The 102,521-nt window shown below is 44.3% G+C and overlaps 1 protein-coding gene across 1 annotated transcript; it reads left to right on the forward strand.

The window, feature by feature from the left end:
• Window positions 1-21,037: 21,037 nt before the first annotated feature.
• On the forward strand, window positions 21,038-101,078 carry KCNG2 (potassium voltage-gated channel modifier subfamily G member 2). The gene is made up of 3 exons (XM_054020055.1): window positions 21,038-21,171; window positions 72,400-73,224; window positions 98,728-101,078. The coding sequence occupies exons 2-3, from the start codon at window positions 72,469-72,471 to the stop codon at window positions 99,541-99,543; spliced, it is 1,572 nt and encodes a 523-aa protein (XP_053876030.1). The 5' UTR covers window positions 21,038-21,171; window positions 72,400-72,468; the 3' UTR covers window positions 99,544-101,078.
• The last annotated feature ends 1,443 nt before the right edge of the window (window positions 101,079-102,521 follow it).

The following is a 102,521-nucleotide window of genomic DNA, read 5'->3' on the forward strand; positions in this document are numbered from 1 at the left end:
AGTGCCTAAAGTTGGGAATCAGAATTAATGGCTTCTTCTGAAAATTTGGCCCAGTATTTCTCTAACTCTTTCAACACTATGTTATTGGCAGTGTTTTCAGACCTGGGCGGTTAACATTAGGGTCCTAAATCCTACAGTTAGATACCTAAAGAAAATTGGTCTGATTTTCAGAAGTGCTGAGCATGCATAAATCCCAGTGAAGCTGGTTGTAGCTGCATACGCTCAACACCTTTGAAAATCAAGCCACTTATTTAGATGTCAAATCTGAATTTAGGAAACTAATATTGGGCACAGAGGTTTGAAAACTTTAGTAAATTATTCTGACTTCCTGGGATACCAAAATTCAATCTCTGTACCATTTGTGGCAATGTACTGTGTATTAATGAACCTTATTTTCTGTTTGTTTGGGTTACAGAAGGATATTTTTCAGTGTGAAACTGAAATTATGAAACAGGATATAATAGTCTTTATTATAAGCCATTTGCTAACTCCTTGTATCTCAAAGTCACTCAAAGAGCCATTAATTACAAAGAAAAGAGTAAAGGTTGTTGGTGACATTTAATCCATCACCTTGGTTTTATTCATGACAGATCCCCAGGGAAAAGAGAGAGAGAGGCGCTTTCTAAGGTGCCCTTCCTCAGTGAAGCAAATTCTCTGTTTTCACACCATGCCCAGGATGGAGCACAATCAACAGAAGTCTTTTGGTCAGAGCACACTGGCAGAATTCATTTACATTTTTCATACACACTGTTGGGCTCTAAATTAGCTATCACCTCTCAGTAAAAAAGTTCCTGAGGGATTATTGTGAACAGTTCAGTGAAGATGTCTGTTCAGTGTGCAGCATCTGACAAATAGGCTGATGGGATACTAGGAAGCTTTGTTTTAAAAGAAAGATTATCAAATGTACAGAAATAGTTATAAAAGCATTGTAGTGATACATCCACATCTCCAACATGGGCTTGAAGCAATGATAATGGATGCGTCTTTCACCTTTTGGTCAGTAGTATTACCATCAAAGACTGATGGCCTGTGATGAGAATAGAATTGACGACCTCAGCGTCCATGTCTGTAAGTGTATCAGTTTTGCACATTTTACAAGCACTATGTTTTACATCTTTCATGAGCACTAGATGACTTTAGACCTTTCAAAGAGAGAGGGACTGATCTTCCAACTCTGATTAGTTTCTGGTCTAACAAAGAAAGCATGTTGATTCAGATACCCCTTCTCCAGAGTACCCTAACTCAAGGCTGGCTGGGCCTCAAAATGAGCAAAGGCCAAGAGCAGTTACCTCTCGACACATAGCTAGGGCCCTACCAAATTCACAGTCTATATTGGTCAATTTCACAGTCATAGGATTTTAAATCCTATTTAAATCTGAAATTGCACAATGTTGTAATTGTAGGAATCCTGCTCCAAAAAGGAGATGTGTGTGGGGGGGGGCCCACAAGCTTATTGTAGGGAGGGTTGCCGTACTGCTACCCTTACTTCTGCACTGCTGCTGACAGCAGCTCTGCCTTCAGAGCTGGGCAGCTGGAAAGCGGCGGCTGCTAGCCAGGAGCCCAGCTCTGAAGGCAGAGCTGCCACCAGCAGCAGTGCAGAAGTAAGGATGGCATGGTATGGTATTGCCACCCTTACTTCTGCGCTGCTACCTGCAGAGCTGGGCCCTCAGTCAGCAGCCGCCGCTCCCTGGCCACCCAGCTCTGAAGGCAGAAGCACAGAAGTAGGGGTGGCAATACCATACCATGCCATCCTTACTTCTGCACTGCTGCTGGCGGGACGCTGCCTTCAGAACTGGGCACCTGGCTAACAGCTGTTGCTCTCTGACTGCCCAGCTCTGAAGGCAGCGCAGAAGTAAGAGTAGCAATATTGCGAACCCCTTAAAATAACTTTGTCACCCACCCACCCACCCCCCGCAACTCCCTTTTGGGTCAGGACCCCCAATTTGAGAAACGCTGGTCTCCCCCATGAAATCTGGTCTTTTGTGTGCTTTTCCCCTATACTATACAGATTTCATGGGGAAAGACCAGATTTCACACTCGGTGATGCATTTTTCATAGCCGTGAATTCAGTAGGGCCCTACACATAACCTAATTCAATTTCTTTGCTAGTCCTTCTATTGTGTAGCAGCTCCTGGACCACGTGGAAAAGGGATGGGGAGGCAGAGGTAGAAATACCTTTTTTGACTGTGCCAAATAGGCAGACTTGCTGAAAGAACCTACATTCAATGTTCAGAACTAGTCACCTCGGTTTGTATGAAACCTGAAGCTCATTTTTCAGGCTGTACCAGCCCACACTAGCCAAATGCATAGATGGAAACACAAGACATTCATTTAATGAAAATGCAATCACTGGGGAAATAATATGTCTGCTGTCGGTTACTCATATATCTAAATGCATTGTAGTGAGCGTGACTATTTCCGAGTGGTTCTCTTGGGGAAGGAAGTTGCAGAATTGGAGACGTCCAGGATATCATAGTCATTTCTAATTGTGTCCGGCTACCCTCATATTTAGTGCTTGCTCCCTTTGGCTGCCACTGTCGCAAGTCTGGTAGCTGGAGGAGGGCTCAGCCTCAGGCTTGCATGGTAGGAAGGGTGGTCCAGGGAACTGTGTAGAAATATTATTTATTTGCCTATTCTACAGAGGCAGCTGTGGATGTTAAATGCCATCATATCAGTCGGTTTCCATGAGTCTGATTCTGCTTTCATTTCCACGATGTAAATTAGAAGTAGCTTCTCTGAAGTCAGTGAAATTACACTGGTTTGAGTGAAAATGGAAGGAGGTCTCTCATGAGTTAAAAATGTAGCGTGTTTCCTGTCCTTTTTATAGGTATAGATGACAACTTAGCCATTATCTCACTGTGTAAACTGGTAGAGTGGGTCACCAGCAAACACGCTTTTAGCAGTCAGCAAGGTCTCCTCCTCAAGATGTTGTGACATTCTGTACCTTGGGGGAACGTATTGTAACCCATATAGTCTTCATTTTCATATAATTGTGATCTCACATATAAAGCATGCCTTGTAAGGTATTAGAGGAAAGGTTATGATCTGCAGAAAGTCATTTCTCAATCCATATATGTGTATCATTAATGCATATGAAGTTATGAGAATTGTGTTGTATGGTGGTCACTAAAGCATGCTGTCAGTTGGGGAATCAGCCAGATATTAGCTCCCCAGAGGCAACAGCAAGGAAAGTAACCAATGCCTGGGCGGGGTGTCAAATAGCCCATCAACCGCTATTGTCCAGCAAGGGAGCTATAATGCAATGATTCACTTGCATGGAGGCCCCACCAGGGGAATTGCTCATCCTTGCTTGAAGAGACTCAGCAACGCCACACAGACATGCCTGGATTTGTGTTCTACAAGCATATGGACTCAGAGTATAAAACAGGCAGAGTGGGCACATACGTGGCCCTTCTCCTGCCCCCACCTCTAATGCAAGCAACCAGGACACTGAGAAGAAGACAAGACTCCAACAGATGACCCAGGTTTAAGGAACAAACCTTTATATTAAAGACTGCAATATCCAGTGGGGTGAGAAAAAATGCTTAATCTAGTTGCTGCCCAGTCTAATAGGGTTGAGAGTTTAGACTGCGTGCTTATATTTTCTTTTCTTTTGGTAACCACTCTGACTTCTTATGCTTTGACTTATAATCACTTAAGATCTATCTTTATAGTTAATAAATTTGTTTGTTTATTCTACCTGAAGCAGTGCGTTTGGTTTGAAGTGTGGCAGAGACTCTCCTTGGGAGAACAAGTCTGGTACATATCAATTTCTTTGTTAAATTGACGAACTCATATAAGCTTATAGCATCCAGCGGGCATAACTGGACACTGCAAGATGAAGGTTCCTAGGGTTGTGTCTGGGACCGGAGATATTAGCTAGTGCCATTCGCTTGCAAGTAGCTGGGAGCAGCTTACATGCCAGAGGTTGTGCGTGAACAGCCCAGGAGTGGGGGTTCTCACAGCAGAGCAGGGTAAGGCTGGCTCCCAGAGTCAAGAATTGTATTGACCTAGCAGATCACCGGTCCAGATAACACCAGAGGGGAACGTCACAGATGAACACTTGTAGGTTATTGTACGCTGTATTAACAACAGGAAAACAGATCATTCAACATATGAAAAATTCCCCGACTTGAGGGATTAGTCCTATGAATGCAGAGTCATCATCATCATCATGTTCCTATTACGCCTCTGGCGTTTAGGGCAGTGACAAAGCTCCTCCACTCCTGTCTGTTTCTGGCAAGTCTTTCTATGATTACCCAGCTGTGCCCCAGGTTTTTCAGCTCAGCTTCCACAGCTCTTCCCCGTGTTGTTTTTGGGTGGTCTCGTTTTCGCTTGCCTTCAGGTGTCCATCTTATTGCTACTCCGGTGATGGAATCAGTTTCCATCCAAAGCATGTGACCGATCTATCTCCAATGCCTCCTGGCAATGATGATGCTCAGATCCTCTTGGCTGCACTGTATCAATGGATCTTGGTTTGAGATTGTTCTGGGCCAAAAGATATGGAGGATTTTTCTGAGCAGGTTGTATGGAATGAAGACAGTTTAGACATGTCATACGTTCTCATTCCCCAGCATTCTGCATTATATAGTACTGTGGAAAGTACGCAGCTCTGATAAATCTTGAGTTTGGTTTTGGTGTTGTATTTTGATGATTTCCAGATTGTATTTAAGCTCCTGAAGGTCTTCCTGGCTTTATTGATTTTGTTCCGGAGGTCCTGGTTTGTTCCACCATCCTGGCTGATGGTGCTGCCCAAGTATGTGAATGTTTCTACATTGGTGAGAACATAACCCTCAATCCATACTGGTGATGGTGAGACAATATTAAAGGTCATGATATCTGTCTTATTGCGGTTGATTTTCAGTCCAATTTGCTGGCTGACTGCATTGAGTCGAGTTGGTTTTTCTTGTATATAGTGTTAGGTATTTGATATGAGAGTGAATGCAGTATCAAGCCCTAATTTCCCAAAGGTATTCTCCCTCTGCTATGTCTCAAGCAGCCACTCTTAGGCCTCCTTTATGCTAGGCTTTTTTTTAACCAAAAATTGCTACCACTGTTACTGTTTGGTCAACTCCATGAATAGTATTAACTGTGGAAGGGTTAGTGTAAACAGGACACTAGTGTTTTTATGTCATTTTAAACCTGCATTATTTAATTAATACATTATTTTTTCAACAAGCATTATCAGCATGGAAGCATGTACTCTGGAATGGTGGCTGAAGTATGAAGTGGCATGCGAATGTTTAGCATATCTGGCACGTAAATTCCTTGCAATGCCAGCTACAAAAGTCCCATGCGAATGCCTCTTCTCACTTTCTGGTGACTTTGTAAATAAGAAGTGCGCAGCATTTGTGACGCTGCACTCCATAATGTTTTATGGAAATATGCTTATGAGTGTGAATATAATGTAACTGGAATATGCTATATGCAAAAGGCCTCCTGTAGGGTATCATTACAAGCTTATAATCTCCTGAGTGTGTTCATCCTATTTATATGTATGTATCATTCTTGTATCTGAAGCTAGAAATATGAAGTATAACTCTGAGGTCCTATTGTAATTATGCAAAGTGTGGACTATTGATGATGATTTAGAATCTTGATGGCTCCCATTGACTAGGACAATTGGTTGTAAATGGCTCTGTTTACTTGCAAGCCTTCTTGTGTTCATGTAAGCCAGCCCAGGAAGAATGGTGGAATCCATCTTAAACTTGGTGTTTTTCCATTTAGAAGGAGGGGTGGGGATCCAGAGAGACAAAAGATTCCCGCCTTGTGTCAAAGCTATAACAGGGGGTGGAAGAGAATAAAGGGGACCCAGTCATGAGATGCCTGCTGGGAATTAACAAGGACTGTACCAGGGGAAAGGATTGGGCCCAGACTAGGAAGGAGTCTAGTCTGTGAAAGAAGCTTATTGGAACATCTCTGAGGGTGAGATTTACCTGTAAACAGTTTCTTAATGTATTAGGCTTAGACTTGCGTGTTTTGTTTTATTTTGCTTGGTGACTTACTTTGTTCTGTCTATTATTACTTGAAACCACTTAAATCCTACTTTTTATTCATAATAAAATCACTTTTGTTTATTAGTAAACCCAGAGTAAGTGATTAATACCTGGGGGAGCAAACAGCTGTGCATATCTCTCTATCAATATTATAGAGGGCGGGCAATTTATGAGTTTACCCTGTATAAGCTTTAGGCAGAATAAAACCGATTTATTTGGGGTTTGGATCCCATTGGGAACTGTCTGTCTGGGTGCTGGAGATAGGTGACCTGCTGAGCAGTTTTTGGTTAAAGTCTGCAGCTTTGGGGTCATGGACCAGACCTGGGTCTGTGTTGCAGCAGGCTAGTGTATCTAGCTCAACAAGGCAGGGTTCTGGAGTCCCAAGCTGGCAGGGAAAATGGGCTCAGAGGTAATTCCAGCACATCAGGTGACAGTCCCAAGGGGGTCTCTGTGACCGAACCCATCAGCATTATCTCCCGTAAATGTAAACAAACGTGTTTGTCTGAGCGATTGGCTGAAAAAGTAGTAGGACTGAGTGGCTCTAAAGTTTTACATTGTTTTGTTTTTGAGTGCAGTTATGTAACCAAAAAATTCAACATTTGTAAGTTGCACTTTCATAATAGAGACCGCACTACAGTACTTATATGAGGTGAACTGAAAAATACTATGTCTTTTGTTACAAATATTTGCACTGTAAAAATGATGAATAAAAATCATAATATAAAGTGAGTCGTGTACATTTTGTATTCTGTGTTGTAATAGAAATCAGTATATTTGAAAATGTAGAAAAACATCCAAAATATTTAATAAATTTCAATTGGTATTTTATTGTTTAACAATGTGATTAAAACTGCGATTAATTTTTCTTAGTTAATCGTGTGAAATAAGGTGATTAATCAACACCCCAAGTTATCACACAATACTACTCAAGACTAAGTAATTCTGCAAACACAGTAGGTGAAACATTTCACGTTCTGGACTGGGTAGGCTTTAACTCCCTGCTCTGCCTTCCTCTATAGTTTAGCCACTCGCACGAGCAGAATGTTTTAAGAAGTGCATCATCCCATGACTCTGACGCAGTATATATCAGACCTCAGAACACCCTTTACAATTTGGCTGTACTGCTTCCCATTTCTTTTTCAGAGCACACTGCTAATACGAACCTTGGCAGTACTTATAGGGAGCACAATGACACAAGAGTTGCCAAGTTGCCTTCCATTCCTCAACCTCCCCCCACATCCTGGCCGTCACTCTGGACTTTCTCCATGAACTCTAATCTATTAAATTAATTGTTACCCTTTGGAGGTTAAAACAAAATATAACTGATGCATACTAACACAAGGCACATCTCATTATTGTTCACCACTGTAACCTTCATTCTCCCACACTCCTTCCCTCTGTTATTGTTATTATAGTGTACAGAGACTGAGTAATAACCCTTTAAATAGTTTGTGAGCCTTCTAGTGAGTCTCCCTGTCTTCTGTTGCAGAAACCATCAGAACCCTGCCAGAGCAGCAGGTGTGTGTGTGTGTGTGTGTGTGTGTGTGTGTGTGTGTGTGTGTCCATATATATATCTATAGATATAGATATGTTAGTTAGGCATTGTATGTTTGTCTATACTTATTAACCATGGTTATCCAGAACCCAACTGTGTCATATTCTTAATGCTGTGTAACAAACAAACAGACATAACAGCATGCTTTGTCATGTTTTCTAATTTATGTTGAAAGTTGCTTGAGACTGTGACTCTCATTCTTATTTCCGTAAAATGCCATGCACATCTATTGTATTATAATACTACCCTAATTAATACTGCATGGGATTAAACTATGTTTTCTTTCCATTTGAATGATACAAGGCTAAAAAAGAAATCACAATAATGCTTACGGCCAATTTGTGCAATGCTAAAAACAGGGTTAGAACATTCCTTCTTGAATCCTGTATGTGGTCAGGCATTAGGATTGCATACCCCAGTAACGTTCTTAGCTTACACATGGAAGCTGAAAATGTTATTAATGGTCAAAAAGTCATCTGGCCTTTCAAAGATCCAGCTATATTTATTAGTCTCAGTGACCTGTCGAAGTGAAATCCATAGGCTGACTGTACATTGCGTAAATAAGCACAGTATTTCCTTCTGGTTTGTGTTAAATGCAATGTCTTTTACGTTCTCACTTTGCAGACAGGGTGAAAAGTAGCAGCATGGTACATTTTCTAAATGCTCTTCGTAACTTTTTACATGTCAATCAAATTGCCTCTTATTCTTCTCCTTTCTCAACTAAATATTCCTCATCTCTTCTAAAACAAGGTGAGGGTTGGGATCGTAGCAATAAGTTGAGGATCAGAACCCCTGTCCTGAACAATTAATATGGACACTGTCCTAGGCCTTGTCCCCAGCAACTAAAGCAATGCTAATTCCACAGAGTGCTGTTTGAAACAGCATAGGGATGGGGATTTCAATTTAAGGTACTTGTGAAAATAGGAATATTTTTAACATCTGCAGGTAGCAACAGCTACTGAATTTGTTACATCCCACATGTTTACCCATGACTGTTCCTTGAGCATTCACAGTAGCTAAATATGACACACATGGGTTTCAAATGTCATTCATTTTGATCTGTGGAGTTGTGATATATAGTAATAATCTCTGGACTTTCATGTGTATCTCTGTCCTCCCAAACATTGCCCCATGTTGGATTGAATGTCATTGTCCAACATGCTCAAAAGCATGTGTTCATGTCACTCTCTAGTAGCTGCAGCTTTCAGTGGACATATGTCCCAAGAAAGAGGGGAAGACAATAGAGAAAGGAGGAGGAAGAGGGGTAAAATACTTATGGTAATGCAACCCCCACAATCAGGAATTATTTTCATGGGTACCAGCTACTAAACTTTCAATTAACTACAAATAAAAACACTAAATACAAATAAGAAAAGTCTTAGCAAAGTAAGCCCTTTAATGGAAAAGGGAACTCAGGATGTCTGAGTCTGAGCTCTCCCTTCTCACATCTATCCCTGTCCCAGGCCACATATGTTTAGGGAGCCCCGACTTTCCCACAATAGAAGCTGGGGATAGTAGGTCAGTTTTAGTGAGAGGTCCTCTGGTTTTGAACCTCCCCTTTCATTCTGACCCAGCATTCTCACTCCCCCCCCCCCCCATTCTACTCGAGTCCCCATCCCCTGTAACTACAAGGAGGTGTTAATAGTATAATGCCAGCTAATCTTCCCTTCCTCCAACAGAGAAAAAGGGCTGGATTCTGGCACCCTTGCTCACACTGAGTTCTCTGAATAATCCCACTGATTCCAGGGGTGCTAGTCACACAATAAGGTATTACTCAATCTGAGTCAGGATGGCAGAAATTGGTCCTTACTATCACCTCTGCAAAGCTCCCTTAAAAACCACTCCAGGGTTCAAACTGAGACAAAATGAATAGTTCTCATACCAGTGTCTCCTGTGCATTAGTGCATTGTCTTATCAGCTAAGCCATTAACCTGTCCAAAAAATGAGACCAAACTCTTTGGCTGTACCATGGGTGACAATCAGGATGCCGATACCTCAAAGGGAGAACCGAGGGGGTTTTGAATCCAAGAATAAGCACTTGAATCAGCTGACCGCATACAATGTTATCGAGCTATAAAAATATGTTGGGAAGGGTCTTTTATGAAAACTTGTAATGTACTGAACTGGATGATTATACGTGATGAGAAATGTATACAGACTGGTTATGTATTTGTGCTCATAATTTGTGCTGTAACATTCAGCTCCATCTCACAGTGGTGTACTGCCAGGCAGGGGAGGGGCTGCTTCCGCAACCAGATGAAGCTAGCTCCAGGCACCTAGCATTGTACAACCCAGGAAAAGACAAGTGATGGGCCATTAAAGTTAATGGGAAAACACTAACACAACTTGAAACTGAAAAGAAAACCCGTGTCTTGGAAAACTAAGAAAGGGAAGCGGACCAATCAGGGCTCCTTCTGAGCTGCAATGTCTGCTCTGCAAAAATCCCAGAACATTTCCTGTACCCCTCCTTCAGCTCCCCCTTCCCCGGCAGTGTCCTCTTTTGAGGAACTTGAAATATGGTAACCCTATCTGAGCCATAGTGGCATACTAAGACACCCAAGATTACAGGGCAGGCAGTGACAGAACTCCTTACTGGTCTGTATGATCCCCAAAATGTTACTGGTTATTCTGAAGAGATCATCCTGACATTAATTGTAACTCATTGTCTTTGACTTCCAGCCAAACAATTTAGAGACCCTTTCAGGATGTAAAGCCTGTAATGCAGCAAATGTAATACTTTAAGGGCAGATGTTGAATTTATTCATTGAATTGTATTTAAGAAGCACTGACCTTTGAGATTGAAATTTTGCCAGAAGCATCATGGAATTCTGCCTATTTGCTCCAGTCTTTCATGTTTAGAGCTATTCTTTCATTGATTCAATTTCATGAGAACACACACTTGTTCATAAATGTTGTACAACTGTGTTGTTTAGCAGCCCTAGATGCTTAAATTGCATCGAAAGATTAAACCTAATTCTCAGAACAATTGTAGACAATGTTAGGAATTTCATTTCTCTCCACTTGTATTGAGCTATTCATCTTGTTGTTCTGAGTGAGAAATTTCTAATGCTAGAAAATATCATTTCAGTACAAGTTGTGTGGTGACAGATTTGATACAATCCCAGAGAGACTGACATGTGGTGATGATTGCTTACCTACCAGAGGTTTGGATATAATCTCTGAATATGTGGCCCTGAGCATAATAAGAATGGAATTCCTATCTTGATAGCTAAGTTTCCAGTGCTTTCCCCCAATTTAGGCAGCTTGGATGAGCCCGTGTGTGGGACAGTTTATGGTGTGCCATATTATTTCTACTCCAGAAAAACCGCAGAAATACGACCATACATATTGTTCTCATGAGGTTCCCATTGTGATTAATGCTATTAATATGGGTAGGTCTTGTTTTTGTACTAAAAATAATGTAGCCAGTAGTTCTTTGCTCAGAAGAGTTCTTCATTACTTTGAAGAGAAGCCACAACTACAAAGAAACTACAAATGTAATTTAACAGTGCTTCTGCTTGAGGGTAGATTTATTTAGTCCTCTAAAAGTGAGTGCAGCATTAGTTGGAGGGTGGCCTCTATTCCATTTGTTATGAGCGACAATATGTGCTTGGTTTAACAATATTGGAACTTTTCACAGGGGAAAAGACATTCCAGACCTAATGTGCTGTATGAAAAGGAAGTCTGAGGAACACTACCATATTGCTTTCATGGCTAAATGCCAAGATTCCTGTACTATGAAGAACATTAATATCTGTATTTATTTGATGTTAATTGGGTTCCAAACGTTTGCCTGAGCTTGTATGGATAAAGTAGCTGGTTTCTTTGTCTCATGTGATCTTACCAAGAGCTATACAGAAACCATGCTGCAAGAGCAGATCCAATCCACTATTGTTCTAACTAAGTTTTACCTTGAGTTTGTAAAGAGGTTCAATCATGTTGTTGAACATGACTTTGATAAACCATTTCTGTTATACACTGGTACGGCTTCTAACCCAATACTAGTTGTAGTGAGACAGACCCAAGGAAGGGGAGCTCTTGGGATGCAGTCAGCGATGTTTGTGTCATCCCTTCCTACATCAATTTTGTGTCGGGGGTGTGACGTTATTGACATAAACTGGGACCATATAGATCATTGTTGCAACCAAGGTCCTGTAGTGGCACCCAAATCATGTATAAAGGGGGTCAAATAGGGTGTCTAAGACAAGGTTATGGTTTAGTGGTTATGATTATGCTGTCTATATGTGTGTATCAGTTTTGCAGTTGAAGTTATGAATATTGGCTCTATACTGTCTGTCTGGCAAACTTATGCTGTGCTTCTGGGGGACATCCCAGACAAGCTGGGATTAGCTCTGCCTAGCCTGCTTGATGGCCCATTAAGGACCATCAGCTATACAATGAACCCATTGAGAGAACGCAAATATGCCTTGAGACTCAGCAAAGTATGCAGGAACTTGCCCATGTGACTCCAGACTCCATTTTGCTGTAATTTTCCACAGTAAGAACAAAGAGGTGTTCTTACACCTGGAAAAGACTATATAAGGCTGATTCCTGATCTCCATCTGGTCTTCAATCCTGCTTCATACCTCTGGAGGAACTTTGCTACAAGCTGAAGCTTTGAACAAAGGACTGAGGACCCATCCCAGCGGGGGATGTATTCCAGAGACTTGATTTGAACCTGCAGTTTATTCTATCGCTGCTGCAAGCCTGAACCAAGAACTTTGCCATTACTGCATGTAATTGATTCCATTTAACCAATTCTAACGCTCATCTCTAGCTTTTTCCTTTTATGAATAAACCTTTAGATTTTAGATTCTAAAGGATTGGCAACAGCGTGATTTGTGGGTAAAATCTGATTTGTATATTGACCTGGGTCTGGGGCTTGGTCCTTTGGGATCAGGAGAACCTAGTCTCTAAGGTGCCACAAGTACTCCTGTTCTTTTTGCAGTATGTGCTTGGAACAGGATATAGAAGATTACACAGACCTGAATTCACTACTGTGATTCTCGGCAAGGCTGCAGTAAGCTACCTGCTGTTTAATAAAGGAGGAAATACAAGAGAATGGGAGGAAATCTGTCAACCACCATTATAATGTTATATATAATTAGTTGCTGACCATTAAATCACGTGTGCTTTGTTTATTTAATTCTTGAGATTTTTCAAAAGATATAATTTTATGTGAAATAATTTGAGAAGTTCACTTTGATATAAAAGGCATATACTGCATGTAGGAGGTTACATAATTTCTATATATAGCTGCAAAAGATTCTGATGCCTCCTCCTTTAAATCAGGGGGAGGAATCTAAATACATAAGGGTATTATATATATATATATTCATGTAATAGGTACACACACTGTTGTAATGCAGCCTATAATTGTAGTTTTGTGCACACAGGACCACAATACTTGGAAGTAACTTCAGTGGATAACTGCTGTATTTTCTCCACTGTTGCTATAAATACATTTATACCAACTCTTCCAACTGCATCACCATCTGCAGTGCAGAATGATCCCATGGCACTTGGAACTTTTTACCCATCAGCTGTCCTGCTTGAAACCATTTACAGGCATTTAAAACAATTTCAGTTACAGTTCAATATAATTGTTTTCCTAGTAAAAAACACTTTTACATGAAATTCTGTCATTCCTGACGTTTAATGTTCTTTCTTTTCACAGATAGAACATTAACTAGCTTGGCTACCAGTACCAACATTTTGTTCTCACTCGCTCTTCCTCCCTTCAAAAATACACACAGCAGTACTGTGACAATCAATCAAAATTATTGCAATAATATTTTTCCATGTAGGCTTCACAGACACACTCATTTAACTATAGGAATTTTGAAGAGTGTTAGAGTGGGAATCAGAATTCCTAGGGTCTCTCTTTATCTCTGTCACTGGCTGAGAAGTGGCAGAATCTCTATCCCATTTTCCACACCATATACATACACAACAGGTGTCCAAAATTCACCAGCACTCAGCACTAGTCCATTCTTCCTGAAATTTTCCTTTTTCCTTAAGAAAACTAAAACGTAAACCTTAGCTTCCTCCTTATATTGCTGTGTCTAGGGATTTTCTCTGAAAGACTTCTTATTTACTACCCAATCTTTCTGAGAGAGAAAGAGACAAATACTTTTATACTCCCAGGTTGCACCTACTAGGACACACCTATTCTGGCTACCAGGGTGAATCAGCAAAATAGCTCTGCTTTTCTGTGCAGGTTCCTAATTTCTAAGGCTATGTGCCACTCCTTGTGTCATGAAAGTCATTTAACCTTTCTGCATCTCAGTTTCTCTGTCTGTAAATTAACACCTATTCCAACAGAGCTCTGTGTAGCTCAGTAGAATAATATTTGTCAAGTGCTTTGAGATCCTCACCTGAAACACCCTGTAGACTTGCAAAGTATTATTTTTAGATCACATAATGTAAAGTGAAGCTGAGAGTAAACTCAGCTTGGCTTTAATAACAAATGAGATGATGAAGCAATGCTAGGAATACACAGTACCATAAATATACACAGTAGCCCTACCAACCTCATAGTTGTTTGCAGGTAATAGCCCCCATTTCCTCAGTTTTCAGGTAAGGACAAATAGATGTGCTAATCATATCTGAAGATACATTTATTCCTCTGTGACAAGCTAGCTGCTAGCAACCTTTGCAAGCATATAAAATACAACTGTTCCACATGACAGTAAGAAAAAATGCATGTCTCTCTGAGTGTGAAAAAATAGCCTCCTTTTCTATATATTTCAGCATCTGCAAAAGGCACATGATGAGGCAGATTCATGATGACAGTGTGTGTGCTCTTCTCTCTCTTACACTTATGATTTGACTAGCATTGTTATAAGTGAAGGAGACTGGCAGTATTTTCATAGAATCATAGGACTGGAAGGGACCTCGAGAGGTCATCTAATCCAGTCCCCTGCACTCATGGCAGGACTAAAGTATTATCTAGATCAGTGTTTCTCAAACTGGGGCCGCCGCTTGTGTAGGGAAAGCCCCTGGCGGGCTGGGCCGGTTTGTTTACCTGCCCCATCCGCAGGTCCGGCCGATTGCGGCTCCCACTGGCTGCGGCCAGGACAATGGGAGCTGCTGGAAGCGGCAGCCAGTATGTCCCTCAGCCCGCGCTGCTTCCAGCAGCTCCCATTGGCCTGCAGCGGCGAACCGCGGCCACTGGGAGCCGCGGTCGACCGGACCTGTGGATGGGGCAGGTAAACAAACCGGCCCGGCCCGTCAGGGGCTTTCCCTACACAAGTGGTGGCCCCAGTTTGAGAAACACTGATCTAGACCATCCCTGACAGGTGTTTGTCTAACCTAAAAAATCTCCAGTGATCACCCTGGCAGTTAGGAAGTTTTTCCTAATGTCCAACCTAAACCTCCCTTGTAATTTAAACCCATTTCTTCCTGTGATCTCCTCAGAAGTTAAGAAGAACAACACCCTGTCCTTGGTTTTCCTCTTGCTTCTAATGTATTTGTAGAATGTTTTCTTGTTATCCTTTATGTCTATAGCTAGTTTGATCTTGTTTTGTGCTTTGGCCTTTCTAATTTTGTCCCTATATACAGTCCTATGTGTTATTTGTTTTTATTCATCCTTTGTAATTTAACCTAGTTTCCACTTTTTATAGGACTCTTTTTTTGATTTTTAGATCATTGAGGATCTCCTGGTTAAGCAAGGGTGGTCTCTTGCCAAACTTTCTATCTTTCCTACACAGTGGAATAGTTTGCTCTTGTGCCCTTAATAACGTCTCTTTGAAAAACAGCCAACTGTCAATTGTTTTTCCCCTTAGACTTGCTTCCTATGGGATCTTACCTACCAACTCCCCGAGTTTGCTATAGTCTGTCTTCTTGAAATCCATTGTCTTTATTTTACTGTTCTCCCTCCTACCATTCCTTAGAATCATGAACTCTACCATTTCATGATCACTTTCATCCAAGCTGCCTTCCAATTTCAAATTCTCAACCAATTCCTCCCTATTTATCAAAATCAAATCTAGAACAGCCTCTCCCCTAGTTGCTTTCTCCACCTTCTGAAATAAAAAATTATCTCCAATACATTCCAAGAGCTTGTTGGATAATCTGTGCCCTGCTGTGTTATATTCCCAGCAGATGTCTGAGTAGTTGAAGTCCCCTATCACCACCAAGTCCTGTGCTTTGGATGAGTTTGTGTTAGTTGTTTAAAAAAAGCCCATCCGCCTCTTCTTCCTGGTCAGGTGGTCTGTAGTAAACCCCTAACATGACATCACCCTTGTTTTTACCCTTACCCAGAGACTTTCAACAAATCTGTCTCCTATTACCATCTCAACCTCAGTCCAAGGGTATACATTTTTAATATATTAGGCAACACCTCCTCCCTTTTTTCCCGGCCTGTCCTCCCTGAGCAAGCTGTACCCTTCTATACCAATATTCCAGTCATGCATATTCTCCCACCAAATCTCTGTGATGCCAACTATGTCATAGTTGTGTTTATTTACTAGCATTTTGAGTTCTTGCTGCTTATTCCCCATACTTCTCACATTAGTATACAGACATCTAATATACTGATTTGATTCCCCCTGTCCCAGTTCTGTCTTGTCTCTCCCTTACCCCTGCTATAACAGCCCAGGCTCCCCCCAAATTCTGACCCTTCTCCCAGGTCTACCAGCTGGAACTGAACCAGTGGTAACACCAATAGGACATTTGAGAAAGAAATGTGTATGCAAGCCCATAAAGAGTTTGATCGTGCTCCCTTTGACATCACTGGAACTTTAGGCTGTGACTGCAGTTGGAGCTGGTCCAGGCCCAAATAGAAGTTAAAATTTTTAAACTGGAAGGATGATCAAATAATGTCCACACTGTGGATGCCAGTGATAGGAATATCTCTTCATCCCACTTGTATAGATTTTGTTGTAAACAAACTTATTAAACATACTCTAGATCAGGGGTGGGCAAACTACGGCCCGGAGGCCGCATCCGGCCCTTCCGATGTTTTAATCTAGCCCTCGAGTTCCCACCAGGGAGTGGGGTTGAGGGCTTGCCCCACTCCGCGCAGCTCCTGGAAGAAGCGACATGTCCCCCCTCTGGCTCCTACGTGTAGGCATAGCCGGGGACTCTGCATGCTGTCCCTGCCCCGAGCGCTGCCCCCACAGCTCTAATTAGCCAGGAACCATGGCCAATGGGAGCTGCAGGGGCAACGCCTGCGGATGGGGCACTGTGCAGAACCGCCTGGCTGCGCCTCCGTGTAAGTGCCGGAGGGGGACATGCCGCTGCTTCCACGAGCTGCTTGAGGTAAGCGCCGCCCAGCACCTGCACCCCGATCCCCCCTGTGTACCAACCCCCTGCCCCAGCCCTGATCCCCCTCCAAACCCCTCGGTCTCAGCCCCAGAGCACCCTCCTGCATCCCCAACCCCTCATTCTCAGCCCCACCCCAGAGCCTGCACCTCCAGCTGGAGCCCTGACACCCCCCCGCACCCTAACTCCCAATTTTGTGAGCCTTCATAGGCCGCCATACAATTTCCATACACAGATGTGGACCTCGGGCCAAAAGTTTGCCTACCCCTGCTCTAGACAAACATAGGAACAACAGCAACAGAGGGTCCTGTGGCACCTTTAAGACTAACAGAAGTATTGGGAGCATAAGCTTTCGTGGGTAAGAACCTCACTTCTTCAGATGCAAGGTAAGCATCTTACCCACGAAAGCTTATGCTCCCAATACTTCTGTTAGTCTTAAAGGTGCCACAGGACCCTCTGTTGCTTTTTACAGATTCAGACTAACACGGCTACCCCTCTGAATAGGAACAACAGTAGTAACTAATGGCAGATAATCTTTTTCTATACACAAAGACACAAAACACAGAGCTCAGAGCCACATGCACTAGCCAACAGCCAAGAAAAAAAAATCACATTCATTAAATATGATTAGATAGACTACAAGGACTATGAATGTAAGGCACAATATTGGTCCTGTGGGTAGGACACAGGGCTGAAATCAGGAGGCCTGTGTTCTAGTCCTGTCTCTGCCATAGACTCACTGTATGATCATAAAGAAACCAGTTAACTTCTCTGTTCTTCAATTAGTGACACACATCCACCTTTATAAACTGCTTTGGGTATACAGCTGGCAAGTGCTAAGTAGTATTATTAGGATAGCACTTACCTGACCTGGACCATATATGTAATTATTCCACATTCTCTAACACCAGAATTACTCAACCTATTAAACACCTTTACTCAGATATCAATTAACTCAATGGGAATTTGGGGTATGCAAGAAATGCAGTAATGGGGCCTATTTTATTAACACTATCGACATGTTCAGAGGTACAGAAATTGAGATGCATTTAAGCAATTGTGTCGTAGTTAATTTCCTGGGACAGGCTTCTAATCTTACCTAGTGCAATTTACACCATTGTAAATCAGGAATAAAGCCACTGAAGTAAGCAGGGTCATACCAGTATGAAACTGCCCATTTTCTAATTAAATTACTAGTTAGGACTTAAAATGAGACAAAATTAGAGAACCAATAAAAGATAATGGCAAAATACAGGTTGTGTTAGGTGAAACTGAATGAATAAAGCAACCATGGGGAAGGACACACCAGGAAAATGGAAAAATTATATATGTCCCAGGTTAAGTGTGCTATCTAGCAATGAACCGAGTAGAATAAAAAAGGCTAAAGTGGATAAATATAAAAGTGCAAAAAGTTCTTTAACATGAATTAGAGGTATCTGCAAAAATTAAGGGCCCAATTGCATTTCCACTGAAGTCAATGTGAGTGTTAAGTCCATAGGCATATGACTCATCAGAGCAGACACAAAATAAAATTAGGAGGCATGATAAGGAAATTGAAAATGGAGAATTAAAATATAAAATAATAAATGGCATAAGGGAGGTCTATTAAGTGCTCCAATTTATTCTCATTCATAATAAAATAAATGTAACTGAAAGGCAACAAATTTAAAACTGGTAAACACTTTTAACACAATATATAAAGTTACCAGTGGAACTAGTTGGATTGTGTCCTAAGAACTAAGTAATACTGTAAAAAAGTATAAGACATTTATATGACTAATGAGAACATCCACAATTACTTTAGATAGGATAAACAAAATTATAGGGGATAAAAAAAACATATGCTTAAGGTTGTAAGTCAACTACTAACTGGTATAGGAGGATTAGGAGGAAAGTTCTACCGGTAGGTTATTCCATAGTAATTCATTATAGGGGGTTTTGCACCTTTCTCTGGCAGAGACAAGGTACTGGATTAGACAGACTGGTCTGATCAATATAGCAATTCCTATGTTCCTCTATTCTTAGGGATGATTTACTGACTGAAGAGGTAGATGATGCTTAAAAAAAAAAAAAAAATTCTTTACCCCAGTCTTTAAAAGGCAAATGTATGATGGATATCAAAATCAGCCAGGAATTTTGCTGGGGAAGAAGGAAATACTGAACAAATTGGGATTATAGTAGATGAATTAAAATTATCTAAAGATTGACAAAATTCCAGGACCGGATAGTAGCCATAGAGGAATTCTGAAGAAACTGGCAAAAGAAATGAGTGAAGTCACAATAAATATAATTAAAATATATCTGGAAAAATAAGGTACTTATAAACTAAAAAAAATCTAATGTAATATCTACATGCAAGAAGGTATCAATAAAATATCCAGGAAGTTATCAATATGATTTATTTTTACAAATCACATATATTTTTGTTGCATTTTATTTGTAATTTTAAAAAATCATTAACTTGTGGGGCAGATTTATTTACTTATTTATTTTATTTACATTTTTACAGTACTTAAGCTGTAGTTGCACATGAGTTATAGATGATCTTAAAAAAATATGTCTCAAAATGCCAAAAGCAGTTCAACTGTAATAGGGGCTAATTGCTGGCCAAATGTAATTACTTAAAATCCAAACTATTATATATATATATATATATAAAAGGATTCAAAACTGGAAAATGTATTGAAAAGAAATTAACTGCATAATAAGACATCTATTCATTGGATAAACACTATATGGTTAACATTTGAAAATGTATTTCAGTAAGGGTGTTTCACTTATATTCATTATGGGATGTTTTATTTTTGTCAAATTCAATAATTTGAAAGTATATACATTTGAATATACATGGAGCATATAGCTACAGCTGTCTAGGTCCTTATATTTTATACTATTGCTGTAGTTTCAAAATTCATTGCAAATACTAATACATTTTTCCTCACAATACCCCGGTAGGGAAACATTCTTCCCATTTTACAGATAGGTAAATCAGACACGGGTAGGTTAAGTGTGACTTCCCACAGGTAACACAGGAAGTCTGTGATAGAGGTAGAAATTGAACCCAGCTTTTCCCAGTCCTAGGGCAGTATTTTAACCGTGGGATTCTGTTTGGCTTTACTGGTGTTAATCTGGAGTAGTTCGACTGACGTGCAGTGACACAGGGGCATAACTGAGAGCAGAATTTGACCCCCTAAATGTAACCCTGAGTTACAATATAGAATCATAGAATCATAGAATATCAGAGTTGGAAGGGACCTCAAGAGGTCATCTAGTCCAACCCCCTGCTCAAAGCAGGACCAATTCCCAACTAAATCATCCCAGCCAGGGCTTTGTCAAGCCGGGCCTTAAAAACCTCCAAGGAAGGAGACTCCACCACCTCCCTAGGTAACGCATTCCAGTGTTTCACCACCCTCCTAGTGAAATATAACATTTACCTTGTAGAACATTTGTTTTGAAATGTCACATACGTTTTGTCTCCTTATAAAACAATGTTTAAAAACTGGTCAACTTTGATTCTGGCACAATTTAAAAGCAAAACTCTAATCTAATATTTAAAGAGAAACCAACTCCGTCTTGGTTTTGCCTGGGGGTGGGGGGTCGAATTTCAAAGTGGACCCAGGGTTGAAAGCCGGGCTGAGTTACACAAGTGAAGAAGGTGCCTCCGGGGGTCCCAGTACTAAAGTTGCGGGTCCGATGCTAGATGTCACCGTCCCTCACCCTGCCTAGCAAAACACAACCTCTCTGCGTTTACCCGCCGAGGCAGCCGGCGCATGTAGAACAGCAGCAACAACTCCTATCTCGTGTCTTCAACATGAACTGTGGAAAGGGTCACAGGCGGGGTGAGGGAGGCGGCTGAGAGCCCAGCAAGGGGGAGGAACGGAAGCTAGGCAGGACTTTCTCCCAGCCCCTGCCAGACCCACCCTGCCTCGCCCCCTCTTGCTCCCGGACCTTCATCCCCACTCCAGGAGGCAGCGCGCGGCCAGGGTCTGGGGGACAAGGGGAAGAGCCGCCCGCTGGCCTCAGGTGCTCGGCGGGGCCGCCTTGCTGCTGGCGTGGGGGAGCCAGGAGAGGCGGCGCCAGCTCCCGCCCCTGCGCGGAGCCGGGAGAGGGGGACCCAATCGCTCGCTCGCGGGCTCCAGCAGGCACCTGCCGCCAGCCAGCCGGGATCAGGCTGCAGCACCCTGCGGGGCGGCCCCTCCCAGCAGCAGCCGCTGCCGTGTCCGCGTCCGCCTTTGCTGGGACCTTCGGAGCCAGCCGCCAAGTTGAAGCCCGGCGCTGTGCACGGGGTGCCCGTGGTGGGGCAGGCGCCTGAGCTCCCGGCTGATGCATCCACCAGCAGCAGTTTTTCCCCAGGTACCGTCTAGTGCAGAGTGGAGGGGAAGGAGGGAAGGAAGGAAGGAAGGGGGGGGTGAGGTTTCCCCTGGGCCAGGATGAAGTTTGTGTGATGGGCATTAGGAGCCCCTGATCTCAGTGGGTGGGGGCTGCAGGATGGAGTCCAGCCGTGCCCAAATCATTGCTCCCGGGGGGGAATCGCAGCGCTCCTACGGCTTCTCTCTGCCGGGCAGCGCGTGTGCCGGGGCAGGGGGGCTGACGGCAGACGGGTGCCCGCCTGCTGGGGGCTGGGCGCGGTGGCAGGAACTTTCTGTGCCCCTGGAGCCTTTTCTCTCGCCTCCCGTCTTTCCGGGCTGCTCGCTAATAGCCTCCATGGCTGGGAGCAGCGAGCACTGCAGGGGCCCCCTAGCCCCCGTTAGATTTCTGAGCCGAAAGGAGTCAGAAACTTCAATCAAGTGTGTGTGTCTGTGTGGTGGGGGGTTCCCCGCCCCCTCCCGGTTGTTTTATGGAGCAGGAGCAAAGCGCGGCTGTTTGGACGCCAAATCGCATTTGGTCCATCCCCTGGGTTGCCCTTCGAGTTGGCAGATCAAGGCGCGGGTGAGCTGAAAACCCACAATAACGCTCTCCTCAGAGCGTCTGCCTAGCTGGGGCACGGCCAGAGAGCAGGCAGAGCCCAGCCGCCTCCTGCTCTGCCCCGGGCCAAACCAGGGGCGCCAGCAGCAGCACCCAGAGTCCGGTCAGGTTTTCCCTTCTGGCCTTTTGGGGAGGTATCGCCTCTAAGCAGTTCTTCTGCCTCCTCCCTAGGACTGCAAGGCATAGGTGCTGGAACTAGGGGTGCTGCCACACCCCCTGGCTTGCAGTGGTTTCCATTATATACAGGGTTTTGGTTCAATGGCTCTGAGCACCCTTGCTGCCAGGGGAAGTGTATAGGGGCACAACATAATACCCAGCCACAGAGTCCACTCAAAACCTGTCCAGGGGGTAAAGTGCTAAGACGCCTTTGAGTTGCTCTTTGAGGGTTTGCTGATGGTGGGAGCTCTGATGTGCGGCTTCCCTGGCACTCTTTGCATGCCCACTGCAATGCTGGATTCTTTTCCTTTTCTGGTATAGTCATCTCTTTTGTTGTTGATTGCATTTTTTTAAATAGGAATGTAAACAGATGTATATATAAATTCAAACAAAATGTATTGGAAATGAGTGGGGTCTCCATTTCCACGTATCTTTTGTTTGATGGAATCTCATATAAATCAGAGAGCCTTAGCTGCTGTGCACTATGCTTTCCACCTGCAATTAGTGCGGTTTTAAGTTCATTATTTTACATAAAATGATGTATGTATTGTTGATAAATTAGAAATCAATTGGCCCCATTGAACACCTTGTTCACCGTGTTGTCTATATTATCTTAATTGCAGATCTTTCCTTTCCCTTGAGGATCTATGACTTTTAACTCCCTTATGATGCCTGATGTTAAAACCTCATTTGAAGTTTAAGTGGTAAATAGGGTTGCCAACTTTCTCCTGGCAGAAAACGCGAACATCCTTGCCCCACCCTAGGCCACCCCTTATCCGAGGCCCCACCCCTGCTCACTCCATCCCCCTCCTCCCTCTGTTGCTCGCTTTCCCCCACCCTCAATCACTCACTCATTTTAACTGGGAGTTGGGGTGTGGGTAAGGGCTCTGGCTGGGGGTGTGGGCTCTTGGGTGGGGCCATAAATGAGGGGTTCAGGGTGCGGGAGGGGGTTCCAGTCTAGGGAGGAGGTTGCGGTGTGGGAGGGGGTGAGGGCTCTGGCTGGGGTGGGGGCTCTTGAGTGGTGCCGGGGATGGGCTTGGGGTGTAGGAGTGGGCTCAGGGCTCGGGCAGGGATTGGGGTGCGGGAGGAGGTTCCGAGCTGGGGCAGGGGGTTGGGGTGCAGGCTCTGGTGTGGGGTTGGGGTGAGGGGTTTGGGGTACAGGAGGGGGCTCTGGGTGGGGACCGAGGGCTTCAGAGTGCAGGAGGGGGTGCGGGCTCTGGGATGGAGTTTGGGTGCAGGAGGGGGCTCAGGGCTGGGGCAGGGGGTTGGGGTGCAGGAGGGGGTTCAGGGTGCAGGCTCCAGGCCATGCTTACCTCAGGTTCCTGGCCAATGGGAGCTGCAGATCCAGTGCTCGGGCAGGGACAGCGTGCGGAGCCCCCATGGCCACCTCTGTGCCTAGGAGCTTGAGAGACATGCCGTCCACTTCCGGGAACTGCTGGAGTTGGGCAGGCACCCTGCCTGCCCTGCTGTTGGCAGCCAACCGGACTTTTAAGGGCCCGGTCAGCAGTGCTCACCAGAGCTGCCAGAGTCCCTTTTCGACCGAGCATTCCAGTCGAAACCCAGACGCCTGGGAACCCTAGTGATAAACTGTAAATACCTGGAGAGCTTTGGTGACTCTAAGAGTTTGCTCTTGCACAATTGGAATCACATAGGTCAGCTATTTGTTAACTCTTTGAGTGTAATTTATTTCACTAGCACTCTGTTGTAATCGTAAAATCTGTTTTTATCACTCTGTAACTGAAATGAAGCTTCTACACCTTGGCATGCAACTACATGGGGTCAAATTCTATCATTTTTACTCAGGCAAAACTCCCATTGAATTCAAGAGAGTTTTACCCCAAGGTATCACTAAACTTGAATGTTTAATCATACTTAATAGCTTGTTAACTAATACAATTGTAAATTCTAGTGAAGACACCACACAAATGTTTGTTCCAGGAGACAGATGTGAGTTGCTAGTCATGTTTAAGCCTATCTTCGTGTCCTGTCTACCAAAGAATTTACAGTTGTGTTAGTTAATGTGTTAATATATTACTAACACGTCAGTTGTTGATATGCCCTCCATAAGATCAGCCCCCTAAATTGAGAATGAAAATCAATATTGATAGAGGTGCACGCAGTTTAGCTGTACTGTGTTCAGCACCAGTTCCAAAACTGTGATTAAGACTTGCTCTGAGGAAGAAGTCCCTTGTTCATAAGGCCCTTTGCCAACCTCCGTAAGTTACTTTCTGAAGAAGTGGGCTCTCATTTTGGTGCAGTGTTTGTTCTGGAGTTGCTGTTGCAAGTGGGACTTCATTTAGGTGATCCCTCACTCCTTTTAGCTCTGCAGGGGAAGATAGAGTCCATTAAGAAATGGTAAACACCACCTGAATTACATATGGAAACATTTTTAGTACATCCTAAAGCACCAAAGTTAGTCCAGCAAGAGATGTATTTTTCCATTCTGTTTATCTAGTCCAGGAAACTACTGTGGTTCTGAAGTGGCTTAAAAGTGACCCCCAAAGGGGAAAAAAAAAGTCTATGCTTTTTTTGCTTCTTTATAAAGGCATGTAAGATATTTCTTCTGTTTGGGTTTTGAATTAGAAATTGAAGCAGCATCTCTCCTGTTTTTTCTGGAAGACGCAAGGGCTAGTAGAACTATGATATTAAAGAAAACATGGAAATGAAACTCAGATGGGAGGTGATCTTTGTTCAGACAGTTAAAAACTGTGGGTTTTTTGTTTGGTTTTGTTAAAGTTTGTATAACTCAAACAAGTAAAATAGCTGGAAGAAAAGCTCTTGTTGGATATTCAACACTTCCACCTCTCCTAGTAAACTCTGAAAAGGTCCCAATTCACATGTTTTGGTTCATGAAGAAAGATTTCCAGCAACACAGGAAATATAGACTTGATATTGATAATGTAAAGAACAAGTGGGGGATGGGGGAGGGAGGGAATCCCACAAGATTGTCCTGTACATCATGAGGGGAAAAGGGGAGGGCAGAAAACGGGAACAAACACAATTATTTTTTCCAGGACACTATTAAAGATGTGTACACAGATTTTCTGATTGTCTCATCAACATGTCAACAATTGTGAATAATCCCCAAGTAAGATTCTTATCACTTTACAAATTATTTCAATATCCCCACATATTTTCAGGCTGTGCATATCTAAGGCATTATTGCACTTGTAAGGTGATTAAAGTCATTTGGCCTTGAGTGTCTCGTCTTGGGTTTAATAATACATCCAGAGAGTGCTGCAATAACTGTCCGTAAATGTCTGTCATATCTTGTGGCTTAATTATGAAACGGTTTTAAAACTCTGCACACGAACAGAACTTTTGGCTCAGCTTTTCAGATGTGATACCTCTGTGAATAATCCTTATGAAGGGCCAGATCCTAGAACTGAATACATGTGGGCAAACCCCCCATATCTGGGGAGCTGGCTTTCTTGTCAATTTCATGGCTCCACTGACCATAGGTGCCGACTCAATTTTTCCCTGGGGAAAAATTAGGAGGTGCTCCACACCCAGCGGCAGCCAAGCTGCCTCCTCCTCCTTCCCCCTCTCTTGAGTGCACTGTGTTCCCACTCCTCCCCCTCCCTCGCAGTGCTTCCAGCCCCCCTGCCGCCTAACAGTTGTTTGGCGGTGCTTAGGACTTTCCGGGAGGGAGGGGGAGAAGCGGGGATGCTGCGTGCTCAGGAGAGGAGGCTGAGAAAAGACAGGGCAGAGGCGGGGACTTGGGGGAAGGGGGTGAAATGGGGGCAGGAAGGGGCGGGGCTGGGATAGGAAAAGGCAGGGTGAGGCAGGGACTTTGGGGAAGAGGTGGAATGGGGGTGGGCCGAGGGCGGGTGCAGGGGCAGGAAAAGGCTGGACAGGGGTGGGGACCCACCGGGCAGAGGGGAAGTCGGCGCCTATGCCACTGACAGCAGGTAGATGTAAGTAATGCTACAAGGAGGCTGCATTGCCCTAGCTACACCGATATAAGCCCTACGCCTCTCCTGGAGGTGGTATTATTATGTCGGTGAGGTGGGCACTTATGTCAGCAGGAGCAAGGCTGTAGTGTGTATACTGACGTAATTAGGTCAACGTAAGCTGCCTTACATCGACCTAACGCTGTATTGTAGACCAGGCCTTTGTCTTGCCTGGTAATAGTAGGTTCATCCCATCCACCAAGCCTTCTTGAATCGTTTTCCTGTGATATCCAATCCCTGACACTGACTACTCACAGAAATTCCAAATCTTCTGTTCCCAAAGGAGCAGTGCACCCAGTTGACCAATTTTACCTTAAACCACTGCTCCTGCAAACCACCACAGCACTTATAAGCACTTAAAGTAAATCAAGAAAGGGGTTATTTAAGAAAGAATAGGGGTTGCACTAGAAACAAGAGAGAGTGGTGGAAATAAATGGCCACAATACAAAACAAAATGCAGACCCAGGTTTGCATTTTATCAGTAGCTACCTTTCCTGTCTAATAAAGTAGATTTCCCTCCAAAGTCCAGTCTCTTGAAGAGCTAGCTGATTTCTACCAGGAGCCAAAAGTTGAAGTTCATGAAAGCATCTACTTCCAGTCAGAGGTTTTCCCACAGTGAATGGATATAGTGTGTCTTTCCCTGCAAGCTGTTATAGTGAAAGTCTTTTGTTTCTATTCACAGGCAGGGCAAACCCCTGCCTTGCTGTAGAGTTCTTTTCTACCTTTATGTGGTTTTGAGTGGTTTCGATTGTGTGTTTGTCATTGCCTGATGGTTTTCCATTAACTGCTCTGGATGTGGCAAGAATAGACAATAGAACATTGCATTATTTCACCAGCTAAGTAGGAAGGGGTGACAACTCCCTCTTGCTTGAATGGCACATTACCCCCAGGTGATCAATTTCTACACCAAGTCCATAAAGCATACTTTCAATATCAATACACTATTCCTTAAATATTACCCTTATCTGTGTCTCACAATGGGTATGAGGCTTGACAAGCTATGAGCTTTCTGTACATACCTTACACGTTACTCTTCATGGATAGTTATCCTGTCAGACATGCCTTGGTATAATGAGTTTGTCAGATCTGAGGTGAGAGTTGTTTGCAAGGAACAAGGGACCCTTTGCCAAGGGGTCTTTGTGTCACTTGCCCCCAGAAAATCCATCCCAAATTTTACGTTTAATCCAGTGCATGCTGGGAGAGGACTTTGGGAATTTAGTGAGTATTATGTGAATACTCTTACAGCATGGACATAACCAATAAAGACTAGTTATGTGCTTCACTGTGGTGCCTCAATGATTGGTTTAAGGAGCTCCCAGTAATCTAGGAGACAATCTAGTGCTGGTTGTTCTCCATGCTGCTTTTCTGTGCATGGTGGCCCATAATTACATGCAGAGGAGAAAGGTAGGAATCTACATTAAAGGCAGCACTGGGGAAGCTAAACACCAGGCCTGGTCCAGTAGGAGTTTTGCCTGCATAAGAACTGTGGGATTGGGCCTGGTACATTTCCAAGACTAGTATAAGTGGTAGTAGGGGAAAACTATTAGATCCAGTTAATCCCTAAAGGACTTTAAGTTTGTATTCTGTTTGATGTAGGAATAATGGGGATAAATAAGGAGTAGTGAAGTATGGGTAACATATTTAAAAGTGCCTGTCTCCCATTTTCAAAAGTGATTTAGGGCCATATTTTTAAATGAATTTAAATTACCTTTAAAAATATGTCCCTTAAGAGCCTAGGTCTCACCAAAAATCAATGTGACTTACGCGCCTAAGTCCCATAAGGTATGTCTACATTGTAGTTGGAAGTGTGATTGCAGGTTGAGTAGGCATACCCATGCTATCTTTAATCTAGCTAGCACAGCTAAGAATAGCAATGAAACTGTAGGGAGTATGGGCCTCAGCCTGGGCTGTGCAAGCCTGCCCCAAATCTTGGATATGTAGTCACATTCCTAGACTGCGCTGAACCCCATGCCACTGGAGTTTTGCTGATATTTATGGCCACACTAGCTAGATTAAAGCTAGTGCGGATATTCCTACTACCTGAGCTGCATTCACGTCTCTCATTGCAACGGATTCATACCTTTAGGCACTTTTGAAAAGTTTACCGTATGTCTATAAGTTACATGGACTCAGAATATTATGTTTGGAATTTCTTGTGGCAGTATTACGAGTGAGTGAAGCCACCTGAACTTTGGCCTGGTGTCTCTCAAAATATTTCCAAAATGCATTGCACTGCATTGAGCCTCTAATTGGCTTAATTAAGTCATCAGTTTTGAGTTATATAGGTTGCATGTTTCCCTGTTGCGATTTTTTTTTTAAATGTAGTAATCAATCTGATGAAGATATTAAATCAATGGACTAAAATGTTTTGTTTGTACCAGTCAGACCTTTTTGGGTATCTGTTAATTAACTTGTCAGTTCATCAAAGTTACTTCATGCTTTTTGACTTGTGAGCTGTGATTTGTATTCTTGTTTGGTAGCACGTCTGAATCTGTGTTCCATTTCAGCAAGCAATTTAACTGCATAGAAGGCTAGATTCTGCCACATTTTGGCTACATCTCACGTAGACATATTTGTGTAAGCTCTCATTGAGCTAGCATGGTAAAAATAGTAGCGTTGCTGCAATAATATGGGCAGTGGTGAGCGGTGGCATGGGCTAGCCGCCCTGAGTACATACCCACGGAGTCCAGGCTGGTTTGTACTGAGCATGGCTAGGCTGTGCCACCATTCATTGCTGATACTATTGTGGCTACACTACTATTTTTATCATGCTAGCTCGATGAGAGCTAACGTGAAAATATCCACATGAGCAGAGCATAACACCCCTAGCTCCAAGTGTAGACATAGTCTAAGGGCATGGCTACACTTGCAGATGTAGAGTGCTGAGAGTTAAACCAGCCTTTGGAGACCGCAGCAGGGAAAACGCTGCCGAGTGTTTACACTCTCAGCTGGAAGCGCACTGGCGTGGCCACATTAGCAGCTTTTGCAATGCCACAAAGAGCAGTGCATTGTGATAGCTATCCCAGCATGCAAGTGGCTGCAACGTGCTTTTCAAATGAGGGAGGTGGGGTGGAGTGTGACAGAGAGTGTGTTGTGTGTATGTGTGTGGGGGGGAAGAGTGGGTTTTTGGGGTGCTGAGAGTATCAGCATGCCGTCTTGTAAGTTCAGACCCCCCTCTGCCCCCCACCTCTCTCTCACACACTCACAGCAAGCAACATTCCACACTAATGGCTTGCTTTGTCCTGGAGCAGATAAGCAGCTGGCTGTCAGAAACAGAGCTTTGAAGGGGGATATCTGCATTCCTACAGTTGATTCTAAAACAATGACAAGAGTGGCCACTTGAATTAAGGGGATTATGGGACGTTTCCAGAGGCCGATCAAAGCGCAGTAATGCAACACCTCGTTCACACTGACGCTGGGGCGTTTCAGCCGAGGCGCAACAAGTGTTGTGCTTCTCGTGGAGGTGGATTACCAGGCGCGTTCCAGCTGCAGAGTCCAGGGGCTCTAAGTGCCTTGCCAGTGTAGATGGGTCGGGAGTTAGGGCGTTTGGGGCTGCTTTAATGCGCACTAACTTGCAAGTGTAGCCAAGCCCATAGTCACATTATGCAGTTTCTTACTCAGTGAAGAATCCCATTAATTTCAGTGGGTCTCCTGATGGAGTAAGATACTACACAGTGTGATAAAGGTGAAAGAATCCAGACCAGAGATAGAGAACGTTTTGGAGGAATTAAAATTTTGACATAACGATAATTGATTTAAGGCAAATGGTTTGGACTAGTCAGATGATATGTTTTCCTGTGTAAGTGGCATTCTTAAAGAATAATGTACCACAGGTTGAGTGCTCTACATTGACACATTTTTGGTGCTTCTAGTAACTTTAAGTGCATATATCACACCACAAATAAATTCCTATAGTGTTACTCCTCCTGTTAATTATTCTAAAGCTATATTTCAGCAGTCATACTCTGAAAAAAAAAATGCGGGGAATTTGTAGAATAAAATTTATCATCCCAATTTTTCAACATGGGTTGAAATCTCTTACTGTTCCAACAAATCTTCACATTTCATAAAATATATTTATGATAAAATCTAAAGCTTTAAAACTAAAGCTAGTCAGAACTATCTACAACACTTTGTGGTATGCTAATTTTCATAATGAAGAACAATTAAAGGGACATGGCCAAGTAATTAAGGCCTAAAATTTGATCCTCTTTGATTTTGTTGTAGATTGAAAATAGCTGCAGGAGTCCAAATAGCTATTGTGTTTTAAAAAAACAAAATACAATAAGTCTACGGAAATCATCATACCACTGCTGGGAATTAAAACTACACACACTAACCCCCACTGTTTATATTAGACTCTCTCTCTCTCTCTCTCTCTCTCTCTCTGATGGCTCTCCCCGCCCACCTCTGTTGGTTCTTCAACAGTTAACTAACAGCACTGATAAAGCTTCTGCACAAAGAGGGATATAAACAAGTCATGTGAATTTTAAAATCCATAAGAAAGGCAGGATATCAATCAATGATTGGCCAAATGGCAAAGGACATGAACAGTACAGAAGGAAAATGTTATTCTCAGGCTTCTAAGACAGTATTAAAACCAACAGAGAGTAAACCAAAATAAAGTGATGAAAAAGTAGAAGATAGAGTTTCATCCTTTGAAAGAACACTACAAACATTAAAGTTTATTTACCACATTGAAAACCTCCTATTTCAGGGCTTTGTACTCTATTAAGAAATATGAAACTGATCACAATGAAATGGAACCCACAAAAAGTACTTTCTAAAAATTAATGCTTTACATTCCTCTTATCTTTTTGGACATTTTAAGTAGGATAATTTGCATCATCCCTTCTATTAATAGTATCATTAGCAGAATAAATACACTAATATCCATTAGGAAGGGAATAATTGGTAAACATAAACATTGGTAAACATAAATATTCAGTCCTCTGTGCATATCCTGCTCCCATTGATTTGAATGGGAGTTGCATGTGTACAACTGTGGACCTCTGCATTTGAAGTGGTCTCCAAAGCCAGTCTCAAATATAGCTGCTTACCTTCCTCCCCAGAAGTAAACTTTGGCATGAGGAGTTTCCCCGAAAGAAATACAGTGTTGGCTGTAGTCAGCACAACCAGGATTTGAGCACGGTGTCCCAGGAGCCACTGAGTGGAACACATGAATGTGTTTGTTTTCTGAGAACTGCCATGCTGAATCTGTGTAACTTTTACCATTTTATGACTCTTCAAACATCTCTAGTCAGGCACATTATTTGGATGACTTGAAAGCAAGTTTCTCAGGTGTATTGTAAAGGAAACTTCGTTTGTGCTGGCTGTGGAGTAAGTCTCTCAAGTCCATCAGCATCTTACCTATATTTACCTAGATATCTGAATTACATGACCTCTGGAAATTTAAAATGTTTAGATAAGGACCAGGAGGGTGTGAGTGGGGAGAGGGAATAGTAATATCCAAGTGTTATGATAATCAGGCCTCCAATGATTCTGCAAAATTCTAATGATAATTTTTGCAACAATCTTTGTACCTCTGAAGATCTCTGCCAAAAACATTTTCAAGTCTGACTAATTTCTGGGCCTATAGGGTTTGTTTTGCTGAGTCATTAATAAAATTAGAAACATTGTATTTAACATCTACGGTGATAATGGGAAGATGCTGAAGTATACACTAAAAATGTATACCGCTTGGTCAGATTCATAAGGAGAGAAGTACAGGATGCTCTTTAATAAGTTGAGGTCATGTCATTCACAAGAGTGGCCTAAAGAGATCTCAGCCAGTGGGGTCAAGATTGAATTTTTCCTGCTTTCATTGATTTGTTTCACATAAATGTACTCTTGTATGTTTTTTTCTCTCTCTGAAGAGAGCCATTTCATTTTGGAAGTGAGGTGGAAATAACTGCTAGGGACATTGCAACGTAACATTGGAAAGCTATAAAAAGTCAAATGCATGAGCTTAAGGAATATCAGATTTGCTGGCGCTTCTAAGGCTAATGAAGTACAAGAGGTTGAGGTATTCTTTTCTGAATGGATTATGATGATGAGGAGGAGAAACTAATTTTGATTTCCTTCTAAAAGTCACTGCAACATATCATATTACTGTGAAAGCCAAGCGGGCAATGCCCTCCAGAGAGAGCAAGCAATTCATAATATTCAACAAATAAAAAAAATCCCTCTGAAGATGACAACTAAGTCTTTTTAGTTTTAGAGCTTTAAGAATATTATTCTGAGGGTTTAGCTTCTGTACTGTGGGTTTAGTTTCTGCTTTATATTGACCTGCTAGACTGAAGTTTTTACTTAGAGGCTAAGAATGATTTTTTTCCCCTCTCACACAAATTGCCTTTGACAATGTTATTGAGTTGGGAGAAAAAAAGCAGCTATTTCCCAGGAAGTGGAACGCACATCCTCAGAGGTTACTTAGGAGACCTTTTAGTTTCTAATTTTGACATTTGAAATGCTTCTTTGTGGAGTTCACTCTAAAATGCAGCCAGTGCTGCTAGTTAATGGAGGTTATAATGCACTATCAGGATTCATATGATCTTTCCTTCTTTATTTCATGCTTTTCTTTTTCTCTTCTCCCCCCCCCCCCCGTTAGTGAAAATGTGACACTAATTAACCTCTCATTAGGATGTGAAAAGCCTGCTATTTTTCTGCATGTAGGAATTACATTTCTTTGTTACTGTTGCTGGACCTATTTCCTGCTTGACCCAAAAGCTGGTGGTTTTGTTACGCAGCAAACTTTTATATTGATTTATCTGATAGAGCATTGACTTAGTTCTGATCTTACCCTAGCACTCACAGTGCATATTGTCCTCATCAATGTGATGTGATCAAATTCAGATTTTTCAGGGGAGACTCAAAAGGCCAATTTATTTATATAGTGAACATGTATGCTTACTTTGGGTGATAGCATTTATGCTCATGTCCATCAATATCAAACTTTACATATTTAAGGCCTGATCCTGTGACCTTTACTCACATAGGTAGTCCCCATGCAGTCGATGGGAACATCAGTGTTTTCAGGATGAGGATCTTCGGTGTCAACCTGTGAACTCAGTATTATCTGTGCTGTCCCAGTGACAGCTTACTTTGTGCTGCATGGTTCTTCTTGCATTCATGTTCGGCCATGCCTCCTAACTTCTTCAAGTTGAACACAAAACAAGCTGAATTTTGCTCATTTCCCTTGGTTGTTATCTTACTATCCTAACTTACCTTTCCTACCCTCAGGGCTTGATCCTGTAATGGTGCAGGGTCAGGACCTCGGTGCTTGCAAACACTGCAGTTATTTTTTAATTTACAATTGGCTGTCAAGTTATGTTACTACAGTATCACCATAGGAACCTCTTCACTCTGCGACCTACATTGTTTCACTAGGATGCTGAGATTTTTAACACATGCCTTGTCTTTGCCACTTCCCACCACATATAACGAAGTTCTTTTTCCCATTCTGCTGGTCGCTATTCTTAGATGCTTCCTGAAGAGAACCAACATTTCTGATCAAATTTCTCCCATATCAAGCATCTCCACTCGCTTTCTCTGGACTAAATGAATGATTTTAAGGCTGAATTAGGTATGTAAAAGGCATGAACAGGCTTGAACATAATGGTAAGTTTTCCTCGGATCCCAGTGTCCAGGTTGTAACTCTTGTTTCCATTTGGAGAGGGTTGGTTCTCTGTATTTAGTATTCTGTCCCTAGGAGAGTTTTCTCATACTATTTCCTGGGATGTTCTTCTCTCTCATCTTTATTATCAAATTCGTTTATTTAGCCTTGTCTTTGAACTGTATTTTTTTTTTTTTTTTTGTATGTTGTTTGAAGTCATGTAAAGTACTCTGAGGTGTTTCAGGAAGGGTTTATTTGAGCTTATATGTGGCTAAGTCTGTGAAACTCTTTGAAAATGTGTATGGCTCATGTGAGTTAATCAAGGTTATAGCCAAAGGGGAAAAAAGAAAGTAATTTAACAATTTTTTCTGTGACAAGCTGAAGTATTCTTGGAGCAGGCATGAGCCTGCCTTTTTTTCCATACTGCGTTTGAAACAACAGGTGAGACCCTTTGGGACTCAGAAAAGCACAGACTATGCAGCCCTTTGCTTCACCTGTATAGAGTGTAAGTAGCACACCCTGTGTTGTTTTGATTCAGATTGTAAATCATCCGTTCGATGTGTACGCTCTTTCATGTAAATATCACAAAAATGTTTCACAGAATATTAAGGTTAATATTTCCCTAAATTCCTTATTCTGAGATTTGCAAATTCAAACTCCCGCAATGTTTCTCCAAGGTTTCACACTGAAGGTTTTCGTGATTACAGAAGGACTTGAATTTGTTCTAGAGGCTTTTGATTATGGTCTCTGCAGTGGAACCAAATCCTGTCTGGTCTGTAGGGGTAAATTCTATTCATTTACACTGGAGTAAATCAATGTAGCTACTCCAGATTTACACAAGAGCAAGTGAGAGCGGAACGTGACTCTAGGTATTTTTGTGGGGTTTTTTTTAGCTATTGCACTTGTACTATAATTTAGAGTAAAGCTCTCATAGTGGCCAGGGTCCTGCCATGTTACATTATGCTTATATCAAAATAGAAAAATAACACTTAAAAAATTCCCCTAATTTTAAAAACAAAAATTGTAAATACATATCGGGTTGGGGGCCTGATCCTGCAAACAGTTACTGTCATGACTAGTGCTTGCTTGCACAAGCGATCCTACTGAAGTAAATGGGAGTGCATATGGATTTCTAATGTGCATAATGCTTTTCAGGACTGGGCTCTCACAGAGCATATAAAAACCATATCTGTTTACCGAGTCATGCACACAGTAATTATTAGTTCAGAGTTCTTATTCTTTAGCATGTAAATAAGTATGCTGAATAATTTTTAATAAGCATTCTATTTCTTGATAGACTTTGGTAGCTCCATTGTAGACAGTAATTGTTTAAGTTCCCAAAATGCGTATGTGCATACAGTGCTTCTTTAAAATTTGCTTTTTCTTGTTTGGTATCAAATATGGCCTATTGTGTAGCATCGAGATGCTACAGATTTTAAGTGTTCATTTTTAAGGCTGTCTGGGACCAGTTCTGTTATCTAATAAATGAAGGACGCGCCGACCAACTTACATAGGAGAAGCTTTTTGTGTGTCTAAGCCCCAAATTTGTCCATACAATATGTTTTTATGGGAGTTGTGGATTCAGTGAACTGTTTGCAAAGAAGCTGTTGTAAGGGTGCTGCAGTGCATGCTATACTCAGCTGGGACCAAATCTAGCTTCAGGCTATGTGTGGGCCTGAAAAACAGTAGCCAGATGGTGAATTTCAGTGTCACCGTTGCATCCTGATGCTTGAAACCTCCAGAGACAATACTTCTCTTGTCCCTCCCCATACTGAGTTAGGGAGGAGCTTTTCCAGGCAAGGTCTAGAGGTCAAAAGGTATTGTCCACACATTTAACTCTGTGTCCCCCTTTTCCATCCATGGCATCCTTTTGCTCTGGTTGAGTATCCTGTCAAAAGTAGTTGTGCATGATGCAATATATTTCTGGCACAACCAGTCTATGTGAGTAGCTGTTCAAGGACAGTGTGGGCACTCCTAAGTTGGCCAATAACCTAGTGCAAATTTACACTACTTTTATTTGTGTCAGATTTGGGAGGGAAAGACGGGGCTAATTTCTGGCTGTAGTTTTATGCTACTGAACACACCCCATTAGTCTCTTTAGTAACAGACCGTCATATCTGTGCAGTCAGAGACTGCCCTTGGGCCATTTTCCACATATGGCAGTATTTTGAGCAAGAATTCCAGTCTGTCCCAACCCCCCATGGCTGTGGGCTGGTAAACTCTATCCACTTGTTCTTTTTCTTTCCCTGAGGGTAGAGCCTTTTCACACTTGTTCGCTCAATATTGATCATTATAATTGCATTTAAACCAGATACCATTTATTCTAGAAAGAAAGAGTCGAAACAGGTAAAACCAAGAAATAAAATAAAACACAAACTCTATTCCAGTTCATGCAATGGCTGGCTGTGCAGGTTAATACTTGTTTAACTCACACATCACATCTCTCCCAAAGAACTAAAGAAGCTGAAGATCCTTACTAATGGTGGTTTTGATGTACTAGTAGCTCGGCCAACATGGAGCTAATCTTTTGTTTTTAAATGATTCAATACAACTTACTACCATCTCTTTGGAAATCTCTGAATGCACTTGGCATTGTATGTTTTTAGTCCTTTCTGTTAATTGCATCACCAGATCTACAATAAACCAGTAACAACCTACATCACAAGGTTTTGATGACTTTCCTTTTCAGTAACCTAGTTATTGCCTGAATACCTTCCTTAGCTCAGCCAATATCAGTATAAGACAAACCTATTTATGGAGGCACAGTACAGATCTCCGGGGTATGCTCAAAAAGGATCTAAGATTCTTGGCAGTGAGCAACATTTAGTTATTTTTCTGTTTCCTGAATGCAAGAATCCACTACAGTGTGTCAGCTCATACCACTCTTTGCATTCACAGAAGTGGGCCGTTATTAAAGAATTTTAATTGTACCTTGGCATGAAACTAGTCTGCAATTTTAAAGTTATCCTATGCATCGTTGGAGGTTTCAGTGCAAAACAACGAAGCAGGAAAAACAGCTGCAGTTTCATTAAATAGGATAAATATATATGAGAGACTGAACCCTCAAGCTTCAGGGTGTAAATCAAGCACTAACTGTTTAGGATTAGGAAGAAACTTCCCCTAAGAGCAAGATATGCCATTATTGTCCATTATGAGCTTTCTTGAACCTTCTTTTGAAGCATCTGACACTAACCACTAAGGTTTCATCTTATTCCACTTATGAGTGTTACTAGGAAAGCCTGGCTTTGAGCCACTCATTTCTGGAATTTCAGATGGCCATCAGAGGTATTCAATTAGGCATATAAACATGATGGTCCACCTTCACTTGAAATAAAAAGTTAATATAAAATCACATTCACAAATATTCTAATTTGAAATGAAACCAAATGGCAGTAGAAAAAAACAATTGTTCGGGTTGTTAATATATACATCTTCGGCATTATGCATGTTAGTGGGGATCGTTTGCAGTCCTACTTATTATGTTATTCATTACAGAGCTAGCAGATGCCTCTCTGAGGAGCCCACAAAAATGGCTTCACGGTCATCAACAGTTTAAGCTTTCTAGACTTAGCCCAGTGGCAGCATCAGGCTGACAAGGACCGGTCTCCTGAAAATATAAATGTAAAGGGAGGGAGAAACGTAACCAGAATTTTCGAAGGGCTTTGGAACAGCAGCTACAGTCTGCCACCCGAAGCACCCAGAGCTATGATACCATATTTACAGAATATCTTGTCCATTGTTTTGAAATCCTATCTTAATCAGCAAATTGATCAGAGATTCCCAAAAACCTGTTTTCCTAAAAATGTCAGAGTGATTTCAATGTAATCAAATTCTTTCATTAATTTTATAAATCTTTCTACAACAGTTCTCTCACTCTGTGGTTGTGTATTGATCATATTTACTTAGAACAGGGGTGGGCAAACTATGACCAGCGGGCCGAATCCGTCCCGCAGGATTGCCCCCCATCGCACCGCTCTCAGATGTGGCCGGCACCACTTCCCTGCGGCCCCCTCGGCGGGGGGAGGGGAGGGGAGGGCAGAGGGCTCCATATGTTGCCCTTGTCTCCAGGCACTGCCCTCCACAGCTCCCATTGGCCGGGAACAGGGAACTGCAGCCACTGGGAGCTTCGGGGGAGGTACCTGGAGGTGCAGCAAGGGCAGCGCACATGGAGCCCTCCCCTCCCACCCCCCCCAGGGGCCACAGCGCTTCCTGGAGCGGCGTGGCATGGGGCCAGGGCAGGCATGCAGGGAGCCTGCCCTGGCCCCGGTGCGCGCCACTGCCACCCTGGAGCCGCTTTAGGAAGCGGCACCGGGACGGAACCCAAACCCTGCCTGCACCCGCCCCCCAACTCCCTGCCCTAAGCCCCCCTGCCTGCACCTTGCACCCCTCCTGCACCCCAACCCCCTTCCCTGAGCCCCCTCATACACCCTACACCCTTCCTCTGACCCAATCCTTTGCCCTGAGCCCCTTTCTGCACATTGCACCCTCTCCCAGACCCCGCACTCCCTCCCGCACCCCAACCCCCTGCCCCGGCCCTGCTAACAATTTCCCCGCCCAGATGTGGCCCTCGGCCCAAAAAGTTTGCCCACCCCTGACTTAGAAACTACTTTTTAGAGGTATAAATACGCTCTTCCCTTGATGCCTAGGCAGATCTGCACAATACAGATTTGGGGGTTATGCTTATCTCATATTCACCCTTCTCATAAAACAATCCAAGGATGACATTTGCCCTGGATCAGAGGCTAGAGCTAAGCCTGAGCACCAATAAATTAAGTTCATCATAATTCCTAAAATAGGGATTGTGCTAGCCCTCGGCACAGGGATGAATTCCACCCTAGGAAAACAGATGGACCATGCACCTACCATTAGTTTTAATGCAAAACTTCCATAGGCTTGAATGTTAATAATGTAGATATTTATATTATCACTGAACTCCACACTGCTGAGCAATTTATTTTGTAGAAATTATCATACTGACTTTCCAGTTTAAATGACAGTACCAAATAACTCACTACCATAGGTGCTCAGATAGTAGGGGGATAGGCACCAATATTAAACCCTGACATAAACACCATTTCACAGTCAAAGTACCCAGCCTGTGAAACTACCTCAAAAAGCTTTTAAATGCTCCTTGACCAAGCTTCCTAAATGCAGGATGTCCTGAGATGCTGAAAGGAGCATGTTCTAGAGGTGCAGATGGGAGCAAACCAACTCTAACTCAGTGCAGATGAGTGCTAACAGGGTAGCAAGTGCACCCTTTATTGAAAGTGTATCTCTAGTCTTTGCCAGTGTAGGACCTGATTCTCTGTTGCCTTACATATTGGGCAGTCATCTACACCTGTTCAAAGTAAGTGTGAAACAAACCTAATCAAAAAGACTCTCCTGTCCCAATCCACTCCCACAGCAGGTGATTCGACAAGCCCTTGTGATTGTGGTATCGGATAAATATTAGAAGATCAGCAAAAACACTTTACCACCATTAGATGAAGGATATCCGGCATAGGTGCCTGGGACTGGTAAGGGTTGAGGAAACCCAGGAGATCGTGACTGGAGGTGCACCAACAACATTTTTTCAATAAATGTCCCTCAAAAAAGTATTGGAAGTAGTGGCTGGACGTGGGCCTGTGTCTGTGCCTCTTCTGATCTAGTCAGAAAGAAAAAATAATGAATGCATATGGCAATGGCAGTGTAATACAGTAACTCCCCACATAACCTCCTCTCGCTTAACATTGTGTCGATCTTGCGTCCCTGCTCCATTACAGAACATGCTCCATTTAAAGTTGTGCAATGCTTCGCTATAATGTGGTTTGGCTGCCTGCTTTGTCCATAGCTGGCAGCCCCCGCATCAACTCCCCTACATTCCCCCCCCCCGCAGCGCCTCCCACCCGCCAGCAGACCCCGCGGATCAGCGCCTTCCTCCTCCTCCCCCTACCTCCAGCCCGTGGTAATCAGCTGGCTTGCGGCATTCAGAAGGGGGGGGGAGCGAGGACTTAGCGCGCAGGCTCCCCTGCCTCCCGAATGCTGCAAACCAGCCGATTGCCATGAGCAGGAGGCAGGGGAGGGAGGGGGAGCCTGCACGCCTTGTCCTCGCTCCTCCCCCCACCTCCTGAACACTGCAAGCCAGCTGATTGCCGCGGGCAGGAGGCAGGGGAGGGAGGGGGGAGGAGCGAGGATGCAGTGTAAAGGGGGAAGGGAAGAAGAGGCGGGTTAAGGGTGGGAGTTTGGGGGAAGGGGTGGCATGGGCGGGCTGAGGGTTGAGCCCCCACCCCTGGTGCTTGCAGAGTAGGGGAAGCTGCCGCCGCTGCTGCTGCACAACATGCTTCTCCTAGCCTACAGCTCCTTCAGCCTCCTTGCCTGCCTCATTGTCTCCAGTGCCAGTGGGCTGTGCCTGTGTGGGGTAAAGCGGGGGCACTTCCCAACTATAGTACTGTACTGTATAGCAAAAAAAAAGTTCCCTAACCCCCCCATTTACTTTCATTCTTATGGGGAAATTGGATTTGCTTAACATCGTTTCACTTAAAGTCGCATTTTTTGGGAACAGAACTACAATGTTAAGGGAGGAGTTACTGTAATATCCATTTCATTTTATGAATCTGGAACCGATTAACTGATGAGGGGTAGAGTACGTGCCAGAAACAAGTGGGTTTTGTGCAGTTATGCATAATGAATATGATTAAAAAGTGTGTTCTGCTGTTTACCAACCTGTTTTACATTTCTGCTCCACCAGCAGGCTATCTACCAGATTAAATCATGTATGTTGTTGTTAGTACAGTTGTATGGATTGGCTTTTGTAATTGTACAAATAATGTGTGCTTTGCTGATGATATTTATTTCCCATCTGTACTTTTGGTTACATGTGTCATGAGCAGTGTGAGTGCTTCTTCCAAGTAAACAATCTGGTAGCAGTCGAGATTGCTAAATCCATAACCCTAAAGAAAACTCTGCTTTTGTCTATTAAAGTGCTAAGACTTTCCATTGAAAGGGAATGTGTTTATGTGACTACGTCGGTGTACTTTTTGTCTCCCAGCAGCATCTAAAAACCTGAAAATGTTTAGTTTAACTGGCTACAGCTGGTGCTGATCCTATGATGACAGTAGAGGTTTAAAGGGCTCTCGAAAGGGAAAAAATTAGGTTATGCCCTCTTTTAATTGTAGTTCCTTATGATGTACAATGAAAGCCTGAAACCTGAATTTTCGTTGTATGGGTTTTTTCACATTAAAAATTCATGTCTGACTCCCTTGTCTTTTCCTGGAAGACTCTGTGGACCATTGGAGAACTAGTAGGATTATGACATTGTAAGTAAGGCTACGATTTAGTCATGGTATCTTTAGTATAAGTCATCCTGTCCTTGACTTATATTATAAATACCCTGACTAAATCTTGGCGGGGTGGGGGGGCACCTGGGGAGGCTGCTGCTGGGAGGGGGTAGGGCCAGCGGCACCAGCTGCGAGGGGCCGCCGAGCAGTGGCTGCTCTGACTGCCCAGGAACCACTGCTCAGGTAGTCCCTGGGCCAGCTGGACCGGATGCTGCTCAAGCGGTCCCTGGGGCCAGCTGACCAGGGAAGTCGCCAGTTCGGCTGGTCCCAGGGCCGCTCCAGAAGCGGCCAGTGTGGTTGGCTGCAGGGCTGCCTGAGTGGCTGGCTTCAGCAGCAGCCAGTGTGGCTGTCCCTGGGGCCACCTGAGCAGCAGAAGTCATGGAACTCGCGTAAGGTCATGGAATCCGTGACTTCCGTGACCTCTGTGACGGACACAGAGCCCTAATCATAAGTATCAAGGAGGTGAAGACTAAGCAATGGATATCAGAAGGGATTTTTATTCAGATTGGTTAAAATGTGCATTTAACTCAAACCTTTGCCAAAGATATAGGAGAAAAGTGTTTTGTGAAAGATTAGGAGTACTTGTGGCACCTTAGAGACTAACAAATTTATTTGAGCATAAGCTTTCATGGGCTACAGTCCACTTCATCGGATGAAGCCCACGAAAGCTTATACTCAAATAAATTTGTTAGTCGCTAAGGTGCCACAAGTACTTCTGTTCTTTTTTGGACGCAGACTAACACGGCTACTACTCTGAAACTTGTGAAAGATTCAATATCCTCCTGCCCCTTAAAGGCAGCAAAAGATCCCACTCCAGTTTTCTGGCACTCTGAGGAGTTCTCCAGCAAAACCAGGGAAAAATTAAACTTGGCATTCCTATTATTTTTAAGGCAAAATCCAAGAAAAATAAACTTAAAACCCCCCCTCAATCTTTAAACATTACAAAGAAACAACGAGGGCACAAAACCCACCATTTTCTATCTGCAGGTCACTTTTAACTGGCTGGCTATTTTCACGCTGGGGGAGTGTGTGTTGTTTGTTTCTCCTTTTTCTTTACATTTTGAGAGATTGAGGTTCTATAATGGATGGGATTAGGCGTAGATCCTCTAAAGATTTTTGCATGTGCTTGATCTTACACACGGTGTTAAAGGATGCAGGCCTAAGTTATAGCTTTGGGACTACTGAAGTACATAAATCCTTGAAGGATTGGGGCCTAAGTTTGAAAATAGTGCAATATGACAATCACTATTCCAGATGGACAAGCTTCCAGAAAGTCACTAGCCATGCTCTAGGTTGGAACCTAATTTGGAATAAGAAAGGTAAAGGATAACCTTCAAACATATTAAGAAAAAAGAACAAAAACCAAAAAACAACAGGCCCCTGGAGTATTTTTCTTAGTATTACCACAAGCATTCATGGTAAAGCAGAGGTAAGGGAAGATTAAAAACTGAAATGCCTGGCTGAAAAATTGATGCATATGTTAGGTGTATAAACAACTGGAAAGCTTTTTTGCACTCTGTGGCATGATACAGGCAGATTAGACTGCAGCTAAATGTTGGCTGCAAAGTGCAGGTGATCGTTGCGGGAAAAGTAAGGTAATGGAAAGAGGAAAAGAGGTTGGGTAACCAAAATGCCTACAGAGAGCATGTGAGTGAATAAGTGGGAAATAACATAGGGTAGTTTTACCCTGCAAAGTGACTATATAAAAATGGCACTGTCTGGCTTTACAAGTCTGCTCCCTGTGTGCATGCAGAGCCATATGTGCTTATTTTCATGACACAGGTAAATTTTTGCCACGGTCATCCCTGGAGACACAACACAGCTAGGTTCTGTACTGGCTTGTACTTTATTGCAGGGCCATCTGTGCATTCCCATTTGCCTTCAAAGTACGCTCCCACTGAAGGCAGGAGAATTACACAGGTGTAACTGAAATTTGGAGGACAATGGGGGCAGCATTTGGCTGGCTGAATTTTACTGATGAAAGTCCCAGGAAAGTCCCAGTTTGACCTTCAGATCCCAGGCTGAGTTTGCTGAGATTGAAGTTAGAAAAAAAAAAAAATCTTTCCTTGTAAACTGAGTGAATGAGTGATCTGGAAATCATTGAGACATAGTAAACATGGAGCCCCATGGTGTCATTTGTATAGTCACTCCTCAAAGTACAAGGACACTGTAAGCTCTGAAGCAAATAACATACATAAGACTTAGAGAGGAATAAAGAGGAAACATTAAGAGCTGAAAGACTTTGGGCCAAATCTTGAGAGAGGATTTGTTTCTAAAGTATCTGTATACCAGGGGTCGGCAACGTTTGGCACGCGGCTCACCAGGATAAGCACCGTAGCGGGCCGGGCCAGTTTATTTACCTGCTGACGCGGCAGGTTTGGCCGATCGCAGCCCCCACTGGCCGCGATCGGCCGAACCTGCCGCATCAGCAGGTAAATAAACTGGCCCGGCCCGCTAGGGTGCTTACCCTGGCGAGCCGCGTGCCAAACGTTGCCGACGCCTGCTTTATACAGAGGCAGGAGACATGACAAAAGCCCTTGTGCTTTTCCCTCCTTCTGTTGTGTGTTAATGAGTGAGGCAAAATCATGGGAAAAGCCATGATGGGCAGTATGGAGGGAAAAGGCAGCTGCATGGGATGCTCTTTCTTTGGCATACCTGCTTGATTCCCTTGTCTAAAAGATCTGCACATCTGATAGATCCCACTGAGAAGGGAGGCATAGTAGGGAATTAGGTCTCAGTAGGAAACAGGAAGGACATACAGTGTGTCATGTTTTGTTTACCTTATGAGTTAAAGTTGCAGACTTTGATGCTTCTAGAAGCTATTACTAAGTCACTTCGTTCTCTGTGAACCGTCTTGAAGGGGTCCCAGAGTGCAGCCATGAGTCGACCAGCTCATGGCAGTACAACCACTGGCACAACTATGCTGACTTGGCTCCAAGGGGGAGAGAGCACAGTGTGAAGGGAAAGTAGTTCAGTGTAGTTGGCTGAGATCTGCCAAATCTGGGGGGTTTGTTATCCCACAGATCTGTGGCCGAATGTTTGGTTTTGTGTTTGATGCTTTGTGGGAACTTGGGAGATACCTATTAATTTTCCGTGCAAGTATTATAGCAAAATACCCATAAAAAATCCTTAAACAAAGGCAAGTACAAATGCTAGCAATCACACAAGAATGATTTTGTAGAATCATAGAACTGTTGGGCTGGAAGGGACCTTGAGAGGTCATGTAGCCCCCCCATCCCCACCCTCCCATGCTGTGGTAGGATTCAGTACACCTAAAACCATCCCTGACAGATGTCTGTCCAACCTGTTCGTACACTCCTCCAATGACCAGAATCTACAACCTCCCTGGGTTTTGTGCATCTAGTACAAATCTGCACAGATCTCCACTGCAGGTTGGATTCTTATGGCTATAACTGAAGATGATTATAATAGAAGAATAGGTTTATCAAAGGAATCTGCTATAGACAGCCTGACAAGAAGGGGCAAAATATAGAGAAGAGGATAACAGAGATCAAAGTAGTTTGTGGAAAGCAGCAAACCAGTAGTAAGGGGCGATTTCAAACATAGTACCTGCCATGCAGAGGTGAACGTAAGCCGGTACACCCGGTACGGCGTACCAGCAAGAGCCGGTGCACCGTTCCGGGGCGGATCAGCTTCCCCTGGCAGCAATTTAAAGGGCCTGGGGCTCCCAGCAGCGACTGGAGCCCCGGGCCCTTTAAATTGCTGCCGGAGCCCTGGGAAAGCAGCAGTGGGGCTCCGGCGACTATTTAAAGGGTCCGGGGCGGCAGCAGCCGCTACCGCCCCAGGCCCTTTAAATCGTCCCCAGAGCCTGCTGGAGCCCTAGGATAGCAGCTGCGGGGCTCCAGCGGCGATTTAAAGGGCCAGGGGCTCGGCCACCGCTACTACCCTGGGCCCTTTAACTTGCCGCCAGAACCCCGCTGCCGCTACCCCAGGGCTCCGGCAGCAGGGCTCCGGGGACGATTTAAAGGGCCCGGGGCTGTAGCCGTAGCCGGAGCCCCGGGCCCTTTAAATCACCGCCTGAGTCCCCAGCTGCCGCTGCTACTCCGCAGCTCTGGCAGCGGGGCTCGGGTGGCGATTTAAAGGGCCTGGGCTCCCACTGCCGCTACCCTCTGTGGTCCTTTAAATTGCCACTCGAGCCCCATTGCTGGAGCCCTGGGGAGCCCCTGGGCTCCCAGCTGCTGCTACTGCAGCAGTGCCCCAAGCCCTTTAAAGCTCTGCCAGAGGACAGGGCCCCGGGGTAGCGGCGGCATCCAGGAGCCCCCTCCGATGGTGATTTAAAGTGCTGGGGGCATTTAAAGGCCCTGCCTCTTCCGGTTGAGCCCCCCCACCCCTCCAAGGACTCCGGAGTACCGGTAAATCCTTTAAGTTACTTTCACCCCTGATGCCATGTAGTGAGAAATCTGAACTCAGAGGAATAAACTAAGAAATGTCTGTATTCTCTGAATAGGACAAGTGCTTCCTTACACAAAGTATGAAGGAAAGAAACAACTTTCCGACTAAGGTTGTGTGGTTTGTACATAAGGCTACGATTTTGGCACAGGTATTTTTATTAAAAGTCACGGATAGGATGTGGGCAATAAATCATGCTGAAGCCGAAGCCCGAGCCCTGCTGCCTGGGGCAGAAGCCCAAGTCCACATCCCACTGCCCAAGGCTGAAGTCGAAGCCAAAGAACTTGCAGACATGTTAAAATCACGGAATCTGTGACCTCCGTGACAAAGTGGTAGCCTTACACTACGCTCAAAATATACTTCTAGGTGTTGAGTGACAGGATCAGATTAGTCAAGACTAAGTAGAGATGTCTATATTTATCCTAGTCTAATTAGAGTTACAATTACTACCACTGTGAGACCAAATAAGGATGTTGAATTTCAGCATAGCAAATTTCAGAAGAATTTCGGAAGAGCCAAGTGAAACCAAATGAGGTAAATCAGTGGAAGGTTAGGACACACAGGGGAGATAAAAAGTGCTGAGCGAGAACGTATAACCCTTAGACTTACAGTACATTATGTGCCATCTAGCAAAAAAGGAAACTAGTAATAGCAAAACAAATTTGGAAGTTAGTAACTGAGGGGGACGGAGGTGGGCAAGGTTTAACGCACCTGTTGCAGACACTGGACTGGAAGAATTAAGCAATGAGGTGTGGCAAATGTAAGCAAAAAGAAAATGGGGTGAAATTAAAGGAGTGTGTCACTAGAGAGTAAGAAATTATTTGGGAAAAGTTATGATAAAACCAGGAACAAACATCAGTAAAACAGGCTGACTTAGAATTATGGAAATTAATTTGAAAATGGCTATTGGACCATCTTGTCCACCTCCTTGCCATGAACATTATGAGCACTAGAACATTATAATTGTCATAATATTCTTTATCCAGTTTAGTTTTAAATGAATCAAGTGATATGATTAATCGTACAGTAGGGGTCGGCAACGTTTGGCATGCTTGGGCTGCCCCCACCCCAGCAGTGGCGGGGCCTGGAGTGCTCCCACCCAAGATCAGCAGCATCCCTGGAAGCACCTTCCCTCCCCCTACCTTCTCTTCTCTCCCCCCCCCCCCCCCCCCCAGCATCTAAGATTTAGTTAGGGGCATTTTTAGTAAAAGTCATGGACAGGTCACCGTCCTGTGATTTTTTTGGTTATTGCCCGTGACCTGTCCATGACTTTTACTAAAAATACCTGTGACTAAGTCGTAGCCTTAATTATAAGTATGAAGCACTTGAGAGGGCGAAGAATCACTTGGATCTCAAAGACAGAGGATACTTGTGAGTGCTAGTAGTTAGGGAGTGATGGAGAAGACTAATGGAATGCCTAAAGGATGAGCATGAGAACCAATTCCGCTCACTTCATTAGGTGGAACATGCAGCAAGATGATGAATTTTTCATTATAATATAAAACTGGAGATGTGAAAGTGGGGCAGACAATATAAAGGAGGAGGAGACTGGTGAGCAGCGTTGTGGTTTAAGCAATTCAGTGCATAGAAATGTAAGGTACAGAAAGTGCTGGGGATCAAAAAAAACTAGGAATGCAACTTAAAAAAAAAAAAAGGCTGTAAAAGGGAAATAATACCGGGTTGCTTGAATAAATGTGTTCCTGTGTCTGGAGTTACTCTCAGTTTTGAGATTATTAGGCACCCTCAGTGTGGCACTCCAGGTAAATGGAATGGGCCAGATTCTCTGATGCCATAGCACCCATGTAAATTGGTCCCTAAAGCTGATGTAACTAGCCTAGGGAAGATTAGCACTGCACAGCCAAGATCCTCTGGGTGTGTAGCAGTGAAGTAGGGATTCTGATTACACTCCCCTCCCTGTTGCCCGTCTTGCCCTTTTAAAGGAAGATAACCTTCAAACTCAGCCAGTAAATTGCTCACTTTGATTTGTTTTTCTAATAATCATGGATTACCCAGGTACTTTCAGAAACATCCTGGTTTTCCCGTCCTGCTGAGCTCTCACCCCCACAATCACTGACCACTGTAGCACTTCTCTGGAACTCTTGCTCCTGAGAGGTGATGCCTTCACCTTCCACCCCCACACCCACATTTGCCACCTGGGAAAGACAGGGGAATGAGGAAGGGATGAATTTCCTGCAGTCAGTTATAGAATCTGGTTGCAGAAAATCAAAGCTGGGGGGTGGGGAAGGCGAGGGGGAGGAGGTCAGAGATAAATACCTTCTTTTCCCCTATGAAAAGTGGTTTCCTTTAGTTATTGCTGCCCATTTCAAGGGTGCGACTGGAAGCAGAAAGTGAAGGCAGGAAAGTGGAAACCTAGGAAAAAGCTGAGAGTTACAGCAGGTCAGAGGAAAACAAAAACTAAAGTGAGGATGAAAAGCAGAAGGATTTACAGAATCCAGGAGAGAAGACGTGTCCTTAGCAAAAAGCTGCAGTAGCTGTATTATTGTCTGATCTCCTGGCAGGCAGGAGAACGTCATCTTTCCAGGGACCAATGTTAATGCCTTGAATAGAAGGGGGAAAAATGGAAAAAATGTAGAATGTCAGAAAATGGCCATTGATAGTGAGGAGGTGGGATTGGTACCTGTGGGAAGTTGTTTGGAAGGAAGAGTTGTGTGAAAAGGAAATATATTGCTCTAACGGAGAATGACTTGAACAGAGTATGGCAACTACTCAGATGCAGGCCAGATTGTGTCAAATCATTGGATGTGAAATAGACATCTCAGGGGGTTCCTCTGATTTGATTGTTTAAATATATATGAGGATGATGGCAGAGGGAGAAGGTGCTTTCTTTATGCTCTGGCAAAGGAGAAGACAGATTCCTCTGTGAATGGGCAGCAGTAAACCCCGAGATAATAAAAAGAGTGACCTGGTACCATGCAGAGCATGGAAGGATAAGAGCAATATTTGGGCAGTGAGGTTACAGGATACAATAGAACCCGACAGAGAAAAGGCCACTTGCAGTAAGTGACCAAAATTGAAATATTGGGTGTTAGCAGTTGTGTAGGAGAATTCAGAGGAACATTCATCAGTAAATTGTCTGTCTTTCATCCTAGAGCAACTTTGTAGACACAGGGAGTGGTACATCATTGCCATTCATTCCTGTCCATGGCTTGTTCCTTCATTAAGCCCAGCCCGATCATGTCCCTGCGAACAATGTCCCACTGTCTAGTTGGTGTTCGACCTCTAAGATGGACGGATCTTGACTGTGTTTTCATTATGTTCTTTGATCTCCTAGGATAGCACAGGAAATTCCTGGAGCATCTATAAAATCTTCTCCCCAGTGTCTTGCCAGGATAGCTTGGCTGGGTGCAGGTGAATTTCCACTCCTCACACCACTAGGCCATGAAGTGGGATGAAAGGCAGGTAGTCCCTTTTCCCACCTCATCTTTGGCCTGCCTCAAATCAGCTTAGTGTGACAGAATTCAGGGAGACGTCTCTCTAGCTGCCTCAAGAACTGCTTTTCACCTTGTACAGCATAACTACACAGAGTCCATAGCACCCAGGGAGGTGGAGGCAGCAGTTAGTATTCTGCACACATAGGGCCGTTTATCTGAAAATCCTCCAAGATTTACATGCAAACAAAGTGCGGGCGTTCAACACCACACTGTACCCATAACTGAAATGCATTTCCCTGATTTGGATGTTATCAGGCTGTCCATATTGTAAGACAGCAGCTGCAGTTTGGACATGTACAATGGTTTTTAGTATTAGCTGCATATTTATAATATTGCCTAACAAAGAGTGACCAACAATAGGGTACATTGCTAATATAAAATAGCCACCGATTATCATTGACAGGCAGTCCAAACAAAAGATGGGAGAATTTTTGTAACCTCATACTAAATAAAATAAATAGAACTACCGAAGATATCTTATTCCTGTGGGTTGGGACTTTCCAGGGGACCTAAGGGAGTTTCATAGAGTGTAAGGCAGTGGTGTTTACCGTGACCGTCCGGAGACACGGCCACGGTTCGCTGTTCCTGGCCAATGGGAGCTGCGGGAAGTGGCGTGGGCTGCAGGGACGTGCTGGTGCTGCTTCCTGCAGCTCCCATTGGTGGGAATGGTGAACCGCGGCCACTGGGAGCTGCGGGCAGCCGTGTTGCAGACGGTCAACGTAAACACTGTCTCACGGCCCACCAGCAGATTACCCTGACAGGCCGCGGGTTGCCCACCACTGATGTAAGGCCAGACAGACCATTAGATCATCTAGTCTGACCTCCTGCGTATCACAGGCCATCGATTTTCACCCAAATATCCCCCGTGACTTCAGATAAACTAAAACATTTCAGTCCTTAGGAAGCTAAATTGCTGTGTGCCACAGGCAGAGAACAGGAGGGACTTACATGCCACTAGAGCTCAAGGCCCTTGCAATGGCAGGGAATTGATTAGGTGAAATATAGCCAGATGATCCCACCAGGCGATCTGCACCCCATGCTGCAAAGGAAGGTGAGAAATCCTCAAGATCCCTGCTAATCTGACCGGGGGGGGGGGGGGGGGATTCTTTCCTAGCCCCAAATCAAGTGATTAGTTGGATGCTGAACACGTGAGCAAGACACACCAACCAGCAGTCTAAAACAAGGGGATTCTCTGTACCACATTAGAGCACCAGTCCACCCCATCATGTATCCTGTCTCTAGCGTGTGGCAGATCTCCAGTGCTTCAGAGGAACAAAACCAAACCCTCAATCCCAAATTATAATTGTGCATTGGTGGGGGGGAAAATCCTTCTTGACCCCTGCAGGTGACTTGCTGAAGCTCTGAAACGCGAGTTTAGATTATAGTCGTACAGCGCTACAAGTGTTATGAGCATGCTGAGGGCAGTGTTCCCAAGGCCCACAAAGGAAAGTGGTGAACAGGGGAGTAACAGATTTACAGATTTCAAGGTCAGATGGGATCACCATGGCCATCTAGTCCAACCCTTACACACACGGGCCACAGACTTCTCTCAGAAGCTGGATTAAAGCATATCTTTCAAAAAAGGCTACTAATGATAGCTAGTTCACCGCCTCCCCCAGTAAACTCTCCAGTAGTTGATTACCCTCGCTGCTAGGAAATTGCATCTGATTTCAAGGTTGAATTTGTCCAATTTTAACTTCCAGCCATTGATTCTTGTTTTGCCTTTGTCAGCAAGATTGAAGAGCTTCCCCCCCGCCCCACCCCATCAGATAGCTTTTCCATGTGTAAGTACCTAGACACAGTGATCAAGTCACCTCTCAATCTGCTATTTGATAAGCTTAATAAGTTGAGCTCCTTTAGCCTCACATCAGGCGGCTTGTTTTCTGCCCCTGGATCATTCTTTTGGCCCTCCTTTGAACTCTGTCCAATATTTCCACATCCTTTTGAAGTGTGGGCGCCAGAACTGGATGCAGTATTCAAGCAGAGGCCTTACCATGCTGTATAGAGATACAAGATCACTTCCCTGCTTTTCTACTTGATATTCTCCTTTTTATACGTCCAAGGAACACATTAGGTCTTTTTGCCACAGCACTGCTTTGAGACCTCAGTCCTTTTCTGAGTCACTGCTTTCCAAGAGAGAGTCTCCCAGCCTGTAGATGTAACCTGCGACCTTCGTTCTCAGATGTATTACATTACACTTGGCTGTAGTAAAGTGCATTTTGTTGGATTGTAATCATTTAACCAGGCAAGTCAGATTACTCCAAAACAATATCCTGTCCGCCTCCTCACTTTACTATCCCACCAATCCTTGTATCATCTGCAGACTTTACCGGCGAAGATTTGCACGTAGGCCCAGATCCTCAAAGGTATTTAGGCACCTAACTCCCATTGATTCAATAGGAGATAGCCATCTACATACCTTTGAAAATCTGGGACCTAATTCCCATTGAAAACCATTGGGAGTTGGGTGCCTGACTCCCTTTGGCTCCATTAAAAATCCCAGCAGTAAACCTTGTCCTCCCCTTGCCCTAACCTACTAATGTCTGTACTTAGAGAGTGACTCATCTTGGCTCAGAACTCCTGTTACCTTATGTACATTATCCCCCAACCTATACTGCCTGTTTGAAGGGCCCTCAAACCACAGCCTCTCCAGCAACTATCTGGCTCTGAGTGAGAGAGTGTATTTTTTCTAGCCAGGGCAGGTGTAAGTACCATTTATATAGATCGTTGCAGTTGTTCCCTCTGGTGGTACTGCACATTAGGGGCAGATTCTGCGAGATGCAGAGCACCTTCCGTAAGATGCTGAGCATGCACAATACTCACTGACTTCAGTGAGAGTTGAGGGAGCTCAGTATTCAGCTGGATTCAGCTTTAAGGATAAAGATGTAGCTGCACTGGACAGTATCTGGATCTTTTCCATGTTTGTCGCTATTCAGTCAATTACACCTGATCCTCCCAGTGTTTCAGAAGTTCTGTATTTCTTCCTTATTTATTAGTCTATTTGTAATACTGATAGTCTGTGTTAGCATAAAACCACCAAGTGATCTGAGCTCATTATTCTATTTTATCTGAAATATTGCAATTTACAATCCTTAGCTGACCACTAAAGGTTTAGCTAAGTGTTCTTTCTCTCCCACTCTTTCTGTGTAACCGTAAAATATCTGCATTTACTCGGCGCCCATATATATTTCACACTTTGTTTCCCTTGCAGATCATGCAGCTATCATTTCCAGTTAGAAAAATGTAAACACTCCGCAGATGCAGAAATTTACAGTATGAGTTAGATGAAAAAACACCAGCAGGTTCTCTTGCTAAACTATTTTGTCAGATGAACATTTTCACTTGCACCATGTGTTCCCAACATCACAAGGTCTAAGGTACTAGCCATATATGGCCTGATTCAATGGCAGGTGAGGGCACACCGCACCTTGAGGAATTACTTAGATATGATGGCAGTGACTGGTCTAGAAAAACCTAAGCTTAGATGGGCCTACAGAAGAGTAAGACACTGAGACTGCAAAACACATCAAACAAAATGAGGTCATTTAAAGTATAAAATAAATAATACAAAAGAAATTAGGAAGTACAAATCAAATTACATGCTTTCCTCTCAAGCGCACTCATTAAGTAGATATTGTCTACTTATTCACAGTTCCTTACTTGGATTTTTAGATACTGATGTCTGTATTTACTCTTTTGTATGGGAAAGCAAATGGATTTTAAATTCATATTTTATTAAATATTATATTTGTTAAATTTGGGGGCTGGGGGGTTTGCACACACATTTCTTCCACTGTTTATTCAAGTTAACAATAGGAATTGCTTGTTAGTAAGAAAACAGAATAAAATAATGAGCTTTTGTTTGGGAAGTAAAACCCCTAAGATAAATAAAATGGGTGTGATGGGGTGAACAAACCCCACAGTGGACAAAAAGGGGTTAAGGGATTATTTTGGGGCCAGACAGCCCAAATGCAGCAAAAGCTCCATCTGGTGGAGGAATTAAAAGACAGGGAATTAATTCATTTAGGGGTAGACTTGGAAGTGAGTTGGCCTGCAGCCCACAGCTCCAGCAGCGCAGAGAAGAGGGAAGGCTGAAGTCTCTGATACAACTGCCCCAAAAGGGCCTTCCCTGAAGGAAGGGAGGACCCACCCCAGAAACAATCAGCACAGGAAGTATTCCCCTCTCCCCTGCATGTTGACCCTGGATATTGGTAATCCCCTCTTTAGTTGGACTCCCCCAGCAGGGGAAAGCCTTGGACTAAGCTGACCCAGGGTAGGGAAGGACCCTGGGTTTGAATTCAGTGGAGTGGGAAGGCCCAGGCTCCCCTACCAACACCCTCCCCTCCTTCCCCCTTTGGTCATGGGTTGAAGCCTTGACCACTAGGCCATGCTTCCCAACCAAACCCCGAATGAGGACCATTACAAAGAGTAACAAAATCTGGGTGTTCCCTTGTTTGTAGTGCTCAGTACTAGTATCAGAGAGTTGTTATACACACATACACTGCCCCTCTGAGATACTTGTTATGGAGGGGTGGAAAAAAGCCATAAATTTTGCCTCAGACAGTGTAACTCTTGGCACCTTCTCCTCAGAAGGGAGCGTTCTGTTGACTATTAAATGAAGCAGCTTGAAAAACAGATCATTTCCCTGATTAGAATAAGATTTAAGAAATGACAACATGGGGGAGGGAACCTCACAAGCTCGGAGTGTGACTGAGAACTGACATGATGATTGGGACCAACAACACCACTGCATAGGACAGAGGTTACAACACCACTGCATAGGACAGAGATTTACTGTTGATCGCACTTGCAAAACAATGTGTGCTTTATGACCAGCATGTCATTAGGCAGCATGGAGGCAACTGCTCAGCAACAAAAACCTGTCAGTAGCAGAGATGTTATAAAGTGAACTCCGTAACTATATTTTATCCTGACATTTCTGTGTACGTGCTGGCATTTCAAGGAGGGAGGTGGCAGGCAGGCAATGTGGCAGAAGCTGAGGTAGCTCTAAAAAGAAGAATGCTTGTCACAGAGAGGGCCTGACCCTTTCATGAAGCAGCCTACTAAATTATGTGTAAAAACATTCAGGAAATAAATAACAAGTCTGAGCATTACCAAAGGCCTGGATTCTTCCTTGAACTTTGACATTTGTTTCTTAACTGTCCCTATAACCCTCCTTATACAAGTGTCCCAATAGAACCAGGTCAACATCCACACCAGGCAGGCAGGGTGTGTGGTTATTAGAATCAAGCATCTCTGATTTCTAATGATGAGGTGCTTGTAGGGTTACCATATTTCAACAATCAAAAAAGAGGACGGGAGGAGCCCCGCCCTAGCCCCGCCCCGTCCTGTCCTAGCCCCGCCCCTGCCCCTTCCACTCCCTCCCACTTCCTGCCCCCTCAGAACCCCCAACCCTCCCCCCCACTCCTTGTCCCCTGACTGCCCCCCAGGACTCCACCCCCTCCCTAAGCCTCCCTGCCTCTTGTCCCCTGACTGCCCCCTCCTGAGACCTTCCCCACATCCTAACTGGCCCCCTAGGACCCTACCTGTCCCCTGACTGCCCCAACCCTTATCCACACCCCCACCCCCTGACAGCCCCCCCCAGAACTCCTGACCCATCTAAACCCCTCTGCTCCCTGTCCCCTGACTGCCCCCTCCTGGGACCCCTGCTCCTAACTGCCCTCCAGAACCCCACCCCCTACCTAAGCCTCCCTGTTCCTTATCCCCTAACTGCCCCTTCCTGAGACCCCCCACCTGTACCCTGACTGCCCAAAACCTTACACCCCCAACCCCCAGACAGCCCCCTCCAGAACTCCCTGACCCATCCAACCCTCCCCCCTGCTCCCTGTCTCTTGATTACCCCCTCCCCCAGAACCTCCCTGCCGCTTCTCTGACCCCCGGCCCCCTTACTGTGCCGCAGAGCAGCACGCTCGACAGCGGGGGAGGGCAGCAGGGTCGGAGCTCCAGACGAACAGCCGGCGATCTGTGAATGCAGGGAGGGAGAGGAAGGGGGGTGTCAAGTTTCAGGAGAGAGGCGGGGGGAAGTGCAGGAAGGGCTCTGGCTCTGGCTGTCGGAGCCCCGGCTAGTCTGTAAGCCGCGCGCACGCTCTGCATGGGGGTGGGAGGAGGGGAAGTCCGGACATTGACAAATTCCCCCCGGACGCTATTTTTAACCCGAAAAAGCCGGACATGTCTGGGGGAATCCGGACGAATGGTAACCCTAGGTGCTTGTCCCAAAATGCCGGCCTTGAGTGTGTTCTCTTACCCTCTGGCCTACTGACATTCTCCAGCAAGATGAACTTTTGTCACTTATTACACAAAATTATTAATTCTTCTGATTCTAGTTCCTAGAGCTGTTCCAGTGCTGTTGAAGCTGGTGCTATTTGAAAAGGATTAGGGAGGTCAGAGAAAACACTACAAATAATCAGGAAGCCATGTTCTACATGACTCCAAAGACACTGAATTTGCTGCAGAACCCACTCTTCACTACAGAATTGTACAGATAATTTCATTTAAAAATACAAGTTTATAGTACTGAGGGTCTTAAAGATTAACCTGCTCAATGTAGTGAATGAAGTATTGTCTTTCTGGCTTTGGAAACAGCCTGAAATAATGGCATTGAGAGGTGTTAAGCATCCCCATCATCTCAATTGATTGTTAACACCGAAGCTTAATTATATTAATTTAAATATCAACATTATCTGCTCATCCTGTTAGCAGACACACTTAGTGAAAGTACTTAATCAGTTTCAGAGTGGTAGCTGTGTTAGTCTGTATCAGCAAAAACAACCAGGAGTCCTTGTGGCACCTTAGAGACTAACAAATTTATTTGGGCAAATAAATGTGTTAGTCTCTAAGGTGCCACAAGGACTCCTTGTTGTTTTTACTTAATCAGTGTGTGGGGCAGTAGTGGCTATTGGGCAGGGGGAAGTGGAACAGCTATTACTGGTGTGAGAAACTAAAGAAGCCTCCTCAAAAAGTGTCAAGTCACTTCCATCCCTGCCCACAATAGGGCGGGAGAGAGGGAGGAGATATATCCATTCCTCACAAGGGCCAAAATCATCTGTTACCTTCTGCATAACAAAAATCCAAACCATTTCCTATGCCAGTTTTCCCCAAACTGTGGGGCATGCCCCCTTAGGGGAGGCACAGAGGAACAGTTGGGGGGTGTGGTGGGACCCAGGCCAATCCCCCCATGGGGAGGGAAGAAAACACCACTCAGCCCTACTCGGCCCCCAGCTCTGCTCTGGCCCTGTTCCTGGCCCCACCCCCAGCCTCAGGCCCCCAACCCTGGCCTGGTTGCAGCTCTACACCTGGCTGTGGCCCTGGCTGCCAGCCCCCATCACTGCACGGCTCCAGCTCGGCCCCAGCCCCACCCCCAGATAGGGTTGCCAGGCGTCCGTGTTTTGACAAGAGCGCCCAGTTGAAAAGAGACCCTGGTGGTTCCGGTCAGCGCTGCTGACCGGGCTGCTAAAAGTCTGGACGGCGGTGCAGTGGGGCTAAGGCAGGCCCTGCCTGCCCAGGCTCTGCGCAGCTCCTAGGTGCAACGGCAGCCACAGGGGCTCCACGTGCTGCCCCACCCAGAGCACTGGCTCTGTAGCTCCCATTGGCCGGGAACAGCGGGCAATGGGAGTTGCGGGGGTGGTGCCTGTGAGCGAGGGCAGCGCACAGAGCCCCCGGCCCCTCCGCCTAGAAGCCAGACATGCTGGCCACTTCCAGGAGCCGCCCGAGGTAAGCGCTGCCTGGCTGGAGCCCGAACCCACTGCCCCAGCCCTGAGCCTCCTTGTGCACCACAAACCCCTCATCCCTGGCTCCACCCCAGAGCCCAAACCCCCAGTTGGAGCCCACACTCCCTTCCGCACCCCAACCCTCTGCCCCAGCCCAGTGAAAGTGAGTGAGGGTGGGGGAGAATGAGTGACGGAGGGAGGGGGGATGCAGTGAGCAGGGTGCAGGGCCTCTGAGAAGGGGCTGGGCAAGGGTGTTCAGTTTGGTGTGATTAGAAAGTTGGCAACCCTACCCCGAGCCTCGGCCCCTGGCTGCGGCTCTGTTCTGCCCCAGATCTGCCCTTAGCTGCAGCCAAAGCCTTGGCCCCCCTACCCCGTCCATGTCTTCTTCCCCCCCCTCTTCTCCCAGGGGGCTGCAGCTCCACTCCTGGCCCTGGCTCCTGGTGGGGAGTGGTGGTGGGGACAGGGATAAAGGGGGGACACGACCCTGAAGAGTTTGGGAACCATTGTCCCATGCCTTAGCAGGAGTTAAAACGCCCAGCTGTTCTTACCAGAAGTCAAAAACCTCCAGCTTTCCCCCTGTCAACTTCTACAGTGCAGGTGGGTCAGTAAAAAAATCTGAGACGCATTCAAAATTGGAGTTGGCATAAAAGTGAATGACACTTCAAAAGTGTTTTGAATTGAATATCAAAATAAATAGACAGAAGATACTGCACTGATTATATTATTTATTTTCAGATTTAATTCAGTAAAAACATTCATTTTTTAAATTTACTTTTTGTTGCTAAAGAAGTTCTAGTGCACCATATCTGAAATGCTGCAAAATGTAGGTGTATTCTGCTAAAGCAGGGGTCGACAACCTTTCAGAAGTGTTGTGCCGAGTCTTCATTTATTCACTCTAATTTAAGGTTTCACATGCCAGTAATACATTTTAATGTTTTTAAAAGATCTCTTTCTATAAGTCTATAATATAGAACTAAACTATTGTTCTGTGTAAAGTAAATAAGGTTTTTAAAATGTTTAAGAAGCTTCATTTAAAATTAAATTAAAATGCAGAGCCCCCCAGATCGGTGGCCAGGACCCGGGCAGTGTGAGTGCCACTGAAAATCAGCTCACATGCCGCCTTCGGCATGCGTGCCATAGGTTGCCTACCCCTGTGCTAAAGGTTATATAGGAACTTGAAAATAATACAGAAGAGAACTTAAGGACAATATTATCCTTCCACTCCTGACAAAGAAACTTCACTAATTATAAAAATGGAATATATATACTGTACAAGATCTGAAGTATCTTCTGGTTTGAAAACCAGGATTCCTGCCTTCTATTTCCAGTGCTGTTCAATATATATATATATTATATATATATTTTGTTCAATGAGTGTCCCCAGGCCTTACTTACTGCACACTATTCAAACCCTGCTCTGAAGACAGAATTGTTGATTTCCTCACGGGCATTTCTCCGGTACTCATCACAATAGCATCTGAGTGCTTCACAAATACTACTGAATTTCTTTTCACAACATCCTGTGAGGTGAAGGGGTGGGATTATCCCCATTTTATAAATGGGGAACTGAGGCACAGAGAAGTTTCCACTAATTTTGGAATTAATTTGACACACACACAACCTGATTTTTCAGTGGTATATAGCCACAGGCAGATTAAGGGTTTGTGGGGCCCTGGGCCAGAGCAAGTGGGGGCCTTGTCACGGAGTGGCCGGGCAATGCTTTGGAACTGCTCCCCACAAAGCCAGTCAGGACTTTGGGGAGCCTCCTCTCCCTTGGAGCAGACTGTCTTCAGGGCAAGACGCTCACACGGCTTCACCTTCCTGGGTCTCTCCTTGGAGCATTCAGCATATGTCCCTCCGTGCGTTTCCCACAGCGAGTCCACCCAGGCGGGGTCCTGGGGAAGCCAGAGGGTCCTGCACACACCCCCACTTCACAGTCAGATGTGACTCTTAGCCAGCCAGCCAGTAAAACAGAGGTTTATTAGATGACAGGAACACAGTCTAAAATAGAGTTTGTAGGTACAGAGAACAGGACCCCTCAGCTGGGTCCATTCTGGGGCCCAGTGAGGCAGACAACCCCATCTGCCTTCACTTCCTGTCCCCAGCCAGCTCCAAACTGAAAACCCCCTCCAGCCCCTCCTTTCTGGCCTTTGTCTCTTTCCCGGGCCAGGAGGTCACCTGATCTCTTTGTTCACCTTTGCAGGGGGAAGGGCCCCAGCCATTTGTTGCCAGGATACAGGGTGTCAGTCATTTATGCACACTGGAGACTTAAGAAATGCATAGGGGAAACTGAGGAAGTATCCCACAGTATTCAGAGGAAACATTAAGAACAGTCCCACTTCATCACAGGCCCCTTCCCACCCCTTCTGCCTGCAGTCTGCCCCCCTCCCCCCAGTGCTCCTGTTGGGGAAATGGGGTTGGAGTGCAGGGGCTTGCCCCGCTCCGCCTGCCTGGCACTCCAGGCGGGGGCACCCCAATTGGCCAGGGCCCCTGGGCACAGGCCCAGTCAGCCCAGTGGTTGATCTGCCAATGTATATAGCACCATATATCTTCAAAATGCAGCTCCCACTGACTTCAGCTGCAGCTGTGAGTGCTTAGTGCTTCAGTAGGTTCAGGCCCCAGGGTCTCAAGTTGGGCACAAAGACAATGAGGAACACATAACTAGTGACCACATGTGAAGAGTTTGGTTTATGTGACTTGACTAGCATCAAATAGGAAATCTGTGGAAGAGGCAGGGATAAAATCCAGTTCTCTAGAGCAGCAGTCAACTACCATAACCATTTTGAGACCCTCCTTTCTCTTCCCGCAGTCCCCTGCCTCATTCACTGCACACCTCCCCACTTCTACAACAGATGAGGCAAGGGTCTTACAGACAAGTCTTCACTACATCACTGATTCATCTCTAGAGCACTCGCCAGCCTGTGCACTGAATGACACAGAGGTCCTGTGGAAAAATTACTATGTGATCATGTAATTAAAGACTTTCTCATAATTAGAGCTGGTTGGAAATGTTCTGATGGAAGTTTTCCATCAGAAAATGCTGATGTGTCAGGCATGCTGATTCCAATTAAACTTTAGATGTAGACCGAACAGGAAAGAAGTCTGGTGAAAATAATGTAACATTTGTTTGCTTTCCCTGGCTGAAATTTTCAAAAAACAAAATCTGCCTGAGGCAGACACTGGGTATGTAAAATTTTAGCCCAAGTGGTTAGTTTGATAAAGTTATAAGCAACTGAAGACTGGTTTATAATGGGAAATCTCAGGGAACATTAATAATAGACAGTGTTACCAGCTTTGCCTGTAATATACACACACATGTATGTTACACTGGAATAATTCCACTACTAAAATGCAGTACAAAATAGAAATATCAGGATGATCAATGCCTTGGAAGTACCTAAAATAGTGGTAGCTTCATAAATTGCTAATCTAAGGGCATGAAAAGACTCCTATTGGTTAAAGTGGGTTATGAATCAGGACCATAGAAAATAATTGATCTGTTTTTAATTTTCTCTTAAATAACTGGTGATTTCAACCCCATTTCTTTAACAGTAACATTAGATTCTGAAGTTCTCTCTGCTTACTGTTCAAACCCTTTGATGTTAAAGTGTTTACATGGGTTGTAGCCAAAAAATTATCTTGTCTTCACCATGAAGATAACAACCTGTGTTATGTTTATGGCTTTCACTGTATTTAGCAGCAGATTATGGTTAAAAAAGGGCACATCCACCTAATATGGGGGTGGCTTCTCAAAGCTCCATGGTCTCCCAGAATGACCTTTCCTCCAGTTTGTGTCAACTCTGCCTCCTTAACAGATCCTGCATTTTCCCCTAACCTGATATTTCCAAACCCTTTCCTCCTCCTCCTCAAATCTAAAATCCCCCAGGTTGAACTGATGGGGGGAATCTATCTTGGTGATAGCTTTTACTCAGCCCAGGAAATTCTACTATGGTATAACTTTACCACAAACATTTTTGTGTGTGAATAAAATAAATTTTCTGAACAGGTTTGTGCTGAATTGAGGGGAATTATGGGATGTTGAGTGTGTGTATATGTATATATATCAGCCATTTGCATATTGTAATGTTTTCACATTAAAATGTAGATTAATTCACTCTCGCTTTTGGTTTTGCTTTTCCTTGTCTGTTCCTTGTCCATCCCTTCTTCACTTACACCGTGTAAGGTATCTTCTTCCCTCCTTTTTCACTGTCTGGTTTCCATCAGTCTAGTTTAATTTTCTCTCTTGCATGTCTTTATGCTGCTTTCGGTTATGCATACTGTGATGAGAGCTTCTAGTTAGAAAAGGTACGGCTTAATGGAAGGTGAAAAGTGCTGGCTAGGTCAGTGAGGCCTTTTTCTGGTAAAGCGGTACCTTTTGACCTAGAAGGTTGGGAACCCCTGGATGAAATTTCCATTCTTATGCCAATTACACACACTTTTTTGAAGAACTGTATTAGTTATTCCTTTGCTCCCCCTAGTTAATCAGCTTGTCTTGAGACATAGTCATGGATATCCAAGTTGGATGGTTCTTAAAATTAATTAAATGCCCCTAAACTGCACTATTAATTGCTGGCACTAGATACCAATTTAAATAGCTTCATCCTCCCTTTCCTTAGACTGGCTGTATGTCAAAGTAATCAATAGTCAAGATCAAATTTTAAGTTTTGGCTTCTGACCACCATGATTTTGCACCCACAGCTAACTGCAGGTGCAATTCTAAGGGCACAATCAAGTGCAGGTGCAAATGATAGACTTTGTCATATTTGCAAAGAACATCTACTCCTATAACTCAAAAAAATTAATCATAAATTCTCTCATTTCTATTGGTAATATTGAAAATGATAGTTTGCATAACAATAGATGACAGGTTAAGATGTTTTGATTATTTTAGATGGAATATGTAGACACAAAGAGTCAAAGGTGTTAACATGACCCTGTAACTGTCCAACATTAAAAGGTTCAGGGTTTGGTATACAGAGACCTCAGCCTGCTTAGTTCCATGGCAAGCACTTCATTAAAAATCCTTTAAAACCTTTTATCAAAGATATTGGCAGGGAGAGCTGGGGAAATACAAAATTAGTTGAAGAATTTGAAATGTAAAGTATTAAGTAAGGCTTTCATTTTAACACCATTCCTTGTTCACTTTCCCTTTAGCTGGAGAGAGTTTTTAGAAGGAAACCTTTTGGGGGAGAAGAGAAGAAGTTAGTTGAGATGGGCTGGAGCTGTTGTTAAAGTCTGAACCTGTTTCCTAGAAGACAAAACAAGACAAACACACACAAAAGGGGAAAGAAGAGAACAGCACAGATACAAAATGCAGCTTTTGTCTCTGGTGTTGACTTTCACTTGCAGCCTCAGTGCTAGAAAAACACAAGCATGGCACATGGTCTTATCAGCCCTTCAGAGACCTGGCAAATGTGTGCCACCATCGGGCTGTTTAAGGCATTGCTTTTAGTTGCCTCTCTGGTCACAAGTTTGCAGCAGTGTTGCAAAATACACAGTCCAGACTGGCTAAGCCAGACTGTGACTAGACAGGAGGACAACATGAGAGTGATAGAAAAGATAAGAAATGAAGTGTGGAAGGAGAAGGACTCGCAAGGGTCAAGGCGGGTGATAAAGTCTTATATCCCAAATGGTGGTCATCAGAGACAGTAGAGATGGTAATGTCATCAAGGTCCCCCACTCTGGCCTGGTCTGGTCAGGTCAAGACATCTCTCAGGATCAGAACAACAAAGGCCCAAAAATGTTACTGTAGATCCTGAGGTTCCCAGATATGGTGGGGTAGCAGCCATGATGGTGCGGTTCATTCCTTCCTCTTTTTTCAGTCACCAATTGCCCCCCTTTGCCTCACCTCCACTAATTTCTCCCCAAAAGTCTTTTATTTGTAGGAATTCCAAAAGGCTGGAATAGCTCATTTCCTTATTATTTTGTCAACCAATTAGGCCTACTTTCCGACACAACAATTTTGGTTCATTAATTTCTGGTCCCACATTTCTCTTGTTTACCATGCATGACCCTAACATAGTCCTTGAACTATATCTATAGGACTTTTTTGTTTAGACTAATTTAGCCTTTCTGTCTCCCTTTTACACTTTTCCCCATCACCATTTTGTAAACTTTTATCCACTTTCCCACAGTTGATCTCACAATTCAGGTATATTGTGTGTCTGCCTGTGCTACAGTCACACCTTCATTTGCTGTGTAGACATACCCACAATACAAACCAGACTTAGTCTTGTGAGTGAAAAGTGGGAGCTCTTTCTGTTATTTGTCTGAAAGCCACCATGCACACCTACTATACTACGCTGTAGAAGCCAGCAAATAATATTACTATAATAAAAGGCCAGTTCAGGGCATAGAGAGGAGTAAAAAGGAAGGGAGAGAGCCTGAAGAGTGGCAGAAGGAGGGGCCTCAGAACTAGGGAGGTTCAGATAAGTTAATTGGACCAAACTTTGATCTCTTAGGATTACATACAATAAATAATGTAACCATACGGCTCCAACAAATGCAATAGTAGCAGATATCCTATCTCCTAGAACTGGAAGGGACCTTGAAAGGTCATCGAGTCCAGCCCCCTGCCTTCACTAGGAGGACCAACTACTGATTTTGCCTCAGATCCGTAAGTTGCCCCCTCAAGGACTGAACTCACAACCCTGGGTTTAGCAGGCCAATGCTCAAACCACTGAGCTATCTGATTCAATATCTCTAATAAATACAAACCTCTCTAGGCACAAGTGGAAATAATTACAGCATTGGAGTCAGGTTAATTTAGTTAGCTCATTTAACAAATTGAATTGTTTCAGCTCGTCCTATAGCATGACGCAATTCTGGATTTCTGACCTGAAATCCTGTTTTTAAAAAACAGTCTTTTCAGAATTTGAAAACAAGTTTATTTTTTAAATATAAACTGACTATTTTCCACCTAAATGGAGGGAGAAGCCTTATTCCTGAGACTGAAAAAGAAGCTTTACATTTAGGACACAAAGCATCTAATAAAAGAAAGATAATAGAACACTGAATAGTCCTTTCTTTTTTCCAGATAGCTAAGACTGTTGGTGAATAGTTCATGCATGCCATGGTTTCCTCTTGATACTCATGTCATAAACTGAGAGAGAGGCAACTTTCATCTTCTGTGGACAAAGAAAATTATATTTTTGGAATTCTACAGAGACCAGTTTCAGTAATGCTAACATGCTTTCCCCTTGCCTTGTGTACTGTGTCATTTATTGTTAGTTACAATCTTTTCACACTGCTTGAGGTTTGATCAGCTTTTCCCCTTGAAAATGTTATAGATGTAAAGTTGACAAAACATAAGGAAATACATGTGCATCTCATCTCTCTCCGATAGATTGGGTCTAGTCAAGATTATAACAGGTAGTATGGATTTTGATCTGGGGTGTTTGTAAGAGCAATCAAAACATTTTAACAGGTTTCAGAGTAGCAGCCGTGTTAGTCTGTATCCGCAAAAAGAAGAACAGGAGTACTTGTGGCACCTTAGAGACTAACAAATTCATTAGAGCATAAGCTTTCGTGGACTACAGCCCACTTCTTCGGATGCAAAACATTTTAGTATTAATCCTTTCACTTCCGATAACTTTTGAGGTCAGGGCCCCATTATGCTAGGCACTGCAGAAACACATAGTAAGGGACAGTCTTTCTCCAAAGAGATGACAATCTGAACAGAAAAGACAAGCCAAGTGTGGGAGAAATGAAGTAGTATTAGCTCCATTTTAATAACAATCATACTTCAGTAATTGTATAGAAGGGAAAATGAGGCACAGAGAGCTTAACTGACTTCCCCAAGGTCACATAGGGAGTCTGAGGCAGGTCTGTGATTTGGCCTTTTCTGCTTTTATTGTTACCACATCCTCCAAACCCAAACTCACCCCATTTGTTTCACCCAGTTATTGCATACTGTCTAATATATAGACTGTGAGCCCTCTGGGGCAGGGACTGCAATCTTGATTTGTCTGCCCGGTGCCTAGCAATTCCAATTCTTGACTGGAGTACCTACGTGCTACTATAATAGAAATGATAATGACTGGAAATTGAACCCAGATCTCCTGAGTAGTTAAGGCACCAGACTGGGACAAGACCATCAAAGATTATTTTCAAATTGTGTCTATAAATGTGGCTATCACTAAACATATTTTATACAATATGAATTATAAATCTTATGACGATAAGATATAGGAATTGTCTTGGTACCAGTCAGTAATGTCACTTTCCAGCTTGTCTGCTAACCCAAAGGGTTTGAGCACTGCAGAATGGAAACACTGCCTGAATTCTCCTTTGACTCCAAGAGAAAACATTTTGCATTCAACCTAATGTATGTTTCATGTCTGTGACTTTAAATCATGTCACAATAACCTGTGCTCTGTCAGGATGTATTCGGTTACACAAGATGCATTTAAAAACCAGAATTACTAAAAAGCCCCATAGTCTTCTGCAACTCGGTGTCAAAAAAAAAGAAAAGAAAACCCGACAGTACCTCGTAACATAGCATAGCAGATGGAGTGAGGACATTCATCCTAGTTTTGAGCCAATTTTAGACTAGTAGTCCCTTGTGCAATGCCAAACGGCCCTGATGAAAGAAGGTAGCTGCTACAGGAGCGGGTGGTGAAGAGAGCCTGTGTGCATTGAGGGGGGGTGCAGCAGGAGGTATGGGTGGCAGAATACCCATCTCTTCAGTGGATTACATCATTTATTGAAATATTCTGTACAAATCTGTTTACGAAGCCACAGTCAGAGGTTGCAGATTTACATCATCTTTGAACTGTTGCGTAAGCAGGGTGCAGATCATAGAAGATGTGACTCCTATCCTTTTCATATATGGCAGAGAAAAGGTTTTCTTTCAGGGTTGCAGGGTTTTTTTAATGAAAATTATCCACAGTATTTTCCTCCTCCATGCACAATCAGCCCACAGTAATCTTTTAAAAAATGTTCCTTGCACTGCATTTTGAAATAACAAACGCCACACGCAGGACCAGATTCACTCCTGCTCAAAGATCTGCTAAGTAAAAGGGACAGCTGGTTTTTAGTCCCCTGACTTTCAAGCTGGCCCAGCCTCAAGGCTGCTTTAATTTATGACTGCTGGCTCTGATCCCCTAGGGGAATCTGCAGAGCAGAGTTGTGATTTGCCCTCGCTTTCCTTCATACACTCCCACGCCCATACTGGGGTGGGAGGCAGTTGCCATAGGAGCCAGCTATACCACCTGAGAGTCCCCTATCCTGATGGCAGAAATTCTTAGTTGGGCAGCTGTGGCAAAATTCCAATCTGTTTGCACGACTCAGTCTGACCCATGATATACTGTCTTGCAGCCAGAGGTACGAGGTCAGTACAAGTCTGTGGTAGTTGTCATGAAAAAGGCACAGTACCTGATTCTGAACTCCCACCAGTTTTAGCCAGGGTCATTCCACTAACTTCTGTAGACCTACTCCTCATTTACATTGAGGAGAGCATCAGTCCCAGACCTTCCTCTGGGCGAGTTGTGCAGTGAGGTGATCACCACTGTACCTAGCCATACATTATCTCATAAGATGGTATGATATAAATTAAACCTGGCTGTGCCTACCTTCATAATAGATATATATTTTGTTGTTGTTGTGACTGAACGCTTTGCTCATGGCTTAGATTTATTCCACCTAATGTGATTAGCACAAAGTGATGTAAAAATTCAGATAACTCCAGTCAGGGAAGTACATATTGAGCCTCCCATAGGGTCTATGTTTGATACCCCCCATTCCTCTTCTACCCATGTGTTGATTAAATAAGAGAAATGCCAATTGGCTGATGCTGTAACATCATTTCTGGAAATGTTGGATTTTAAAGTGAGTCTTTGACTGCCGCTTCACTGAAGGTATGTGAGTAGTTTAGACTAGAGAGCATCAACATGCAATGAGTATTTTAAGACCTATGTAACTTCGATAAACTCTTAATGTTTCTGTGAAGGTCATCATGATACATTCCATGCATATAAATCAGCGACAGTCATTCCAGAGTGAATTTACTGCTCAGAAAAGGTGCCAGCATGGCAGGTCTGAACAACAATTTATCTGCTGGACAGTTGAAACAGCAGTGCAAGCTTTCCTATGCTGTTCCATCAACAAGTCTCAGCCATGATCTGGAGGGACCACTTCTAAGGGGTATCAGGAAGAGTAATGCAGTTCCATGTCTATTCAGTAATTTGGCTCTGTAGTGACACTTCCAAAAAAGGTACCAATTGGTGACATTTGTAATGGTGGTTTTTATTATGTGGATGTTTGCCTGCTAGCAACATGACTGACACCAGCAAACTCAATCCAACTGTTAATCTAATTTTCAGGTCTGGTCTACACTAGAAAATTAGGTTGGCATAACTATGTCGCTCAGGGGTGTGAAAAATCTACACCCGTGAGGAGTGTACTAAACTAAATTCCCATGTAGACAGCACTTGGGGAGGTTGATTACCTACTGTGACATTCCCCTGGTGTTATCTGGATTGGTGATCTGCTAGGTCGCTCCAATCCTCGACTCTGGGAGCCAGACTTAACCTGCTCCACTGTGAGAACCCCCACTCCCGGACTGTTCATGCACAGCCTCTGGCATGTAAACTGCTCCCAGCTATGTGAGTGAGCACATTTGGCCAGCCGGTGGTTGGATCGTGCAACCAAATGACACTAGCCAATATCTCCGGTCCCAGACACAACCCTAGGAACCTCCGTATTGCAGTGTCCAGTTCTGCCTGCTGGACATTGCAAGCTTATATGAGTTCGTCAGTTTAACAAAGAAATTGATATGTACCAGATTTGTTATCTCAAGGGGAGTCTCTGACACACTTCAAACCAAACGCACTGCTTCAGGTAGAATAAACAAACACATTTATTAACTACAAAAGATAGATTTTAAGTGATTCTAAGTCAAAGCACAAGTCAGATTTGGTCAAATGAAATAAAAGCAAAATGCATTCTAAGCTGATCTTAACATTTTCAGTGCCCTTACAAACTTAGATGAGTCTCACCACAGACTGGCGGGTTGTCCTTCAGCCAGACTCTCCCCTTTGATCAGCGCTTCAGACGCTTGGTGGTGGTGTCTGTAGATGGAGGTGGAAGAGAGAGAGGAAGAGCCTGGCAAACGTCTCTCCCTTTTATCATGTTCTTTCTTCCCCCTTGGCTTTGCCCTCCCCCTCTTTAGAGTCAAGTGAGCATTACTTCACTGAAGTCCCAAACTGACCAAGGGAAGGGAGGTGACTCACTTGAGAGTCCAACAGATCCTTTGTTGTTGCCTAGGCCAATGTCCTTTTTTCCTGTGAGGCTGCGCTGGGTTTGTCCCATACATGCCCTGATGAGGTGTGAACTGCCCCTCTGCTCCTGGAGGGTTTTGCTTGGGCTTGTTTTAAGCCATGAGGACACGTTTTCAGCCTCATAACTATCAGGGCCGGCACCAGCCCAGCAAGCAGGTGCTTGGGGCGGCCAAGGGGAAGGGGCAGCATGTCGGGCTCTTTGGAGGGAAGGACCTGCCGCCGAAGAAGAAAGCGGCGCAGTGGAGCTGCCACCGATCGCGATTGAGGCTTTTTTTTTTTTTTTTTCCCCGCCACTTGGGGTGGCAAAAACCCTGAAGCAGGCCCTGATTACTATATACATGAAATTACAACCTATAACATTACTGTAACTAACAACAATGCTCAGTGCATCATGAGCCTTCCAAAGGCACCTGACATGATAAACTTTGCACTGGATACCACACAACTGTATTATAAGGATGAACATGGGGGTACAAGGGTGTTTCCCCGAGATACAGAGTGTCACACCTACACCGATGGGAGAATACCTCTCATCAGTGTAGGTCATGTCTACACTAAAGCACTGCAGCAGCACAGCTGTGCCGCTGTAGTGTTTTTTACGTGTAGACAAGCCCTCGGAAACTACCTGAGATTCTGCTGCTGACCTAGAGGAGAAAAGCTCCGTATTGTATTACCAATCCCCTCTCCAGTCACCAGTGACAATTTAATAAAAACCTGAATGTCTGATTCATTAAGTTAGATATTTAATCAACAGGATTGTTATAAAATATATCCTCCTTTGTAGTTCAGAGAGCTGGAAATGAAAAGGCCAGTGTAAACTGAATGCAAAAATCTACATGCACATCATGCTGCTGCTTAATTCTCATTCACCTAGAAAATTGGACACACACAGCATTAGCTTCAAAAGAATCCTGGAAATGTTTTGGTCTTTTTCTGCACCATCATGCTGATGGACTGGATGGAAGAAAGCAAATCCTGGCTGTTTGCCACAAAATGATGTACATTACTTTTCAGATGTTGACTTGTATAACAAGTGAGGCATGAAACAAAAGCATGATGCCCAGAATAGTGGCAGTGAATATTTTATCTTACTGACAAAAGCAACAAGAGGCTGCATCCTTAAAGCATAGGCTGTGTTGACAATGCACCCTTACTATGACAATAATGGTATTTGCAATCCCAGCTGCATTAAAGTCCATGAGATAAGGCACCAGTTTCACAGGATGCAAGTTGCTATGAGATGCCGTACTTTACTCTTTTTAGGGTCTTAATTCCTTCTGGACTAGTGAAGTTTCCCATAGCAGCCTGGCTAGGATGGAGCTGTAGTGCCATGTTCGTGCCAACTAACGTATCAGTTAGTTGTGTTGTGTTAAAATTTGTTACCCTACTGTGGCTCCTGCTGAGACAGACCACCAGGCAGAGGAATGCTATGGGGCATCTAACAAACCAGTCGGACAGTCTACGTCCTCCAAAATCAGCAAGATAGGACGTGAAGAGAGTGGCATATAAATCTTTTCCCTCTGAGGAATTTTTTAATAAAATAAAATATTCTTTGGGTTCAGGCCTCAAACAGTTTCTCTTGCAAATTGGGAGGCATCTGACAAACAGAAACATTTAATCACTTTCACTAGAAAATACTTTAGTTCTGTGAAATTTAGAGAAAGGAAAGTACAGGTTGTTGTGTAGTTCTAGCAATTTACTCTGTCTTATTTGACCTAAAATGAAACTGACATCATACAGAGCATTTATCTACTCTACTTAGTTTGTCCACATATTTTTGCAGAGGACTAAATACTGAAAATCAGTGGGAGTTGGGTATGTAACTTTGGAAAATCCCACCCTATGCTTGTTGGAATTCTATGTAGAGGGAAATCCAATTTCTGTAATTTTGGCTGTAGAGCCTACAGAAGCTTCTATGACAGGTTTATCTGAAGGTTACATCAGACTTCAGAGGCAGACAAATTTCTCTTGTAGAGTTCTGATTTAGGATGTAGGCAATGCCTCTGTTGTTATAGTTAATATGTCATGGCACCTCATATTCTTCTTTCCCCTAGTCCCAGTAATGTATATAGAATGTGACCCATATTAGTGATGCAGGCATGACTCAATTAACCATAAATGAAGAGAACAGTAATGGTGTGACGCATGCCTTCAACTAACAAGCATTTGTCATTTGCTGCTGGAGTGTCTTTTGGCTTAATTTATGTAAGGATTGATTGAGGCCAAACGAAAGAAGAGCTACTGTGATTTTGTCTTTGACTATATAATAATACCTAGTTCTTATATCGCACTTTTCATCACTAGATGTCAAAGCGCTTTATGAAGGTCAGTGCCATTATCCCATTTTACAGATGGGGAATTTGAGGTGCAGAAAGGTGACGTGATTTGCCCAAGATCACCCAGCGGGCCAGTAGCAGAGCTAGGAATAGAACCCAGGTCGCCTGAGTCCCAGTCTGATGCTCTAACTATTAGAACCCTCATATTCAGTTCTTTTTCCAGCACACATGAATAGGAAACCAGATGAGATGGAAAGTGAATTGGAACGCGTTACTTTCACCGCAGTTGTTGAATTCCCACCTCACTCTCACCATCCTGCCATAAGTGCTGTTAAACTATCCCTCATTCTGTAGCTTTTTCTCTGCTCGTCTACCTAGTTATAGAGGCATTTCTTCCAAATAAAATTGCTCCCCACCTCTAGTCCACTTCCAGTCCAGATCTCCTGTTTGGAGGCCCAAAGCTCCAACGCTTGTTTATTTTCCTTCCTTACTTACAAAGGCCTTTATACAGCCCAGGAGGCTTTGAGTGTTCCCCTGCTATAATTCCAGAGTACCTGAGACTATAACACTGCTTCAAGAGGAAAATGGGTGGAGAACAGAGAGGCTCAGAGCTCTCAAGACAAGTGGTACTGAGAGCCGAATAACTGGCAGCAGATGCTGAATCAATAAGCTTAAGAGATTTGAGGACAGTGGTGCAAGAAACAGTGGTTCTGTTTAGGGGGTGAAGGTGAGGTGTAAACTCAAGCCTGGAGCTGCAAATGATGCCCCTGATGCATTCAGAACAGCAGCAGATTAAGCTCTTCTGCCCTGGTCCATAACAAAGAAAGGCTTTCCAACCAGAGACTTCCCCCTCAGGGCAAGAAGTTAGAAACTTGTCCCCACTTCTTGTAGGTTGCTTAGGGAATTGGGGTGAAATCCTGGCCCTATTGAAGCCAGTGGCAAAACTCCCCTTGACATCCACAGACAGAATTTCATGTCTGGTGTTTAGATCAAAAATGCCAGTCAGGAAGAGCAGTTGTCACTTGCTTCTCTGATTCCTCAATTTACATGATTGAAATTTGTTGCTGCACTAGCCAGAACTAACATATGGTCCCCAGTGCTCCAGTCCAGCTTGATTTTTGTTAAGCAAATTTCAGTTGGACTCCTCACAGAGTAACAGCTATTGTGCAACTATGCAACGTCATCTGGTCCCAAGTTAGCACAGCAAGTGGGTCCTCTCTTTACAAGCTACTTCCAGCCCCACTTCATTCTTAGATTTCAGTCTCCAACTATCTCCAGCTGTGACTGCTGCTGACTAACGAGTCTCCTTTGGAACTCTGACAGGTCAGAACATTCCACCTTTCAAAGATGCAGTAACCACATCTATCACTGCAGTTCTTGAATTTCCATACACCACACTCTGGAGCACTGCTGATTTGGTTATCGCAAATTATAAGAATCAAAATATGACCCTCTTAAAGATTGTTTTCATACAGTATGATAGCTACACAAACTGCACACCATATGTGAACTGTGTAAGCCAGTGTAGTGAGGAGCAGCTGGGCCCCTCTTACTTCTGCCTCTGTTGCCCTCACAAACCACTCAGGGACGCCTCCAGTTGATGCAATCACCAGTGCACTTTATGTGTAGCTATTTCCCATCACCACCTTACAATCTATAAACAGGTTTGTTTCTCAGCCAGGCTTTACAAGCAGCAGACCAGAGCCGCCTGGCTGGCCAACTAGCCTGCCTGTTTCTCTCTCTCTCTTTTTCTTTTTCTCTTTTTCCTCCCACCCACAGCCCTTTTATAGCCCCTAGCTAATTAAGCTGGCAGCTGTTGCTAGTTGCCAGGCAGGCACAGGCCTATTCAGCCAGCTCCAATCTACTTCCCTTAATTGGGGCTGGCGTGGCAGAGGGCTGGTTAAGCACTCCTTACCCAGGACCCTGTCACAGCCATGTTAACTGAAAAGTATTTGAACCATATCAGTAAAGGAGCACTGATTGTGAAAGAGGTTTGCACTCTCACCACTGGATAATTCCATAGTAGATGCATCCCCTGGATTTGTCAGAATAAAGAAAACGTCTTTCAACGAAGCCCTATCTGATAACCTTTTAGACTCCCAGGTCAATGGTGATTTCTATTTTAACATGCTTCCACACAAACTCTTCCCCCCCTGCCCCTTCATGGACTGGCTGGGGCATTGCTCCTCCTCTAGAAAGGAGCAGGTCACAATGATGATGCATTACTCATACTCCCTTTTGGTCATCACTTGGAGCTTCATAGTAGGCTCCAGAGGCATGGACCCAGCTGTCTATTTGATTGCTGTGAGGAGTGGGTCCTAAAAGACTCATCCTAAAATGCAAACAAAATTTTAAAAACTCTAGAGAAAACATTGTTGTGGAATTGTTTTTCTCTACTGGAGCCCTAATTGTCATTTTTTAATTTCCTTTTGCAGATTGGCCACTTGTCTCCACTTTATAATCGCTTTCTCTGAGTAGATCGGATACCTCCATGAACGTAACAAATGTATCAGGAAATGGCATTGCTCACTGGGAATGCAGATCCCAAGTTCACTTCGTATTCCTACAACAATTTGGAAAACCTGTGCGAGGTGCAGACCAAGAAAGGGTTCTTCTATAAAAAAGCCAAGCTTCTTCACCCTGGGGAAGACTTGTGCTGCTTGGCCCATCTAGAGGACCGAACCAGGCATGTGATCATCAATGTAGGTGGCATTAAATACAGGATTCCATGGACCACACTGGAGAACTGCCCTTTGACCAGGCTTGGAAAACTAAAATCTTGTAACAACTATGATGAGATCATGGACATCTGTGATGATTATGATGTCAGCTGCAATGAGTTTTTTTTCGACCGTAACCCTTGTGCCTTCAGGACCATCATGACTTTCCTGACAGCTGGGAAGCTGAGGCTTCTAAGGGAGATGTGTGCCCTCTCTTTCCAAGAGGAGCTGGTGTATTGGGGGATAGAAGAGGAACACCTGGAGTGGTGCTGTAAGAAAAGATTACGACAGAAGGAGGAGGAGGCAGCCGAGGCCACGCTGTATGAGAGGGAAATGATGGTTAATGAAACTCCGCAATGTGCCTTCCAGGACAATAGCCGTTTGGGTTTGTGCATGAGAAAGCTCAGGGATATGGTGGAGAACCCTCACTCGGGGATCCCAGGAAAGATCTTTGCTTGTATATCAGTCTCCTTTGTGGCCATCACTGCAGTGAGTCTCTGTATAAGCACCATGCCAGATCTCCGAGAAGAGGAAGAGCGGGTGAGTGCAGCCTTCAATGGCAACTCTTACACTATACTTTATCAACAGCAAAACACACTAAGTAAGCTATTTTGTCTTGTCTCATCTGGAAAGATCAAGGACAAAGTCATTCAGACATTGTCTACAGTATTTATGATGTGGAGTGCAGTCCGGTGTAGGAGACCATTGTTTTATTGTTAGTCTAGCTGAGGCAATCAAAATCCTCTGCTTTGTCGATGGCGATTTGCCAGTTTACATCAATACAGAACTTTCTCCCAGAATGCATGCATGCCACCACCACAAAACAAATGCCAGAATAACAATTATTTGTTCTCTCATCATTATACAAATGAACCTTGCTTCAGGTTCACTATTTTGACGTTGGATTATTAACTATGTCTGTCTCTAGATTGTCAGTTCTGCCTTTTCCTAAAAAGTACTTTAAATATTTTGCTTTTATAAATTATTAACAACTCTTTGTAAGAAACTTATCTGAAAAAATATTCTCCTGGAGGAGGAGGAGGAGAAGGGTGCAGGGGAGCTGAGGCAGCCCCTGGACAAGAGAAACAGAACATACCCTTATGTGCCCTAATTTTCAAATGTGCTGAGCATTCATAGTGCCAATTGATGCTAGCAGGAGTTGTGGGTGCCCTGCACCTTTGAAAATCAATCACTTTATTTATTCTTCATTTTCAGTTCAGTTCCTTAGGGTCCAGTCTCTTACTCATGTGGGTAGTCCAGATTTCTGGGGTTAGTCCCATTAAAGTCAGTGAGAGTTTTGCTTGAAGATTGCAGGATGCAGCCTTTAATTTTTACATTGAAATGAGTGAAAACAAAAGATTGAATGGGATGAGGGAGCATTGCAGGTGAGGGGTTGAAAATGGGGGAGAAGCTTCGGAAAAGTTCTCTTGTCTCTGAGGCTTTGGACAGAGCATGATTAGAGTGTAAGTGGATGGATATTTTACTCACAACTAAACAAGCCACTTAATGTTTGTGCTTGTTTTCCAGCCCAGTGGTCATTTAACACAAACCTGACCAGTCACCTGTTTCAACAGCACTTCATCCAGTCAGGCTCTGCCAGCGTAAACATACTTCTGTACCAAGCTCTCCTTATGGTAAAAATCTCCAGAAACCACTTCTTCTCCTAGCGCCCTATCCTACAGGGTGCAGGGTGCCCTCAGCTCCCCCGAAACTCCAGAGAGTTCTGTGCTGTGTTTTTATGAGTACTTCGTACATAATTAAAATCTACCCTCTCCTGGTATGTTATGCACAGGACATTATCAGGTAGCCATGTTTATCAGAGGTGTTGAATTTAGAGTCAGACCCATGGAACAATAATACTTCATGCTAAGAAAAACTAAGCAAAACATCTGGCCTGGTTTTTTTAATTATTGTTTAGTTACAATGATCTTGTTTTACAAGCTTTTTATCTCCTAAAATGAACATTTTAGGATAGTAGCTAAAGCCACATTGTTCTGATAGTCAAAGAAAACAAATCATAGTTTCAAAAGCCAGTAGCTGCCAGAAAACTGAACTTCCTTAATTCGTATTTTAGATACAGCTTGTGGAACTGAAAAACTCAGTACCTTTAAATAAGCAAATTCAAACAAAATCTACTAAAAATGGCCTGGAACAAATAGTTAACCACTAGCCACTATTGTCTGCAGGGTGCTCTAGATTTTGAGAGAGAGTTTCTACCGCAAATTGATGCAGGATGAATCCAGCTTCCTGGGAAAGCCCTGTCTATGCTACTACTAAACAAAATGGGTTTGAACTTAACAGTAGTCTGCAGAATAATGCTCAGGACTAGTCTTGTAGCAAGGCTGGGAATGGCTAGCTTGTTAGGGCTTGGCAGGACCAGTAGGAAACACTGTGCCAAGATTGAGGCAATAGGGACAAGTGGGGTAGGTTAGGGCTCTTAGAAGAAAAGAGCCCCAAACTGACCTTTTTTCCCTTTTTTCCTCTGCCTGTCCTCCCACTAATAACACTTCTGCAGCACCTTGTAATCAAACATCTCATAGCACATTTCAAAGGTGGATATCCGCTCCTTTTAATAGATGGGAGAAACTGAGGCATGGAGAAGTTAAGTGAGTTGACTAAGGTCACACAATGGGTGGTCAGAGTTGAGAATATAACCTGGGAATCTTGACTGCCAGTCTCTTATTTCTAATCTACAGGAAATACTGCTTCCCTTGAGTGCAATAAAGGTGTGACACAGGGGAGTGCCGGTAACAGATTGATCTTTTCCTGTTCCTAGTTACCTGTTGTGAGTAAGGGTTATAAAAAATCATACCCCTGTGATTGTTACATGGCAGGAATTGGTCTCCACTCCTACAATGAGGAAGAGCTGTTACAGAGAGTGGGGTGCCTGGTTGAAAGGCATTTGTTGGGGAGCATGAAGTTTTCAGCAATGTTACATAGATGTAACATACTTGACTTTTATAGGGCATTTGACTGAGGTACTGCACAACATTCCAATGATAAAACTAGCCATATACAATATCAGTACAGCACACATTAAATGGCTTAAGAATTGACCAACTGATGCATGTCAACAACTCACCAGCAATGGGAAATCCTCACCGAATGGGGCTGTTTTTAATGGGGTTTCACAGAGATTGATCCTAGGCCTTATGCTTAGGGTTACCATACGTCTGGTTTTTCCCGGACATGTCCGGCTTTTCGGTAATCAAACCCCCGTCCGGCGGGAATTGCCAAAAAGCCGAACATGTCCGGGAAAAATACCAGCCGGGCACTTCCTCTCCCGCGGCTGCTCTGCTCCTCCCCTGACTCAGACTTTGGCTCTGTTTAAGAGCCAAGCTGCCCGAGCCAGCGCTACCGGCTTCGGGCAGCCCCCGTGCCTCCGGACCCTGCGCCGCCGGAGCAGAGCAGCTGGATCTGGGGAGAAAAATGTGTCTACATCTCTTCCAGACAGGGAATAAACAAACACTAAATATTCTTTCAAGGACATGCTGTACTCTGTGACTCAAGCTATCTGGCTGGAATTATTATTGTTGTATTTATATGTTGGAGATATCGAGACAGGTACTCTGATTCACAATGCAGCAGTCTTATTCCTGAGTGGATGAACTCTGAGAGGGAAAGGTTTATCCCACCAAGAGAACCCTCTTCCTGCTGATAAATCATTCATTCATCCTATTACTGCTTCGGGGAAAAAGGAAGAAACTGATAACGGAAAACACATGGTTGAGCATATTTACTTAGAACCTGATCCTCCACGCTCCATAACACCTCAGTGGTATCCCATGGAAGTCAATGTAACTTCTCACAGATGCAGGATCAGAGCCTTAGAAATCAAAAGTAATTATCATCTGTGCAGGCTCAGTTGAACAGATGGGATTATTTTGGAGAGTTATTCCATTAATTGGATGCCAGCACACTTTTAAGAAAAATATGCAAAAATAATCATTCCTAATTTTTGCTGCATCTTTCAGATGAGCTCTAGATGACCGTAGCAATCCCTTGTGGTTCAGCAGAGGGGTAGATAGCATTGGCTTGCTATTATCACACTTAATTTTTTTTTCTTAGTAAGGGTCAGATTCTGCCACCCTTATTCATGCTGAATAGTACCTTCCACTGCAAATAGTTCCATTGACTTCAGATACTGCTCAGTTATCAAAAAGGGTGGCAGATTACTAGCTTACTTTTTACCTCCAGTTACTAATCTTGACTTACACTAGGACACTTACTATCTTTTCCAGATTTTTCAAGTTAGTCTTTATGTGTTGGAAAAAACCCACCAATAATATACATAATGATCACTCCTGAAATGTTTAGGAAAAAGAGAGATTTCAATTATTCAAAGAAAAGAAAACTAGAAAGAGAATCAAGTAAATCTGCTTAAAGTGACAGTGGGCTATTTAATTTAAAGTACTGTAGTCTATTGGAAAACTTCTACACAAGGCCTGTGCTTAACTAAAGGGAAAAAACTTCTTAAGGAAAATGTACTTCTGAGTCAAATAACAGCAGTAACCCTCAGACAGCGAGTTCTTTCAAGACAACTATGCAATGTATCTCCAAGATACAAAAATAGTCAGAGGCATATGATATCTTTATGGCATTGTAGGCATATAATATCCTTAAGCCAATTTATTAACATACTAAAGTAGTGGCAAGAATAGAGCCACTCAACGCATGAGGTTAATATGTCAGAGAACTCTTTAAATGATCATTAATGCACCAAAGCAAAAGCAATGCTGAGAAACCAAGGGTATGAAGAGAAACAATCAAATACCATTGGATTGCCACACTAGGCCTGTTCTTTTGTTCTTGGTGAGGAGCCTTAAGACATAAAAACAGCCTCTCCTATATAAAGAGGGAAGCTTACTTCTTCTACAGGATATCTTTCCTTTGGGAAGAATAGTAGCAAAACACAGAGAGTTAACATTGGGCATATACACTTGTTTTCTCAAAGAGGAGACCCACTTGCATTTTGTATCCTTTGTCTGGGATGATCCGAAATAACAAGGGTTTATAGGTGGCTCAGTGAAAATTATACAGTAGTCAAGGGTTAGTACACTGGAGCAGCTGATTCATTCTAGGGCTATGGATACTACACTACAACTTAAGTCGACATAAGTTATGTCGCTCAAAGGTGTGAATTAATCACCCCCCTGAGCGACATTACTTATGCCGACTTAAGCACCGGTATGGACAGCACTATGTCGGAGGGAGAGCTTCTCCCGCCAACATAGCTACTGCTGCTCATGGGAGCTGGAGTAATTAAGCTGATGGGAGAGCTCTCTCCTTTTGCTTAGAGCGGCTGCACTAGTGGCCTTACAGCGGTGCAGCTGCAAACGCACTCTCTAGTGTAGCAATAGCCTAGGTGTCCCTGTGTGTTACCTGAACACCAGTTTCCATTTGAATCAAGTATTTTTGATATTTGCCATATCTCTTACCTGTTAAACAGCTGCTCTTCCTTTATCTTTCTATAATAAAAGGAAGTCATTTAAACTTAATCTAAGCCTTTTACAGTGTTCTTTCATAAAGTGTACGTTACTTAAAAAATTCTGAAGAACTGGTCTATAAAAGAACTCACACATTTGGAAGATTTTATTTCAGCTCTTTCAGGTTTGATGAATCAGTTGTGTAGACATATCACTGATTAGTCCCCTTAAATTAAATTACATCACATATATTCATATTGTACAACATATAAAACTCTCAGCATAGTGCAGAGGCATTTATATATTGGCTTTTCAATTGGTTTTGTTTGCCTTTTTGTTCTTTAGGGAGATTAGTTTGCATTTCTAAGAATACTGCTGCTAAAATAAGCAAAATATCAAGAATATCTAAAACATCATCTTTCAACATAACTAGATTTTCATTTCCCACTCCGGCATGAGGATTAAAGATGTCCCATGACCTCACACACACGCTGGGTAGGATTCTCTTCTCATGTTGGTTTAAGCCAGGGGATCTCCAGTGCAGTCACTTGAGTTACATCTGTATAAAAATGGCGGAGGAAAATCAGACCTATGCTTTCTTCTTCTCTACACTTGGTGATATCATGTGGAGCTGTTGTAATTAGAGAAATTCTAATAGGAAGTTACAGTTCAATAGCCTTGAATTGGAGACCGTGTTATAACAGAGAGACTCATAAATAATTTATATAAGAAGATTCCAGGATTATGTTACTCTGTGTCACTCCATAGCCTAAAATTTCTGTACAGCCAATGTGAAATGATGGAAACAGCTATAAGCATGGTTGAAAGCTCTTTTTGTTCGAAGTATCATCCGGTTCAGTCATCGCTGGGATTCACAGTCTGTTACCATCCCGTTTTTAAGTTCTCAGCTATTTTGACTTTTCAAATGTATACCCATTTGTGTGTACAGTAAGGCATGTATCTATGTCATGCCAAGAGTCCTAAACTATTGTGATATCAGAGGTAACTCAACCAATCCCCACCCTAACTCTACAGTTAGTTTGCATGCAACAATTTAATTGGTTGTATGAGGGAGACTGCTCAGATGGTGGATTACTTGGCTCAGCTCCGACACCCATGCAGGCTTTCAGCTACTAGTCAAGTTAATAATACCTTATACTGTACAGAGAGCTGAGACTGTTTAACCTTTTGGGTTTAATTTACACATACTGTATCCCCTACCCTCAGTGGTCGGGATTGGGAATAGATGTATTTTGTGAATGTGAATCAAATAATATGTGACCAGAAACCTTACTTCACAAAAGGTACCCAACAAAAAATTAATTTCAGATGTTAAGGCAGTTCCTGTATAACAACTGTTGTTGAATTGTTTAGATTTCTAAGCTATATTCTGCTGTACTTTAAATGGGTCAGAATTAGAACTATTCAGGACTGTTGAATGTCAGAAAGGCCAAGTATTTGTTGCACAAATAGTATTAGATTGTCTCATGAGCCTCACTATGTTAGGCTATTTTAGATCTAGAGCTCCTGTCATTTTTAGGTTAAACCCTTGATTTGTTTTAATGAAAAATAATGTAGAAAGATGAAATAGCAATTACCCTTGGCATTTTCTATCTCAAGGGAACACTCCACTTCAAACTCTTTATGAGGCCCTCTATTAATCTCTCTCTCTCTCTCTCTCTCTGATATACAACTGTTTTTCCTTGGCTCCCAGCTGCATTAAATCCCATTTTATTCATCACTATTAGATCAGCATCTCTTTGTGATACCTTGGTGCTGTGCTTTCATTAATGGGTGTCTTAATAAAAATGCCGTTCATTTTATTCATTTCTTTATCAAACAGCATGTTTTAGAAGTTGAGACACAGTGAAACTAACACTCACATTTAAAAAAAAATACCTTTACCCATATTACAAATATTGTCTACAGTGACTAGGCATGTAGAGTGGGATTTTAGACTTAATTCAATTCCCTTGTCTTGTTTGAAAATCCCAGCTGTATAGCACATTCATCACTGAGATATCTGAGTACAATAACACTGAGCTGTAATAACAAAATATTCTTTCAGATGAAATAATGGTTCAGTTTTAATTTACGTGTTACCATTCAGGTTGTTAGTTTGCTTTTTGTATTTCACTTGCCTTGGACAATTCAGTCCTATACTAGCTGGAAACAGGGAAGGGACCAAATGACCTGTTCTGTCTCTTCCATCTCTAATTGCTGTGACAATGAAACTGACTGGTCAGAGTCACTTTCACTTTCTAGTTCTGATGTGCTTGCTCAGTGAGGTTATTGCTCACAGTCCAGATGAATATTTTAATTTAACAAGTGCTCATTTTTTATAAAGTTCATGACAATATTTTTGTTCATATTATGTTTCTGTAAAACTTACATAAACTCCAATTTATGAGCCTGAAGCTCATTGACAGCATCCTTTAAATCCCAGCGTTTCTGTTCCTCAGACCTAGACCAAAGTTTGTCTTATTATTTCCTTTGGGCTTCCCCTATCTGTTTGGTTTAGCCATCTGTTGTCTATAGTCTTACACGTAGATTGTGAACTTTCTGTGGCACAGCCTGTCTCTCTGATATGTTTGTATAGAGCCTAGTACAATGGGGCCCTGGCCTCTGGGTATTACGGTAATACAAGTAATAAATAACAAGTTGTATTTTTGGTTGCTGTTCAGGTGCACGTGCACACAAAACTGACATTTCTGATTTGTCTGGTCTGACCAGCGTGGTTACTGAGTGAGGGAGAGCACAGATTTCTTTTTCTTCTGTCAAATGAGGCATCTCAGATTGTATAAGATGCATCTGTGACAGTGTACCCTATAAGGCTTTATGGGGAGGGGGTGCTTATAAATGTATGGATGACATAGCTGGAATATGTTTTGTGCTGCCTGTGCCATGTAACATATCTCCGTAAAGGTTCTGGTCTATTATATCTATTCATCCAATTTGTACATATATATCATTTTCTACTCGAGGTTAAGAATATGGGCTGTATGCTTGCTTGATTTCTAAGTAAGCTTTGTGAGGCATTTGGTCAGCTTCTTTAGGAAGGAATTCGCCAGGTTAAGTACCTGATCAGGAGACACTTAGGGAACAATGCATCTTGGAATGCTCCAATCCACATGAGAAGTCTTCCTGGAGACATGCAAGATGCCATGTGGACAATGGCATCGGCCTGCAAAGACTGAGTCATGCAGGGGCATGTGACTTGCCCAGGTGACTCCAAAACTCCATCCTGGAGCTGGACTTGGCATAGGAGGGAGGAGGGGGGTCTCCACCCACAAGAGAGAGTCTATTTAAACCTGTGGGAGACCCCTCCATTTTGTCTTCAGCTGGCTAAAGAAGGAGCCTCTCCACCCCCCCCAGGATACTTGAAGGAGACTGAAACAAAGGACAGTAACTGCAGGGGGTGGGAGTGATTGCTGGACCCAGGCTAAAAGGAGATTAGCCTGTAAAAGGGAGCACTCTGGAACTGGTGAGGAAATTATCTGTATTCAGTTTGATTAGGCATAGATTCGCGCATTTTATTTTATTTTGCTTGGTGACTTACTTTGTTCTGTCTGTTACTACTTTGAACCACTTAAATCCTACCGTCTGTATTTAATAAAATCACTTTTTATTTAGTAATTTACTCAGAGTATGTATTAATACCTGGGGGAGCAAACAACTGTGCATATCTCTCTATCAGTGTTATAGAGGGCGAACAATTTATGAGTTTGCCCTGCTTTATGCAGGGTAAAACGGATTTATCTGGGTTTAGACCCCATTGGGAGTTGGGCATCTGAGTGCTAAAGACAAGCACGCTACTGTGAGCTGTTTTCAGGTAAACTTGCAGCTTTGGAACAAGTGATTCAGACCCTGGATCTGTGTCTGGAGCCAAACAGGAGTGTCTGGCTCAGCAAGACAGGGAGCTGGAGTCCTGAGCTGGCAGGGAAAACAGAAGCAGGGGTAGTCTTTGCACATTGGGTGGCAGCTCCCAAGGGGGTTTCTGTGATCTAACCCGTCACAGTGGCGTAGTCGAGCAGGATCTGTGCACAGCTGATTGCTTTGAGATACTGGTAGTGATTTTAAGTGAGTTTTAAGTGTGGTGGCTGGAGAACAGACAAAGTGGTTACTGGTTTGTTATTTTCTGTTTGCTTATTTCGGGCAAGGGAAGTAGGGACAGAAAAGGAAGCTCTCTGTTAACTAAGAATCCCCTGAGCTGAGTGCATCTCAGTTTCAGTGAACTGCAGAGGGGTTGTGGCCCAGCACAAGAAAGCAGGACAATGAGTACTAGTGATCTCAGTTCCAGTGAACTGCAGAGTGGTTGTAGCCCAGCACGAGAAAGCAGGACAATGAGTACCAGTGACGCTGCTATTAAACTAAAGCTGGCCAGGTTGGAAGCAAAAGAGAGAGAAAGTGAACATAAGAGACGGCTGGAACTAAGACAATTAGAAATTAGTGCCATGGAGGCAGAACATGCAAGGGAAGAGGCTGCCCACAAGAGAGCTATGGAGGTCGAGGCAGCGAGAGCGGAGGCAGAGGCAGCTGCCCACGAGAGGGCTATGGAGGCCCAGAGGGAGGCCCGGAAGCATGAACTGGCTGTTATGGAGTCAAAGAGACGAAACCCTCCCCCTGCTGGCTCCACTTCCCCAAAAATCCATAAATGGGAGCGGCTATGTCCACAGTATGATGAGTCCAGCGATATTGCCGAATATTTCATCACCTTTGAGAGACTGTGCACCCTCCATGCCATCCCTGAAGATCAGAAGATGACCACATTGATAGCAAAATTGACTGGCAGAGCTCTGGACATATTCAATAAGATGCCTATTGATGATGCTTCAAACTATGGTAAATTTAAGGAACTGGTTTTGAAACAGTTTCAGGTTACACCTGAAACCTACAGGGTTAAATTCAGGAGCCTTAAGAGGGGATCTGGATTAAGTAATGTGGCTTATGCCAATGAAATGAGAGATTTGGTAGATAAATGGGTGCGGGGGAGAGGCATTACCAGCTTTGAAGGGATGTGTGATCTAGTTACTCAGGAACATTTCCTGAATATGTGCAGTGATGAGGTAAAACAGTATTTGTGGGACAAAAAGGTAAATGCAGTGGGTGAATTAGCTGAGTATGCTGACTCTTATGAACAAGCCCAAGCTGCAATCAAACACAAACCACTGGCAGAAGGGTATAAGGTTGGGGGAAAGCAGAATCACCGTTTTACCCCTGGGTCTGGGAAAAAAGAGGCTGGGCGGTCACCTCCCCATTCCCCTGGTACTCGACCCAAATTTCCTGTGCAAGCAGAGGAGCCCAAGAGGTGCTATCATTGTAAGTCCACTGAGCACCTGAGGAATAAGTGTCCCTTACTGAGTGAAGCTGCGGCTTCTCAGAGCCAGGCTGTGGCCTCTTTCCACACAGGATTTGTAAAGCTTGCTTCCACACAACCCAGCAATGAGCATATGCATGCTGTTAAATTGAATGGTCAAATGCTTCTTGGATTAAGGGACACGGGTGCTGAGATTTCTGTGGTCAGGAGGGACCTGATCCAAGAAAAGGATTTGTTGCCAGGTAAAATGGCAGAATTAGAGCTGGTCGGGGGTTACAAAGTCTTTGCACCTTTAGCTAAAGTACACATGCAAACTCGGGATTTGCAGGCTGAGCTGACTGTTGCAACGGTGGCACACAATTTTGCACCGTTTCTACTGGGGAATGATTTCTTTAGTGTGGCAGAATCTGTCCCAGGGTTGGTTAGCAGTGAGAAGGAATCTTGTGCTAAAAGCCCCAGAGGGGGGGGCGAAGTCACACGGACTGCTGGGGGAATAGGAGAGTGTCTCTTAGATTCCTCTGCAGCAGTAAAGGATGCAGCTTCGGGGGCAGGGCTGGTTGTGGCCAGTTCCTGTAGCCCTGGGTCTCAAGGGAAGTTCCAGAGGGGGGAGCTGGATGAAGCCAGCTCCTGTCCCGTAATCATCTCCCCGGGGGAGGGGGATGTACCACCTTGTAGCAAGGAGGCCACTACAGCCGCTGACTGCCAGGAAGTTGCAGGTCAGCAGGGGGCCGGGCCTGCCCTGGGGTGCACAGAGGCGTGTGTCCCAAAGGTGGAAGTTGGGGTCCTGGGGACTGCTGTGGTGGGAACAGGCCCCAAGGACCCTATAGCTGAGTGCCAGCCCAACCCGAGTGGAAGGGGAGGGATTTTGCTGGCCAGTGAGAGGTCTGTCGTAGCTGGTAGCTGTGAGTCCACAGCTGGGGCAGGATCACCTTCCCTTTCAGGGGACACAAGAGTGTCGGACCCAGAGGGGAGACCAAAGAGGGAAGCCCAGATGGAAGGTCAGGGGGGGCCAGAGAGTCCACCCACCTTTTGTGGGGAGGGGCTTTCCCAGGAGGAGGGTGAAAAGTCTGCATTCGAAATGCCAGCCCGCTCTCCTGTGGATCAGGTTTTAAGGGAAACCTGGGGGTCAGGTCTCCAGGATGAGGGGGTCTATCCAGCTGACCCATTGGAAACAGAAAGTGGGGTGCCCAAAGGGGTCCAGAGCACCCCAGGGAAAGCTGCTGTTCTTGCTACACTTGCAAGAGATAAAACTCTCTCTCCAAGACAGGGGGGGGAAAATCTCTTCATGGGAGGAACTTCACAAGGGAGTGGGGCCCAGCCCAGAGAAACTCCAGAGGGAGGGGCCGAGGACAAGTATGGTTGTAGTACACCCTTTCCTGGCCAAAGACCCAAGCACATGCCCGAACTAGAAGTCTTCCCCAAAGAGGCAGAGGAATCTGCATCAGAAGGTCTACCAGAGGGCACAGAGAACTGGGAAAACGCAATAGATGCTAAACAAGTCAAATTGAGTGAACAAAGCCTGTCCACTGTAGATTTGCTGTTAACCTTGTGTCTTTTGCTAATTCACCTATGGGATAAAACAAAAGAATTCACACTAGTGGTAAACCCTTTAAAGATGTGGAACATATCTGATTTGTGGAATAAGCTGTTATACATGCTGGGGATGGTGACAAGACAGCCCCACCAGCATGTTACTTTACAGCCCATACCTGTAAAAAGCAGCAAAAGCATAACAGGCCCATGCTGCTGTCTAGAAGGGGAAACTGAGGCACACCGCCTCATGGCATTGGTGGCTAAATGCCAAGATACCTCCACGTTAACGAGTATTGCTGCCTGCATTCTGTTAGCAATACTACATCCCTACCTGTTTGCAAGCATCTGGGGATCAGGAACCCCAAAACGGGCTAGAACCCCTAGGGGTGACATCATATGGTTTCAAGATACTGAAAGGGAGTGTGACCAGAAACAAACAGAAATTTTACAGGTACTGCCTCCGCCATGGACAGTGTCCAAGTCTCTGGCAGTAAGTTCAGGGGGAGGGTGTGACAGTGTACCCTATAAGGCTTTATGGGGAGGGGGTGCTTATAAATGTATGGATGACATAGCTGGAATATGTTTTGTGCTGCCTGTGCCATGTAACATATCTCCGTAAAGGTTCTGGTCTATTATATCTATTCATCCAATTTGTACATATATATCATTTTCTACTCGAGGTTAAGAATATGGGCTGTATGCTTGCTTGATTTCTAAGTAAGCTTTGTGAGGCATTTGGTCAGCTTCTTTAGGAAGGAATTCGCCAGGTTAAGTACCTGATCAGGAGACACTTAGGGAACAATGCATCTTGGAATGCTCCAATCCACATGAGAAGTCTTCCTGGAGACATGCAAGATGCCATGTGGACAATGGCATCGGCCTGCAAAGACTGAGTCATGCAGGGGCATGTGACTTGCCCAGGTGACTCCAAAACTCCATCCTGGAGCTGGACTTGGCATAGGAGGGAGGAGGGGGGTCTCCACCCACAAGAGAGAGTCTATTTAAACCTGTGGGAGACCCCTCCATTTTGTCTTCAGCTGGCTAAAGAAGGAGCCTCTCCACCCCCCCCCAGGATACTTGAAGGAGACTGAAACAAAGGACAGTAACTGCAGGGGGTGGGAGTGATTGCTGGACCCAGGCTAAAAGGAGATTAGCCTGTAAAAGGGAGCACTCTGGAACTGGTGAGGAAATTATCTGTATTCAGTTTGATTAGGCATAGATTCGCGCATTTTATTTTATTTTGCTTGGTGACTTACTTTGTTCTGTCTGTTACTACTTTGAACCACTTAAATCCTACCGTCTGTATTTAATAAAATCACTTTTTATTTAGTAATTTACTCAGAGTATGTATTAATACCTGGGGGAGCAAACAACTGTGCATATCTCTCTATCAGTGTTATAGAGGGCGAACAATTTATGAGTTTGCCCTGCTTTATGCAGGGTAAAACGGATTTATCTGGGTTTAGACCCCATTGGGAGTTGGGCATCTGAGTGCTAAAGACAAGCACGCTACTGTGAGCTGTTTTCAGGTAAACTTGCAGCTTTGGAACAAGTGATTCAGACCCTGGATCTGTGTCTGGAGCCAAACAGGAGTGTCTGGCTCAGCAAGACAGGGAGCTGGAGTCCTGAGCTGGCAGGGAAAACAGAAGCAGGGGTAGTCTTTGCACATTGGGTGGCAGCTCCCAAGGGGGTTTCTGTGATCTAACCCGTCACAGCATCATATAAAATCTTTACAAATTCTAATCAAAGAATTTTATGCTTGTATCATCTTGATGTGGTCTCCCTTCTCCACACCTGACAATCAGAGAAGTTCGCTGTGAAAGTTCCAGTCTGAATTACTCAATCATGTTTAAAAGCAGTCATGGAAGTGAGCGCTGTATTCTACGGGTCACAAACAACATTCTACAACCCAGGCAATCTCTAGGCTGTACATCCAAAACCTTAACATTGTTTCCAAACTCTGTGGTGAGGTTCTTTTGTTTGAACCCCACAGAATCTGCACGTATTACAATACCAATGGCCAGATTTTTCATGGCAAGGTGCAGGGAGTTGTGATTATGTCTTTTGAAAACAGTAGTGGGAGTTGTGTTTTTCTGTGAATCATCACAATGATTCAGCCCTTCACATGTAAGAAATACCTGTATTACGCTTTCTTTCATGTCTGTCTTTTGGTTTCCTGGTCATCCCATTCTGTAGTGGGCTTCCACCTCCAGCTGTCAATGTTACAGTGTCTATCACCATTAACTCCACTGATCACCAGTGTGGATGCATCTGATCCCTAGGGAAACAGAGTTGGTGCTAAGAGTCCTTTCACTTCTGTCCCACAAAGCACTGGTACAGCAGAAGTGGCCTGTCTCGCCACTGTTCTACACTCCACTGCCAGGGACTCAAGATGGCTGGAAGACACCAACTTATCCAAATAGCACTGCACTCATGGATCTCCCTGGTGAGCCATTTTCAGAGAGAGTCACTTCTGCAGTTTTGGAGCAGGCTGCTTATGGATAGAAAATGATGTGAGGAGTAAATAGCTAATGTTGGTAAAGCTCTTTGTAGATAAAGTGCTCTGTAATAATCATCCATCATATACCTCTACCCCGATATAACGCGACCTGATATAACACGAATTCGGATATAACATGGTAAAGTAGTGCTTCGGGGGGGGGGGGGGGGGAGGGGGAGGGCTTATTCTCACTGGGGAGATGGGAAACTGAAGCACAAAGGCAGGTGACTTACCCAAGGTCCCACAAGGAGTCTTTGAAGAAATCCAATGCCAATGTCTCCTTCATCTGCATCCACAGTTTAAAAAGTACAAAAGGCCAATTTGCAATACCCTTATTCAACCTGAGTAGGATCCATACTCAGGGGTGAAAGTAAGTTAAAGGACTTACCAGTATGCTGGAGTCCTGGGCAGGGGCGGGGCCTCAACCGGAAGAGGTGGGGCCTCAACTAGAAGAGGCAGGGCCTATAAATCAAAATTTAAAGCCCGGGGCTCCAGCTGTGGCCTTTAAATTACCCCCAGAGCTACCAGCTGCAGAGGTGGCTGGGAGCCCCGGGGCTCAGGGGATATTTAAAGGACCCGGGGCTCTAGCCGCCGCTACTGCAGCGTAGCTCCGGGCCCTTTAAATCTCTGACGGAGCCCTACTGCTGCTACCCCGGGGCTCGGGCAGCGGGGATCGGGAGGTGATTTAAAGGGCCCTGGGCTCCAGCTGCTGCAGGGAGCCCCGGACCCTTTAAATCGGCAGCCTGGGGAAGCCGGTCGGGTCCAGCACGGTGTACCAGCTCTTGCCGGTACACCATACTGGCCCGTACTGGCTTACTTTCACCTCTGTCCATACTCCACAAATGTTTGCATTGCCTTCAGTGGGACTGCTAGTGCTGTCAGGTGCTATTCAGTGCTAATAAGAGTATCATAATCTATCTATCCCTAGGTGCCGTTATTTAGGTCACAGGAAATATTAGGCATTTTCGCACTCAGACTTTGGCTTGCTTTGAAGGGTAAAATCTGTCCTTTACTTGAAGAAGAAATAAAAAACACATGGGCATGTTCATCTCAGAGCTGCAGGAGATGTTACTATCTGAAAATGTGAGGATTGGACTGGAATAGAGAAGCTGATTGTGTTTGGCTAGTCCCTATGTAACTGGACTTCAGTAATGAAGTGATTAATACTTATGCAAGACTTAAACAAATTACATCAGATCACTTAACGTTACAAATACTTATATTTCAACTGCTCTGGATGCTATAAGTGGGGTCAAGGAAATGGAATTGTGTGAAACTGCCCTGGAAACCTTTAAATTCAAGACAGAGGGAATGGCATAATATAAAAATGAATAAATATATTTTTTAAAAACACCTAAAGGAGAAGCTTAGCCATTGCCATTATTATTTATCGAAGGCCTAACAACAGAACAGAGAACTGGAAGCAAGCTAATGAGCCATTATTTTAAAATGGCACATTAGATGATCTAGGTAATTATAAGCTAGTTAGCTTGATACTGATCCCAGGCAACAATCATGAAAAAACTGATGCAGGATACAGTCAGTAAAGTATGACAGAATAATTAGTGCCAGACAACATGGTTTTATGGAAAAGAGATGATGTCAAACAAAGTTGATACTGCTTTTTGATGAGATACAAGTTTGGCTGACAAAGTTAACTGTGATGAAATAATGGTTTGGGTGTATGTCTACAGTGAAGCTGGAGGTATAAGTTCCAGCTGAACCAAACATACCCACGCTAGCTCTGATTGAGCTGGTGTACTAAAAATGGAACCATAGCCCAAGCGGTGCGAGCAGCAGGACAGGCTGGCCTCCCTGAGTCCAGTCCCATCTGGGACTCTATGTATGTACTCAATATGTATGTCTCCTTGAGCTAGAATTTATACCTTTCAGCTCAAGTGTAATACCCATACCCTGTGATTTGTGTAAGGTATTTGACTTAGTATCATGTGACACTCTGATTAAAAATAAATGCGGCTCATATTCAATTAATTTAAAAGCTGGCTGACTGATAGGTCTCAAAAAGTAATTGTAAAGGAGGAATTATGATCCCGCAGGGGTATTTGTAGTGGGGTCTTTTAGGGATCAGTTCTTGGCCCAGTGCTATTCAATATCTTTATCAATGATCTGGAATAAAGTGTAAACTCATTGCTGGTAAAGTTTGCAGATGACACAAAAACTGACAAAGTAGTAAATGAGGGGGACTGGTCATTTCTAAAGAATGATCTGGTAATGAGGGCACCTGGACCATAGCCCCACCCCCTCTCAGCCTCCTCCCCTGAGGCCCCGCCCACACTCCACCCTGCTCCGCCCCAGGCCCTGCTCACACTAGCCCCCCCACCTGCCGAGTCCCTCTTCTCCTCCACCCTCCTCCCCTAAAGCCCCCCACCTGCTGCTCACCAAGTCCTTCCTCTCCTCCTCCCCCCTGCCCACCGCTCGCTGAGTCCCTCTGCCCCCTCCCCTGAGGCCCAACTGCCTGCTGCTCCCTGAGTCCCTCCACCCCCTCCCCTGAGACCTCTGCCACTCACTTAGTCCCTCCTCTCCTCCACCCCCTCCTCCATGACCCCCACTGAGTCCCTCCATCCCCCCCTCCCCTGAGCGGTGTGTGGGTCACGAGAGAGGGGGGGTGGAGGAAGTCAGCAAGCAGTGGGCAGTGGGGACCTCAGGGGAGGTGAAGGTGAGGAGGTAGTCAAGACTCAGCGAGCAGTGAGTGAGGGGCCACAGGGGAAGTGGAGACAGGGAGGGACTCAGCAAGGAGCAGCGGGGGCCTTGGCAGAGGGGCGGAGCAGGGGAGGGAAGAGATGGAGCATGGATGGAACTATGGGGGAAAAGCGGGAAGGGACCTCAGGGACGGACCACAGGTGAGGCCACCACAGTCCAAGTGTTCGTGCTCTCAAAGGTGGCAGGTCAGTGGCTGCACTGCAGGGGAGGCTTAGCCTATTATACCCGCTGCCTATGAATGTTAGCAAGTTGGAAAGAGGTCAGAAAAGAGCTACAAGAATGATTCAAGGACGGTTTGAAAACCTGCCTTACAGTGAGAGACGGAAGAACTCTTTAGTCTGGCAGACAAAAGGATCATAACTGCAGACAGTGGAGATCCAGTGACTGGAAGCTGAATCTAGATAAATTCAGCCTAGAAATAAAGCGCCGATTTTTCTACAATTTATCACTGGAACAATTTACCTAAGGAGATAGTGGATTCTTTGTTTCTTGGGGTCTTCAAATTGAGACTGGCTGCCTTTCCAACAGAGATGCTTTAGCTCAGCCAGAAGTTATGAGATTGATGCAGGACTCACTTGGTGAAATTCTCTGGCTTGTGTTTTGCAGGACCTCAAACTGATGACCATATGGGTCCCTTAAAATCTATGAATCTATGTATGATCTAATCCCAAAAGATGCCATGCTCTCACCTTGCACTGCAGTTTCCAGTAGGAGTTGAGTGCACTCAGCATCTTTTGGGAGGTGCGCAGCATCTTTCAGGCCCAGGCCCAGTGCTATCAACAATATGAAAGGAGCAGTGACAAGTTATTGTGATAAAGAAAAGGGATAGCCATAAAAATGCAGAACGTGAATGTTTCCTGCATTGGCTGAGGGAACCTTTGTGAGTTTGACCCCTTTTAATGCAGTTCTCTGCCTGAAGAATCTTTGTCAATACTGGCTATATTCTTTGGCATAAAAAAGCAAATTTAGGCCAATAGCTAGCTCTAATTTAATATTTTCAATCAAAATGTTTGGTTGCTGTTCAGACTCAGCCTGTAGGTCATTTGTGAGCAGGATGACTCCACTGAAACAGATTACAATAAATGTCAAACTTCTAATTCACTGGCAGTAACCACTGCTCGCTCTCGCTCACTCTCCAGCACTTTGCTCCTGGATGCAAATGGAAAATAAAGATGCCAATATGAAGGCGGGGGACTTCCCAGTACTTTTGATCCCCCTGAGATTTATTTGAAACTTAGCTGGTGGTGCTCTGAATAGACACTACAGGGGGCAAATTTTGTCATGCTAGTGAAAGGTCCGTTCATTCTGGTGAACACAACAGCTTCTCCCATTCCGGCACCAGGCTCTGGACACCAACAGAATAGTGTCAGACATCTAAAACTAACCCATATATGATGACTTTTCATATCCTGTTCTGAATCAGCCAGGAATTCTGCCAGGAGAGGACATGTTATCATTGTCCTTGGGCCTTTGTTTAGTGGGGGAGGGGCACAGAATTGCCAATGCCACCCTGAGATGCTCTCTCTGTGCTGTGCAAAGGCAGAAAGAGACAGCATTTCAGTATTTTGGTGCAGAGGTAGTGGCAGCAGCAGGAAACCAGCAGGATGGCAAATTCAGCCAGAGGCAAGCCAGAAGACCCTTTACACCACATGATAAAGGGGGTAAGAAGGAAAATCAGAAAGATCAGCTTCAGAAAAAAAGTGGGAAGACAGAAACCAGCTTTACAAAAAAAAAAAAAAAAAAAAAATAGGGCTGGAGATCATGGCAGGGGAAACCAGCTAAAGAAAAAAATATGGGGCAATGAAGGAGAAGCAACAAAAAGTGGAAAGATGGGGGAGAAAACAGAGCTACAAAGATGGGGAATGGAAGAGATAAAATAGAGGGAGGCAAACAAGCATAAAAATGTTGCAAGGGATCAGATTTTAAAAATGAGGCTAACAAGGAGTTTGAGAGAGTGTGATAATGGCAAGTATTAGAAAAGGGCCTTGGGACAAGCTTAAAAAAAAAAAGACAGGAAGGGATAGGTGTGGCAGGAACACATCTTGTCCCAGATGCTGTAAATCCTGGGTTACAATCCTGCTCCCAGCTGTTAAGTGCTTCATGTTTTAATTGTCCACTAGTTCCAGGAGAGGTATGATTATAGGAGCACAGCCTAAAAGGGGGCCCTCTCCCTGAACATTTCAGAATTCCACTGCTTTGTGAGACCACCCTATGGCTCTTGTGCAGCTCCTTTCAGCTAAAAGCGCAAATTGTGTGTGCTGGCATTCCCCATGGAAGCTGAACAAGCTGTACACAAATGTCTTTGGCCCCAGCTGAGTTCTGTTTTGTTGGTGATTTACATGCTATAGTGCTGCACAGCTGCTACTTATGGGAAACAAGTCCTGTCTGTATTGTCTCAGTCCCTGCCATGTTTATATGAAGCAGGTGTTTGGTAAATTCCAAGTGCTACAGTTAGGTTTTTTTGTGGCAAGACTGCAAAGCAGAATCTGGCTCGTTTCTATAGCATCTGCACTGACACTTGTGAGGATGACAATTACAAGGGCTATCAATCCTCATACTTCAGGGCGTACTGCAGTGAAACAGAGCTCAGTTCTCTTCACTGCTGCTCAAGACCCAGCATTTACTGAGGCATACAGAAGGATGGCTTAAAAAGATTCTTCATTGTTGCTTCCAACCTTTGTGTTACTGGCTCTTGTGCTGCTGCTCAGATGTAGAAAATAAGGTGGCCTAAACTCACTGAATAGGATTAAAGCCGTATTTGGAACTGGAACCCAAATGCAATTGAACTGGACTCTTACTTAAAAACAAATGACAGCCAAATCTTATCAAGTAAGGAGAGTTATGTGTGCGCACGTACACACACACACACACACCCCCGACTGATCAGGAACAGACCAATGGAACATTTGTTGCATTGTTTTTAATCTTCGTCAGACTTAATGATATTTGACACATCCATTTGTCATTACTACTTATTTGTATTATGGCAACACCTGGTTGTTCTAGATGCTGTACAGTGTGCAGTCAGATTGTCAAAAGCGTGGAATACCCAGTGTGCTGAGCTCTTTTGGTCAGTAGTAAGAGCTGGGCCCTGCCACCTCGAATTTACAAACTAAATAGACAAAAGCTGTGAGATATTATTACCTTGATTTTACGGGGGGGGGGACTTAGGCCCAAATCAAGAGGCGTTAGGTGCCTAAATAGCTGTGAGGATCTAGCTCCAAGTGACTTGCACAGGGCTACACAGGAACTCAGTGCCAGGCATTGAACTCTCATCTCCTGAATCTACATCCAGTGCTCCCCACAAGACTAGAGAAGCTCTGTCCCCCCCCCGCCACGGCCCCAGAACCGCAGCAAGGAGTGAGAGCTCCCCCAGCCCTGAGGCCATGCATGGAGCAAGATCTCCTCCAGTCCTGGGGTCACAGCTTGGGTCGGGCGCAGGGGCTTCCCCTGCTCAACCCACCTGGCACTTCTGCTGGGGAGGGGTCAGGGCGCTGGGGCTTGCCCTGCCTGCCCAGCGCTTCTTTAGACCTCTGGATTTCTGCTACCTGGTGGTGGATTTTTTTCCAGGGTTCCCCAATTGGCCGGGGCCCCTGCGCACGGGCCCCAACAGGCCAGTGGCTAATCTGCCACTACCTGAAGTCCTGCTCACCCAACACACCGCTGCAAGAGAGGGCCACGGACTAGAAGTGTAAGGGAGAGTGCTCACTTAGGGACAGGGTAGATCTATCTATAAAAGTGTTGGCATGGGCGGTGGGTATAATAGCTCATAGGAGGCTCAGCCTCCCCTGGCACTGCCGCGGCCACTGGACCCCTGGTTGCAGGGTTTTGGGGGGAAGTTTTTGATTTATTATGCCCCATGCAGGTTCCAGGGTGGCTGAGGAGGCAGTATGTGCTAGTCAGCTTCAGCCCCTGGACTCCAGGGAGATTACTGATGAACCCAGGAAGCTGAGTAGCATATACTGCCTCTTCAGCCGCCCCGGGGCCTGCGTGGGGAAGAGCAAAGCTTCTTCCGGAGGAGCATCTGAGAGACGCACGCTTTTGTCCGGGTGGCCTGGGGTCTGGAGAGGGGAGACGCGGCGCAGCTGCAGTTGGCCTGGGACTCTGGGCAGGGGGTCTTGGGACTTCGGCTGGCTGGGAGCTCCTCCGGCCACGGGGGGGGAGTAGAAGGGGGGGGAGCTGGGGCTAGCCTCCTTGAAGGGGGGCTCTACCCGCTGCCCATGAGTGTTGGTTAGGGTTATGTTACAGCTTGCTATTAAAAGGTGCAGCCATTAGCTTTTCCCTTGCAGCACCAAGAGCTTAAGCTACATTAACCCATTGCACTTCCTATTGTATGTTGTTAGGATAACTTTTAAGTAAAATTGCATTGGTTTTATTTTGTGTAGGGTTACCATACGTCCTCTTTTTCCCAGACATGTCCGGCTTTTTGGCAGTCAAACCCCCGTCTGGGGGAAATTGCCAAAAAGCCGAACATGTCCGGGAAAATGGCGGCTCTGCTCCTTCCCGACTCTTCTGCTCTGTTTAAGAGCCGGGCTGCCCGAGCGCTACCGGCTTCAGGCAGCCCCCATGCCTCCGGACCCTGCGCCGCCGGAGCTCGGGAGGGGAAGTGCCCGGCTAGGGGCGCAGGGTCTGGAGGCACGGGGGCTGCCCAAAGCCGGTAGTGCTCGGGCAGCCCGGCTCTTAAACAGAGCCGAAGAGTCGGGGAGGAGCAGAGCCGCCGCGGCTGGAGGCTCTGCTCCTCTTCGGCTCTGTTTAAGAGCCAGGCTGCCCGAGCGCTACCGGCTTTGGGCAGCCCCCGTGCCTCCGGACCCTGCACCCCCGGCTGGACGCTTCCCCTCCCAGGCTCCAGCTGCGCTGGGGAAGCGCCGGCTGGGGGCACAGGGTCTGGGGGCTGCCCGGCAAACCCTGAAGCCGGTAGCACTGGGGCAGCCCTTTCCCCCTGGCTGGGAGTGGGAGGGAGGAGGGGGCGGAGTTAGGGTGGGGAAGGGGCGGAGTTGGGCGGGGCTAGGGGTGGGGAAATGGGCGGGGCCAGGGCCCGTGGAGGGTCCTCTTTTTTTTTTTATGAGATATGGTAACCCTAATTTTGTGTGTTTATTGTCTGCATGAGAGCCATTATTAATATTTTTGTTCCTGGAGGCAACCGAGGTATTGTTCAATATCTTCATTAATGATCTGGAGGATGGCGTGGATTGCACCCTCAGCAAGTTTGCAGATGACACTAAACTGGGAGGAGTGCTAGATACGCTGGAGGGTAGGGATAGCATACAGAGGGACCTAGACAAATTAGAGGATTGGGCCAAAAGAAATTTGATGAGGGTCACCAAGGACAAGTGCAGAGTCCTCCACTTAGGATGGAAGAATCCCATGCATCGCTACCGAATGGCTAGGCAGCAGTTCTGCAGAAAAGGACCTAGGGGTTATGAGTCGACAGTGTGTCCTTATTGCCAAAAAGGCTAATGGCATTTTGGGCTGTATAAGTAGGGGCATTGCCAGCAGATCAAGGGACGTGATCATTCCCCTCTATTCGACATTGGTGAGGCCTCATCTGGAGTACTGTGTCCAGTTTTAGGCCCCACACTGCAAGAAGGATGTAGATAAATTGGAAAGAGTCCAGCGGAGGGCAACAAAAATGATTAGGGGGCTGGAGCACATGCTTTATGAGGAGAGGCTGAAGGAACTGGGATTGTTTAGTCTGCAGAAGAGAAGAATGAGTGGGGATTTGATAGCTGCTTTCAACTACCTCAAAGGGGGGTTCCAAAGAGGATGGATCTAGACTGTTCTCAGTGGTACCAGATGACAGAACAAGGAGTAATGGTCTCAAGTTGCAGTGGGGGAGGTTTAGGTTGGATATTAGGAAAAACTTTTTCACTAAGAGGGTGGTGAAGCACTGGGATGGGTTACCTAGGGAGGTGGTGAAATCTCCTTCCTTAGAGGTTTTTAAGATCAGGCTTGATAAAGCCCTGGCTGGGATGATTTAGTTGGGGATTGGTCCTGCTTTGAGCAGGGGGTTGGACTAGATGACCTCCTGAGGTCCCTTTCCAACCCTGATATTCTATGATTCTATGAGGTACACCCACCAATGTACACCCTGTGCAGCACCACCAACTATAAATATAGGAGTAAGAGGAATACTGCAGAGGGGTGACTAGAGGTACCCATCTAATTCCCCCTTGCAGCTGTGGTCCCAAGGTTCTCCTTTACCCTTAATGACATAAGGCTTCCAAGCAGCATGTGAGAGGTGCTGTCTTCTGAGTAACCTGGGAAGGAAATGGGGGTTACAAAACTTACAAACTAAATAGACAAAACAACAAAGAAATCCCAGGCTTACCAATGGGGAAAATTCCCACTTAATTATTTTCTCCTAAGATAGGTAATTCTTAATGATGGTTGAGTCTTCGAATCTGGAACTAGTCTTCCATGAGGAGTATGTGCTTTGCTGCACTGGGGTGTGGAGAAAAGAAAGGGTAACAAAAATCAAATTGAAGACGACATTATAAAGGCCTCCATAGATATAAAGTTATGACCATGGCCCTATACAGTAAAAGATGTCTGTAAGTTGCCAGCTGTGCAGTTAAACAGGGATATGGTGTATGTGAGGACACAGCTGTTTAGATGCACAAATATGCTAGCATGTTCATAAACAAGGTCAGGACCAGCTTGCACAGCTGATGCTTCTTCCTCTGCCCGCATTTAAAAAAAAAATGTTCAACTACCAGCAGCAGTAAAAAATCATATAAAATGTCAGGGTTTGTGCTCCAGAGAGGCCTAGGGCAGGGGTTCTCAACCTTTTTCTTTGAGGTTCCCAACCACCAACATACTATAAGAACTCCAGGGCCCAGTGGTGGGGCTCGGGGCTTCTGGCTTCAGCTACGGGGGGTGCCCTGGAGCAGCCCAGCATGGGGCTGGGAGGGCTGGCCCTGAGAGGGCTCCTCTGCTCAGGAGGGGAGAGGAGTGCTCAGGGCTCCTCCAGTTATGGGGGGGCAGGTTTTGGGGCTGTGGGGGGCGGGGTCTTGGGCAGAAGGGGCAGGGCCGGCAGGCTAGCCTCCCCACAGTGGAGGTTCCCCCGCCGCTCAGGACAAAAAGACGCATTTAAACAGGTGATAAATATAGGTAAAATATCATTTAAAATAGAATGAGAGAAGAGGATAATTGTATACCATCTGTCACTACAGGAGTGGTTATATTAATACATAAAAGTTCATGAAGTCAAACAAATAAGATGTCTTACACTGGTGCCAAACAAATGCCCCCTCCACTCCTCCAAAAGCTGCTGTAAAACCGCAACATTTCAACATGAATATTTAAATATGAGAACACTTCTGTGATCCTAAGTAAATCAGTATCTGTTTATTTGCTCAAGGTGATTACCACTGGGATGAAAGTTAATAGCAGCAATATAGCTGTGAATTGGCAGTGTAGTTGCAAGGTGAGATTAGCAATCAAAGGACAATCATCATTATTATTATTCATTGCTGCTCAAGTGCTCAGAGGTTAGTTTGTTTGTAGCTTTTGTGAATAAAAAGCTCATTTTCCATTAAACCAGTCTGCAGTGGAAGGAATGTATTCAAATAATTCTCTGCCTCCAACGGCGTGAGGGGAAATTGGTATGATTAGTTATAAGTAAGTAAATAGCTAAAAACATTTCCCCCCCCCCCCCCCCCCAAAAAAAAACCAGAGTTGGGGGAGGGGGATTTTTATTTTTTGTTTTAGAAATACTCACTGTTCCAAGTAGTTTTTATAGAAGGTTAATAAATTATTAAGATTGTTAAGCATGTTACACCTGTGAATAATGTTATAGACTATTCTAAGCACGTCATTTAAAAGCATTATAGATTGTCATAAGCCAAAGTTATAAACAGCATGTTGATTAGTGGAAGTCAATTATTTATTAAAAAATCTAATGCTATAAGAACTATTTATAAATGAAACTTTAATACAAACTGTGACCCATCATTCTTTCAACATCTTCATATTCTGGGTGTAGTACCATGCAATCACACAGAGCTCTCTGCAGGATCAGGACATTAGTCTCAGCTTTGATCTCCACTACAGAATTACTTCGTATAACTAAATCGCTCAGGCATGTAAATAATCCACACACCCGAGCAACGTAGTTATACCAACCTAAGCGCTGGTGTAGACAGCACTACATCAGTGGGACAGCTTCTCCCACCGACATAAGTACCGCCTCTCACGGCGGTGGAGTTATTAAGACAACGGGAGCGATGTCTCCCACTGGCTTGGAGTGCCTTCACCAGAAGGGCGACAGCGGTGCACCAGTGCAAGTTTCTAATGTAGACCTGCCCTCAGTCTTCATTGGCAGCCTGTCAACCATCAGTGTTCTGTCTTAACGTCAGTTATTCTGGTTTTCAATTACCCATTCTAAATGTTTTCTGTGATTTATTTTCTCTCTTACCAGTGATTTGGATAAGTTTTAAACTACACTGGAGGATGTCTTTAAGAATCACTACTAAACTTTTATTCGTTGGTCCTTTGCCTAAATCCCTTGTCTTTTACTCTTTTCTGTTTTCTCCCCCTCCTGTTAGGGTGAATGTTCTCAGAAGTGCTACGACATCTTTGTGTTGGAGACCGTTTGCGTTGCTTGGTTTTCCTTTGAGTTCCTCCTGCGCTCCATTCAGGCAGAAAGCAAGTGCGCCTTCCTGAAGACCCCCCTCAACATCATCGACATCTTAGCCATCTTGCCTTTCTACATCTCTCTGATAGTGGATATGGTCTCCGCCAAAAACAGCAACAGGAAACCTGGCAGTGGAGCAGGAAACAAGTACTTGGAGCGAGTGGGCCTGGTTCTACGCTTCTTGCGGGCTCTCCGCATCCTGTATGTCATGAGGCTGGCACGCCATTCACTGGGACTGCAGACACTCGGACTCACTGTGCGCCGCTGCACCAGGGAATTTGGACTCCTCCTCCTCTTCCTTTGTGTTGCCATGGCACTCTTTTCTCCACTGGTTTATTTGGCAGAGAGCGAACTGGGAGCCAAGCAAGAATTCACTAGCGTTCCCACCAGCTATTGGTGGGCTGTAATCTCCATGACAACTGTAGGCTATGGAGACATGGTACCTCGGAGCATCCCGGGACAGGTAGTAGCCCTGAGCAGTATCTTGAGTGGTATTTTGCTGATGGCTTTTCCGGTCACTTCCATCTTTCACACTTTTTCCCGCTCTTACACAGAGCTAAAGGAACAGCAGCAGCGAGATGCAAGCAGACAGTTGCACCAGCTAGAGGAAACCACCAGATCCCCAAATGGTGACAGTTCTCAGGGATTGGTTACCTCCTCCCCACTAGACGCAGCTGGGGCGTGGCGTCAGCCAGCAGTGAACCAGGAAGACAAGAGGAGGTGTTGACCGCAAACAACTAAAAGATTTAGCCAGCAGCACTGAACTAGCAAATGAGAGAGTTCCATATCTGAAACAAAATCCTATGGAACGAACATAAATCAGGGTATACAGTGAGATCTGTACAAGAGACTGTCCTTCTTGAGTAACTTTTAGTGTCTCTAAAAACAACGTGGAGTACTGTTCTGCTCCCTCTGTCGTAGAAGGCCGCTTTCGTTAAGCAACTGATTTTGGGCAGCCCCCAAGGAGCAGTTGCTTAAGCCAGGTTTCCACTGTGTCCACTAACGAGAAAAAATAAACTTTGAGAGAGAATTCATCCTAAGGGCCCATTGCTGGGGGATATAAGGGTGCCATTTACTGTACATAAGCTTCCTGGTGGCCCTACTCTGTGCTAAGAATGTCCCCAAGCCCTTATTCCCTATGTACAATGGATTCAATGTATGTGACACCCCCATGGGGTGTACATCTTCAAATGTAAAGTTGAAAGATGGGGGAGAGAGGCCTGCCTGGGCCAGCAGATGGGCAAATTTATCCCTATTCCCTGGTCTTTTAATAAATAGTGATTGTTTATTTATTAAATTGGGAACCATAATCTGGGCTGCCTGCTGACAGGTCTGACTTGTGCTCTTGCTCTTTCTGCATTATTTAGTAAACATGCATATCTACAATAGTAGGCTCTGCACTTTAGCCCTGATGACAGAAATATACATGGACAACCTTGTTAATGATACTGAACATCAACTTGTTTTCCTTTGCTCACATTTGCATATAGCTTAAAAAAAACCCCAAAAATGTGTTCCTCTGTTAGCCGCCTCCTTCCTGTGTTTTAAAGACTGTTTAACGTTTAAGCAAAAATTAAAAGCACCTGCCCAGTAGGGGTGGGAATAGTTGCAGAGACTCATGTCTATGTAGTTTTCTGCAGTGGTACTTTGAAGACTGCAGCTCTAAACAAAGGGCTTGATCCAAACCCATTAAGTCAATGGGAGACTTTCCATGGACTTTGGGGTTCAAGCCCCAAAGCAGCAGCTGTCCCACATGTTAGGGAATAATCTTGGGAAGAGATGATCTTTTCAGACCCAGGTTACAACTGTCCATCCCTCCCTTCCCCCCAGTTTTCATTCCAAAAGATCACTACATTTAAACAAAAAGTCTGTGCCACAAAAACTCAACCATTTTTTGTTTACTGAATCAAAGTTTTCATATCATGAGCATCTGTGAGCTCTCTGCCCCATGCTGCTCCTCCTTCACTGTGTAGCTGGTTCAGTTCAGCGTGTAGCGTACATCTGGATATCATTTAAGAAAAACAACATTGATGGCCACCTCATTCTTTACTAATGTAGGAACATTACACTGCCCTTTTCTGTTCCACCCCTGCTGTCAGGAAATGAACAAATACTCTTATATTACAGATGGGGTTTTTTCCCCCAATGGAGACGAGAATAACCCTACACTCGTAGATGACTGTAGTAAGCCATTCCTCAAAGGAATGGACTGAAAGACATAAAAGGTTGTTTTATTTTAATAAAAACTGGAAGTTTTGTTTCTGTAGTGTTGCATTGGCTTTTCTTTTCCTTTTGAGGCAGTGCCATGTGCTCCAATGTCCCCACAGCTGACAGTAGCCATTTGCTCTTCCTGGCCCATTTTAAACATTGGCCATTATCAGAACAACGGGTCAAGGAATTTGAAAAACCTGTTTAATTTATGGTTAATTTAAAAAACAAGATAAAAAGCTGAGCTGGCAAACACCAGTGCACCCACTTCCATTCTCAAATAGGTGCCAGCTCTAGGTCTGAGGTTGAGATGGGAGTGGTATCTACCACTCCCATTGACTCGGAGGAGAATTGTGGTCTCTCAGCCCCACCCAGGAGTGATCCCGTTTAAAGGGGCCTTATGGACATATAGCACAGTCACATCTTATGGGGAGACTTTCCCTTGCCCCTGCTGAACCTCACATCCAAGCTGTGGAAATAACATCCCCTCAGTGTGGGATCTACAGAAATACCATGCTGGGTTTTTTTCCCTATACGTTTAGCTTCACCGAGATTAGCTCCCCTCCCTCCAAACAATTTTGGGGTCCTAGGGAGAGGTGAAGGATAATAATAGATTGCAAGCTATATACTGCCTCTTCCTACAAGAAAAGGAGGAGAAAAAAGATTGACCTGCCCCTCAATGAGCCAGTTCCAGGCCTGCCAAGTGCTGCCAGCATCTTCACAGCATCGCTCTTTTTGAGTTAAGAAAACTATTGGCCAGTAGTAAAGCAGCCACCACACAAACCTTATGGTTTCTGCCCAGAGCGCAGGTGTCTGAGTACTGCCTTGCAATGGAGAATTAGAATGAAGCCTCATACTGCTGGAGAATTGCCACATACTGCTACAATTTGATATTTTAAACTGGAGCAGGATTTTCATGTGTTAAGTCTATGAAGGCTCGTCTTCAAGGCCCAGCATACTAGCCTGCTAAATGTAAAATCAAGCTGTACTGTATGGCAATGCATGCAGTATGGAGGCAATGAAGAATGTGTCAAAGTATTCTTGTCCCAAAACTTAAAATTAAAGCAGCTCACAGATTCTCCAGCTGAACTCAATAGACTAAATCATTTCATAGTATTTACTTTATTTTCTGAACACCATATGCTGTTTATACATCTAGTCTAAACACTGGACACAGTGATCACACAAACCTTAAGGGCTAGTTTACAATGGGTTTGTAGATGTCTCTTGAGATGATGAAGCTTATCACTGTGTCTGTTAAAATCCATGAATCTAGGAGCATTAGATTTTTTCTAAAAAAAAGAGCACATCATGTTTTTCCTGACAGAATGAAAACAAACCTTCACTCTTGGAGGTTTATCAAATAGGCAGTAGTGAATTCCCCTTATGGATCAACAACTTAGAAACCTGTATTAACTAGGATATGGTTTTAGCAGTTTCTAATGAATCCATCACCATAGTATCTAGCAGCCGGGTGATAGGTATTTAAGGACACTG

This window comes from Malaclemys terrapin, chromosome 2, assembly GCF_027887155.1.
Source record: "Malaclemys terrapin pileata isolate rMalTer1 chromosome 2, rMalTer1.hap1, whole genome shotgun sequence".
NCBI lineage: Eukaryota > Metazoa > Chordata > Testudines > Emydidae > Malaclemys > Malaclemys terrapin.

Excerpts from the sequence above, each read along its gene's own strand:
- KCNG2 (XM_054020055.1), top strand. The coding sequence starts at position 72,469 with ATGTATCAGGAAATGGCATTGCTCACTGGGAATGCAGATCCCAAGTTC. Across the intron at positions 73,225-98,727 it reads TCCGAGAAGAGGAAGAGCGG|GGTGAATGTTCTCAGAAGTG; the intron begins GTGAGTGCAGCC and ends CCCTCCTGTTAG.